The 121,692-nt window shown below is 38.1% G+C and overlaps 2 protein-coding genes across 3 annotated transcripts; one reads left to right on the plus strand and one right to left on the minus strand.

Moving 5' to 3' along the window:
* The first annotated feature begins 47,282 nt into the window (after positions 1-47,282).
* On the plus strand, positions 47,283-66,943 carry LOC129270749 (kelch-like ECH-associated protein 1B). The gene is made up of 5 exons (XM_054908069.2): positions 47,283-47,876; positions 55,280-56,715; positions 61,705-61,910; positions 62,658-62,834; positions 63,124-66,943. Exons 2-5 carry the CDS (start codon positions 55,445-55,447, stop codon positions 63,291-63,293), a joined length of 1,824 nt encoding a protein of 607 aa, XP_054764044.1. The 5' UTR covers positions 47,283-47,876; positions 55,280-55,444; the 3' UTR covers positions 63,294-66,943.
* A 2,968-nt stretch (positions 66,944-69,911) lies between these two features.
* On the minus strand, positions 69,912-117,105 carry LOC129270750 (ATP-binding cassette sub-family D member 3-like). 2 transcript variants are annotated; one of them, XM_064106504.1, is made up of 22 exons: positions 116,910-117,096; positions 109,391-109,418; positions 105,411-105,469; positions 104,247-104,298; positions 103,594-103,682; positions 102,446-102,515; positions 101,396-101,422; positions 100,655-100,725; positions 99,069-99,192; positions 97,877-97,986; positions 96,528-96,687; positions 89,851-89,920; positions 89,160-89,257; positions 86,394-86,485; positions 82,922-83,010; positions 80,697-80,772; positions 78,987-79,128; positions 77,772-77,837; positions 76,700-76,813; positions 75,681-75,776; positions 74,425-74,586; positions 69,912-73,655 (listed from the first exon to the last, which is right to left on the minus strand). In XM_064106504.1, exons 1-22 carry the CDS (start codon positions 117,026-117,028, stop codon positions 73,578-73,580), a joined length of 1,992 nt encoding a protein of 663 aa, XP_063962574.1. In that variant the 5' UTR covers positions 117,029-117,096; the 3' UTR covers positions 69,912-73,577. The 2 variants fall into 2 exon arrangements, with proteins under 2 accessions (XP_063962574.1, XP_063962575.1); XM_064106505.1 differs by lacking the exon at positions 86,394-86,485 and adding an exon at positions 85,226-85,317 and having other exon boundaries at positions 69,914-73,655; positions 116,910-117,105.
* Between the last annotated feature and the right edge of the window lie 4,587 nt (positions 117,106-121,692).

Here is a 121,692-nt window from a genome sequence, read left to right on the forward strand (position 1 = left end):
CATGTAGCATCCGTCTATAATCCCTGTGTATTATTCTGATGTCCGATACAGATTTCAAGATTGACAGATTTCCTCTGCCGACACCTTGTGTTTCCTATGCTCTCCCTAGACTGGGAGAGGGGGTCACGGAGGGGGAAGCAAGTCGCCTCTGATAGTGACCAGTTGACCAGTCAGCTATAAAACTCTGAAGTAAGTCCATTATGGGAGAAATCCTCTCCACTTCTGATGTATACGATGTTGGTTTTGATGAAAGCAGAAAAAGAGAAGGAATACACTTGGTTTGATGAAAGTCCATCAAAGGGTATAATTACAAAATTGTGGATGTTTGAGGTTGACCCGGGGGGGGGGGGGGGCAGTCAAATGTATTGCTGTACACATGCATGACCAAATTATTTCCAAACAACCCCCTAAACCAGTTTTTCGTGGGCTTTATTTACACAATTTGGCCCCTAAACAAGTTGTTGCCAGAATATGACCTCGGGGAAAAAGCTTGGGGAAAAAACACACATTTGGCTAGTCTTTGAAAAAAAATTGGAAAAAAACATACCCTAAATACGTTTGACCCCGCAATTGACTATTGACCAGTTTTTTAAAACCACCCTTTTTCTTGAAAATCAGTGTTTTTGATACCCTGTTACGAGTGCACGCGCAGCCCGCGTCCAAAACTGAAAAACACCCCTTTAAACGCATTTTTTGGTCACGTTTATGTGTACAGCGATATATTTGACTGCCCCCCCCCCCCCCCCCCCCCCGGAGGTTGAATGTGTGACTGTGAGATCCCATGCAAGCAGTTTTGTGTAGATGTGAATTAGTAAAATTTCATTTTTACCTGCATTCAATATAATAAACACAGCATTAATTATGCGCCATCTATCTAGTAAACTATTCCGAGGCCCAGTAATCTGACACTTATTTTTTTGAAGAAAAAAAATTATCTTTGTGGAATTTTTGAATGGTGTAAGGGGCTGCTGGCATGTGATGTTACCAAATTATTATTTTGTTGTTCTTTATAACATTCTTTCTTTGATAGATTTTTGTTTATCTTGTTTTTTTTTAAATAATTTAAATCAACTATCGGGGTGGACTTAAGTTCATTTACAAAAAAATAAACAAAAAACACACAATACAAGACAGAGTATTCATGCAGTTGGTTGTCCTTTTTGAGGCCCTATTATTTCTTGTAATTAATGAAAAAGTTATCTTAATATAATATAGGGTATTTATATTGCGCACATATCCACCTTGTTAGGTGCTCAAGGCGCTCCTATATTACCCGGCTAAGCTAGGCGTTCATAGCGTAGGGACAGTGATTTTCCGTTTCAAAAAATTGCCTTTTCCGTTTCAGAAAATCTCAAATTCCGTTTCAGCATGTCAGAAAACGGAAATTCCGTTTTCCCATAGACTTTGTACACACGGAAAAGTGACAATTCCGTTTACATATTGAATAGCAAAATCACATTGAATCGCACTGGTCAAAATTTGTATCTGCTACTGTACCAACAACACAATAGAATCCGTTCTAATCGGATCTATGCGGGTGCATAAAATATTTTTACAAACCCATTTAGCATGCATACATCCTCACCTTTCACATTATTAGCATTATTTCACGGTGAAATGATATTTCATCGATAATTTTGGGGTTTTTTGGACATCGTTATCATCAGTCAACGGCTTTTGCCAATCCGCCATCTTGGATTTTAAGACCACGATATCGTGCTGTTACATCTTCAAACGTAGAGGGCAGCAACACACGACCGTGTAGTTGAACGATATGTGTGCATGTGAAGCCCAACCCGGCCGGCCGCGCCGGGTACGGGACGGGTGCGGGGTACAATCGAGTGTGCTGATGTCGAGTGCAGTCACGATGTTTGAATTGTCATGATAGTAGCGAAGTGAGATCGTGTTTTATGGGGTTTTGTGGCCATTTAATATTCTCATTTTGTTGTGATTTTGGAGTAATTTCTGTTGCTATTCTGTGTATTTTGAGGGAAAATACGTTTTCCGTGATTTTCCGTTTGAAATGCCACTTTCCGTTTCAAAAGGCCCTTTCCGTGAATTCCGTCCGTTTTCCGCGATCGCGGAAAATCACTGTCCCTAATAGCGCACACAGCTTTTTAAGGAATTACTTCCTACCGGTACCCATTTACCTCACCTGGGTTGAGTGCAGCACATTGTGGATCAGTTTCTTGCTGAAGGAAATTACACCATGGCTGGGATTCGAACCCACGACCCTCTGTTTCAAAGTCCGAAGACTAATCCACTGGGCCACAACGCTCCACATACATATGCTCTTGATACATTCAGGTCACTATTGAGCAGACAGATGTATTCATATTATTATGATATGACTGCTGAAACATTTTAAATAAGAACCTTGTCTACTTGTTGCTCTGCCGACAATTTGCTGGCACTGCAGCTGGGGCACTGACCTTAATACCTCTGCATCTGGATGAATATTGCATTTACAGGTCTGCAGTTTCATTTACTCACCAGAATTATCACAATTCTAATAAAATCGACATTATCCTGGTTTAAAGGTATTGTTTAAATTTGTGAGCAGCCGATTTAAAAAATTCTCAAACCAAGATGAAACATGTGTACAAGTGCATGTATTAGAACTAATAAACCCTGAAAACAACAATTATTGAGAATGAAAAGCTATAACTAAAAGGCAAACCCCGATTTTGTAAATAGGTGTCTTATAGACGCCTAAATAGTACACATAAGTGTATGGGATGAAATTAAGATGGTGTTTTTGGTCACTTTATATTTCAATTTTTGAAGCACTAAATAATTATTTTCGAACGCAATTTTTTCTGGGCTTCATTTTTGTAACATATCCAGACACAGGTGACAAGTGTGACCTTCTAGCTCAGATTTTTTAAAGTCAAACCAATGTTAACCAATCACTTTAAGTCTTTAAGTCACCAGTCCATTACCAGGGACCGTGTTCATAAATAAGAACCTTGTCTATTTGTTGCTCTGGGCTATGAAGCTTCAGGTGCTATGGCAGCTAACAATGAACACGGTCCCTGTGCACATAAAGAACAAACGTTTACACCAATGATGCAGTGTGCATAATACATAATCCTCTACATTTTTCTGTCTGATATTTATCTTTTATGATTGTAAAATTATGCTTCATTTTGTACATGTATATACCTACAATGTATACTAAAAGTTTTTTTCTCTCTCTTTTTCATCCAAGAGCTCCATTGCACATTCACATGTAAACATTCCTATTTTTAGAAATTCAAAGCCTGTTTAGATGTTTACATTGTCAACGGCCCTCCTGCGCTGTAATCACATGTTTTAATGATAATACAGGAAACATGTACATTGTGTAAGGGATATCGACTGAAGACCAGAATGGGCGCCTTTCCTGTCCATCGGTATCCGACCATTCAGCCTAAATATTTTGGCCTGTATTTTTTTTTAAGGTTTGATGATGTAATGACATAATTAGGCCTTTTTAGGCTGCGATGTATCAACATGATCATTTAAATCGTTATTGAATATTCAATATCTGTTCAATATCGCATAATTTTGATAATATTTAAATATCGCCCAGCACTAGTTTACAGCCTTGACCTACAATTGAACACAGACTTCCATGTGAACTTCACTTGCATCGAAGGCCAACACAGGAAATAATGCTCATACTATCGTTAGATATAATCACTTGTTTATCCCTATTCTACCGACTAACAACAACACCAACGGAATAAACAAATCTAAACTAAACATGCCATACGAAATGGTCGGAACATCCGTCGGAAGTGCGCCTTCACATGCAGCGGTAATCTATGGACACTCTGAAATGAATATGAAGGTGTCCTATCTCTCTTCCTGCGATGTGTCACTGAGTTTTATAGAGGAACAGAGGGTTGTTTTCAGGGATGGGAGGTGGATCGATATATCCGTGGGGGGAAATTGGGTGGAAATATGTTCATAGGATGATGGGTTAGAGAGACAATGTTGTGAAATATGAGCCTATTATTTTCCTGGAAAAAAAAAGAAACAGAGCTGATAGGCGTCTGCGTGGCTATACATGCAGTCATGCACGGTCCAAAATCACTTTAAGAATCCTAATTGGCAGCTTCTTCTTGTCTCATGTTATATCCATATTCAATTTTTCTTTTCTTTAAAATATGAAAATAGAAGGAAAATATACACAATTTTGCCAATTTGAGGGACAAATGCAGAATAATTTTCTATAACTGTATGAAAGCTGTGCTCTTCTATAAATTTGTGATGGCATACAACTGTTTGAGACACTGGTTGAAACACCACCCTCTCAAAAATAATTTTCCTGTCAGAATTCCTTTCAGAATGATCATCAATACGTCATTTATAACAATACAATTCTTTATAAGCATTGTTTAATTTGCGGTCTTGAGTCAACCCACCTGACATGTATATATGCACGTACAGTACATGTTTTTTTTTTCACTTGTGTACTATCCCTCTCCCCAGTGCCCTCTGTCATGTTATATATAGCTTTAATATCTGGGAACAGAAGTCAATATTCGCATAACCCACAAATCCAAAGTCCATAAGTCGTGCGATATGATCCTCTTACGTCTTGACTGGGGCTCGGAAGTATGGGCTTCGAGACGAGTCCAGGAACACCTCTCTCAAGTTTGTTTGTTGGAACCTTTCAACTGATGTACATTGCCATGCTAAGTTTGGACACGTGCCGAAGCGAATGCATGAATTGCAGTGCCTCAATACGAATTGCAGTGCCACGGTACGACAATATGCCAGACGGTGGCCTGTACTTATAGAGAAGAAGAAGAAGAAGAAGCCTCCGAATATGGATATTGGTCTCCACAGCCAGCACTCCATTGCATTAAATTTACCGGCGATGGTGACTTTGTCATAGTTGGTAAATCTGTGATTTTCTTTCATTTCTATGCTTTACAAACCTTCATTGGTATTTAGCTGTTGAGGATTGTGGGAATGATCATACAACCCCTTCCCAACCAAATTGTGTGATTTCCGTTGGGTTAACACAGGGACCACTCTGTTTTGGGAGTTTAAGGGTTAAACTGAAAGTGGCAAACTTTCTGTAAATGTTCAGTTTTTGCAACAGGTTGTCTTTAAGTTTTTTTTTTTGTAATTCTGTCTGTTTTATAGTCTTATTTTTCAATTGATTGATTGATTTTGAATTACTTGATTTTGAGTGAGTGGTTGACAGTTTTATATATTGCCGACAGAGGACAATTAAATATCAAGGTATGCAGACTGCAGTTGCTTAATTTGAATTGGGTGGTCAATGATAAGACTGGGATTGCTACATGTATTACACTTTAAAGACATAACGATCTCAAAATTTGTTTGAACAGAATCCAATGAAATTACCACCAAAGTGTTTGTACATGTATGTATAGATAAAATATATGTGGCAAATAGCTCTGGAAGAAAATGTGTAATTGCTGAGAAATGAGCAAAATAAGCACGGAATTCCATCAAATATCAGATATTTTTTGAAGCACTGTCTGTCCCGCATATGCTTTTCTATGTTATCAGAATTATCGATTTTGAGCTACATGTAAGATTTCATGATTTTACAAAGATAAGTGTACATTAATGTACCAGATCTAGATGCATGATAATATATTGAAAATTAACCTTGATTTTAAAGACTTTCTCATGAAATAATTGTTTGCTGCAACTACTGTCTTTTACCTTTAAAGGAGAATGAAACTCTTGGAGCAAGTTAGCTTTTGTGAAAGCAGAAAAATCAAAGAATAAGATCAACAAAAGTTTGAGTAAAATAGGACTAGCAATAGAAGAGTTAAGAGCATTTGAATGTCGAGATCACTAATGCTATGGAGATCCTCCATTGGCAATGCGACCAAGATCTATGATGTCACAGATGAACAACTCTCCCCTTTTGGACACTGAAAATATACCCCAAAACATCTCTTTTTGCTCATTCTAATCATACGACAAACAATTCATCAATGATATAATGTTGTGAAACCTCTGTACTTGTCCTCTCATAAAGAGAACACCTCACCTTGTGATAGACTCTATAAAAGTGAGAATATAAGTGAAATAAGTACTAAAGTAATGAGGGAGTTGTACGTGTGTGACATCACAGATCTTGGTCGCATTGCCAATGGGAGGAACTACATGGCATTAGTGATCTCAATATTCAAATGCTCATAACGTTCTTATTATTCATTCAATCTTCCTCAAACTTCAACAATATGTTTCTTTGATTTTTCTCTTTGAGATGGATTCAGCTGGTTTCAAGGGTTTCATTCTCCTTCAATACATTATAATGAAAAGGTTTTATCTTATATTCTTCTAGGTATATTTGATATAGAATGATTGACTTACAAATGTGAGACATTAAAGGGATGGTTCGGGCCGAAAATATTTATATCTTTATACATAGAGTAGAATTCACTGAGCAAAATGCCGAAAATTTCATCAAAATTGGATAACAAATAATAAAGTTATTGAAGTTTAAAGTTTAGCAATATTTTGTGAAAACAGTCATCATGAATATTCATTAGGAGGGCTGATGATGTCACATCTCCACTTTCTGTTTTCTTATGTTATTACATAAAATCATATTTTTTTCATTATTTCATACTTGTGTGAATAATATGTCTCCCTTATAATGAAATAAGTTGCAGCAATAAATATCTAATGCACTAAATCAGTTGTCAATCCAATTTTTCTAGTTCTTGGAGGAAAAAATTTGAATAAACCTAATTTCATATAATAAGATACAAAAGAACAAGTGGAGAAGTGACGTCATCAGCCCACCTAATGAATATTCATGACGACTGTTTTCACAAAATATTGCATAACTTAAAAATTAAATAACTTTGTTATTTCTTATCCCATTTTGATGAAATTTTCGGCATTTTGCTCAGTGAATTCTACTCTATTTATTAAGTTATAAATACTTTCAGCCCGGACCACCCCTTTAAATCATGGGATTGGGAGTGTGTGTGTCTATGTGTGAACTTAAACTTTGTGGTGGTTTTTACTCGGTTGCTATTAACAAAACATGAATGGTTCAAGCAAGCATTTTACAAATACATGTAAGGTTCTCTTTTAACCCTCTAGCACCTACAGATTCCTATACATAATGGCAATTACTCACTGAAGGAAACAATAAAACTGGTAATAAGTAGGCATTGTTCCAAACAAATTGAAATATTTTTTTATAAATTTACTTTTGTTCATTACAAGTTATATTTATTTTGTAGCATAGGACCTGTTGAATAGAATGGTACATGGCAAAGTTCAATCAGATGTACGAATATTGACCTTTGACAATCGTTTGCAGAGCGAGAAGAAAAAAAACAAAAGTTCGGGTTTCAGCCGCCCCAGTCCCACGCCTTCAAAAAAATGTAAAGTATCACTGACAGAATACTAAAGTTTTCGCCAAATCTTGGATCAAATATGTCAAAAATTAATTCCAACTCACATCTAGATGTCACTCTGTGTGATATCCAACGTTTTGATGAACATATAGCAAGGCCCGAGCTTCTTCGGCGAAGTAAGTGGTTTTCCGAGACATGGACGCAGCCATCTTTGCTGAGATCGACTGCGCAACAGTCTGGAACTTGCTACACACCGATGCATGTCAATCGGTTTTTCTCTATTATACTCAATAGGAGCATACACTTTTCTATGCAGATCTATGTAGCAGCCAACCTATACGGTATGCACACGCAATATTACCACGGTAAATCATAGACAAGAGATACTATAGCGCAAAGAAAACGTACGGACGGTTAAGGGCGGTTCAGTGTGTAATAGGAAGGGCGGTCTCGGGCGGTTCAGGTGCTAAAGGGTTAAAAAGAGGGACCTGATGATGAGGATAAATGTCTTTCCAAAGGGTGAAATTTATTAGAACAGTGCTCAGGAAGAAAAGAAAAGAAAAGAAGACTTCCCAAATGATAGAGATATACAGTAGTGGACAACTTACAAGTTACAACTTTCATTCATATGCATTTATTTTGTTCATATATTAAAAATAACATTTACAAAACATATTGGAATATACAAGAAATAGAAATAATTTATGAAACGAGGAGACAGCTTAGAAGGCAGAGAAGCCTTATTGGTGCTGCCACCAATACTATAAATGAAGAGATTGCTTGCATTATTGAATAAAACATGATGGATTAGATGTTTGCCTGACATTTTACATGGAATAATGTAATACAGTGAATTAAATTCCAGTTTATAACTCTTTTGGATTTCAGCATTACAAACGATGGAGATAATTTCTAAGATAGCACACTCCCATCTCCAAATAGAGAGATCGCCTAATGTGAGTAATGGTAAAGTGACTTTGACAGTAAAAGGAAGTGGAGGAGATTGTCGTTTGATGTATGTGGGACTAAGGAGTATAGGAGGAAACGTTGCGGGTTTGTTTTGGCCATTTATTGATAGTAATTTAAGCGTCTATCAAACCATAAGGGACTCACTTCTTTTAATGTCATCTATCATTTCTGTTTCTTCTTATTTAGTTGCAGATGACATTCCAACTTTCGGAAGGTGTTCCCATTAAAAAGGGTCGTTGATGATAGCAGTTAAAATGCTTGGCTGATTATTATATTGGCTGTTTTTTTATTAAGTGAGAGATACATGTACAGTAGATGCGTCATTGATGTTCAGCAAATTACGATGTGAAAGCTTTTGTGGGGGATTTTCTCATATGATTCACACTGAAGTAGCTTTAGAGCACATCTGTAACATTTATCAGTGGTGTTTAATAAAAGAAAGGTTATTGAAGGTCAATTCCTTCCCAGAAAATTGTTGATTTGAATCGATAGAGAAAAATCAAACAAGAATAATGCCGAAAATTTCATCAAAATCAGATGTAAAATAAGAAAGTTATGACATTTTTAAGTATCACTTATTTTTCACAAAACAGTTATATGCACAACTGAGTGATATACAAATGAGAGAGGCGATGATGTTCCTCACTATTTCTTTTTTTTTATAAATATATTTGACAATAAGGACCAACTTGACTTAAACATAAACTTAAAATAATGGTAATTCCACTTGTTCAGGGAGGAATAAAATTTTGTTTCACATGACAATAAGGAGAAAAATAGAATTTTTCATATTTCATATATTAAATACAAAAGAAATAGTGAGTGAGTGATGTCATCAGTTCCCTCATTTGCATACTGACCGGGATGTGCATACAAATATTTTGTGAAATTAAGCGAAACTTTAAAATGTCATAACTCATATTTTTCATCTGATTTTGATGAAATTTTCAGTGTGATGCTTGTTGGATTTTTGTCTTTATTCAAATCAACTTTTCGTTGGGGTGGACTTGTCCTTTAAAGGAGAATGAAACTCTTGGAGCAAGTTAGCTTTTGTGAAAGCAGAAAAATCAAAGAATAAGATCAACAAAACTTTGAGTAAAATAGGACTAGCAATAAAAGAGTTATGAGCATTTGAATGTCGAGATCAATAATGCTATGGAGATCCTCCCATTGGCAATGCGACCAAGATCTGTGATGTCACACACGTACAACTCTCCCATTTGGACACTGAAAATATACCCCAAAACATCTCTTTTTGCTCATTCTAATCATATGACAAACGATTCATCAATGATATAATGTTGTGAAACCTCTGTACTTGTCATCTCATAAAGAGAACACCTCACCTTGTGATAGACTCTATAAAAGTGAGAATATAAGTGAAATAAGTACTAAAGTAATGAGGGAGTTGTACGTGTGTGATATCACAGATCTTGGTCGCATTGCCGTTGGGAGGATCTACATGGCACTAGTGATCTCAATATTCGAATGCTCATAACTTTCTTATTATTCATTCAATCTTCCTCAAATTTTCAACAATATGTTTCTTTGATTTTTCTCTTTGATATGGATTCAGCTGGTTTCGAGGGTTTCATTCTCCTTTAAGTAGAAGAAGGTGGAGAAAGAGAAGGAAGAGAGTAAGCACATGGAGAAGACAGTGGTGGCTAGTTGTTGGATTGGAATCTTTAGTTGAATGATAAATTTTGATATTTTATAATTTGAGTTTACTTACATATTTCACATAATTATGAACATAATACAAAAACGATATAACATCAGAAGAATTAACATGGTATATAAATCAGACATGGCATCATTCATCTAAATTAAATAAGACAGCGATTTGAAACCAAAGAAAATTTAAAATATGGCGAAATATGATGGAACCTGCATAATGATAATGTCCAGTAATGTGTATGGAAAAAAAATGGTCTGACAAAATTTAACCAAAGATCAGGCAAAATATATATTTATTTTTTTCACGAGCTACTTTTCACAACTTACAACCTAAACCTGCAACATTGGATAAGCTTTAACGTTGCAATTAATGGGAATTTCCAGGGCTCTTTGAGCTTTTCGGGGGGCTAAATTGCTCGCAGCCCCTGAGTAATTTTTTCCTACCAGAGATAACAAGATTGGAGGCGCGATAGCTCAGTCTGTAGAGTGGGGGTTTCGAATCCCGATGACCCCGGTTCGATTCCCACTTGGTGCGCTAGTGCCCTTTGGTAAGGCATTTATCCTCATTACCGGGTCCCTCGGAGAGGACCTTAAGCCGTCGGTCCTCTGGTTGCTTGCTTACAAGCATTCATGCTTTCTTAGCAATCAGTTAAAAAATCAACACCATAAATAAGATTTAAGAATGAACCTTTGTTTTGTTACATTTTAAACATGTAAATGTTTAATTTGATTTGAAGATGAATCTGTTGATTATGACAGTTTGTTTTGCTGACATAGACATACTGGCCTTCCAGTTTCATTTTCCGACAGATACTACACCCACCCAGTTTAGAATTCTGCAGAAATCTATGATAAAATAAACAATATTATAGTAAACTATAGGAACTGCCAAAAAAAAAGGAAGAAAACAAACCAAAAATAATTGTTGTCAGGGTCAGAGTTGATTGATGTACAGTAAATAAGTGATGCCAATAAAGTTTGAAAAGTAGGAAGTCGTATTTATGGAGGTGGGATTCTCTAATTATAGGGTAGAGAAACAAACAAATGTTTGAAGAACTTTGGATATAAACAAAACTTTGTTTATGTGTGGACTATTTTTAGTTTCTATCAAAAACAAATGTCAATGCCACTAATGTTTATAGAACTTAACATGGGTGACACCAAGCTTATGTCATAAAATTTGGTTTAGTTTGTACAGTATAGATAGGTCAACAATTTCATGCCAATCAGCATTTTCATGAAATTAGGACTAAATTGTCTATAGATTTGATATTATTCATGTTTTTTTCATGATTTTATGGCATTTTATAACTTCAGACATCTATAGTGCAAATAGGAATTTCCCAAATTTTGAGTCTTGAACTTAAATTCAGTATTATATTTTATTGACTTTTGATCAGTGTCTTTTTGTCCTGTTAACTTTTATTGTCTTGTTCAATATTTATTTTTACATTTCCTATCTCACATATTTTTACATTTCCGCTGCTTTCTCCATCATGTTTTTGCCCATGACTTTTCCAGAATTATTAAGAATTTTGTGATACAAATCATTTAACCCTACTTCTCTTTCCCATCCTATCACTGTCTTCTCCACCCTCTTACCCCCTTCCTCTCATTCCCATCCTATCACTGTCTTCTCCACCCTCTTACCCCCTTCCTCTCATTCCCATCCTATCACTGTCTTCTCCACCCTCTTACCCCCTTCCTCTCTTCCCCATCCCATCACTGTTTTCTCAACCCTCTTAACCCCTTCCTCTCTTCCCCATCCTATCACTGTCTTCTCCACCCTCTTACCCCCTTCCTCTCATTCCCATCCTATCACTGTCTTCTCCACCCTCTTACCCCCTTCCTCTCATTCCCATCCTATCACTGTCTTCTCCACCCTCTTACCCCCTTCCTCTCTTCCCCATCCCATCACTGTTTTCTCAACCCTCTTAACCCCTTCCTCTCTCCCCCATCCTATCACTGTCTTCTCCACCCTCTTACCCTCTTCCTCTCTCCCATCCTATCACTGTCTTCTCCACCCTCTTACCCCCTTCCTCTCTTCCCATCATATCACTGTCTTCTCCACCCTCTTAACCCCTTCCTCTCTTCCCCATCCTATCCCTGTCTTCTCCACTCTCTTACCCCCTTCCTCTCTCCCCATCCTATCACTGTCTTCTCCACCCTCTTACCCCCTTCCTCTCTTCCCCATCCTATCACTGTCTTCTCCACTTTCTTACCCCCTTCCTCTCTCCCCATCCTATCACTGTCTTCTCCACCCTCTTCCCCCTTCCTCTCTTCCCCATCCTATCACTGTCTTCTCCACCCTCTTACCCCCTTCCTCTCTTCCCCATCCTATCACTGTCTTCTCCACCCTCTTACCCCCTTCCTCTCTTCCCCATCCTATCACTGTCTTCTCCACCCTCTTACCCCCTTCCTCTCTCCCCATCCTATCACTGTCTTCTCCACCCTCTTACCCCCTTCCTCTCTTCCCCATCCTATCACTGTCTTCTCCACTTTCTTACCCCCTTCCTCTCTCCCCATCCTATCACTGTCTTCTCCACCCTCTTCCCCCTTCCTCTCTTCCCCATCCTATCACTGTCTTCTCCACCCTCTTACCCCCTTCCTCTCTTCCCCATCCTATCACTGTCTTCTCCACCCTCTTACCCCCTTCCTCTCTTCCCCATCCTATCACTGTCTTCTCCACCCTCTTACCCCCTTCCTCTCTTCCCCATCCTATCACTGTCTTCTCCACCCTCTTACCCCCTTCCTCTCTTTCCCATCATATCACTGTCTTCTCCACCCTCTTACCCCCTTCCTCTCTCCCCCATCCTATCACTGTCTTCTACACCCTCTTACCCCCTTCCTCTCTCCCCCATCCCATCACTGTCTTCTCCACCCTCTTACCACCTTCCTCTCTTCACCATCCTATCACTGTCTTCTCCACCCTCTTACCCCCCTTCCTCTCTCCCCCATCCCATCACTGTCTTCTCCACCCTCTTACCCCCTTCCTCTCTCCCCCATCCTATCACTGTCTTCTCCACCCTCTTACCCTCTTCCTCTCTCCCATCCTATCACTGTCTTCTCCACCCTCTTACCCCCTTCCTCTCTTCCCATCATATCACTGTCTTCTCCACCCTCTTAACCCCTTCCTCTCTTCCCCATCCTATCCCTGTCTTCTCCACTCTCTTACCCCCTTCCTCTCTCCCCATCCTATCACTGTCTTCTCCACCCTCTTACCCCCTTCCTCTCTTCCCCATCCTATCACTGTCTTCTCCACTTTCTTACCCCCTTCCTCTCTCCCCATCCTATCACTGTCTTCTCCACCCTCTTCCCCCTTCCTCTCTTCCCCATCCTATCACTGTCTTCTCCACCCTCTTACCCCCTTCCTCTCTTCCCCATCCTATCACTGTCTTCTCCACCCTCTTACCCCCTTCCTCTCTTCCCATCCTATCACTGTCTTCTCTACCCTCTTACCCCCTTCCTCTCTTCCCCATCCTATCACTGTCTTCTCCACCCTCTTACCCCCTTCCTCTCTTCCCCATCCTATTACTGCCTTCTCCACCCTCTTACCCCTTCCTCTCTTCCCCATCCTATCACTGTCTTCTCCACCCTCTTACCCCCTTCCTCTCTTCCCCATCCTATCACTGTCTTCTCCACCCTCTTACCCCCTTCCTCTCTTCCCCATCCTAACACTGTCTTCTCCACCCTCTTACCCCCTTCCTCTCTTCCCATCATATCACTGTCTTCTCCACCCTCTTAACCCCTTCCTCTCTTCCCCATCCTATCCCTGTCTTCTCCACTCTCTTACCCCCTTCCTCTCTCCCCATCCTATCACTGTCTTCTCCACCCTCTTACCCCCTTCCTCTCTTCCCCATCCTATCACTGTCTTCTCCACTTTCTTACCCCCTTCCTCTCTCCCCATCCTATCACTGTCTTCTCCACCCTCTTCCCCCTTCCTCTCTTCCCCATCCTATCACTGTCTTCTCCACCCTCTTACCCCCTTCCTCTCTTCCCCATCCTATCACTGTCTTCTCCACCCTCTTACCCCCTTCCTCTCTTCCCCATCCTATCACTGTCTTCTCCACCCTCTTACCCCCTTCCTCTCTTCCCCATCCTATCCCTGTCTTCTCCACTCTCTTACCCCCTTCCTCTCTCCCCATCCTATCACTGTCTTCTCCACCCTCTTACCCCCTTCCTCTCTTCCCCATCCTATCACTGTCTTCTCCACTTTCTTACCCCCTTCCTCTCTCCCCATCCTATCACTGTCTTCTCCACCCTCTTCCCCCTTCCTCTCTTCCCCATCCTATCACTGTCTTCTCCACCCTCTTACCCCCTTCCTCTCTTCCCCATCCTATCACTGTCTTCTCCACCCTCTTACCCCCTTCCTCTCTTCCCCATCCTATCACTGTCTTCTCCACCCTCTTACCCCCTTCCTCTCTCCCCATCCTATCACTGTCTTCTCCACCCTCTTACCCCCTTCCTCTCTTCCCCATCCTATCACTGTCTTCTCCACTTTCTTACCCCCTTCCTCTCTCCCCATCCTATCACTGTCTTCTCCACCCTCTTCCCCCTTCCTCTCTTCCCCATCCTATCACTGTCTTCTCCACCCTCTTACCCCCTTCCTCTCTTCCCCATCCTATCACTGTCTTCTCCACCCTCTTACCCCCTTCCTCTCTTCCCCATCCTATCACTGTCTTCTCCACCCTCTTACCCCCTTCCTCTCTTCCCCATCCTATCACTGTCTTCTCCACCCTCTTACCCCCTTCCTCTCTTTCCCATCATATCACTGTCTTCTCCACCCTCTTACCCCCTTCCTCTCTCCCCCATCCTATCACTGTCTTCTACACCCTCTTACCCCCTTCCTCTCTCCCCCATCCCATCACTGTCTTCTCCACCCTCTTACCACCTTCCTCTCTTCACCATCCTATCACTGTCTTCTCCACCCTCTTACCCCCCTTCCTCTCTCCCCCATCCCATCACTGTCTTCTCCACCCTCTTACCCCCTTCCTCTCTCCCCCATCCTATCACTGTCTTCTCCACCCTCTTACCCTCTTCCTCTCTCCCATCCTATCACTGTCTTCTCCACCCTCTTACCCCCTTCCTCTCTTCCCATCATATCACTGTCTTCTCCACCCTCTTAACCCCTTCCTCTCTTCCCCATCCTATCCCTGTCTTCTCCACTCTCTTACCCCCTTCCTCTCTCCCCATCCTATCACTGTCTTCTCCACCCTCTTACCCCCTTCCTCTCTTCCCCATCCTATCACTGTCTTCTCCACTTTCTTACCCCCTTCCTCTCTCCCCATCCTATCACTGTCTTCTCCACCCTCTTCCCCCTTCCTCTCTTCCCCATCCTATCACTGTCTTCTCCACCCTCTTACCCCCTTCCTCTCTTCCCCATCCTATCACTGTCTTCTCCACCCTCTTACCCCCTTCCTCTCTTCCCATCCTATCACTGTCTTCTCTACCCTCTTACCCCCTTCCTCTCTTCCCCATCCTATCACTGTCTTCTCCACCCTCTTACCCCCTTCCTCTCTTCCCCATCCTATTACTGCCTTCTCCACCCTCTTACCCCTTCCTCTCTTCCCCATCCTATCACTGTCTTCTCCACCCTCTTACCCCCTTCCTCTCTTCCCCATCCTATCACTGTCTTCTCCACCCTCTTACCCCCTTCCTCTCTTCCCCATCCTAACACTGTCTTCTCCACCCTCTTACCCCCTTCCTCTCTTCCCATCATATCACTGTCTTCTCCACCCTCTTAACCCCTTCCTCTCTTCCCCATCCTATCCCTGTCTTCTCCACTCTCTTACCCCCTTCCTCTCTCCCCATCCTATCACTGTCTTCTCCACCCTCTTACCCCCTTCCTCTCTTCCCCATCCTATCACTGTCTTCTCCACTTTCTTACCCCCTTCCTCTCTCCCCATCCTATCACTGTCTTCTCCACCCTCTTCCCCCTTCCTCTCTTCCCCATCCTATCACTGTCTTCTCCACCCTCTTACCCCCTTCCTCTCTTCCCCATCCTATCACTGTCTTCTCCACCCTCTTACCCCCTTCCTCTCTTCCCCATCCTATCACTGTCTTCTCCACCCTCTTACCCCCTTCCTCTCTCCCCATCCTATCACTGTCTTCTCCACCCTCTTACCCCCTTCCTCTCTTCCCCATCCTATCACTGTCTTCTCCACTTTCTTACCCCCTTCCTCTCTCCCCATCCTATCACTGTCTTCTCCACCCTCTTCCCCCTTCCTCTCTTCCCCATCCTATCACTGTCTTCTCCACCCTCTTACCCCCTTCCTCTCTTCCCCATCCTATCACTGTCTTCTCCACCCTCTTACCCCCTTCCTCTCTTCCCCATCCTATCACTGTCTTCTCCACCCTCTTACCCCCTTCCTCTCTTCCCCATCCTATCACTGTCTTCTCCACCCTCTTACCCCCTTCCTCTCTTTCCCATCATATCACTGTCTTCTCCACCCTCTTACCCCCTTCCTCTCTCCCCCATCCTATCACTGTCTTCTACACCCTCTTACCCCCTTCCTCTCTCCCCCATCCCATCACTGTCTTCTCCACCCTCTTACCACCTTCCTCTCTTCACCATCCTATCACTGTCTTCTCCACCCTCTTACCCCCCTTCCTCTCTCCCCCATCCCATCACTGTCTTCTCCACCCTCTTACCCCCTTCCTCTCTCCCCCATCCTATCACTGTCTTCTCCACCCTCTTACCCTCTTCCTCTCTCCCATCCTATCACTGTCTTCTCCACCCTCTTACCCCCTTCCTCTCTTCCCATCATATCACTGTCTTCTCCACCCTCTTAACCCCTTCCTCTCTTCCCCATCCTATCCCTGTCTTCTCCACTCTCTTACCCCCTTCCTCTCTCCCCATCCTATCACTGTCTTCTCCACCCTCTTACCCCCTTCCTCTCTTCCCCATCCTATCACTGTCTTCTCCACTTTCTTACCCCCTTCCTCTCTCCCCATCCTATCACTGTCTTCTCCACCCTCTTCCCCCTTCCTCTCTTCCCCATCCTATCACTGTCTTCTCCACCCTCTTACCCCCTTCCTCTCTTCCCCATCCTATCACTGTCTTCTCCACCCTCTTACCCCCTTCCTCTCTTCCCCATCCTATCACTGTCTTCTCCACCCTCTTACCCCCTTCCTCTCTCCCCATCCTATCACTGTCTTCTCCACCCTCTTACCCCCTTCCTCTCTTCCCCATCCTATCACTGTCTTCTCCACTTTCTTACCCCCTTCCTCTCTCCCCATCCTATCACTGTCTTCTCCACCCTCTTCCCCCTTCCTCTCTTCCCCATCCTATCACTGTCTTCTCCACCCTCTTACCCCCTTCCTCTCTTCCCCATCCTATCACTGTCTTCTCCACCCTCTTACCCCCTTCCTCTCTTCCCCATCCTATCACTGTCTTCTCCACCCTCTTACCCCCTTCCTCTCTTCCCCATCCTATCACTGTCTTCTCCACCCTCTTACCCCCTTCCTCTCTTTCCCATCATATCACTGTCTTCTCCACCCTCTTACCCCCTTCCTCTCTCCCCCATCCTATCACTGTCTTCTACACCCTCTTACCCCCTTCCTCTCTCCCCCATCCCATCACTGTCTTCTCCACCCTCTTACCACCTTCCTCTCTTCACCATCCTATCACTGTCTTCTCCACCCTCTTACCCCCCTTCCTCTCTCCCCCATCCCATCACTGTCTTCTCCACCCTCTTACCCCCTTCCTCTCTCCCCCATCCTATCACTGTCTTCTCCACCCTCTTACCCCCTTCCTCTCTTCCCCATCCTATCACTGTCTTCTCCACTTTCTTACCCCCTTCCTCTCTTCCCCATCCTATCACTGTCTTCTCCGCCCTCTTACCCCTTCCTCTCTTTCCCATCCTATCACTGTCTTCTACACCCTCTTACCCCCTTCCTCTCTCCCCCATCCCATCACTGTCTTCTCCACCCTCTTACCCCCTTCCTCTCTTCACCATCCTATCACTGTCTTCTCCACCCTCTTACCCCCTTCCTCTCTTCCCCATCCTATCACTGTCTTCTCCGCCCTCTTACCCCTTCCTCTCTTCCCCATCCTATCCCTGTCTTCTCCACCCTCTTACCCCCTTCCTCTCTCCCCCATCCTATCACTGTCTTCTCCACCCTCTTACCCCCTTCCTCTCTTCCCATCCTATCACTGTCTTCTCTACCCTCTTACCCCCTTCCTCTCTTCCCCATCCTATCACTGTCTTCTCCACCCTCTTACCCCCTTCCTCTCTTCCCCATCCTATTACTGCCTTCTCCACCCTCTTACCCCTTCCTCTCTTCCCCATCCTATCACTGTCTTCTCCACCCTCTTACCCCCTTCCTCTCTTCCCCATCCTATCACTGTCTTCTCCACCCTCTTACCCCCTTCCTCTCTTCCCCATCCTAACACTGCCTTCTCCACCCTCTTACCCCCTTCCTCTCTTCCCCATCCTATCACTGTCTTCTCCGCACTCTTACCCCTTCCTCTCTTCCCCATCCTATCACTGTCTTCTCCACCCTCTTACCCCTTCCTCTCTTCCCCATCCTATCACTGTCTTCTCCACCCTCTTACCCCTTTCCTCTCTCCCCATCCTATCACTGTCTTCTCCACCCTCTTACCCCCTTCCTCTCTTCCCCATCCTATCACTGTCTTCTCCACTTTCTTACCCCCTTCCTCTCTCCCCATCCTATCACTGTCTTCTCCACCCTCTTCCCCCTTCCTCTCTTCCCCATCCTATCACTGTCTTCTCCACCCTCTTACCCCCTTCCTCTCTTCCCCATCCTATCACTGTCTTCTCCACCCTCTTACCCCCTTCCTCTCTTCCCCATCCTATCACTGTCTTCTCCACCCTCTTACCCCCTTCCTCTCTTCCCCATCCTATCACTGTCTTCTCCACCCTCTTACCCCCTTCCTCTCTTTCCCATCATATCACTGTCTTCTCCACCCTCTTACCCCCTTCCTCTCTCCCCCATCCTATCACTGTCTTCTACACCCTCTTACCCCCTTCCTCTCTCCCCCATCCCATCACTGTCTTCTCCACCCTCTTACCACCTTCCTCTCTTCACCATCCTATCACTGTCTTCTCCACCCTCTTACCCCCCTTCCTCTCTCCCCCATCCCATCACTGTCTTCTCCACCCTCTTACCCCCTTCCTCTCTCCCCCATCCTATCACTGTCTTCTCCACCCTCTTACCCCCTTCCTCTCTTCCCCATCCTATCACTGTCTTCTCCACTTTCTTACCCCCTTCCTCTCTTCCCCATCCTATCACTGTCTTCTCCGCCCTCTTACCCCTTCCTCTCTTTCCCATCCTATCACTGTCTTCTACACCCTCTTACCCCCTTCCTCTCTCCCCCATCCCATCACTGTCTTCTCCACCCTCTTACCCCCTTCCTCTCTTCACCATCCTATCACTGTCTTCTCCGCCCTCTTACCCCTTCCTCTCTTCCCCATCCTATCCCTGTCTTCTCCACCCTCTTACCCCCTTCCTCTCTCCCCCATCCTATCACTGTCTTCTCCACCCTCTTACCCCCTTCCTCTCTTCCCATCCTATCACTGTCTTCTCTACCCTCTTACCCCCTTCCTCTCTTCCCCATCCTATCACTGTCTTCTCCACCCTCTTACCCCCTTCCTCTCTTCCCCATCCTATTACTGCCTTCTCCACCCTCTTACCCCTTCCTCTCTTCCCCATCCTATCACTGTCTTCTCCACCCTCTTACCCCCTTCCTCTCTTCCCCATCCTATCACTGTCTTCTCCACCCTCTTACCCCCTTCCTCTCTTCCCCATCCTAACACTGCCTTCTCCACCCTCTTACCCCCTTCCTCTCTTCCCCATCCTATCACTGTCTTCTCCGCACTCTTACCCCTTCCTCTCTTCCCCATCCTATCACTGTCTTCTCCACCCTCTTACCCCTTCCTCTCTTCCCCATCCTATCACTGTCTTCTCCACCCTCTTACCCCTTTCCTCTCTCCCCATCCTATCACTGTCTTCTCCACCCTCTTACCCCCTTCCTCTCTTCCCCATCCTATCACTGTCTTCTCCACTTTCTTACCCCCTTCCTCTCTCCCCATCCTATCACTGTCTTCTCCACCCTCTTCCCCCTTCCTCTCTTCCCCATCCTATCACTGTCTTCTCCACCCTCTTACCCCCTTCCTCTCTTCCCCATCCTATCACTGTCTTCTCCACCCTCTTACCCCCTTCCTCTCTTCCCCATCCTATCACTGTCTTCTCCACCCTCTTACCCCCTTCCTCTCTTCCCCATCCTATCACTGTCTTCTCCACCCTCTTACCCCCTTCCTCTCTTTCCCATCATATCACTGTCTTCTCCACCCTCTTACCCCCTTCCTCTCTCCCCCATCCTATCACTGTCTTCTACACCCTCTTACCCCCTTCCTCTCTCCCCCATCCCATCACTGTCTTCTCCACCCTCTTACCACCTTCCTCTCTTCACCATCCTATCACTGTCTTCTCCACCCTCTTACCCCCCTTCCTCTCTCCCCCATCCCATCACTGTCTTCTCCACCCTCTTACCCCCTTCCTCTCTCCCCCATCCTATCACTGTCTTCTCCACCCTCTTACCCCCTTCCTCTCTTCCCCATCCTATCACTGTCTTCTCCACTTTCTTACCCCCTTCCTCTCTTCCCCATCCTATCACTGTCTTCTCCGCCCTCTTACCCCTTCCTCTCTTTCCCATCCTATCACTGTCTTCTACACCCTCTTACCCCCTTCCTCTCTCCCCCATCCCATCACTGTCTTCTCCACCCTCTTACCCCCTTCCTCTCTTCACCATCCTATCACTGTCTTCTCCACCCTCTTACCCCCTTCCTCTCTTCCCCATCCTATCACTGTCTTCTCCGCCCTCTTACCCCTTCCTCTCTTCCCCATCCTATCCCTGTCTTCTCCACCCTCTTACCCCCTTCCTCTCTCCCCCATCCTATCACTGTCTTCTCCACCCTCTTACCCCCTTCCTCTCTTCCCATCCTATCACTGTCTTCTCTACCCTCTTACCCCCTTCCTCTCTTCCCCATCCTATCACTGTCTTCTCCACCCTCTTACCCCCTTCCTCTCTTCCCCATCCTATTACTGCCTTCTCCACCCTCTTACCCCTTCCTCTCTTCCCCATCCTATCACTGTCTTCTCCACCCTCTTACCCCCTTCCTCTCTTCCCCATCCTATCACTGTCTTCTCCACCCTCTTACCCCCTTCCTCTCTTCCCCATCCTATCACTGTCTTCTCCGCCCTCTTACCCCCTTTCTTCCCATCCTATCACTGTCTTCTCCACCCTCTTACCCCCTTCCTCTCTTCCCCATCCTATCACTGTCTTCTCCATCCTCTTACCCCCTTCCTCTCTTCCCCATCCTATCACTGTCTTCTCCATCCTCTTACCCCCTTCCTCTCTTCCCCATCCTATCACTGTCTTCTCCACCCTCTTACCACCTTCCTCTCTCCCCCATCCTATCAATGTCTTCTCCACTCTCTTACCCCCTTCCTCTCTTCCCCATTCTATCACTGTCTTCTCCACCCTCTTACCCTCTTCCTCTCTTCCCATCCTATCCCTGTCTTCTCCACCCTCTTACCCTCTTCCTCTCTTCCCATCCTATCCCTGTCTTCTCCATCCTCTTACCCCCTTCCTCTCTTCCCCATCCTATCACTGTCTTCTACACCCTCTTACCCCCTTCCTCTCTTCCCCATCCTATCACTGTCTTCTCCATCCTCTTACCCCCTTCCTCTCTTCCCATCCTATCACTGTCTTCTCCATCCTCTTACCCCCTTCCTCTCTTCCCCATCCTATCACTGTCTTCTCCACCCTCTTACCCCCTTCCTCTCTTCCCCATTCTATAACTGTCTTCTCCACCCTCTTACCCTCTTCCTCTCTTCCCCATCCTATCACTGTCTTCTCCACCCTCTTACCCCCTTCCTCTCTTCACCATCCTATCACTGTCTTCTCCATCCTCTTACCCCTTCCTCTCTTCCTCATCCTATCCCTGTCTTCTCCACCCTCTTACCCCCCTTCCTCTCTCCTCATCCTATCACTGTCTTCTCCACCCTCTTACCCTCTTCCTCTCTTCCCCATCCTAACACTGCCTTCTCCACCCTCTTACCCTCTTCCTCTCTTCCCCATCCTATCACTGTCTTCTCCACCCTCTTACCCTCTTCCTCTCTTCCCCATCCTATCACTGTCTTCTCCACCCTCTTACCCCCCTTCCTCTCTCCTCATCCTATCACTGTCTTCTCCACCCTCTTACCCTCTTCCTCTCTTCCCCATCCTAACACTGCCTTCTCCACCCTCTTACCCTCTTCCTCTCTTTCCCATCCTATCACTGTCTTCTCCACCCTCTTACCCTCTTCCTCTCTTCCCCATCCTATCACTGTCTTCTCCACCCTCTTACCCTCTTCCTCTCTTCCCCATCCTATCACTGTCTTCTCCACCCTCTTACCCTCTTCCTCTCTTCCCATCCTATCCCTGTCTTCTCCACCCTCTCACCCCCTTCCTCTCTCCCCCATCCCATCACTGTCTTCTCCACTCTCTTACCCCCCTTCCTCTCTCCCCATCCTATCCCTGTCTTCTCCACCCTCTTACCCCCCTTCCTCTCTCCTCATCCTATCCCTGTCTTCTCCACCCTCTTACCCCCCTTCCTCTCTCCTCATCCTATCACTGTCTTCTCCATCCTCTTACCACCTTCCTCTCTTCCCCATCCTATCCCTGTCTTCTCCACCCTCTCACCCCCTTCCTCTCTCCCCCATCCCATCACTGTCTTCTCCATCCTCTTACCACCTTCCTCTCTTCCCCATCCTATCGCTGTCTTCTCCACCCTCTTACCCCTTCCTCTCTTCCCCATCCTATCACTGTCTTCTCCACCCTCTTACCCCCTTCCTCCCTTCCCCATCCTATCACTGTCTTCTCCACTCTCTTACCCCCTTCCTCTCTCCCCATCCTATCACTGTCTTCTCCATCCTCTTACCCCCTTCCTCTCTTCCCCATCCTATCCCTGTCTTCTCCACTCTCTTACCCCCTTCCTCTCTTCCCCATCCTATCACTGTCTTCTCCATCCTCTTACCCCCTTCCTCTCTTCCCATCCTATCACTGTCTTCTCCACCCTCTTACCCCCTTCCTCTCTTCCCATCCTATCACTGTCTTCTCCATCCTCTTACCCCCTTCCTCTCTTCCCCATCCTATCACTGTCTTCTCCACCCTCTTACCCCCTTCCTCTCTTCCCCATCCTATCACTGTCTTCTCCACCCTCTTACCCCCTTCCTCTCTTCCTCATCCTATCACTGTCTTCTCCATCCTCTTACCACCTTCCTCTCTTCCCCATCCTATCACTGTCTTCTCCATCCTCTTACCCCCTTCCTCTCTTCCCCATCCTATCCCTGTCTTCTCCACCCTCTTGCCTCCTTCCTCTTTTCCCCATCCTATCACTGTCTTCTCCATCCTCTTACCCCCTTCCTCTCTTCCCCATCCTATCACTGTCTTCTCCACCCTCTTACCCCCTTCCTCTCTTCCCCATCCTATCCCTGTCTTCTCCACCCTCTTGCCTCCTTCCTCTTTTCCCCATCCTATCACTGTCTTCTCCATCCTCTTACCACCTTCCTCTCTTCCCCATCCTATCACTGTCTTCTCCACCCTCTTACCCCCTTCCTCTCTTCCCCATCCTATCACTTTCTTCTCCACCCTCTTACCCCCTTCCTCTCTTCCCATCCTATCCCTGTCTTCTCCACCCTCTCACCCCCTTCCTCTCTTCACCATCCTATCCCTGTCTTCTCCAATATCTTGCCCCCTTCCTCTCTTCCCCATCCTATCACTGTCTTCTCCACCCTCTTACCCCCTTCCTCTCTTTTCATCCTATCACTGTCTTCTCCACCCTCTTACCCCCTTCCTCTCTTCCCCATCCTAGCCCTGTCTTCTCCACCCTCTTTCCCCCTTCCCCTCTCCCCCATCCTAGCACTGTCTTCTCCACCCTCTAACCTTTCTTCTCTTCGCCATACCTTCATTGTTCTCTCCAATCTATTGTCCCCTCTCTTCCTCTCTATCTTATTCTCCAACCTCTTGCCCCCTTCCCTCCACCCCTATCCCGTCCTCCTTATCTGTCAGTCACATCCCACCTGGGTGCATCGTACGCACCGTGACTCGGTAAGACCGACCCCTTCCTGCTGATGCAGGTGTGCAAATTTGACTAATTCAGCCTGATTAGACACAAAAGAGGTACCAAATTATAATTGTCTGCTAGGCCCCACTGCCGACCCGTCAACACCTCCGCCCCGCTGAATACAGGGGGAATCTTTGGAGCTTTCAACGCTCCTCGCCAGCCGGGGATCTATCGTCAGCCCATCAATTTTTTATGCTACATCACTTCAGAAGGCTGCTTCATCACCCCTGGAGTGAATCGGCTCTACCGATTAAACCTGACAGGATCTCTGAAGCAACGGCAAGTTCATCTCTAAAAATTCTTCTTTTTTATCTTGCATTGTCTTTGTAGGTTAGCTGCTAGCCTGGACAAAGGGCTGCGGTATCCCGTTTGCAAGCGTTGCCAAGTTCCAATGAATTGTAACCATCCTGATACTGATCCAATGTCAGAGGTAAGTGAAGATGTAATTAATAACCAATTAGTTTTACAGTTGTACAGAGTGTCCCAGCAAATAGTCATTGTTAATACTTTCCTAGCAACTGAACCTATTACAGGGTACCTGATAGCTGACAGACATTTTACTACTTGTCCTCTAGCAAATAAGTATGGTACAGAGTGTCCCAAAAATATGCATGCTTTAAAGTGTCCTAGCAAATAGGCCTTTAATAGAGCGCCGTAATTAAATCAACCTAGTAAGTAGGCCTAGGAAAGTGGCCTTTTACAGAAGTTTCCCAATGAATTGACATTTTACAATGTCACTGAGCAAACAAGAAATTATACAAGAGTAACTGAGCTAATAGATGTTTTACGGAGTGTCCTATGGCAAATACCAGAAGACATTATATTTAGGGGATTTCCCTATATTTACACACAAAAAATGTGGTGAGATTACCCAACTACATGTACCTCAAATCGGTGTTTGTTTCATGGTTCTTTTGTAGACAGCTAGGCTTCCCACGTTCATGTGATACCAATGTTTATTGAACTTTTATATTTCCAACTTCAGTGATGCTCAATGATCATGACAGAAACCTAATTGTTCAGATGTGGGAATGTCTGCTATGTGTGTTTGATTATAGTTTGGAAGTATTTGATGAAATAGGATAACTTTATAAAATGTCCATTAAAATACAAATTGTTAGCCAATTAAACATTTAAATGAACAGCCAATATACATGTAGCCACATATGAAAAGTGCTGGCCGATTATAAACTTAATTGTACAAATATCTGCAGAGCATTAAACTTGATAGTTTGGGGTTCTGACTTCATTAAAAAAAAAGGAGACTGTTGGTACTTTCTAAAGGTGCATGGTGTTACATGTACATTGTAGGAGAGTTCTCTTTTCCCAAGGCATTTTCTCAAAATGTAACTCACTCAGTAGTGATTCAATATTAAGTTATTTTAATTCCATTGGAATTTGTTGAAAGGAATAGCTATAATTTGCAAAATTCTCTCCCTGTTTATACCTCCACCTTAGATTTGTTTTTCAAAGTGTCTATGCACACTGAGTGTGATCCAGCTTTGATGTATATTATTGCTGTAGTAGGTGCACGCCTGAGCAATGTGCTTATTTGTGCTTTTAAAGTATTAATAGTGCACTTGAAAAAAAAACCATGTGTGTGTCCAAGATTATTACTAGTGTAATCCTCTTGTCTGAATTTATTGCTTTGAAAAATCGAGGGGGGGGGTAGGCTGCTGTTTGAATGAATTCCTCATGTTATACCGGTACCCCTCCCTCATAAATATTTTCATTAATAACTTCTCATGAAATGCATTCTCTAATGTATAACTGTCTTGATTCTCCTTAGTTGTGTTGGAGCTAGAGTTTTTGAAAGACATTCATTTTAAAATGCCACTGTGTTCACACAATTTTCTTTTAACTGCTATTAATAATAATAATAGTTACATATATATAGCGCTTCATACGTTGGTTTCTAAGCGCTTTACATTTTAATTATTATTACCGCGGTCATAGGATCCATCACTGTTCCACACATGTAGTGCACCATCTCCACTCCCTGGGGAGTACCCTGGCCAGGCAACCATTTATCGGTGCACACGTGCCAATCTAATCACATTGATGTCCACATCCTACTGGGCACCCATTTAACACCTGGGTGGAGAGTGACAAAAATGGATTAGTCCCTTTCCAAAGGACATTAGCGCCGGGTACAATTCGAACCCTTGACCTTTGGTTTAAGTCAAGTGACTGAACCACTACACCGCGACACCTCCACACGTTAATGGTTTACATACATGTATATGAAGCCAGTCTCAAGTCTCGTTTGGAGAATGTGTTTTGAAATATGATTCCGTGTAATCAGCACGATACTGTAGTCGCTTGTTCCCATGCATGCTTGCAATTTCACTCACGTCATACTGCCTCTTCGTGGCAAGTCTCTGCGAAAATACGAACGCATGTGCGAAAGTTGACCTACATGTTTCCCAGCTCACCTGTAGAACTTCAGATAGCATATTTGATACTGCACTCGGTTCGAAAACAAAATTAGAACTTGACAAAAATCACCATCAACACCACCTCATGGTGTTATGATACAAATCACCGGTTTTTAATCATGATTCATATATTTACGTTTCTGTGCCCAAAATTATGCTTGAACGCGCCCTTTAGCCGTTCTCCACATTGTTTTTACTGGGTAAGGACTAAAAATAAATGATAACATTATCGAACAAGCGAAAGACATGATCTGCAGACAAGATAGAGTTAGGGGCGTTGTTTTAGGAGAGCAGATAGTCATCCTAACGTCATAACATCCCCGTTTGGCTATACTCCCAGTTGGAGAGTGTTTTCCAGTCGTCTTTGTTTCAGTCTCAAGGTTTCTCATTTTTTATCTTTCTGTCGAGATTCAAATATGAATATTTATAAAAAATATAAATAATGATATAAATTATCTAATATCCAAAGCTGAGATTGGTCTGAAAATGTAAAGCACAATAACTAATACATGTAATTACTGGTATTCATTCTACTATAGATCCATGCTTAAATCCGCAATACGCCTCCCCCCCCCTCCCTCCGGATATATGTTTGTCTCTTATCTGGCACATTGATGCATAAATGTGTATCCTGTCGTTAGGGTGTGGATAATATGAAATAAAGCCCAATTGAAAATTATGATAATGAATAATGATATTAATATGTAACATTTATTTAGCGCTTAATGCAGGGTTTCAAAGCACTATATACTTTTACCCCGGCCTTAGCACGGCTACTCTGATCAGGTGCACGAGCATTCGAGGTATTCCTTTCTACCGGGTATCCAGTTACTACACCTGGGTGGAGAGTGGCAAATGTAGATCAACACCTTGGCAAAGGATGCGAAACTAAATAATCGTTGGTAAAGTGGCAATTTAAGACTAAAATGGTCATTAGACCAATGAGGTATTAAAGTAATACCTCCTCGATTTATAGACAAGTTACAATTCACTATATTTTTCAACTTTGAACAAGAGAAGTCCATCGCAGGAGGAGAACGTGAAGTCCTCCAAAAATCAAACTCTGGTCCCATACATGTATGTACTCTTCTGATCGATCAGAAATTGAGTTGCTTTTGTTTTTCGAGTTGTGTTCGATTGAAGCTACTTCTGCAACAAGGGTCTAAGATTGACGTCATCCCAGAGTAGAATTCTTGCCTATGTTTTTTGTTGATCCTTCCTCTATAAATACCCCTCTCGAGTTAAGATGCTAATCCCAGAGACCCAAAGATAAGCAAACCATAGACAAGATGGCATTTGGGGGCGTTGTCATAGGCGTTCCAGGAGTACCCGTTCCGATAGTAACCAGCGCGTCAAAACATCCCCTTAAATTCTGGCTACTCCCCGTCGGGCATTGTCCTCGTCACTGAGCAGGAGGGATCATCATTTCTCCAGGTCATTTAACCCGGCTGACAACACAGACATACAGGGGTGTTACAAATCTATTTGCAATATTTATTGTTAATTTTTCAAATTGAAATTTTTGCAATTGTTTACATTTCATTGGCGAATTTACTGTTGATCGGTCCTTTATTGCATATCAAAACACTTTTTTGTTGTAAAAACGTGACCACTATATTAATTGATAATTTGTAATTGAGTAAAAATTGCAGTTGATCTTCACACTTAAAATTTATTATTGATTGATTTGATATGTGTTGATTTCTACAACTCCCAAAGACTTATTTTTGCTACATAGACTACTGTGTTTCGGGTACATTGTACTTTGATGGTTATAAGTAGCAACATTTATAAAGCATACAACACACAAAATATACATTCTTCCTGCGTCACCTCGAAATGCTTGTTATTCACTTTAAAATTTCAAATATCCTCATGACCTTCGAGAAATCATTGAGTAAGTTTTGATATTGTTTAAAAGTGCCTATTAATTAGGTGGAGATTTTCTTACAGGGATACTGCTAGTGCTGTGCTTTTACACTGGGAAAATATCGGGTATTTCCTGCTTGAGTAAGGTGTGATTGCCCCCTTTTAACTTTGGTCTCTATCAAGATGCAAGGATAGAAGATCTTGGATGATCTTTTTGAACTTAAGGTCATTGCCCTTTCCTGTTATAACAATGTTCTGCCAATCTGATTGCTGAACGTTGAGAAACATGTCAGAGAAGTATTAATGAAGGAAACCTAATCAGAAGTTAAAATTGCATCAGGTATTCCATATATACTATAATCTGGAATGTATTTTAAAGAAATGTAAGCTGAACATTTCTATGTAATGTGAAAAATAGAATTTGTGTACTAACTCTAAGTCAATGGAAAACAATTTTTTTATTCTGGAATTACATAAAAAATGTTCAAGTGGTGAACCTTTTTTATTTTTATTTGTTATTGTAATTTTTTTTATTTTTATATATATATATATATATATATTTTTTTTTTTTTGGGGGGGGCAATTACTTTTCATAAAAGAGGGACACCCTCTAAATTTGTTTGTCTTTTGGGGAGGGAGGAGGGGGATGTAGGCTCCAGATTCCTCCACCTGAATCTACCGGTGGTTTGCAGAGTTGGGTCTGGGGCTTGAAGACTAGCTAGCAAGCGAAAGTACTAATCTCGTTTCAAGCTGAGTCAAGGCGCTGCTGCTTTGGGAGGGCTCAGGGAGACCCACGTGCGTGAGCCGGTTTCTTGCTTCGTAACGGTGCGCAGGAAGACGGCCAATTGCCAGCGGATGCTCGATTGATGTCCTTACTAGGCACTCGAATTTCCCAGTCCCATAAGCCTGGCTTTCCTCCCAAGATGCTAGAGGCATGCTGCGTGTACGGCACAATGCTTGATTGCCCCCTTGTATACCTGACTTGCCAGAGAGAAACCCCTTTAGCTTGCCTGCAGGTATATGTTTGCAACAATGCAATGTGCTGGAAGATGTATAAAGAACAAATGACAATGTACTTGCTTGTCGGCACATTTTCAAGGTTTAGGTAACTTTCTTGAAGTCTATGAGTTAAATGATTATGATTCTCAACATTGTGCAATCAGTGTTTAGTTATGTATCAGGGAAAAAATGGGGGCTTGGGGCGATTTAGCCCCCGAAATGCTCAAAAGAGCACTGGAAACTAACAAAAAAGGAGCCCTGGAAATCCCCATTCATCTCATATTTAAAGCTTATCCAATGTTGCAGATTTAGAGAATAAGTTGTGAAAAGTAGCCCCCGAAAAAAAAAAATTGGCCTGGTACATACTGTTAGCTTCAGACTCAGGAGAATAAAAAAATAAAAGAATAGAAAATAAGTTTCCCCAAGGGCAAGATTTGAGAGTTTGATCCTGGCTGCTAGCTAGCTGCCTGTGGTTTTACCTCACCTATGCACTTTTTCCTGTACGCCTCGATACCCTGTCCTGCCCCCACCTCCTTCTCAGGAAAGCACCGTCCCCCTTTCATTCTCATGTCGTCATCCCGTGAATCTGCAGTTTGACGTTGTTTTATCGCTGCAGTCATGTCGTTTGTGTCCTTCCCCCAGGGAATGCCTAGGTTCCGCGCTGCTCTCGCAAACTCTCTCCATGATAATGAGGCAGCTGAAATTTCTTATTCAGGGGGTGCTTGCATAAATGGAAGCGTCGTTGGGGTCTCTTTGCTTTGGGAGGCCGCGTGGCACACGCCCAACAGGTGGAGTGTATTTGTCCTCCATTCAAGGTCTACCCAGGCAAGGGGTCACTCATCAGCCCCCGCATCTGTACTCAATAATTTGCTTGCGCTGCGCCTGCTCGTGTCGTTTGCCTTGAAGGCAAGCGGCACAAGAATTTTTTGCTTACCTCAGCAGTTTTTTCTGCCGACCGTCATCGGCGAGGTTGGCTGCGATCGGGTTTTCAGCGCTTCCAAACCAAGCCTGTCTTTCCAGGCATTTGAAGATGATAAGAGCTTCAGCCACTGTGTTGACAGGCTCACCATGATTCACAACTTTTAGAAGTGAAGAACTGGAAAAGGAAAGGGTATGCAGAATGAATGTTTTTAAGATTCAAGATGTTGCAACTCCTGGGATTTGTGATTTCACCTGCGGTAGGAAACACCCAAACACCTAAGGCAAATATTGAAAATTAAAGGTTTTAGTAATGGAAGAAAATATCAAAATTGTGAGGAGCCTTCAAAAGAAGAAGTTCATAAATTGCAATCATAGAATGAATTCTTGGAGAAAATATTGTGTTGTCATTATTCACGTTATATTCACCAATATATTTTATTAAAAAATATTATTGATAGAATTTTACTGAAATACATACAAGATTAATGTCAATTTGAACAAAAATTCCCAAATATTATCTCTGAAATACTATACAATATGTGATTAATGTTGATTTTACGAAACATCCCAAATACTTTCCTGCAAATTCATAACTTTAATCTTTACAATCAGTGCCCACGTAATGCGTAGATTGATTGATATGCAGTTATAACGTCCATAAACGAATCAAATCAATGAATTTGGAAATATCAACTACTTCTGTCGCTGCCAGAAATGGGCTCAAAACTGCTGATTAACCAGAACTTTTCACATGGTAATTCTTAGAGGAAATGCACTCAATAACATGCAATTTCCTTCGTCTGCTCGATCCAGTCAGAACACGGTGTGCTTAATGGGGCGATCAACTGTGTTTTACTGAACACCAAATTTTTGTCTTAAAAATTGGGGATAATCCCTATTTTTCCAAAGGCCCAACACAGTTCTCGTGTTTGTGGTATAAAGAAAAGAACATAACTGATACCCAATTTGCCTAATGAATATTTGCACTGTTTATCTACAATGTAGTTAAGTGCTGTTTATCTTATCTAGTTATTTAAAGGCATATTACAGCTTGATCTCCAGCTGCTATATTTCCAGTACTTCATACATTCAAGGAATTAATCCTCTTTGGTACCCATTCACATCACCTGGGTTGAGTGCGGTATAATGACAAAGTTTGTGCCTTCACATTAAACATGTATTTCAAGGGCTTGTCATATCATCTTAGTTACTCTCCTCCCCTTTGGAACCTCCAGTCAAATCTGTAAATATTTGTTTTATTATCATGAGTATATTTTCCTCTAATTCGACCCATTCTTATAGGCAAAATCCTACTGATGAATCTTTGCACCAATCAAATGAACCAATCCGATTTGGCCAATAGGGCTTGATTCTCATAAACATGGAAAAATAAATTCTGCATGAAGGTTTGGCAGCGATCAGGAGTTGAATCACATTTCTTGGTAGACAAGATAAGCAATGTCAGACAGATGGGGTTCAAGTCAAGATAGCAAGGTTTGCATTCAGGTCATGGATTGAAAAGGGTTAAGGCCCGAGCCCGAGTTCTCAGTTTTTGGTGATACAGAAAATGGGCAAATAGCATGGTATTTCAGGGACAAAACAAATCAAATTTTCAGGCAAACATAATGTATATGAATAATAAAAAAAATATAGCATTTCCGCAATCAATGTAATCGACTAAGCCATACAGAAATCCTCTTTGCCCACTGGTGAATTGTTGGATCCATACACTTTCATGTTTTTCCGTGACTTGGCAATGGTATCTTACAATCATTCTACTGGCAATCCTTATGCCTTCATTCTACCGGAAATTGGCTGTGTGGGGTTTAAATGATGTTAAAAAGCTGCTTTTGTTATTAACCCTTGAGGTGAGTGACATAAAATGCATCTGTCTCCCAGTCCCATCTATGTTTTTCTTTGCGGGGGTTACTTATGTCTTTAAAAATGAAGATAGCAGACAGAGATTAGCCAATAGAGTTTAGCGCTGACATGAAGATGGAGAGTAGAATGAATGCCTTTATCGCCAGTAAAGGCCAAGTGCATATTTCAAGTTCAACCCAACGGCTTCATAATGGCAGGACATTGCAAATTACACAATTGCACGTAAAGTCGGCTCCAGTCAATTGCAAATATCCACCTTTTACAAAATAGATGCAAGATTGTGCCACTGTTGATTTAATTGATTTAGGAAACACACGTAATCTGGAAAAAAGTGTACTACCCAAAATTCAATTTCTTTAAAGGAGAATGAAACTCTTGGAGCAAGTTAGCTTTTGTGAAAGCAGAAAAATCGAAGAATAAGATCAACAAAAGTTTGAGTAAAATAGGACTAGCAATAGAAGAGTTATAAGCATTTGAATGTCGAGATCACTAATGCTATGGAGATCCTCCCATTGGCAACGCAACCAAGATCTATGATATCACAGATGAACAACTCTCCCCTTTTGGACACTGAAAATATACCCCAAAACATCTCTTTTTGCTCTTTCTAATCATATGACAAACGATTCATCAATGATATAATGTTGTGAAACCTCTGTACTTGTCCTCTCATAAAGAGAACACCTCACCTTGTGATAGATTCTATAAAAGTGAGAATATAAGTGAAATAAGTACTAAAGCAATGAGGGAGTTGTACGTGTGTGACATCACAGATCTTGGTCGCATTGCCAATGGGAGGATCTACATGGCATTAGTGATCTCAATATTCAAATGCTCATTACTTTCTTATTATTCATTCAATCTTCCTCAAACTTTCAACAAATGTTACTTTGATTTTTCTCTTTGATATGGATTCAGCTGGTTTCAAGGGTTTCATTCTCCTTTAAGGATGCAAAGGGAGATTGAGAAAGAGAGAGAGAGAAAAACAGGAAAGATATTGAGTGCAAAAGGATCCATGTCTTCAGAGAACGGGACTACTGTTTCTGAACCAAAGTTCAGAACCATGACATCTTATATAAAAGTAACTATCAGGCCTAATGCAATGGTATGAGAAAGACCTGAGTGCAATTAATTAATCTATTTATTTATTTATTTCAAATATTTAAAAGAAGGGTTGCCCAATCAGCAACAAACTGGTTTTCATTGGTTTTCGTTGGGGCCTTCGTAACAAACACAAATATCAAACATGTTGACATATTCAAATATAAACAAAGAATAGAGCATATATACAAATATTAAATATCAAATAATAAAATAATCATAATTAACTATGGAAAATAACAAAATAAATGAAATATGATACTGTACAAATGTTACCTAAAAGTAAACAAAAATTGTTTATACTGTACACATGAAAAGAGATAAGATATGTATAAATGAGGAGAAAGAAGAGATTCCACCATTAGTCCCTATTACAAAGCAAATGTTTCTTCCCATTTTGCCATTTCCCATTTAAATTGTATAATATCTTTTATGAATCGGAGGCGTTTGGGTAATTCATTCCAATGCATTGGGCCTGTGACTAAAAATGATTTCTGGTAGAAGGTTGTACGAGCATATAGCACCCTGATTATCATCTTATTTGTGCTCCTTGTTGTTCGAGAGGATACTTCTTCTATATGAATAAACTTCTCACAAAGCACCTGAGCAGCAGCTTCGTGCTAACATTTATGAACCATTAAGCAAAATAATCACCGGTAAGCAAATAATCACTGTTGGTGAAGATGATACTTTGCCTCATCAACTGAAATCAAGAGGTGATTATATGCTTTCGATTCCATTTTGGGAACCATTATAAACGAAGAAATCGATATTCATACGTCTTTATGGGGAATTTATCCTTTATCACATGACCAACTTTTGACCGATCATATAGCAAGATTTTTAGTATGCAGAATGAAATATGAAATAACCTAAGTGCAATGGTATAAAGACCTGGGTGTAATGGTGTGAAACAGATCCAGAGTGCAATGGTATGAAACAGATATGAGTGCAGTGCTATGAAATAGACCAGATTGCAATCGTATGAAATCAGTGCTTCCACTCTTCGTGCAATCCAGGGAATTCTGGGAAGTTTTGCTATTTTCCAGGATCATTCCAGGAAGTGAAAAATTCCTGGAAGTTTTCCAGGAAGTTATCATTTCCGGGAATGATATTATTTTCTGAATATTATGTCAAAATCTATCACAAAATTGGATCTTTGTAATTAAAATGTCCAAATTTTTGCCAGTTTGCTTCGCTCGCTCGCAACTTTTCATAAATTTTGCCCAATACGTTTTATTTTGCCCCCTCAAAATTTTGGGCTCATTATGGCACTGGGCCCTATATTTCATCTTTTTTGTGTGTATAGAAGAGAATTACACCATCTGATGGAAGACTGGAGAACATTTGTAAAATTCCAGGATATTTTGTGATATTCCAGGAACTTTCCTAGTAAATTCCAGGAAGTTCTGTTTTGAAAAGTGGAAGCACTGTATGAAATAGACCTGAGTGGAGTGGTATGGGCCAGAGTGCATTGGTATGAAATATACCTGAGTGCAATGGTAGTCTGCAGGCACAGACCCTGATTGAAACTTTGACCAACAAGTGTGTCTCCACGCAAAGACTAGCACATACAAAACTTGCTGTTTCAATTCAGTCCTGAGCGAGAGGGCCTTCTGTACGCAAGGCATGAGTAGGCTGCAATTCAGACCCTTTACTCGAGTGAAGGGTTTGCACAGCAGACTACTACAATGGTGTGGACCAGAGTGCAATGGTATGAAATATACCTGATTGTAATGGTATGATAAAGGCCCAAGGACAGTGGTATTAAATAGATCTGAAGGCACCTGAATGCAATGGTATGTATGAAAGAAAGAGCTCTGTGTGCAGTGGTAGAAATAGATGGTAGACTATTCTGCTGTTCAAACCCTTCACTCGAGTAAAGGGTCTGAATTGCAGCCTACTCATGCCTTGTGTACAGCACGTTTTGTATGTGCTAGTCTTTGTGTGGAGACACACTTGTTGATCAAAGTTTCAATCAGGGTCTGTGCCTGCAGACTAATGGTAGACCTAGATGCAATGGTATGAAAGAGACTGGAGTGTAGTGGTATGAAATAGACCCAAGTGCAACGATATGAAATAGACAAAAATGCAATGGTATGACAAAAACCTGAGTAGAACATTGGTATAGAGTATTTATGGTATGAAATGGATCAGAGTGCAAGTGTATGAAATATACCTGATCATGAGTGCAATGGTATGAAATAGATCTGAGTGCAATGATATTGAATAGATCTGAGTGCAATAGTATACAAATAGCGAATATGCATGAGTGCGATGGTGCGAGATTTCGCATGAGGTGAAAGAAAGATGCTCTATTCAACGAGGCGTTAGCCGAGTTTAATAGACGTTTCTTTCTTTCCCCGAATGCGAAATCTCGCACCATTGCACGAATAAGAATATTCGCTATTTGTGTTGTACAACGCCTCGGAATCTAGCGGGAAAAAAATATGAAAAAAAACAAAGAGTTTTTCCATGCAGTAATCTATGAAAACGGAGCAAAAATATTGAAAGCGAAAAGCAAAATCCCACAAGCCAGGCCCACAAGCGCACATGATCTTGGACAGCATTGCACATTTAGCCAGCAGGCTTCTACGCGCATTGTCACCTTATTTAATACTGAGCGCAATGAACTAAATCGCATTGTGACGTCACCTCCTAAAGCAGTGCAATGGTACATTTTGGATGGTACGTCTTTTGTGCAACGGTACGAATGTTTGACATTCAGCCTCCCATTTGCTCGCGTACAACAAGATAAGTAGGCGTTGTACAACATGGAATATAGACCTGAGTGCAATAGTCTTAAATATACCTGAGTGCATTGGTGTGAAATGGACCACAGTACAATGGTACGAAATATATGAAATCCTGAGTGTAATGATATTTTGCATTGTCATATCAACCAAGTGCTTCAGGGGGTAGCAATCATTACATAACAAGCCGAAGAACTTTTAATATCAAGTCATCATTGAGCTCCCCTGAAAGATGTGAAGTTCAAAGATACAGGAAATTGGTAGGCTGTCATTAATTAGGAAGGAAAGGATATTAATTTTACTGAGGCTGGTCATATATCCAGGTAGCACCGAAGAGAGTTCATTTCAGGCAAGAATTTTCTCAAATGACTAAAAAGTGTCCTGCTCTTTATAGATAGTGCTGTTTAGTTACTACCACACTGAATTCTAGATATTTGATCCCTATCTTTAAACTTTAAAGACATGATGTTGAGTGATGCGATTTGTTCACTCATTTGCATTTGATATGGATGGAGTGTAATATTTTTTTATGAAGCAAAACACATCACAAAATTATTTCATATAGTTTTATGAAATTTTCAACGATATGTATGTATGCTTGGTAATTTCCTCTAGGTGGACTTGGCCTTATAAAATGAAATTTCTTATTGACCCATTTTTTTTGTAAATGAAATATTGACTACAATATTCATTCAGTTGATGTTTTGGGGGCATTGTTATACATTTATGGGTGGTGGTTTGGAGGGGGTACATAAAAAGAGAAGAGATGCACTCTTTTATGGGACTAAAGGTCTAATGGATCATGCCTTGCTTGGACAAAAGGAATTAGTTCACAAATCAACAAAATATTTCTCCCTTTCTGTTTGTGCTCTCAGTCCAGGCCAAACTGTTGCATACATGAAGATCTCGCTAGGATTTGTAGGCAATGCATCTTATTATTGCAGTGATACTATCAAGAATGACAGATTGCTTTTGCTCTTTTTTTGAAATGTCACCGTTGTTTATTGCTTACCTTTATACCAATTGATACCCCTTACCCGTTAAAGCATTTTGTAGGCCTAAATATTTTGGCTGTCCAAAGTTTAGATGTGAAAGCATTTTGGCCATTAAAAAAACCCCAGTTAGTTCAGGTCAAGGGTTGTGATAAGAATTTGTTTGTTTGTTTTAAAGCAGTCTAATGACCGAGTCATACTACATGTAAAATTAAAATTCACTTGAAAAAAAAAATGCACCTACCTGTTCATGTCTTATCCATATCTGATCATATTGCATATATGAAAGAGCCACTCTGATTAGTTCCTGGTCAGTGCTTTGAACAAATTGTGCATGCAACGATGATCTTGATTGGTCATTGGCATGTAGTGATTGATTGTAAACTTTTATTTTAGAGAGTCTTGGGCTGACTCTCTAATCGATTCCTGATGGTGTACAAAGCTCTTGGCTTGAATCTTGGGTTGTTTGGGAGCATTGGATGGAGGGGAAAAAATACGGGACTCAGTGATTTTGTCCCGGAAATGCTCAAAAGGTCCCCCGAAATTCCCCGTTCACTGCAATGTTAAAGGACAAGTCCACCCCAACAAAAAGTTGATTCGAATAAAAAGAGAAAAATCCAACAAGCATAACACTGAAAATTTCATCAAAATCGGATGTAACATAAGAAAGTTATGACATTTTAAAGTTTTCGCTTAATTTCACAAAACAGTTATATTCACATCCTTGTCAGTATGCAAATGAGGAGACTGATGACATCACTCACTCACTATTTCTTTTGTATTTTATTATATGAAATATTCAAATTTTCTCCCTGTTGTCGTGTGAAACAATGATTAATTCCTCCCTGAACATGTGCCATTAGCATCGTTTAATATCATATGGTTCAATCAAGTTGGTCCTTATTGTCAAATCTGTTAAAAATGAGATATTGTATAATTCAAACAATAAAAACAAAAGAAATAGTGAGTGAGGGACATCATTGACTGTCATAAGCGAAACTTAAAAATGTCATAACTTTCTTAATTTACATCCGATTTTTACGAAATTTTCAGTGTTATGCTTATTGGATTTTTCTCTTTTTATTCAAATCAACATTTTGCTGGGATGGACTTGACCTTTAAAGCTTAATTTCAATGTTGCAGATTTAGGCAATCGATTGTGAAAAAGTAGCCACTGAAAATAAAAGAATAAAAACTTTGTCTGGTTGGATGTTATGGTAGGACTAATTTTTATGTTTTTTTTACAATCATGTTTACATTCGATTGTGGCTTAGCTACATGTAAATGGGAAAGATAAACAAACTAATTTGTAGTTCTATAACAAATTATGTTTCACAAGTATTTTAGACCTCCCCCTGTCAACTCCTGTGCAGCCATCTGTCATCGTGTTTTCAAAGCTAATCAAAACTTGCAATCAAAAGTCGGCCGTGAACTTCACAAACTCAAACAGAGGAACAAAAGAAGGCGATCCACGGCTCATCTGAATAAAAGAAGGTTTCCTAAGTTACAACGATGCAATATTTGACTTGTCGCGATTCATCTTTTCCACCGTGTTGTTGATCAGATTTGCTGATTAGCCTTCATGCTTTAATAAGCTTGGCATAACAATGACAATGAAGTATTGCATAGGTATGCCTCCCCCGAGGACAAAATGTTCCCGGTTTCGTTTTGCTCCCTTTAATATCATTTTCCTTCGCAACTGAACTAAACCTAATCGATACTCATCAAAATACTGTATATCGAGTCCACTTGGAAGGTTTTTTTTCCCCAAAAACCAAATTGACTTTGTGATATTCATAAGTTTTCTACAAATATCGAACATAAAGGGATATAATTGATGCAATGGCTACATGTTGATAAAAATTACAGCAATGACTTGCACTTTTTCATTCATATTTGCCAACAGTTGTTGATTTGATTATTTTTTAAAAATTTATTGAGGCTTATTTCTGTCAATCAGTATTATATGATATCGCTTTCTGTTTGACCATCCATCCATATACGGATGTACAGCCTCTCTCGGATTGACTCTTCTTACATTTGACTCTTTTTTACTATCTATAATTAAAAGTTTAATGAAGCAACCAGCACCTACATGTAAGCCCTCTCGTCTAGCTTTCGTCAGTGTTTTCTCTTTATCGATTACGATGCTGTCTAAGTTTTTCATGTACAAAAAACTGCTGGGGGATTCAATGTACCTAAAATTCAGTTTCTTGGCTTTAACTTGAGAATACCACACTACATGTTTGAGTATATAATATTTCTGTGACTTTTTCTCTAGATGATCTTGCTATTTGACTCTGTTTGACTCGCCCACTGAAAGTAGTATCGTACCTTTCTTCTTTGAGAAGTTATTCATTAACTCATCATTGTTATTAAGTACATGTATATGCTTTTCACACTGCACTTTTTTCCCTTAACCCAGGGAAATTGGTGGGGCTAAGGGGGGGTCTTAGCCCCACCAATTTCCCGGGGTTAAGCTTAGCCCAGTTCGTTTTCACACTACGTTTTAGGAAAGTGGGCTAGCACAGTAAATAGTACGGTACTATCTGGCCCTGCAAAAAAGCAGGGTTAGCCGGCTTATTGTGGTGCTAGCACCACAATTACAGTGCTAAGAGATGCAGTGTGAAACAAAACAGGGCTAAGGAAAAGTGGGGCTAAGCATTAGCTTATCACAGAAGTCGGAATTGCACGATAATCGCACTCTGTATGGTAAAATCATCAATATTCATGAGCTGTGTGATAGTCTGGGGTTAAGGCGTTAACCCTGGCTAAGCAAATAGTATGGGGTTAAGAAAGACAGTGTGAATCGAAAAAAAGATAATATGGGGTTAAAGATAGTCCGGGGTTAAGGATAGTATGGGGTTAAGGAAACGCAATGTGACAGTACTTGGTGTTGTTTTGAATCAGTTGAATTTCTAATAAAAAGCTCTCTTCTTTTTTCTCCACTTGTAATCTCATTTTATCTAAAATCTCACTGGTGTGTTTTTATAAGGTACCGTATTAATTTTCTACTTTGAGATGTTAGTACAAAGGTCAATGATTCTATTTCAACTGCCCCTCAAAACTATTGACATATTTCGGCTAAATGTATTGACACAATTTTGATGACCACCCTGGCTTCCAACGGGTTGTCAGTTAGCCATTGTGTCGACACACAGCTCGACTGTCAGAAATGTAGGACCAGTGTATTTGCGGGGCACAGTTTGATTAGCAGTATCAATAAAAGGCTGATAGAGATGAATAAATTCCCTCAAAGTTTGCTGAGTCACGAAACCAACATGTCATGGCCGGCCACAAGGCCTGTTTTTTGCGCAGTTTCTTTGAACTGTGCTTGAAAACAGATCTAGTACTGGTTAGATACATGTATATGTATATTCATGAAATCATCTGATTGCATTGTTTAACAGCAGATTGATTTTAAAAAGTTTGATTGAAAGGGAAATGGGCTTGAACACAGCCTTTTTCTAAGATTGTGGCTGTGCGTACAGCTACTGGTAATGCAAAATGACAGACAATAATTTTCCCAGCACGCCAGCAAACTTGCTTTGAGTAGTATTGGTTAAAAACTTGGTTGTAGATATTGAGACATTAGTTTGATTGTAATAATTTTAATAAAATGCAAAAAAACAAAAATTTTAAGTGTTTGAGATTCATTATTAAGCCTACTGCATTATGTCATAGGCGAAGTCCCTGGATAAAAGAAGCTACCTGCCTTTTGAATCATCTCCATTGACTATCATTGTAGAATTACTTGAAATGATCAAGGTTTTTATCTCCTTGCATCATTAAATATATTGATCTCTTTTGTGCATAAATTTCCCTGGGGGGCAGTCAAATATACTGCTGTACACATGCTTGATCAAATAAATGCATTTAAAGGGGTGTTTTTTCAGTTTTGGATGTGGGCTGCACATGCACTTGTTAAGGGTATCAAAAACACCGATAAAAAAAAAAGGTGGTTTTGAAAGACTGGTCTGGTCAATGGTCAATCGCGGGGTCAAACATATTTAGGGTGTTTTTTTCCAAAGCTTTTTTTAGGGGTCATATTCTGGCGACAACTTGTTTAGGGGCCAAAATGTGTAAATAAAACCCGCGAAAAAACTTGTTAGGGGGTTATTTTGCACACAGAGAAAAACTTGTTTAGGGGTTGTTTGGAAATAAGTTGGTCATGCATGTGTACAGCAATACATTTGACTGCCCCCCCCCCCATTCCTTGATAAATGTGGCAAAGCTTGCTATCATCAGCACCTATTGTAATTACCAGTATGGTCAGCATCTGTGTTCGAATGTTCAGTACCTGACCTTGATACACATTCATGTTTACTGGGTGGAGGATGCTAAAAATAGCTTCAGTTTTCAAGGGGTGTCGAGAATAGCTGCATTCACACAAGACTAATAGGCCTATATAGTATTGTACTCCTTTCATGTTCCACTAGTAAACAAGTGTAGATATAGAGGCCGTTTACATTACGCTTTCTAAAACTAGTTTACTGGAAACCGATTCAGGAAACCAGTTTGGAAGATCGCTTTGCTAGCGTTCCCACTTGATCACACGAAAGTGGTTTTCAAAATCACTTCACGTAAAGCGCTCTTGTTGCTATGGAAACGCTCTCATAGGGGTGACATGTTTCGCGCGAAATTCGAAACCGCAGCATAGGCATTCTACACCTGTCGTGTGGAGTAGCGCGCTCAAAATGTGCGAAGATCGCTTCCCGAAGAACGGTTGTGTCCTCACTTACGCTAAAACCAGTTTAACGAGGCAAAGCGATCTTGAAAACTACATCGCGAGGTGGTTTTCCAAACTGGTTTGCAAGATCGCTTCCAAGACCGCTTCGACCGTTCTCACTACGCGTTAAACTAGTTTCCAGTAAACTAGTTTTAGGAACGTAGTGAGAACAGCCTCTATGTCTGGATTGAATACGGATCAGAATGATTCGACTCGGCAATAAAAACTTACACAATTCAGAAATGTCTGCATTATCTTTTATGAGTGCAGCAAGGATATAGCGTGGCTTATCAATCATTATGGTACACTGAATTGCAGGAATTCAAAATAAGTCCTAATGGACTGTAGTTAGAGACCAGTTGAATTCTGGATTTAGTTTTATAATCCCAAAGATTCATTTTTTAATCTCAAAGGATTTTAATTCAGATCCCTTGATTTGAAAATAATTGCAGGATTGAAAGTAAATCCAGGATTCGATCGGTCTCTACAATGAAACTACAGCTCATTTGGATTTATTTTACATTAGCTGCATCGGCAATAGGGGTATCAGAAAACATATGCCTTTTAAATGTACAGGCATGTATTGTAAATGTACAATCTACATGTATAGTTTTAAAGCTAGATTGATGATCCTACATGTATGTACACCACAGAAATTTAAAACACCTAATCATACAAGACGTGTTTGTCACTAAATTCATGATTGTTAACAATTATTGATAAATTATGATAATTATTAATCTTACTCATTTATTATTGTTACATAACTACGATTACCAATATACATGTATCTGGATTTACCCTGGATGTCAGCACAATATATGTAGACCTTTGTACATGTATCAACTCCCAGGGACTGTGCTTTTCAAGATAGAAAATCGCCATGACTTGCAGAATTTATCATGTATTGGACTTGCTCCGTTGTTGGGTGCTTTGTTTACATATAACCCAATCTGCTGCCTTTGATCCAGTGTATTTTGGAATGGAAAAAAAATGAAATCAGTGTGGATTGCGTTTTTTTTTTTCAAAACTGAAATATATGCCATATCATGTTCAGAATAAGTAGGCAGTACAGTAATATTGCAATTCATCAATTTGATATCAGGGCCTGCTTTGTGGGAATGAATGTTGGTACCTTGGACTTTCAAGATATGGATTGTGATATGATAGATGATGATGATTATGATGATGATGATAGTGGTGGTGGTGGTAGTGGTGGTGGTGGTGGTGGTGGTAGTGGTGGTGGTGGTGGTGGTGGTGGTGGTGGTGGTGGTGGTGGTGGTGGTGGTGATGATGATGATGATGATGATGATGATGATGATGATGATGATGATGATGATGATGATGATGATGATGATGATGATGATGATGATGTTGATGATGTTGACGATGATGATGGTGATGATGATGATGATGATAATGATATCTATAGTTCCATTAGCTTCATGACCTTGCCCCTGTACCTTGATTGTTAGCTATTGTTAGCTACATGTAGCTCTAAGTTCATTTCTTTGCTCTAAGCTCAAGTACTAACTAGCTTTTTCTCAAAAAGATACACCCATTGTATTTATAACTGTTTTGGTAACTGCTCTCTATGCTAATTTGCTCTAAGGAGGATATCTATACTTTGGGGATGAATAAAGCTTGTTTTCTCAACACTTTGTAGAGTGTTAATTGCATTTCATCAGATCATCGTTTGAATAAAGCTCACAGTTCAAAGCTGGGTACCAGAAAATCTTTTAGTCAAATATACTGTCTGCCTTGGCTTATCGTTCGCCTGTAAAAATAGGTTGGCTAGAGTGTCAAGTTTTCATGCATTGTCATTGTTTGATGAACATACAGAGCTACAGTCGTGTACATGTACTGTACGTATGTACGTAACTATGAAATTGTGTTTTTATACAGAGAATCCAAATTCAAGCTCATATTGGCTGATTCGAGAGACTCTTATGTATCAACACGCTCAACCTCTAGGTGGTATATGTCCGGGGGGGGGGGGGGGGGCAGTCAAATATATTGCTGTTCACATGCGTGGCCAAAAAAACGCATTTTAAGGGGTGTTTTTTTTTTCAGCTGTGGACGCGGGCTGCGCGTGCAATTGTTAAGGGTATCAAAAACACTGATTTTCAAGAAAAAGGGTGGTTTTGAAAAACTGGTCAATGGTCAATCGCGGGGTCAAACGTATTTAGGGTATGTTTTTTTAAAGACTAGCCAAACCTGTTTAGGGTATGTTTTTTCCCAAAGCTTTTACCCCGAGGTCATATTCTGGCGACAACTTGTTTGGGGCCAAATTGTGTAAATAAAGCCCACAAAAAACTTGTTAAGGGGTTATCTTGCACACACAGAAAAAACTTGTTTAGTGGGTGTTTGGAAATAATTTGGTCATGCGTGTGTTCAGCAATACATTTGACTGCCCCCCCCCCCCCCGGCATATGCTTTGTTTAAAGAGTCTCGGCAAAATTCAAGCAGTCTTCCGGCATCCTCTCAAATCCGCCTGGTACATGTATCTGCTGAAATGCATTCCAATGTTTGATTCTCTGTATGAAACATGAAAATAGTTTTAGACAAGTTTCTGATGTAATTTCGTGAAACGATTCTTTTCAGTGGGTCACGATTGACTTCATTTAGTAGGTGTAATCAAAATAGGTGTGTATAGACTCCCACTCAACAGAGCGTTTCGAAGAATCGCATTATCCTCATTTTTTTCTTGGGGTATATAGACCTGTGCTTTTGAAATATATTGTGATATGGTTTAATCCCTTATCATGTTTGTGCAAACAGTAAAATTCAGCAAAACGTGGTTTGAATTTCAAAATGCTGTTTCTTCCTATTCTTGCATTGAATGCCATTGCTATTAACTCACAAAAAGGGTTAATTTGGCTTTGATATCGTTTCAACAAGTCAGCCTCCAGGCATAACTCTGCATCACTTATCAATGCATTTTTTACACAACATTACATTTCTTGATACATGTATCTTTGCTTGGGTGTTAAAACCTTGTAATTCAAAATTTAACAATTTTTTAGGGCAGGCCAGAAAGAGTCAGTAGCGTACGCTGGGGGTGGTTGCAGGTGTTCAACCCCCCAAAAAAAAAATGTTGAAGACTTTTTTTTTGGCTTGTCAAAATTTGTGAAGACCTTTTTTTTGTTGTTGTTGTCAACTTTTCATTCAGCTTGAACCCCCCCCCCCTTTCAAAAATCCTGCGTACGCTACTAGAAAGAGTTGTATTTTATGATATGTATAGTATATTATAGCTTAGCTGGGGTAATATAGGAGTGCCTTGAGCACCTAGCAAGGTAGCCTCTTGTCGAGGCCCTGTCGGCTGCTTTCCGAGCGAACATGGCAAAGCAAGGGAGAGAGCGAAGCAGAGCGCCGCGAGACAGGGCCTCTTGACATCTGTGCCGAATTTCACCGACTTTCTTTTGTTTTTTATTGTTTTTACCAATTCACCGACCAAAAACTGGTCGGTGAAAATCATCCAATGAGAGCGCGGGCTGCTATGACGTCATATTAAATATTCATGAGCTCATCTTGAATAACGACCCTTTGATTCTTGGCGAAGAGTGACGACGAAATATCAAAGAGCATTGAATATGCCTCTAAAATGCTGAATATTGACCGATTTAAGGATTTGCAAGTCGATGAAATTAACTCTGCACTGAAAGGACGAGATGTCTTTGTAAATCTATCCACAGGATATGGAAAAAATTTAATATTTCATGCGATTCCACCGGTCGATCCGGGGCGTCGATTATCAATCTCCGCTGTACAGTGCATGCAGTGAAGGAAGCTGGGGTGGAGTTGCTGGGAGTTGACTCGAGTCTGACCAGCGGCTGAGCAGTATCTCCTGGGAAGTTTCGGGGCGGTGATGGGTCTGTTACGGCCAGTAGTAGTAGTAGTAGTAGTAGTACCACAACTTGTAGCATTTTGCTGGTTATATCCCCTTTAGTGTCCCGCAATTAAATGAATCCCCTGCAGAATAGTGGACTACTATCCCGGACTACTATAGTATTCCAAACCCAAGTCGAAACAGCTCTGACATTTCATTGGTTTACTCGGTGACCGGTAATATCATGACTCATGTATATTCATTAGGAAAACGTTCCTCATGAATATATAATTCGGTTCAGATGTCAAGAGGCCCTGGCTCGCGCCAGGCCTAATTCGCTTCGCGAATTAGGAAATCCCTCGCTTCGCTCGGGTAGCAGCCGCCAGGGCCTCAACAAGAGGCTACTAGCAAGGTGGATATGTGCACTATACAAATCCTATATTATTATTATTATTATATGGCAGTGGGAGCAACCTCATATTATCAGGAAACAGTCTCTTATTTCCTGTTGAGAACCCTTTCTAGGCAAAGGAAGGGTTCTTTATGTTTATAACTCTGGAATCAAGTTCTTTTTTAGCTATCTGTATTTCATTTATTTCTTTTAAATATGTATTACAAAATTTTAAACTCAAGCGACGATGTGCACCTGCATACAACTCATGGATATTGCACAACAGCTAGGTTTTTTTCCAACTCGTTGTCTTGCACAGTGTTAAGCAGATTCCCATCAATTGTGATTTTTTTAAATCCAAGTTTTACGTTTCTAAACATTCATGTAAAGGTAAGTATAAACACACCCCATGGCAGCGGGTGTGTGCTGCTTTCTGAATTTCCAACTTTGGTTTGTCTCAAGGAAACATCTTCACAAATTTTTCTTTCTTTTCTCATCTTCACATCTTTATAATTTAAAGGGGAGTCTATGCTGATGTCAAATTGCTCTTTATACAGCTAGGAAAGTGGCAGTTCTCCACCAGTTTTGAGCAGTTTCATATATATAGTTATTAGTTTACAGAAGGACTTATACATTAATCGTGGTTTTATTGGTACAATCATTAAAAGTAAACATGTGAAACAAGTAACTCTTCTATTAATTCTCAATGATTTGTATTAGTACACTTTCTCTTTGTTACATAATGCAATTCAAGTAGTTCCTGTTTGAATATTCTATTTATGGAAACTGGTGTTTGATATATCCCATTGTCTGAGTCTAGTCTTGAGAAGGGATTTAACTGACACTTGTTTATTTAGACCCACTTTTTATGAATCCAATGGAAAATGTGTCTTTGCAACACTATGATGAAGCCAGGCATCTTATCCACCAGGTTCTTTTTTTTTTCAAATAAAGAGAGGGAATAATTGACTTAATTCCCATTCACTTGGTTCATTTGTTAGATAGAGCATTTGTATCAGTTATTTTATGCTTCAATAGATTTCCATTGGACAGGGAGATGGATCAAAGCATAATTCCGTGATCAATAGTAGGTGTCCTATAGCCAAGGTACTTAGGAGTGATTGTGTGTGTAGAATAATGCTGAGTCACATATTCTTTAATACTCCACACTCAAAACCCTGACTGATCAGATAACATGCTACAGTGACCCTCACCTGCAGGCGATAGCATATTGCACCGTTCGTACACACACACACATACACACAACACACACTCTGTCATAAACGCACAGTCATGCCATGGTCGTGCATGCTGTGTGGACTCCCAACTCCTGCCTGCGCACGTATCTACCCGCCGATGCATTCTGGAAGGGAGATACGTAGGCAGTTGAATGAGTCCCAACCGTAAAATGGTTGGCTCGTAGCCGCCGCCGCAAGTTGAAGGTGTTTATAAGCAAGATGACTCGGAATAATTTGGCAGTATCCTACTTTACACTTGCTAGACGAAAACCGGCTTTTGTCATATTTCAGAACTACTAAATTCAATTCGGCCTGCAGGATATCTTTGTGTGTTTATAATTCATTGTATACCTCTGGTTTATCGCCAAATAGCATTGCTGGAATACATGTGCATCATTATATTCAGGATTTGTTTACCTTTACGAGTACATGTATGTGATTTACATCGAAAGATTCTCTGAGGTGTGCTTCGTGTTTCAAGTAACGAATAATCACGGAATAGTCACTGGACTGCTCTGAATATTGCGGATCTATCAACTGCAGAAATATTTTGGAATACTTTATTCTTGTCTTGTCTCTGTGTGGAATTTATTTCAAGAGTGGTATGTTTTACTCATTTTTTGAAGAAAACATATTCTAAATCCTCAGTATCATATTTTGTCTTAACTACCCTGTATGATGAAGATTAATTTTGTTTTGCATGATTGAAGAAACCATGGTGTATATAAGTGTAATTTCTTCAGTTTTGTTTTCATATTTGTAGGCCATGTATAAACTGAAAGACAAGTTTATTTCCTTTTTTTACTATATCATATGGTATTGAATTGATTTGAATCAAAAACATACTTTTCCAATTTTATACCAAATGTGTCAGCATATTTTGATGATGTATAGGCCCTGTTGGATATCATGCCTGAATTAAGGCCTCCCTGTTCTGTTTTTTTTTAATAGTCATTTATATTTATATAAATTTGGGTGATACTGATAGAATATCCCTCATTGATTTCCTTGTTTTGGTACATGGTTTCTAGTACTTACTTAAATGCATTTAAATCTCAGAGCTGCAGAGGCACATCTTACTTTTGTGTAGTGCATGTCACTACTCCAGTTCTTTACTAGATGAATGAATAAATTTGTAATACAGGATAAAGTGTGAGATTTTATGCGAAATATGATTGACTTGGGTGCCCGATCCAGTTAAAGTGTCTACATATTTTTTTTTACCTGCATGGAATGGACCCCAAAAATTCAAGTTGTACATAAATCTATGTAGCTTTCTTATCATATCATTAAATTTCTAAATTATGTGTTTGATTATCCCCTTTTTTTAACGAAAATGTTTAAAGTTGAAATAAAAAAAATTCAAATAAAAATGAAAATGTCGTTTAGGGGGTACTAGACATATAGACTAATCTTAAATTTGAATTTTAAAGATAAATGAAAGTAGTTGTAGTAAACACTGATTTCACGAGAAAATCTGTAAAACCAGGCTTAATTGTCACTGTATCATCGAGGATCTAGATATGGTACAGTTACATAAACTGAACTTTGTGAAATCTTAAAATCTACGCTGAAAAATGTTCACACTGAAGATCACCAACACAGACAAGCGCACGTGGGACAGTGTATTATTCTTGCTTTGGATGTCGGCCCGACGCTTGACCCGAATCCCGTGCTTATTTGCTAATTTCTCAGCAATTACACAATTTCTTCCAGAATCCTTTGGCACATATTTTTTATTTATAAATACAAACAGACACTTTAGTGGTCATTTCATTGGATTCTGTACGAACTCATTATGATATCGTTACCACAACTGGCATTTATCATAAAATCAAGAATGAGAGTTGAGAGTAGAGAAAATATGCTGACTCAACCTAAGACCACCGAGCCAGGCAGTGATCATCCTTACGTAACCAAGTAAATGATAAATGTGACAGTTCCACCATCCGTGCTTGTAATTATAAAACCTACATGTACCGGCACATGGAGCATATTTTATTGCCTGCTTCTTATTTATTATTACCCTATAACACTCTGTCGCTATTTAAATTCAGGTTGTCTCATATACATGATAGTCTTGAGAGGAAGTAGGCCTATTTGTATTGTTTTGAGAGGAAGTATCTTAAATCAAAATACATGTAATGACAACTGCATGTAGGTGAAGATTAAAATCATTAATATGAGTAATTATACATTGATTAAGATTTATTAAGCTGCAGACTGTTTTGTGCTTACTACTAGGCAATAATACAAAAATCATTCGACATTCTGATAAAAAAATATAAATTCTTATTCTGATCCTAAATGCCGGCCACACAATTACTATCGAACTGAGAAAGAGAATGGGAATTGTGATCTCTGATAAAGTATGTTATTTTCTTAAAATTGGCAACTGTGAAGACATTTAAAATGGAACTGCAATTATTGAATTTTACTTATTATTATATTCAAACTTCATATCTTAAGAGACCAGAATATGTATTGATTATTGTCATTTTAGCATATTGTTATTTAAGCAGTGAAAAATAGGAGTATAAATGATTTACATGTAGGGCCCACAAAAAAGAGTCTATAAATGTATTGTAGTATACATGTAGTATAGAAGTCCCAGGAATGATAGATCAAGAAGCGTTCACTCCCCTTTCTGGGTCCTGATTTCAACCCGAGCGAGCGATCGGTGTCAACGAACAGCCACTCGGGTCGCCCTACAGAACCTAGCGCACAGTAAAAGATGCCGAGTCAGCAGTCTTGAGATTCTGTCTCACAGTGACCTGAATGACTCCACAAGATATCTTGCAATGATTCATAGCAGATGGGTCGAGGATCAAACCCAGGTCCTTTAATTGGATGAGATATGGAGTGGTCCAGGTGGGCTTGTAGTGGATCGACTTGCTCGATTTCCATGCGCTCTCCGAAAGTGGTTGGGAAGGAATCTGATTAACCTAGCTACGGTAATCCATTTATTTCCAACCCACTAATTTGGATGATTTGTATTAAGTAAATTTCATGAAATTATGCCAAATTCTTCAAGGTTTTCTAGATCCACACAGTTTGTGTTCATAGGTTGTTGTGCACAATTAGCCAAATTAATGTTAATATAACCTGAGTTTAATCTAATTCTGTATGGATTCACAAACACTTGAAAAAAGGAATTGAATCCGGGGAGAGTGGAATTATTTAGATTTTATACATTTCCGGATTTAATTCGTTGCAGTGACTCGGCACCCGTTAAAGGTGCAGTACAGGCACTCCATACACAAAATGCATTTTCTCCTAGTATTTTCATTTATTGTTGGATTCGAACATTTGACAATTCATTGTCTTTTCATATTATATGACAAACAAATGATACAAAATTAATAATGAAGAGCAGTGGAAATTCCAATCAAATAGATGATACACAGTCATATCCACACTGTAAAACTAGTATGAAGAAATCTGAAGAATTTTCATTAGTCTCAACTTGTCCATTGTGCAATGTGAATGGAAAGGAAATTTGCACATTTCTGCTAAAATAGTTCCTCTACATTTTAAATACCACACCTTTGGCCTTGGTGAAACGATTAACCACAAGTTCATTGCTCAAATTGAAAGTTGAATAGTTACAGAGGGTGGGGCAATAGACATGTATGTAAAGCTTCTTTTGGGGAAACCCCCAGTTTCCACCACTACTATGCTTTGTGTACATGTTGGCCTACATTACAATGAAACCTCCATTATCCTGAACATGACTACATGTATATGAGGCTGTTCTCACTACGTTCCTAAAACTAGTTTACTGGAAACTAGTTTAGTGGAAACTAGTTTAACGCGTAGTGAGAACGGTCGAAGCGGTCTTGGAAGCGATCTTCCAAACCAGTTCGGAAAACCACCTCGCGATGTGGTTTTCAAGATCGCTTTGCCTCTTTAAACTGGTTTTAGTGTAAGTGAGGACACAATCGTTCTTCGGGACGCGATCTTCGCACATTTTGAGCGCACTACTCCACACGACAGGTGTAGAATGCCTACATGTATGCTGCGGTTTGAAATTTCGCGGGAAACGTGTCACCCCACTGAGAGCGTTTCCATAGCAACATAGCTTTACGTGAAGTGATTTTGAAAACCACTTTCATGTAATCAAGTGGGAACGTTAGCAAAGCGATCTTCCAAACTGGTTTCCTGAACCGGTTTCCAGTAAACTAGTTTTAGAAAGCGTAATGAGAACGGCCTCTATGTGTCATATTATATATGTACATAATAGTACACACACAGTTTAGGTCAAGATATAACCAAGGGGCGATTTCTCCGCCCCCCCCCCCCCCCATGATTTTTTTTTTCCGAATAGTGTCAAAAGGGGAGCATGGAAAGGGAGATAATAAGGAAGAATAGGAATAAAGGAGCAAGAAAGCTCGGGGCCTATGTCTTTTTGTAACTCTTCAATAAACAACAATTACATCACCTTCAGATAATCTAGCCTCTGCCCCCCCCCCATACCCTGGTACTGCCCCTGATCTGATGGGCCTATATTGTACAAATCTATTTTCTCTGTAAAGGCGCAGTCACATTTCTCCTATGGCGGCTGCACGGCGAGTCGAAAACACCCGCTTTAACATTTTTTGTACCAGCTATAGGAAGTTTGAATGAAAATGAAAATTGGGTTTTTAAATGGGCTCTAAGAGCCTCCTTGATCCTTCTAGACTCAGTTCAGTTTAGTTCAGTTTATTAAAAAAACCAGACATATTATGAGTACAAATCAATGATCAGATGGTACAAAAGAATACATGATACAATATGAACGGTTTTCTAGGACCCCGAAGAAGCATGGCTTGTGAGTGGGGCCCTATACCTCTAAGTAAGATGTAGATCTAAATGTATAAAATGACAAAGGAGAATACACAATAAACAGATATATCGACTACAAATATGTACAAAATGTACATTAAACAAGTGTCAGCATAAACACAAACACACTCACTCACACACACACGCAAACACACATGACTAGGGTGGCCAACTACGAGATACATGTAAAACATAATAGACTCTATGGAAGAAAAACTTTCTAAATTAACTAAGATAATAGATTGTCAAAGAGGTATTTTTTACATTGCACTTTAAACCGATAAAGAGTTGTACAGTTCCTAATATCAGAAGGTAACCTGTTCCACTCCTTGATATAGGTTGTCATCTGTACACACCCCCCCCCCCCCCCCCCTGGGTTCCTGATATACATTCCTGATAGAAAAAAAACCCATAATTATTTGTGATTGAGTGAGTTAGCACACAAAAGTCCCTTTAGAACCAGTTTATGTTTTTTTATACATGTACATGCCAGTGATTTAATGCAAGATGCAATTATGATAGATAGAGGACTATGGTATATTTTAATTGCATCATGTCTCCTTGTTTGAAATCATGAAATGATCATTTTTGGCACTCAAATGAAATTTTACTTGATATTTCATGTTATATATTTTAAGGTAATAATTTCTTCTGTACACTTGATTATCTTGTTCTTTATTTCAGTTTTATCAATCTTTTGAAATCCTGTATTAACTTTCATAATTACCCACATCTCCTTTGAATTCTAAGTTTGTACTTTCAATTTTTCTGTTGCAATTTTATCACGTTATTTGTGTTCAAATCTTCAATTTTTGGCAATCCCCCTTTAAAACCAACGTCTCAGTCATTTCAAAATGCTTGTACATACATGTGAAAGACATTCTTGGCTTTGTCCGGTCTATCAAACTGTGTTTGTAAAACTCCATTGATTGCATTCATATATATATGTGGATGTTTCTGATTATGTTTGGCTATTAATTCTTACACTGATATTTTCAGTCATGATTGTTGGCAACATATCAGTGCTTGGATTGATGCAAATCCAAACATTATTCAAGCAAATTTCCTCGACATACCGGTAGTTAATATCAATCAAATTTTGACATCAATGAAGAATGTGCTTTACACTTGATCTTTGTCTCCTAATCGTCACATTTTTTAAAAGCCATGTACAGTATTGGGTGGATTGTGTTTAAATAGGTTCTTGTCATGCAGGTTAGAAGTACAACGTGAATGTTACATATTACTATTAGGGACTGTGCAAACATGAATGTTACATATCAGGGAATATGTAAACATGAAAATGTTTGTGTAATAGAAACCCTCGCTCGTGGGTGTATTTACATAGTTGCGTCGTCGTCAGATATGTTTCTGAATACAGGCGACTCTGCCCGAGTCAAAACTCTTGGGACCCCAGACTTTATGGGGTGTTGCAATTGCAATCGATTGCAAATCCATTAATTTTAGGTCACAAAAATCAATCATAAGCCTGGCAATCAATTGCAAATTCCCACTTGGTCTGCTTTTTGCAAGAAGCAAAAATCAATTTGCTGCAGTTGCAAAATCTTATCAATTGTAAATTAGCGATTATAGAAATTTGTGGTTGATTGCAAATGTATTCATTCAACACCACCTTTAATAGAAGATGTTATTTGCATATTCTTGTCTGAAATAATGCTTCAAGTTTAGGTGATGATAGAAAGTCGACTTATGCGGTGCGTCTGAATGAATTCTAATCTAGCCTATTGGCAGAATTGCAGGAATTTGAAGTGTCAAACCTCTTTCACAATTTCCAACCCCCGATTCAGTCCCACATTTCCATTATTTCCTGACAATTGTATGAATAATTCACCGAATATTGATCGCATCATTGCCTTCATAACCCCTTAGCTGTTTTATGAGTGTTACCCATTCATAAACACTGCGGCATGACAAATGCCATTGATAGTGCTCTGCACACAGCCAGAAGGCACATGATGAAAGAAAAATAACATGAATGTACATGTAGAAAAATCCACATTCATAAATTTAGAAATCTCCTCCCCCATGCTCTATTATAATGGTAATATCATTGTAATGTCAAAATATTGGAGGTATTGAGTAGGTAAAACTTTTTGATGGCAGTGGTATGATTGAACACCTAACTCTTGAAATCTCGTGGTTTGATTTGCACAATAACAAAGGAGTTGTACATGACTATTCAGATGTCGTTAAAATGGTAGGATTATTACTGTAATGTGATTCCATGAATGAATCCAAGCCTTGGAATCTTTGAATTGGGATTGGTTTTATTTATTGTGAAGGATGACACAGCAGGAATTGATAATCCCAACACAATGAATGCATTTTCCTTTAATAGTTCAAATTTTTATTTTTCCAATTTGCATTTTCCCCCATGATATAGAGCTTGTTCAGAGAGTTAATATACATGTAACCCTGAAACTCAGTAAAGAAACATGCCATAAAAGCTTGTATATAAATAAGGTTTATTCCTATCAAAGTTCTTTCTGAAAATAAAAGATGTTTTTCAGTTAAAAAGAACCTACATTTATGTCTAATCTATTCTTTTCAAATACTCTGTATTTATTAACTGTTGGAGGAAAATATTATAGGCTCTCCTTATTCTTCTGACCATTTGATGTGTCTCAAAAATACATAAATTAAATGTACATAGAACATCTGGGAATAATTTTGCTTTAGAAATTTGAATAGCATTTTTGGTCTTTAAAGAAAAGCTCTCAACTATTAATGTACAGTTCTATGTAAAAATATGCTATACAAAAGACTTAATGCATAGCAGTCTTTCAAAAATGTGGAGCAAATTGCAATGTGATACCAGGAAAATTATTCCCTGAACATGAAGTGCATACTTGTGTTCCTTTTGGACATATTCAGTTGTGTTCTTATTTATGTTCTAATATTCTGTTGCTTTTTGCTATTTCCTTCCTCCTCATTTCATTGCCATCATATACCACTGTACTTGATATTTGACACGGTTCCTCATTTTGGTGCATTTGCTTTCTTTTATCATTGCTACAAAGAGCAATGGTTTTAAATTAAAACTCAATGTTCCTACTGTATTTAGTTCTGTATCCTTACACAAAGAAATTTATTTAAACTAAATAGATGAAAGTTTTGTGCTAAATTTAACAACTATAATTTTTTCCCTTTTATTTTGCAGATCACTTCACCAGCTGGAAAACTGTTATACCTTGAGAGAGTGAAGAGAAGAAACTCCTTGTCTCGCTTTTTCTCCCTAGTATGATCCAAGCTGGACGTCAACATTGCTCAACAACAGAATTCTTCGCATAATGGCAAAGAGGGAGCCCTTCCCAATAGCAAAAATATGGACCCACCACGTGTACCCCCGAAGCCCCCCGTCACCGACCCGGCTAGCAACCCGCCCAGCGAATGGCCACAGAAAGGAATCCGTCACAAGATTGGTTGCGACGGAAGCATCACCTTCACCAGTACCAAACATCCCGCCAACGCCTTCAAGATTGTTAGCGAACTGCGGGAGAACCGCGATTTGTGCGATGTGACGCTAATCGTCGAGACTGTAAAATTTCACGCCCACAAGGTGGTGCTAGCATCATGTAGTCAGTACTTCAAGGCAATGTTCACAAGCGGGTTCCACGAGTGCTCTAAGCAGAGCATAGAGATCAAGGATGTACATCCATGCATCTTCTCGCGGATAATGGACTTCATCTACACCTCCGAGATCACGATCACCGAGTGCAGTGTTCTGGAGCTTTTGCCAAAAGCCATTATGTTCCAGATAACAGACATTGTGGATGCGTGTTGTAATTTTCTAGAGCACCAGTTGGACCCAACAAACTGTATAGGAATTTCAATGTACGCGGAAGAACATAGTCTACGTAGTCTATCAGAACATGCCAGTATGTTTGTGTTCCGTCACTTCTGTGAAGTATCGCAATCGGAAGAGTTCATGAACCTCAACCTGGTGCAGCTTTTAACTGTCATCAAACATGACAAGCTCAATGTCTGGTGCGAGTCGGAGGTCTACGACGCCTGCCTCAGATGGGTGCGCCACAAGGAAGACGAACGTAGACCATACCTTGAGAAACTCTTTAACTGTGGAGCCATCCGCGTTGAGCACCTCTCACCAGCATTCCTCAAGAGGCAGTTGGATCGTTGCGACATTCTCAGGGACGAGCCGAAATGCAAAGACTACCTGTCCAAAATCTTCCAAGAACTGCAGCTGCACAAGTCCTTCAAGACGCCAAAGCGCAATCCCATCTCGGCGTGCGCCATCTACACCGCCGGGGGCTACCTCCGTCAGTCGTTGACAACGGTAGAATGTTACAACCCCGAGGAGGATCGGTGGCTCAGGTTGGCCGACCTCCCGGAGCCAAGAAGTGGACTCAGTGCAGCAACCATTCATGGTTTTTTTTATGTGGTAGGGGGAAGGAACAATACCGCGGAGGCCAATACGGACTCCAATCGCCTTGATGCGTACAATCCCCTCAATAATCAATGGAAAACACTCCCTCCCATGAATCACCCTAGGAATAGAGTGGCGGTAGCGGTACTAGATGGATTATTGTATGCTGTAGGAGGATCGCATCAATGTAATCAACACAATAGTGCAGAAAGGTAAATACCATTAATGAATAATCAAGTGTTCCCTCTAGCTTTAATTGCACAGGAATTCTTTGGGAATATTAATGAAATATAAACTACTGGATCGTAAATTTCTTGTGTAGGGTAGCACGACCCCAGAGTCATGGGGTGGGTACACTTGACCTGACCCATGGATTGTAAAGTGACATTTCTTTCAGGGCCCTCACGGAATAATTTTTCTTTACAAATTTGAATAGCATTTTGGTCATAAGAGAAAAGCTCTCAACTAGTAATGTACAGTCCTATGTAAAAATATGCTATACAAAAGACTTTATGCATAGCAGTCTTTCATAAATGTGGAGCAAGTTGCGATGCGATACCAGGAAAATTATTCCCTGGCCCTGTAGCATAAACAATTTGCAATCAATAGTTAATTTCAAATAACAATCCTGATCGGTTGATGGTGGTAACATTGTTGAATAGCATGCACTTTTCAACAACTGTCAGGATTGGTCATTGCTGTTTTACGGTTGATTGCAAACCAGTGTATTACCGGCCCCTGGTATAAGGTTCTGATAACGGGGATGCCTTGGGAATTAGGTTAATGAACTTGAAGGTGAGGGTTGAAGTAGGAGGTATAGCGCTCTGTCTAGGGTTGGGGTTAGGCACAAGGTTACTGTGGGAATTTGACCTTGGTGCGTTGTCATCGGAGCATATGCTGTGGAATACTCCTCTGACCTGAAGAAGCAGGTATATGTTGATGACACCTGCCACCAGTTGTACCCTTTAGTCAGACCCTAGGTTTTCATGTTGTTCCAATTCATCAACACTCAAGTGCTGCATGTCAAGGACCAATAGGGGGAAAAAAATGCGCAATCATGCACATCACGGCGAGTCGTATCGGTCATCTCATCGGGACAAGTTTGCCCTAGATCGTCACTTTCTGGTTCCTCAGCATGATAAGTCATTTTTTTTTTTGCGTTGCTCTTTTGGGGGACAGGCCTGCCAGGCAATGACTGACAACGACTGGCCAGTCACTTTGGGGACTTGCCTGGCTTGCGCTCTCTTACCTGCTTGATCCAAGTTTATTCTGCCTCGTCATGAACCCCCTATCCCCCCTTCACCACCCTCCATCCTCTCATGGGTAACTGCCAGGACTCCGCAGGGAAAGAGTCCAGGAAGAACAATTGTCATTGTCATCGTTCTGTTGTTCAGGATTCATCCGTGTAATCGATGATGCAGTCAAATGCAGAAAGATCCTTTTTTGTTAGTTGAATATCATTCCAAACATGGTCCAGTATGTATGTGCCTCATGCCATATGCAGTTCAAGTACAACATGATTGCTCCTAGATTAAAAGGCTCCCTCCTCAACTATCCGTGGTACCCATCTTTCTATACATATAATAGAATTTCATGTCCTTTTTTTCTCTAGTATTGTCGCTTTTTTTTTCCTCCCTCCTATGATAATTTTTCTGTCTGTTTTTCATGTTACTCTTGTTTTATTTTCAATCATTCAATACTGGTGAGGAATATGTTAGAGTTGATTGCCCCCTGACTGTCTTGGATGCACTTGTCATCCACATCTCATCATCACAATCTTCCATCTGTCCCCCAGCTGGAAACCTCCTCCTCCTTCTCCCGCCTCTCTTTCCTTGTAACCTGGCCGACCCTCATCCTGCTTGGATCGAAACAATAATGTCTCATCCCCCTTCTTCCCCTCCAGTTCTTCTCCCCTTTCCTCTTGTTTATCCTCAGTGGAAATATGCCCACTATAGAGATTGCCAGATTGTAGTTATTCGCTCCATCTGAAACTCTGACATTTGAGAATAATGACTCCACACATTGTCTTGCTTTTCCTCAAGCTCCTCCTCTTCCTCTTTTTTTTGGTGGTCTTTCTCTATCTCTCTCTCTCTCTCTCTCCCTCTCTATCATTTAATCTGTCTTCCCATTTAATTTGATCAATACGACACTTTCACTTCCCTGTCAAGGTATGGATATTCTTGTCTAGGGGGTGATTGATATTTCCAAATCATTCAACAAAGTCACAATTCTAATGACGTGAAGTCGCCGTATTGATCATATTCCGATACACCCATCAATAATATTAGTATACTTTCTTGTATGATAAAGCTGTCTGTCGAAGCTGCTTGTGAAGGACTGCAGAATGACTACATTTCATACATATCATGGAATCACAAATTAAATCTGTGCATTATTTGCTTTATGAAACAAATTGGAAATATGAATTTGCAGTAGAAACAATTGTTAAAACCCCTCCAATATCCTCACGTTGCACGGATAAGTAGTGACATCACAATCATATAGTCATAGATTAAGAATTCAAAGTTGTAGTATCACCGAGCTGTGAACACCTGCCTATATTATCCTCCACTTCATCAACCTGTCTTGTATTTTCTCACCCATCGTATGTTTCCCCCCTCTCTCTCTCTCACTTCACTCATAGCATTCTCTTCATCACACATAGCTTCTCATGTTTCATTACCAGAACAGAATGCCACTTACGTAGGAGCCTGCCAAGTGAACACATGTGTCACTTGGTAACGATAATACCTCATTACATCTCTTAGCTGCCGAAAGCATCAACATTTTTTTTATTGCCAATACAAATGAAATGGGCTTGAACAACTTCATAGACAAAATACAACTTGCAGAGTCATTTTAAATTAACATGATTCACAGAGATGGGTATTTATTAATTTTTATTTTTACTTTCTGTGAGAACAATGCTTGTAGGCTGAACCCGCAAAAGCAAATTAAACAGACTTTCTCTTTTCAAGGCCCCTTAGATTCTAAAATAGGCACTCGGGAAGTCGTAGGCGTGACTTTCGGAGTTTAGAAAGGGACGGGACTCATTATTAATCGTGTAAAAGGAAGAAGTTATTTTGGTATATTGGAGCTGCTCTCGGTAGTGCTGGCAGGGAGCAAGCAATCAAGAATTGGCCAGATATTTCAGTGCATGATGGGGTGCTGAGTTTAGGACCAATGGGGCATGAGTCGACATAACGTGCACACAATGACATGCATGTCTGCCGAACCGATCGTATTATGTATAGTCATGACTCCCTCCAAGCTTTGCCGCGAAACCAGAGAGAAAGCACTAGTCTTACCCAGTTACAGACCTAGTTGTTGGAATATACATGTGTACATATCATTTATAATTATACATGTGCATTTCTATATTCCGCAATAAATGCCATGTATTAGACGTATATTCCTATAAGTTAGTCTTTAAGCCTCATTGGTGTCTTGATTTTTTAATACTACATGAAGATATATACCTCGATGCTTGTTAAAAATCTGGAGCAGATTTTCTTTTGTATTCACAACTACTGAAATTTAATATTAAGTTTCACAGATATTCACTTTGATTGTCATGTTGATCAAGTAAAGAATTAAAGAGTCTGTGGGAGAAATACTTATCAAATGGGGGGGGGGCACTTCCCCACAATTCAAATAATAGGGAGTACATGTGCAATTGAATTACATTAAAAATATTTCAAAAATGAAGGCATGATTGCATTAGGTCTTCATATGCTTCTTGAATCATTCAAGAAAGTATGGATCAATTCACAAATTGCTTCACCCACACCTAGATCTGAAACCCTCTGTTCATTCATTTTTTTCTCGGTTTCACCCAAGCAAGACGAGACGAAGCATTGGCATATTTTGTGGGCATAAATAGGTGTGGATGTCTTGTTCCAATATCATCGCTTCATGGCTCAAATAACATTTTGTATATTAAGCCATTTGACAAACATTCCAAACCTTGCACAACCAACGATGGTATTTTTCCTGTCTCTCCATTGTTTCACCTTTTATAGATGGAAACCAAATAGATCGGCATTTCTTTTCACCCATCTATTGATTTTAAAATAGGTACCATCTGGTTCTGTAGGTGATAACGGAGAGGGTTTGAAGTGAACTCCCATCTTCGTCTTGACTTATATATATATTCAAGTTCACCTTTACTGCAAATGAAGCAATACTGTTGTGTTTGTGAATTCACTGTTGCCCCGTCAACAATTACTATGAAAACGTGAAAAGCATGTTTTATTTTCTCCCAATATTTCCCTGGCTCCGTACCAAATTGGAGTTATTCACGCTGGTGGCCTCACCGCAAACAGGCAACAGGTTCGTTTGTCGAGGCACTTGACCCGGTGGGGTTGATAACTGTTCAAGCAGGCTTAACCCGAAGACTACAGGGGGGAAAGTCACTTGTTCCACACAATTGCATTGTCATTGCGGTCAGGTAATTGAATCATCGTACTACTAGTAATCGGCAAATTGCGCTTTCTGCGTTGACAAATTGCACGTCCTGTTGGCATTTCAGCGCTACGTTCTAGCCCCCCCCCCCCCTCCTCCGAGAACTGAGACGGGAGATTAGATTCTGAGAAGAGAAAGAAAGTTGACTTGTTGAAATCTCGTGAATGCCTAAGTGCCTCTGTAGCGGTGATGTGACATAGGATGCTTAATTGAAAAGATATTGACAATGAGGGTTTTTAGATTCCCAGAGTTCATGAACCATTCCGGGAGGATGTTGCATGAAGCTCTTCATAAAGTTATGCATGATTTTATGTTTATAAGTCCGACTGTCCTTAATTCCATCATCAGCTCTGTGAAACACGCCCTCAAATGTTCAAGAATTGGTCATGACTGATTTCTTGATTTACACAAGTTTTAAATTAATTCAGTCACACTATACAAATTTTTATATAAGGCCCAATTAATTGAAAGATGAAAACTGTTCTGTATGTTAAATAACCTTTTAGTGTATTTTCTCGATTGACAAGGATGAATCTGTATTGACTACAAATTAATGGAGAAAGATATAATGTATGTCAATATCTTTCTGCCTCCAATCGGACACCACAAAAGTTGATCTTCATGTTACTTTTCTGCATTTACCAAGTGTTTAAAGATATGGCATTTCATTAGATGACTACTTGTTCCTAAATTTGTATTAAGTTCTGTCCTATTTTCCCTCTCTGTTCCCATCTCAGGTATAATCCAGACGAAGAGAAATGGTCCATGATCGCTCCCATGCATACAAAAAGGATAGGGGTCGGGTGCGCGGTCGTCAACAGGTTACTTTACGCCGTCGGGGGATTTGACGGCGTCAATCGTCTCAACACGGTCGAATGCTACCATCCCGAGAACGATGAATGGACGATGGTGACCGCCATGAACACCCGGCGTAGTGGAGCAGGTAGGGATACCTCAGACAATCGGCGATTGGTGTAGATGGGGGTGGGGGCGGTTGTTTGATGAGCTCTGAAGAGAAATGGGTGGTTATGACTTATGGAACAAATGATTCTGTTTTCAGTAAATTCTGAATGAATTCACTTTTGGAAATGGTCATTCCTCTTTGAAAATTCAGGCCAAAATGGGTTAATACAAGCATATGCTTTTTTTTGGGGGGGGGTTGGGGGTTAAGCCAAGGAATAAGAACTTAATCATGATGGCAATTGAAGTAAATAGGACATGAATAGACACCTAACAGATCCATCCTAGGTACCATAACACAAAGCTTAGTTCTTGATTCTAAGACTAATTTTGATGCTTGATTGCATTGATTGTCATGTGCAATCAAGCGTACAAATCAACCCTACGATCAATCACGAAGCTTCGTGGTACAGGCTGCAAGTATACATTTCCTCGCCCGTTGTCTTTCAAGCAAACTGCTATATGCTTGCTACATGTCTTGTTTGCGTAATTTTGCATTTTGATCTAGTAGTCAAGGACAACGCACTGTTTATCCAAGAGACAATTAAGATACGCTCTGTGTACATTACAATCCCATTCTGTCCTTCTACTCAGCTGAATTTTAGATTTCAAATTTAAAGATAGTTTAGTTATTTTCAGTTTGGATTAAAATGTTTACATTTTAAATGCTGGAAAAATATTGTATCCTTGATGGCTTATCTAGTTCATGATATGATTTGACCCTTTGCAGGAGTGACCAGCCTGAATGGGTCCATATACGCAGTGGGCGGCTACGACGGGATGAGCCAACTCAACAGTATGGAACGCTACGACGTGGAGAACGACCGCTGGGAATTCATGGCGTCTATGAACTCGAGACGCAGCGCCCTCAGTGTTGACGTAGTCGGCGGCAAGGTCTATGCATTAGGTAGGTTGGAGGAGAAAAGAAAGGAGGGAAATATTTACAATTACTTGTGTACTTGTAGCTAATGTTTATAGTTATTTGGTAACCTTGTATTATATGATCGGTGTTAGAATTGTTGTCTATGAGCAAAGCCCTGATATCATATGTTTGAAACAATGTAAAAATGTAGAGTGACCAGAATTAAAAGATCTGTGCATTTAGACATTAACAATTTGATATGTAGGTGTCACAAACAACTCCACACTGAGATATGTAACATATTGTATCATTATTATTGTTCTCTCTTTTACAGGTGGTTACGACGGTCAAGACTTCTTATCGTCCGTCGAGTGCTACGACCCGATGGCGGACACTTGGCAAGTAGTCACTAACATGTGCAGTGGGCGGAGTGGGGCGGGCGTGGCCGTCGGCATGGAACCGTGCAAGACGGGTATGTGCGGTGGCAGCAACTCCAATCGGTGACAGTAGCCATAAGCAGGGAGCGGAGGAGGTGTTTCGGCCGGATCCCGATTGATTTGGGATCGTACGGACGCGAAGAGGGGTTCGGGAACCGCCAAGGAACCATCAGTACACGTGGGGCACTTCGGAACTTGTAAGAGAGAGGCCATCTTTCAACGTTGCAGAAAGATTCGTGAGGAAATATATTCTCAAGATGCCCTTCGGAGCTTGAAGATGCGCAGTTCGATGCCTGATCAACGTGGCATGTTTGTAAAGCTTTGGCATTGTGATTATTCTCTCCCTTGCTTAGCCCTCCTTAAAGTGTAATGAATGTTATTGTGCTTTTGTCATACCCTTTGCTTCCGCTCCACTGCTTGGTACTTGTAGGTCTGTACCAGAATTAGCTGCCGATGACGAGAAAACAGTTTTTGAGTTATGCACAGAAGTAGATGAAGATGGTTTTTTGATTTCATTCATCCAAGAATTATGTGATTTTTTTTTTTTTTTTTTTTTTGCAAACGGTGATAGGTAGAAGTATATTCTCAATGCAACTTGAATGCAACTCCTGTGATTCCAAGTCTTAGGGGGGTGTTTCACAAAGATTCAATTTTGACTGAAAGTCACTCTTAAATTTCCATCTGCGTGCTGTATATAACCCATCACCACATTGGTCAGAGGTCATTCAGAGGACGTGCAACGCTGCCTAGTCATCAATGAGATTATACGTTAGATACCATGTGCGTGTTGGTGTGAAGGCAACACTCAAATCACATTTGAATTTTTGTGAAACAGCCCCCAAATATAGCAATAGTCACTCTGTGTGAGTTTGAGCACCCCTGATGTTCAGAGTATGATCTATATTCCTTTGTTTATTGTTCATTAACCTTGTCAGAAGCACAACTTGTGAAGTCCGTTCCAATGTAAGCCACTGGAGGGACTTTGGGTGCGTTCACTCTCACCTATTGTGTTTTTTGTCTCTTTTTTTTTCTTTTTTGTTCTTTTTATACGGTTTACACATCAATAATGGTGATACATGTACTAGTACCTATGTAGAACCTATTTTTGAGAATAATAAATAATATTGTTGTTAGACTAAACTAACCCTTTGAGTGCTCAAAATCAGACAAAATATATGAAAAGATCCATCCAGCGTATGAAAATATCAATTCATTTTGGGCCCATTATTAATATATATTGTTCAGTGCCTGAAGAATAATTTCAGGGAAAATAATCACCAAATCTTGAAATTGGCAACACAACTGAAATGTCAATATTGCTATTTACCCATGATGTACATTGAAAAATGTACGACATTTAATGACATACATGTAAGCTATTAAATTATCAATATTCATTCATTTAACATGTAAAATTAAAAAAGAAAATTGCATAAATGGCAAAAATACTAGTGTAGCCAATTTGAAAAATAACAACTGATCAATAATGGCTTTGAAAAATTAATTGTACCATATTTTGATATTATACTTTCACTGATTCAAGTTATCCAATATTAGACAGAGGTTAGATACAAAAATAGAACACTATAACACAGATTTTTTTTTTTAATAGATATTTTCTTTTTATGACATCTTTTTTTGCTATGAAATGTTATTTTCTTTTGATTGCATTTACCTTTGAACAGAGAGGCGAATGTACACATCATCTTGCCAACGAATGAGAGTCTAATTTGTTTCAAAAGCCAATGATTGGTTATTCTGTGTTGTGTGTGGGAAGATTTGTTCTATCGTTCATCAATTTTAGTTGAGTGGACGGTTGTGTAGGGTTATAGCCCATTTGTCTCCATTCCGCTGTGTTGTTAATTAGCGATATTAGGATATTAATATTTGTTTGTAGTTGTCAGAATTTTAAATGTGGTTACCTCCATATATCAAGATCATTAATTCAATATACAATGTCATGTCCTCGATGTTTATTGTATTCAACTTTTTTGATGGATGATGGTGGTAAAAACCTTAAAATGAAAAAAACTGTCAAGTTCCATTTAGATTGAACTCTCCGTTTACAATACCGTCAAATCTTTTGATAATTTCATCCCTTTTTTTTTATAAATCAACTTTCTATATACCCTTTTATGTAGCAATGAATGTAAGTGGGGGGTATACTAACAGTTGTTACTCATCAATACTTATTTTATTCATGTCCATGTGTACATCCAATGCAAAACAATCGTTATAATTGTTGTTCTGTTTTGATTTTAACGACAATTCATGCCTTGAGCGCTCTCTTGAGTGGATACGAGTGCTTCTTGAATAGCATTATTGTTATCACATGGTCAAGTATAGGTTTCTGTATTTTATCCACATGGCTCTGGTATCAATGAGGAGTAATTACCCAAACCCAACAGATGGTGTATAGCATTCGGTGAATCTAGAGTGAGCGATTTATGAGTTTTTGTCAAATTTGAATATGAGCCTGATGAAATATATTCTGAATAAACATTGTCGATGTTACCTGAGCTAAGAGACTGAGGGAGGTGGGGCGTCAGATTAGCCACTAAATTTGTACATACGAGAGTTATATATTGTGCGATTCGAGAAAATATATATATGTTTTCATGATATGTATATATGTGTTCAACTGTATATTTTTGTCATCTTTAAAGTGCTGGGTATATGGAAGCACAAATGAATGTGTGTCACTCAAGTTTGTCTGCAGTATGGATGTCTGTGGGAAACCCTGCTCGTAGCTTATTTCTTGTGAAGAAATATGACTTGTAGCCCTCTACAAGACCAATGTGAAACATGAACATGGAAAACATGCAACTTTTTGTGTTAATATCTCCCTTTGCATTTGATTATGCATTGTCTAAACATGCAGACACAAGTTCTTGCGATGAGAATTAATTGCCTCCTTGCAACTCTCATTTTGCATAGTTAAGTTATATTTTAGACCAAAAAAAATCAATTATTACAAAGTTGGTATCGTTCTTGTAACCTTTTCAAACTGCAGCAGAATTTAATGGTGCAATTTATTTCTAAGTCCTCAAATGAAAGGCAGGAGTGGCACAGGGTGCATAGGCGGCATTATTTTATGTAGAAAACTCTGTTTTAAAGAGGTTCTACAAAATAGGTAACTTTTCTCGAGACAGAGATAAATTTTAAAAAAATGCTCAATGCAGGAAATAATTGAATTATTAACCCCTACTGGTTGAAAATTTACTTGTCATTCAACATTTCTCTCAAGTATACTGCATCAGAATTTTTGTAATTTGTTAATTTTGTTTCCTTTTTTGGTTTACAGGTGACATAATTCTTTGGGAGCACTTTACATTGTATTCGGGGTGGTTTTACCATATATGTAAGTTACATATAAATCAGTTGTAATGTGAGTTGTAAGTTTAAACTCTAAAAGGAACTCCGACAATTGAGTATGAATTTTGTGTAATTATTGGTTCAAGAATTTTGCCTATTTATTGCAGAGTTTATGTATTCTTATCAGCATGCAATATGCCATTGGAAAAAGTAACAATAGAATTTCAGGTTTGAAATGTTGGATTGGAAGAAACTTTTTTGAGTGAAAATGAAAGTATTACGTGTAATATGTCTTCCATTTCATTTTGCTTAAAATCCGTAAGTTGATTTGTTTTTTTAAGCCGATTGATTTGAAAACTTGCTTGATGATGTTCCATTTTAAATGTGAAATTAAAAAAATAATTATTGTTGCAATGTAATGAAATATGATTTTTTGCATTTTATTTTTTAGTAAACATTGGGGAATGAGAGAATAAAGCATGTTTATGAGGGGAAGGAATAGTGTTGAGGGTTAAAAAAAGCAGTAAGAAAGAAAATGATGTATGAAAAGTGAGGAAAGAGAGTGGGTTTTAAGAGAAAGGGTGGAAAAAAAAGGTATGTTTAAAAAGAAGGATTTTAAGGCATCAGCGGAGAACAGATTTTTAAGGAAGGGGTGGAGAAAGAATAATTCAGAAAGGGGAGGAGATAAGGGCAGGGGGTATAAGAGTAGAGGATAAATGATTAGAAGAAAGGGGAAAAGAAATGAGATGGAAGACAAGGATTTTAAGAAAGTGATTGGGAAAGCATTTCTCAGATAAAGGGATGGAGATTGGAGGTGTGTGAGAGAGTGAATTTAGGAAGGATAGAGGGTTTGCAAGAGAAGGGTTAAGAAATTATACTTCAGAGAGAGTTGGAGAGGGAGCCAGAGGTCGTTAAGATGAAGAATAATAATAATCCGCTTTTATATAGTGCTTGATACATCGGAACGACGTGTCCAAGCGCTTTACAGATATATTATTACCCCGGTCATCGGATTCAATCAGTCATTCCCGCACACAATGTGCGCACATCCTCCACTTCCTGGGGAGTATTCCAGTCAGTCGCCGGTGAAGCGCACACAGTACTGGACAAGGTACATGTACAATGACTTTCACATCCTACCGGCGGGCCGTTTCATAAAGCTGTTCATAAGTTAAGAGCGACTTTAAGAACGACTGGTGATCCTTTCTTACGCGCTTAACCATCGCCAATGAATATATCATTTACCACAAGAAAGGATCACCAGTCGTTCTTAAAGCCGCTCTTAACTTGCGAACAGCTCTATGAAACACCCACCTGGTACCCATTTAGCACCTGGGTCGAGAGTGGCAAAGTGTGGATTAACGCCTTGCCAAGGACGCCAGACTGTGGTGGGATTCGAACACACGACCCTCTGTTTGCAAGGCAAGAGTCAGAACCACTACACCACAGCTCCACCAGTAAAAATTGAGATGAATGGAGAAAGGATTGGAAAAAAAATAAAGGGGTTTGTTAGAGGATTTGAGAAAGAATTTCTAAGAAAGGGGTGGAGAAAATGAATAACTTTGAATTTATTTATTTATCAATTTACTTTTTCATTTATTCAACATATTTATACAGGAATAAAAAGAAACATTCGATTCAGCAAGGCTATTTTTCATCGACATACATAAATAAAAATCATTTCCCGGTTTAACAATAGAGATCTGAAAAATAAGTAAAGCACATGTACAGAATAAAGTAAAAAGCTAAAGTAGATTAAAAAATGATTATGTCAGACCAGTATCGGATTAAATAGAATAGGACAGCACACAAAGCATAGAAATAGCAAGCACTCTATAGTACACAACGTCCCCGGGGGGGCAACTTCCATTGACGAGTGGATACCATGCGCGACATGTATTTTCCATATTCTGAAAATGCACCCCTTATATTGGCGTGTGAAACCCTACCCTTAACAAGTATTGGAAACAAAACAATACTCTTGGCAAGTATTCCCTGAATTGAACCCCTAAACAAGTACAGCGATATTTTAATTGTTATGTCATGGACGATGTCGTTCGTAGGTCTTACCTTTACCTACATCATTGGGTTTAGTACAGCCCCACCTCCCCACACCTCGCGAAAATCGTACTCTAAACACGTAATGTTCACTCTTGGGGCAAAAAGTACATCCTTTATAAAACATTTTGGTCTTGATATTTTGTACCCTCGCAGATTTGACCCTAAACATGTAGCTTTCCTAGCAAAAATAGATACCCTTTTTTCACTATTTTAGTCTTTTTGACACCCTTATTACGTTACGTACGTCACATGCCCTATCTTGAAAAAGTTATCCTTTTAACATGTTTTTTTGGTCGCGCATGGTATCCACTCGTCAATGTACATGTAAGTGGCCCCCCAAAACACAACTCTCTCTCCCCCCTCTCTCTCTCTCACCCTCTCTCTTTCTCACTGCACCCCCCCCCCCCATTCTCATCCTCACTCTACCTTGTCACACATAAGACACTCTCATACGCAATCAATGGATAAAATGTCCCTGTAAAAGGGAAAAAACAATTTTTATAAACAAATAAAAACTTAATCGCTAGAGGGTATTCATTTGTCTCGCAATCTACTATGGTCAACAAGGAAATTCGTGATCACTCTCGCAAAAAGTGTTCACTGGCTTTCTAGGAAAATCGTGATCACTCTCGCAAAAAGTGTTCACTAGCTTACAAGTTCACGAGCTTTCGAGTGCCGCTGCAACTCTTTATCAAGTGACGAAAATTATCTGATGACGTATTCTATTTATACTAATCTCCGGGACCGTACGCACGAACGCGAGAACAATAGGTGGGCATTGATCCGTTGCGTCGGATGCGGTACGGCCGGTAATCCGTGTATGCAAATAAGCCGGGGGTATATGCAAATACGCCGTGGGTCGGCAATATGCAAATTAGACAAAATTGGCGGGCATATTGCCGACCCACGGCGTATTTGCATATACCCCCGGCTTATTTGCATACACGGATTACCGGCCGTACCGCATCCGACGCAACGGATCAATGCCCACCTATTGTTCTCGCGTTCGAGCGTACGGTCCCGGAGATTAGTATAAATAGAATACGTCATCAGATAATTTTCGTCACTTGATAAAGAGTTGCAGCGGCACTCGAAAGCTCGTGAACTTGTAAGCTAGTGAACACTTTTTGCGAGAGTGATCACGATTTTCCTAGAAAGCCAGTGAACACTTTTTGCGAGAGTGATCACGAATTTCCTTGTTGACCATAGTAGATTGCGAGACAAATGAATACCCTCTAGCGATTATTTCAATCCGCAATAATGAACCTATTTAGTATTAAATAAAAACTTGTCCATTTGCAAAGGATATGTGATTTCACATCATTCAGTATTTAATATTTACTTCAAAAGTACAATAAATTCATATTTATACAATAAATATCTATACCAGAATTAATATTTTTGTTCAACTTTCATATAAATATGAAAAGAAATTCATTTTATCATTATACATGTAAGTTTGAAGAACATACTTTAAAAAAGTAAACAAGAAATAATCATAAACCGGAGAATACATCGTGAGAAGAGGGGAGACAAATTAAAATTTTCACAATTTTTTTTCTTCAAATAATCTTTAAAAAAGACATAAGCCAATAAGGCAATATTTAAGAAATTAAAATGAGAAATAATCCATGATAAGTTTATCATTTCAGTAATAAAAAAATCATGATCTCATTTCTACCTGCAAATAGCATATTGTCATGTATTGAACTTCAAAATAAGACCAACACAAAACAAAAGGTACATAATCAATAAAAGATATAAAAGGATTGTATAATCAACAAAATAACATACTTTTGGACAATTTATACACACATAAAAACCTATTTGAAATTCTTTTATTTTGGTACAAACATTAGCTGAGGTCAAAATACTATGCTAAACTGCATGGAAAGACACATTGACATTGGCAGATTCAAGTAAAAAATAATGGGTACTCATCTGAGTTTTGGTTTATCTGACACCATAGTAAAAACATGTGTTTTAATAAAGTTGCATACATGTTTGTTTGACAAGGTAAAGCCTTGAGCAGATATTTTGAGCCAAAAGCTCAACTAGTGACATGGAGAGTTAATTTATCTATATATCTGATCTTCTTTATAAAGGGTAGCACTTTCAAGAATTGTTCTACCAAAGGGCGCTATTAAATTGCTGCACTTATGCTATTAACCTCGGGAACCACTGTTTATACCACGATTGGGCAATGTAGACGCATACAGGGAAAGGTTACCAAAATCAGAAAAAAAAGTGGTATACTCTTCATGGCATTGAAAAGATGTATATCACATGACATACGGAAGAGCTGTTCGTCTGTGAGGATGGAAAATAAAAACTTTGAATAATCATAACCCTTTTATTCTTTGATGTATAATCATCAAACCTTCACAAACGTTTTCTGTTTTAATTAAACGTACATGTAGCACCAGGGTGAAGCTCCCCTTTATGGATTCCTGATAATTACATAACAAGTGGAATGCCTCTGGCCGTCTCACCTGCATCACGCGATTCAATATAGCAGCAGTGCTGATTTTGAAAACTACTATAACTCGCACAAGATGTTCAGTGATACTTGGTTACTCTTATTTCCACGTTTTATGAACTAGACCAATACACTTATAGAGATATGATGGCAATTCAACAAATACCCCCAACGTGGCCAAAGTTCTTTGACCTTACATGACCTTTGACCTTGATCATGTGACCTGAAACTCGCACAGGATGTTCAGTGATACTTGATTACTATTATGTCCAAGTTTTATGAACTAGACCAACACACTTTCAAATTTATGGCTGTAATTCAACAAATACCCCAATTTGGCCAAAGTTCATTGACCCTAAATGACCTTTGACCTTGATCATGTGACCTGAAACTTGCACAGGATGTTCAGTAATACTTGATTACTATTATGTCCAAGTTTCATGAATCAGATCCATAAACTTTCAAAGTTATGATGGTAATTCAACAGATACCCCCAATTCGGCCAAAGTTCATTGACCCTAAATGACCTTTGACCTTGGTCATGTGACGTGAAACTCATGCAGGATGTTCAGTGATACTTGATTAACCTTATGTATAAGTTTCATGAACTAGGTCCATATATTTTCTAAGTTATGATGACATTTCAAAAACTTAACCTTAGGTTAAGATTTTGATGTTGATTCCCCCAACATGGTCTAAGTTCATTGACCCTAAATGACCTTTGACCTTGGTCATGTGACATGAAACTCAGGCAGGATGTTCAGTAATACTTGATTAACCTTATGGCCAAGTTTCATGAACTAGGTCCATATACTTTCTAAGTTATGCTGTCATTTCAAAAACTTAACCTCAGGTTAAGATTTGGTGTTGACGCCGCCGCCGCCGTCGCCGTCGGAAAAGCGGCGCCTATAGTCTCACTCTGCTATGCAGGTGAGACAAAAAATGTAATGCGCCTACAAATGTTTTTAACAGAAAAATGGCGCTATATGAATACTGTGGATCAAATGTGAAACTTGATTAATTGCTGATTTGACCCAATCTGTATTCTTTCATTTTAATTCGATAACCATGTTTTTATTTCTCTCTTCATACTACAATGAAGGTTAATTCATTTAGAAGTATTATAATTACATGTTTAAATTCATTTCTATTTTATGTTTATTCTATGTAGGCACCAGCCAATGTGGAGAACCTCTCGACAGAATTTTCAATTCTTTTAGGTGATCCCCAGGCATTGGCTGGTGTTCAATTATACATTTCTCTTGTAATGCTTCAATTGCTGTCATGTTCGTTATTATCTTGCCTGGAAATAAAATGAATTTTAAAAATACATAAACTTGCCCTCTATCACTTGTCACAGCTTACCATCAAATTGCCAATTTGAGATTTACATAGTCTTTATAGTGATCTCATTTTTAAAACTGCCACAAATTTCTCATTCTTGGTCCAATCTCTTTCAAACTTTCACCATTCTGTGTTTCTTGTTTTTCTCCTTTTATTGAAATTTAATCATTACCAAGACTGGATTCTCCTTTACATTTGCATAATTCTTTAATATGAAGTCTAGTATTGGAGACCTTCGGTTGTATTCTACTAGTCAGTAGGTAATAGGTTGAAATAGGTTTCCCTGAAAATGGGAAGCAGAAATACATCCTAACATTAAAATAGCTGACAGATTGCCTATCTATTAACAACTCCTAGACTGGCAAATAATGGGTTTAACTAAAATTGGCAAATAGGACGACAAATATAGCTCCATAATCTTTCCATTGCACTTTCATAAACCCACATATACAAGCATATCTATACTTTATACATACAGTTACTTTAAAATGCACCCCGTATCATGTGAGAAAAAAATCATTTTCTCCAAGTATGCCTCAGGATGCAGCATATTTATATACCTCTATAAGTATTCAAGAAGGAGTTTTGTGTAGCTATACTTGTAGAGCACCTACTGAAGATATATTACAATACACCTTGATGGGGGATTGCAATTTAATGAAGGGTGGGGAGAAAATATTGATGGATATCGTAATTCAACCAATGCCTCCTTCATTCTTGAGTTAAAAAATAACAATGAGTTAATATGATCAAATATATCACTTTCAATGATATAATTCAATTGAAAAATTGTAACCGTTAGTTTCTCCTCCACTTTTGTACAGAAAAATCATGGTATAAATAATTTGTTGAGCAACAAATAATACTGCTCTTGCCCGGAATCAGTTTAAAAAGAAATTTCCACAAAATGATTTCAAATGGCAACAAATAATACTGTTCTTGCGTGTAAATCAGTTTTAAAAGAAATTTCCACAAAATGATTTCAATGATTTTCCCATCAAAATCAAGTCAGTGGGCAAAGAGTTGACATCATTACATCTCTTCAATTTAAAAGATTTAAATTACTTGATGTCAATAATATAAAAATAATATATAACAATTATAGTATAATTATAACATAATTACATAGATGATATTGTAAATGTTCTTCACTCATGAGCCAAATTCCACCGTGTCCTGATCTATTTTCTTGAATTCGTACGAACCACGTCCATCAAACATCAGATAGTACTGCAGTTGGAATAGAATGAGGAAAGAAAGAAAAAATTAAATTGCAGTGTCATTCATATTTACGGTCCTAAAACATGGGTGTAAATAGCGGCCATCACTCTATTAAAGTAGGGGGGAGTGGGATGCTGGCTAAAAAAGGGGTGAAGGTTTATAATGAACCGTTCTTGGAGCCAAATCATTGACTGCCAAGCAAGCGAGCAGCATGAATATCTGAAAAATTACATATTTTTATACAATATTACCTATACTTCCCTTATTATATCTCATGTGACATGATGAGGAAATGATAAACGCGGAAGGGATATAAAACAGATAAGATATACAAAGACTCATTCACGGAACAAGCTAAAACTATTCCTAGTAAGTCTGAGAGATACAATGGTTCATACTCATTGTGGTAGAAAAGCCAAACAGCCACAAAGGCTAGGTTTGTAAATATGTATGATGATTATGGACTATATATGTGTATTCATTTATTCATGTAAATAAAATCATTGTAAATATGTTCTTTTATACCCTCTTACCCCGAGAGGGGGTCGATAGAGTTAATGAACATTATCTTATCATACATGTATCTTATTTACACCCAGAAACATCAGTGGTAACATTCAGAAGAGCACTATTTGAGGTTGTGAATAATTTAAGCCAGATCCTCGGGCGTCATTTATATACTATTCTCCTATTGAACATTGCATAATTTCAACTAGAGCCTCTCAGTGCATGGTATATTTTATACTATTTACTGTATACTACTGATACTATACCATACCTCATGATATTTCCATAGAGACCTCCTGTGTGACACAGTGAAGAGTGTGATGCCGACTTCCCTTGCGTGTGTGTAGATATACCCCTCTACATCCACAGACACAGCACTCGTACATTCATCAAGGATAGCAAACTGAGGCTTATGGTAGAACAACCTAGCCATCTGAAAATAAAGAATACAATGATAGATATGAGAAGAATACAATGATAAATATGTACCAGTGTGTTGGCTCCGTTGGTAGAGCGTCCGTCTCACAACCGGGAGGTCGAGGTTCAAACCCCGGCCGCGTCAGACGTTAAAAGATGGGAGTTGCTGCTACCCTGTTTGGCGTTCAACAATTAAAGGGATAGAGCCTCGTCGATCTGGTGCCGCACAGCGGCTGCTGGGCCCACGATCAATTGGGTAAAACAAAATTTTCAGAGTATTTCATTTCTGATGTCTATTTCGAACAATAAAATATGGATTCTCATTCTCATTTCTCAAAAGAGGCTTTATTTGTATACCATTCTCTTGTTGTACATTGTATTATTTCAATTTTAAAGGTCAAGTCCACCTCAGGAAAATGTTGATTTGAATCAATAGAGAAAAATCAGACAAGCACAATGCTGAAAATTTCATCAAAATCGGATGTAAAATAAGAAAGTTATGACATTTCAAAGTTTTGCTTATTTTTAACAAAAGAGTTATATGAACGAGTCAGTTACATCCAAATGAGAGAGTTGATGATATCTCACTCACAATCTTTTGTTTTTTATTGTTTGAATTATACAATATATCAATTTTTACGAATTTGACGATAAGGACCTCCTTGTCTGAAGCACAAAATGTTAAAATAATGGAATTCCACGTGTTCAGGGAAGAATGAAACTTCATTTCACATGACAATGACGAGAAAATAAAAATATTTCATATTTCATATAATAAAATACAAAAGAAATAGTGAGTGAGTGATGTCATCAGTTCCTCATTTGCATACCGATGGAGATGTGCTGTTTTGTGAAATTAAGCAAAACTTTAAAATGTCATAACTTTCTTATTTTACATCCGATTTGATGAAATTTTCAGTGTTATGCTTGTTGAATTTTTCTCTTTTTATTAAAATCAAGTTTTTGTTGGGGTGGACTTGTCCTTTAAGGAATAAAAGCGAATTCTATTCTTCTTTCTTTACTACGCATCAAGTCATTTGGCTTACTGTAACAACAATCTATGGTCCATTTCTACTGAATGTGTACAGGTATTGATCCAGGAATACTTACAGCAACTCTCTGCTTCTCTCCTCCACTAAGTACATCCATCCAATCTTGAACGGCATCCCATGATCCTTCACGCTCCAGAAGATTAGCCAGTTGAACCTTTTAAAAGAATAAAATCAAACACATTTCCTTCAGCCAAATAACAATAGCAAAATTATATCTTATACATGTACAGTAAATGGTGATACTAAAAACTTGTCTACTTGTGAACTAGCTAGAAGTTAAGACCTCCAATATCTCGTTTTTTAATCTCAATCATATCTCCTCTTCATATTCATCCCTTTACCATATCAATCCTCTGCTATCATCTCTTCATCTCTCCTTCCTCAATCTTATCTCCTTTTATATTCATCTCTTCCATCATTCATTTTCATACCTTCACTATCATCACCATCTTTGTCAAATATCTCTCCTTTCTCAATCACATCTCCTCTTCATATTTATCTCTTCAATATCTTTGTCAATCTTTCCTTTCTCAATCATATCTCCTATTCATATTAATCCCTTTTACAATTAATCTATCATACCTTTTACTATCATCTCTTCAGTATCTTTGTCAAATATCTATCCTTTCTCAATCATATCTCCTCTTCATATTTGTCTGTTTTATCATCCCTTTATCATATTTTGAATATAATCTCTTCAATATCTTTGTCAGTCATTCCTATATAAATCAAATTTCCTCTTTATTATTATTATTATTATTATTTGTTTGGCGTCACCTGTGCCTGGGAGGAGAAAAGCGAACTGAATCACTATGACCCACAGGTCTGTCCTCCCGATATAACTGATTGGGGGGAATGCAGGTGGGCCACTACACCGGGGTTTCCCCCTACTCTTATACGAATAGTGCAGTGGGTTCTTAACGTGCAAAGGTGGTGACTCTCCTCTACACGGGGCCTCCATTTAACGTCCTATCCGAGGGACGTTTTCATCTCCTTATTCTAACATAAAACCTTCACTATCATTTCTTTAATTTCTCTTCTTTATATTCATCCCTTCTATCATTCATCTATCATTACCTTTACAATCATTTCTTCAATATCTTTTTCAGTAATTCCCTTCTTCATCATCTCTTCTTTGGTATCCGGGTAGATAATCTGATCACGTAATGTTCCAATCGTCATGTAAGGCCTCTGAAAATACATGGATATATGAATAAGTTTCAAGAATGGAAATTGGGATTGTATAGAGTTCTCTCATCACAAACAATGAAATCGTAACTAAGTCAGTTGAATTAAATCAAAACTGTTTATAATAATAATAGAAGTGATGATGATGATCCACAATATTTATATTGCATCATATTTCAGTTTAAAACATTCATAGGTGCAGGCTCATCCAATTAAGCTAATTATTACACATCTGCTGAAATAAGTGAGTTTTGAGAGACGATTTGACGAGTTCAATGTTAATTTCACGGAGCGAAGAAGGGAGGGAGTTCCCGAGGTGAGGGAGGGAGTTCCAGAAGTGAGTGTAAATATACAAAATATTCTTTCTCCTTAACTATTTCTGAGTAATCTATAAGAAATTGAGGGGGGGGGGAAATATGAATGAATAAATCATAAGGATGAAAGGAGAAGTCAGTCATTTATACAATGGTATTATTACAGAATAACATGAGTCATGTGGTCCATCGTACAATAAAAACATACTTCCTATTAATTATTCAATTAATAGAGATAACTGATAGAACCAAATAAATGGTTTGGGAACAATGTCGAGACCATTTTGAAATTATCAGATACACTGTACTTTCGATTTTGTTAAAACAAATTTCATGTCATAAATATCCAACTATTTAATGTGCACAGCATACATCATTGTACAAAGTAACCTAGAATTAACATATAAAATGTAACATTTGGATCATATGCTGCAGGAAATACATTTTCTTTTAAAGAAATTCATAACATCTAGTCTGAAAGAAATATTGAGGAAGTACAATGTGAATTTGTTTCATCTATGATGAGCCTTTTCTTTTTCACTCAGTCACAAACATTTTTTATAAATGTATCTATATGGAGCAATATAATTCCAACACCAACAAAATGAAATTGAATTGAATTGAAGATTTGACATCTAGGAACTTACCTGTGGTACATAAAAAAGTTTCCTTCCTTCTGGTTTGGTCAGTTTACCTCCAAATAACGGCCAAAGCTGGGTTGAAGTGAAAAAAAAAACAGATAAACAATTACTTTTTGATGACATAAACTAAATTTCAAAATAAAAATTAACACTTAAGATGTGGAAGAGGCTTAATAATCTTGAATATGCTTTGTAATCTTGAATATGTTTGAAGTGCCAAATAAATAAATAAATAAATAAATAATGACAATGAATTGAAACAACAATCTGAAATAAAAATTAATATTTCATTGTTCAAAATAGAATATAAAAATCCTTCGAAAATTCATTTTGCCCAACTGATCATGGGCCCAGCAGCCACTGAGCAGTGCAGATTGACATTGCTCTATCCCTAATTGTTGAACGCCAAACAGGGACGAAGCAACTCCCATCTTTTAACATCTTTTGGGCCGACGTGGCCGTGGCTTGAACTCTCGAATCACCCAAAGAACATACATACAGTGCTTCCCCCAAAAAACTACACACTTTTGAAATGGCTGCCAAATAAAAAAATATATCACTTTTGGGGGAAAACACCTACGTATATGGAAGCCAATAGTTTACCAACTTGTTGGTGTCATTTGAAAGTTGACTTTATTGGCTTTCCATACATTGTATATATAAGTCTTCCCCCCCCCCCCAAAGTGATATGTTTTTTATTTCGCAGCCATTTCAAAAGTGTACAGTTTTTGGGGGGACATACTGTATATATCAATATAGCTTAATCTAATAAAATCATCATCTGTGACCCCTCTATTTTCAAATTTGCCGTTTGTGCCCCCTCTACTTTGAAATCCTAGATCGACCACTGCAATGTTGACATTTACTGTGAAAGATACTAGGCCAAATAAGGGTTAGGTTTTGGATTTGGGATAAGGTAGAATTTTTTAATGGGATTCAGGTTCAAGGCTACAGTTATTAGTGAGTATTTTGTTATTATGATAAATAATTTTTCTCTTCAAGATAATGAAATATATAAATAACCATGACCTTAAACTTAATCCTTTCCCTAAATCAGAAATAATAGAATTCATTTTTTAAGGCTATTTCACGTTTATGCAGTCCCAAACACATATATATTTTTATGATCCTACCGTAACTTAATCCTCAAACGTAAACCCAATCTTAAATCCAATACATAATATATATATATATATATATAAAAATAATGTGATAACTGACCTCTCCAAGTGTCCTGAAGAGGGAGCTCTTTCCACATCCGTTTGGTCCGCAGACGAGGACGTTGACCCCTGAGGGCACCTCAAAGGTCATCTCTTTGACCAGTACGTCTGCATTAGGGGTCACTAGGGGTACCTGCTCAAATCTACAAGAATCAAAATAAAATCATTTTTTGGTAATATTTTGGAATCGGGATACCACAGAACCACTTCATTAAAGGGATGGTCCGGGCTGAAAGTATTTATAGCTTAATAAATAGAGTAGAATTCACTGAGCAAAATGCCGAAAATTTCATCGAAATCGGATAACAAATAACAAAGTTATTGAATTTTAAAGTTAAGCAATATTTTGGGAAAACAGTCATGAATATTCATTAGGTGGGCTGATGATGTCACATCTCCACTTGTTCTTTTGTATTTTATTATATGAAATTAGGTTTATTCAATTTTCTCCTCCAAGAACTAGAAAAATTGGATTGACAACTGATTTAGTGCATTAGATATTTATTGCTGCAACTTATTTCACTATAAGGGAAACATATTATTCGCACAAGTATGAAATAATGAAAAAATTATGATTTTATGTAATAACATAAGAAAACGGAAAGTGGAGATATGACATAATGAACCTACCTAATGAATATTCATGACGACTGTTTTCCCAAAATATTGCTAAACTTTAAACTTCAATAACTTTATTATTTGTTATCCGATTTTGATGAAATTTTCAGCATTTTGCTCAGTGAATTCTACTCTATGTATTAAGATTAAATATTTTCAGCCCGGACCATCCCTTTAAGGTCACTATATGATTCATTACAGAATCTTAACATTCCTGGGGCCGTTAAAAGTGACTTTAAGAACGACTGGTGATCCTTTCTTTGTGGTAAATGATATTCACCATTAAATGTTCATTGGGAATTATTTAGCGTGTAAGAAAGGTTCACCAGTTGTTCTTGAAGTAGCTCTAAACTTACGAACAGCTTTATGAAACACACACCAGGGTCTTAATATGTCTAAATGGGGAGAATATTATTACACACGTAGTGATTTTTCACTGACAACTGTTATAAGTTACTGAAATCCTTGCATCTGATTGGCTCAGAGCAAATTGGTCAATGAAAACCACTGACAAGATGCCTTATAAAACACTCTCACAACACAATCATATGCCCCAAGTATAAACTAATTCGTCAATTATTTATTGAAGCTCCTACAACTTTACTAAACCCATTCATCTTTACAACCCTTAAAGAGCCGTGGTGTAGTGGTTCTGACTCTTGCCTTGTAAACAGTGTGTTTGAATGCTACCGCGGTCTGGCATCCTTTGGCAAGGCGTTAATCCACACTTTGCCATTCTTCTGACCCAGGTGCTAAATGGGTACCCGGTAGGATGTGATAAGTCATTGCAGCTTTTCCAGTACTGTGCGCGCCTCACCGGCGACCGACTGGAATACTCCCCAGGGAGTGGAGGATGTGCAAACATTGTGTACGGGAATTACTGATTGAATCTGATGACCGGGGAAATAATATATCTGTAAAGCGCTTAGACATGTCGTTCCGATGTATTAAGCACTATACAAAAGCGGATTATTATTATTATTATTATTAAATTAAGATAAAACTTTGAACTCAACATGAATCTTCATCCCCCCTCACCCCCTTGTTTTCTTTAGGACAGCCCGACACACCTAGATTGGTTGATTGTACTTACTTGATAAGGTTATCAGCATGAATGAGTTTACCACTACCAGGTACTAAGGGTTCTCTGTCATCTTCACTGTCAGAATCTATAAAGATGAGATCAAATATAATCAGAGGAATATATTAGGAGAGTGGGATGAGATCAAATATAATCAGAAGAATATATTAGGAGAGTGGTTTCAGAGAAAGAGTTTCTCATAAGCCAGTTGTTTCATAGAGCCTGAAATACTAAATTATCATTACTATTCTTCATCTTCTCCTCATTATCATTAATATCATCATCATCATCGTCATTATCCTCATCCTCATCATCATCATCACCATCACCATTAACATCATGATCATCATCATCATCATCATTTTCAACATCATCATCAACATCATCACCACCAACACCACCACCACCATCATCATCATCCTCCTCATCATCATCATCAGCATCAACATCATCAACATCACCATCATCATCATCATCATCATCAGCATCAACATTATCAACATCATCATCACCATAATCACAATTAACATCGTAATCATTAACATCGTAATCATCATCATCACCATCATCACAATTAACATCGTAATCATCATCATCACCATCATCACAATTAACATCGTAATCATTAACATCATCATCACCATCATCACCATCAACACCACCACCACCACCACTATCATCATCATCATCATAATCATCATCATCGTCATCATCATTATTAATAGCATTGTCCATCTGTCGAATGAAGTTCATATAAAGAATGCATAACCATTCAGGAAACAAAGAAATAACAATACATAATAGAAATTCACCACTGGAATGCCAGGGAAAGAAAGAGCCAACTTAATAACCGTGACAACAAGCCTTCTACCCTACCTTCCAACGGTAATACCTACATGTACATTGATTTTATGTACAAAGGGAGCTATAACTAGTCCATTTGATTGCCCCCTATGTCTCACTGCACAGGCACTTTGCAATAAAACTTTACAAAACCCCAATGTAATAAAACTGAAATAGTTTTTAACAGATGAGATTGATTTGATAGATCAATAGTAGCTCTAATGGGTGTTGCAAAAAAAATTGTTATCAATTGCAAATTTCTGCGGCAAATTTACAATTTTAGCTAAAGCAAATCAATATACCAGTTCGTAGTTACTTCATGGACAATTTTGGTCAAATGACCTTTCATTTCTTTCATTATGATAGGCAGATTTCAAAGCAAGATATTACGTAAGCTTGCCTTACATAGCAGGATGAAGAAATTGAATAGACCAGGTGACTAGAATAGCACACCAATAAACACTTTATGAAGGTATTTGTTGCATTCCTACTTTGAATGCATATCATAGCATGTTGCACAATGTACTTGGTAAACTGTAAAATACCAGTCATTCGTGGATGCATTGTTGTTTTTTGTGGATGTAAATGAAAACCACAATTCAAAAGAATATATGAATAATCAAGACATCAAAGTTGGTGCTTATCTCATTAGATTTTAAACCACCATGTCACTTTAGTACAAATGACCTTCCTCTGATCATGCGTAGAATCTTTTGATCATGCGCAGAAAGGAACTACGAACTGGCTTATTTGAACTTCTTGTTTCAAAGAGCAGATCAGTAATGAGTGCAAATATGCAAATGTGGGCATAGTGGTCTAGACTCTCGTCTTTCAATCTGAAGGACGTGGGTTCGATACAAGCCATAGCCTGTTTTCTTCAATAAATTTACCCACACTGTGCTGCACTCGACCCAGGTGAAGTAAATGGGTACCGACAGGAGGTAATTCCTCAAAAAGCTGTGAGCGCCGGAACAGGTAGACTAGCTTAGCCGGGGTAATATAGGAGCACCTTGAGCACCTAGCAAGGTGGATACATGCGCTCTACAAATCCTATATTATTTATTATTTGTATCAATTGCAAGACATATGATTGATTTTAGAACCTTAAATTGACTAATTGATTTCAAGTTTCTAGCAAATTGCAAATCCTATATTATTTATTATTTTCATCAATTGCAAGACATATGATTGATTTTAGAACCTTAAATTGACTAATTGATTTCAAGTTTCTAGCAAATTGCAAATCCTATATTATTTATTATTTTTATCAATTGCAAGACATATAATTGATTTTAGAACCTTAACTTGACTTGTAATTGATTTCAAGTTTCTAGCGAAATGCTATAAGATATGACCCTTCAGAATCTTGAGGATGTATTTGTTTGTTTGTTTACCCTTTTCTTCTCTGACCATTGTTCTCTCATAGCGTCCATGGTTGAGGTCTTCTAGGACCGTCATCAGTTCAGTTACTCTCTGGGTGAACCTAATCAATAACACCAAATCAATAATACTGAACCATTTACCTAATAAACGAGGAATGATAAATACAACCTTGCTCATTACACCTCTCAATAATGCTAAATAAAACATTAATCAATAATACTATATCATTACAATACCTAATCAAAAAGACATAATCAATAAACGAAATGAAATAACACAATCAATTATGAAATTAAATGAAAGTAAAAACAATAACACCAATAAATATCAACTCATTAATAACATCACATATTATTCTTTCATATTGACTAAGAGCCGCTATATTGTCCCAAAATTTGTTTCTGCATGCCAGGAATTCATTTTCATCACTCAACTGATGCTACAAATTATTATCAAATAGAGGAATAGCTTTGAAGATTCTCCAATCAGCTGAATATTTACAGATTATAATTACTTTTACATCAAAATCAGTCTCAAATTTTGTTCTACTAGTACTTGAAAAACTTCATAATAACTTTATCTCGAGGTATAAAGGTAATAATACGAACATGTAGCCTATTATGTATTATGTATGAAAGACAGTATCGCAAACGTTTGCTCGACAAGCCTTGTGATATTTCTTTTTTTTAAACAAATATTTGTTCCATTTATTGAAAACTATAGTTTCAATTAAAGTGAATAAAAATATTAATCAATTATATCCATATTTCATAAAAAAACACAGAGGTATGCATAAGATAGAACATATACAACACATAAGGTACATATACAAAAATGTAGTTATTTGTTGGACACAAAAACAACATGAACAAGTGAAATTATGTGAAATATGAGCAATAGAAAGTAGACTGAAGAAAGAAAGGTGTAATGAGGACATGTTTTGTAAATGTTAGGGACTTTAAACATAAATGTTATCATAAGTTAGTATCAAAGAATAGTTCGGATTGGCAAAGAAAAACTGAAGTAAGAAAATAATTAAATAACATTTTCAAAAACCCAAAATTTATGAAAATAATATACATACATGTAGTTAAAGTTTATTAGAATGTTTTATGAAATGAATGTATTACCTTGATATATGAATTGAGAAATTGTGATTATTATTTTAGTTTCAATTTCATCTTTTTAAAATCAGTATTCTATTCTTTCTTGATCACTCAATCACACTGATATAAACACAGTCGCGACAACTCATATATTGGACGCCTTTCTAGGACAGAAAAATAATCTTGTTTAGAGAGGGAGAGGGGGAGAGATGAAAGGGGGAGGGGTTACAAAATACATAGAAATAGAGAGGGAAAGATTAATTGAAATATGGGAGGGGGGCAAAATTATTAGAAAGATGAGAAATACTGAAAATGTAGCATAGAGGCAGAGGAGAAAGATTAGGTTGCTGTGACAAAGTCAAATTAACAATTACTTCATCATTACCAGGGTTGTTTCATAATTTTGTTTGTTTTAAACTCATGCAGGACTTTATGCATGAATGGGGATACTTTCTTATGCTAAATGATACGTTCCTAACATGAAAGAACATGTTCATGCTGTGCGTAATGTCATACACAACTTATGAACAGCTTTACTTAGATTTGGTTTGGACGGGGGTGTGCGACTGAAGGTTCAAAACTCATAACAATATTTAGGGGTCATTTTGGCTAAAAAAGTATCCATTATTACGGATTTATTAAAATTTGACAAGCAAAAAAAAAAAAAAAAAGCTTGTCACCCAAAAATCGGAGGAGAATATGGACCCGTTTTAAGGCCAGTATCTAAAAATTTGGGCCATGGACCCATATTTAAGGCCACTATCTAAAAATTGGGGCCATGTTTAGGGATTTTCCAGCATAAAACCATACCCCATGTTTAGGGATTTCTTCCAAAAAAGCGACCCATTCCAGCGGCACATCCCCGTATGCCTTATTTCATGAGTAACCCCCCCCCCTGGATATTAAAACACCGCCCAGGGCCCCGTCTTACAAAGAGTTACGATTGATCCAATCAATCGTAACTCTATAGAAATCCATCAGTGTCATAATTTTTTCTACAGGAAATGTGCACAATGTCCTTTGTAAACAAGGAGAAGCACAGTGAATTTTCAAGACAAAGATGAATGCATGAATATACATCATAGCTAGAAAATATTTTGAACAAACATGCATAACAGATGTTGACATTGCTGGCCGTCCATAGTTGCGATCGATCGGATCAATCGCCACTCTTTGGAAGACGTCTGACCCTATGACCTGCATACTCACCCTGATAATCTGGCCATTTCTCGACCAGAGAGGATAAGACGTCCCACGGCCTGGGCTAACCTAAGAAGCATCCTACCGGCTTGGTAGTACTCCTAGGTGTGGAAAGGTTGGTGGGGATTTGTACGTACCGGAAGGCAACAGGGATAAATATGGAAATGCAAAGCATGTACAGGTAATAAATAAAACAAATAATGCCCAGTCGCAAGTGTTAGTGTACTTGAGGGTATTTGTGGTTATTGCATGACACTCTGAGATGAAGATGGTCAATGGCTAGGTACCTTGACTGTCATGACCTGTTCACATACCTATATGTACCTGCATTCCTAACGATGTTGACAATGCATGACAAATGACTTATCAGTTCTATCGTTATATTCTAATGATGAATATATTAGATGGATGATGGATATGATATGCACTTATCTGATGATTATCAAAAAAGGTGCATGAAATTCACATGTTAGTAGCTTGTAACAGTAGCTTGTGACTTGGATTCGATGATAAGCTTTGTGAAACGGGCTTGAAGACTTGGAGAAGGGTCATCAAGGAAACGACCCATTCAATCAAGGGCACTTGGAAATAACGGAAGGTAAATGGCTGATGACTGAAAAAGCTCACAAGAAAAGAAACAAACTTACTCTGCGGACATCGCAAGGATGAGAGCAGAAAGGCGGTGCATGCACGTGCATATATATGCAGATGGAAATGAGAGTACATGTGCTATGTGACAGTTTCACACATTACTACAAGTGACATACTCCAGCTTTACGAGGCACAGTCACTCATTAGTACGATGAATGAATGATCAGAAACTCAACAATAGCACAAGAGACAAGGGTTTAAGACCATTTCGTCTCAAACCAGTTATTACAGTCATTACACAAAGTGGAATTAAACCACGTGGGAATTTGCCAGAGAAAGATATGAGGGCAACATTAAAGACCAACTACGACAGACAAGGAAACTGACACTACGAGTACAAACAAAGAATATGTATAAGCGTTAGCCAGCCTATATAAACACATACATGCGTTGACAAGTGGGAGAAGATCTAGATGTGCACTTTTGCTTATGAAAAAAGTTATCTTTTGTCTATTAAAGCTGGGATTAAGAGCAAGGATGATTCTTATACCAGTTTTCACACTGGTCAGTTTTTAAAAAGTCTTACCCTGCAAGGCGTGTCATTTCTCGCCCCGAAAGGACCACGCGACCGATCGCCTCGGCCAAGCGAACCAGCATCCTACCAGCCCTATAGTAGTGCTACACGATCATACAGAGGGGGAGAGTAAAATGAAGAAAATCCCAACAAATTATCCGTTCTCTTTTTCGGTTACACTTCGTAATTCCGAAGGTTCTTTATTCCAAAGGTTCGTAATTCCGAAACACGTAAATTGCCTATACCTCGATGTTCGTTAATCCGAAAACGTAAAAGGGTTCGTTAATCCAAACATTTGTGGCGTTATTCCGAAGGTTCGATAATCCGAAAACAAAATAAGGTTCGTTGTTCCGAAGGTTCGTTAATCCGAAAACAAAATAAGGTTCGTTGTTCCGAAAGTTCGTCAGTCCGAAAACGAAATAAGGTTCGTTAATCATTTGGTTTTCGGACTAACGAACCTTCGGAATTTCGAACCTCATTTCGTTTTCGGATTAACGAACCTTCGGAATTACGAACCTCACTTCGTTTTCGGACTAACGAACCTTCGGAATTACGAACCTTCGGAAATATGAACCTTCGGAAATATGAACCTTCGGAATAACGAACCTTCGGAATATCCGAACCCTCGGAATAACGAAGCTTCGGAATTACGAATGTATGCGCTCTTTTTCATTCCTAACCAATATCTACTTTTGTGTTGAAAAAGGTTTTATAGAGTTATAGTCAAATAGGATGGTAATCATAATCAATAATTAAACTCATTAAGTGGCTGTGAGGTATTAGTTGGTGCAAGAACTGCAGTATAATATTGAAAGATATTTTCTGACAAGGCATAAACCAGTGGGTTACAAAAAAATATAGCACAAGAATACAACATCGCAAGAGTCTATAGTTGTTGGATTTGAGATTAGCTCTCATGGGGATGTGCTGCTATGCTAAGAGTATACAAAGATTTAAAGTCAGTTGAAATGTCCAACAACAAACACGGCTATAATCATTCATGGTCTTATCCTGACAGATGTGGTATTTTAAGTTCTGACAAAGCCATACGACCAATAGCATCGGCTGGTTGACCAATAGCATCAGCTGGTTGTACAAGCATACAGACAGAAATATGGCACAGCCTGAAACAATAAATTCCATGCAAAACCAAAATAATTTAAGTAAACATAAAATGGATGCGCATGCAGAAGAAAGTGGACTCATAAAGGCTTTTCACATCTGATGATCATCTGATTGCAACATCCAAAAGAAATTCAAACCTGAAATGTCTGCCAATTGTAATTCTCCATTCATGTAGCAATGGTTAATGGCTGTTTGTGATTGGCTGATTAATGACTAAAGCTTGTTTTGATTGGCTTACATGTATTTTGAAACTAAGTGTCAATAATTGAAATCAAGAATATCTTAAAGGATTAGAATTTGAGTGTGCCTTGCAAAATTGCTATTTCCTGCACTGCCCTTATGAACTGTAACAAAGAAAAAGCCCACCAATGCATTAGTATTTCTTCATCCTATACACCAAATCAGCAGTTTGGTAGCACCACTAAATAAAACCGCATTAATTTTCTTTTGCCATCATAAAACCACCAATCAACACAAATCGTGATTTTTTTTTCCCAACAAAGCAATACAATCAAAGCAAATGAAATGGCATTTTGCTTATTAGTATCTAGATATACAATTACACAATTTATTGCAGATAGGGCATATATAGAGACATTCTACCAGTGTCTTGTTATTCAAATTCATGTTAAGACGTTGGATACCGGTTCTTCATCTTGAACACAAGTAACAACTGAATTATCCCAAAATCAAGCATAAATACTCCTGGGCCCTGTCTTACAAAGAGTTACGATTGATCCAATCAAAGTATTATGGAATTCCATCAGTGTCATTATAATTTTTTCTACAGGAAATTTGCAAAATGTCCCTTGTAAACAAAGGAGAACACACCAAATTGTTAAGAAATCAATGAATTTATGGATATACATTCATATCTAGAAATTTTTTTTAGCAAACATGCATTTTATATGTTGACTTTGATGGCTTTAATAGTTGCGATTGACCGGATCAATCGCAATCTTTTGTAAGACGGGGCCCTGGTTATCTTAACATGAATTGGTAATTAAATGCAAGCTACCATCAGTCCTGTTGTAAGATAAAGTTATGATTGATTAATCAAGCATAAGTCTTGCAACAGAATCAATCGCCAATCAAGTGTATATTTATGTTGGATTAAAGGGATACATGGAAAATCTGATGTTGACTATGCATTCAATCAATTTGACTTTACACTAACAACCCCAAAAAGGCGTAAAAATATACTTTTTTTTTGCAATGGTTATTGCAAGACTTACAACTTATTATGGGACCTTGAACTTTTCCATTAATAGCACAAGTTCTGATTGAATTGAGGGCCAAAAGCTGACTTAGAATCAATTCAAGTCATGTCAATATGGACCATATTTGATTGTTTCCATCTATATATAAATTTTTCTCCAGGCACACAGGGAGGCGGGGGGGGGGGGGGGTCCCAAAGAGTTTAGTCTGATGAAAAGCGACTAATGTGCACATGGGGACCCAACAGGTGTGGTGGTGCATTTTACACCACAAATACAACTGGGAATCTACATGAGATCTTTAATCAAAACTTGAATTTTGTAGATCACCTCCACGAACATCTAGTTTGCTATTTCAAAAGTTCTATTGAGGTATGGTAGGTACTCTTTATGGTTAAGAATATTTAAATTTGATGTGAATTTTTTCAAAACCTACCTCCATCATCTGCGTGTGTGACATTGTAAGGAAGGGTTTGTGAGCGAGGTTGAGGAACGGACGACTCACTACCATGTAACCGACTACAGTGGCAAGATCTGGAAATATAAAAAAATAACAAGACAATCATTAACAACACCTATAAAATTAACAGCAATGTACATTGTGTCATAGTAAGGGTTGGTTTATGAGCTAGCTTGAGGAACATACAAATCACTACCATGTAGCTGACTACAGTGGGCAACATCTGGAAATAAAAAACATAACATGACAATCACTGACAATAAAAAGGAAGGATGTATAGGGTATTTGGGAATTGATGACTCATTACAATGAAACAGCAACTAATGAAAATTAACAGCTCTTCAACACATCAATAACGAGATGATAACAGTGACAACATGATAATAATATGATATGATGGTGATGATGAAGATGATGATGGTAATGGTGTTGATGGTGATGATGAGGACGACAACGACAACCATGACGACGGCGATGACGACTACAATGAAGAAGACGATGATGGTAATGGTGGTGATGATGATGAGGAGGAGGAGGAGGAGGAGGAGAGGAGGATGACGATGACAACATGATTATTATTTTTTCATTTTTTTTTCATTATCATTTTTATCACTTATATCCTATCAAAATAGTGTAACTATTACCCTCATTGTCATTCTAAACTCACATTTTGCAATGATGTTATCCACAAAGCCCATTGAGAACCGGAAGAAGATGAAGGTATGAAGATGATCAACCTGTGAAGGAATAAAAACACAAATTAAAAGCCATTGCACATTTTCATCTCTCTTAATATTTTTTTAAAAAGAAGACTTAAATTATAACTGTGTCTGGATCAGAGTATAAATAGATGATTTCTGCATAGGGGCTATTTTTACCATAAAAGTGACATTTTATTCTCACCGAGTCAAAGAAATATCAGGGTATTATATAAATGTAGTTACACAAACAAAGATACTCATTCTACTCTTCCGCGATAACTCAGTAGGGAGGTGCAATAGCTCAGTCGGTAGAGCGAGGGCTTCAGATTCCAATGACCCGGGTTCGATTCCCACTTGGTGCGCTACTGCCCTTTGGTAAGGCATTAATCCTCAGTACCAGGTACCTCGGAGAGGAACTTAAGCCGTCGGTCCTCTGGTTGCTTGCTTACAAGCATTCATGCTTTCTTTAATAGCAATCAGGTAAACAATCACTACCATCACTACCTATTTCTTTTTTATTTTTATTTTATCTTTCCTACCCCCACCCTTTCCCCCTGCACTTGATCACTTGAAAATCCATAGGGGATGGTATCCATCAGCCCACCTGTGGTGTCACCGCTACGTGTAGATAAGATCATCTTTCATTCTTGGTGGTATGAGATTTCTTGCAGAGATACAACAAAATACAAGGACAGAGATTTTCTGTTCACCGATAAATTTTGCAATGATAAATCTGATTTGGTTCTTTACTTTCATGTGAACATTCATTGAATTTACCTTTGCAAAACAAATTCATGTCTCTGCTGTGTACATTTTCTATGACATAACAGAATTTCCATTGTAGATCAAGTTGGTATGACATTTCTTGCAGAGATACAACAAAATACAAGGACAGAGATTTTCTGTTCACCGATAAATTTTGCAATGATAAATCTGATTTGGTTCTTTACTTTCATGTGAACATTCATTGAATTTACCTTTGCAAAACAAATTCATGTCTCTGCTGTGTACATTTTCTATGACATAACAGAATTTCCATTGTAGATCAAGTTGGTATGACATTTCTTGCAGAGATACAACAAAATACAAGGACAGAGATTTTCTGTTCACCGATAAATTTTGCAATGATAAATCTGATTTGGTTCTTTACTTTCATGTGAACATTCATTGAATTTACCTTTGCAAAACAAATTCATGTCTCTGCTGTGTACATTTTCTATGACATAACAGAATTTCCATTGTAGATCAAGTTGGTATGACATTTCTTGCAGAGATACAACAAAATACAAGGACAGAGATTTTCTGTTCACCGATAAATTTTGCAATGATAAATCTGATTTGGTTCTTTACTTTCATGTGAACATTCATTGAATTTACCTTTGCAAAACAAATTCATGTCTCTGCTGTGTACATTTTCTATGACATAACAGAATTTCCATTGTAGATCAAGTTGGTATGACATTTCTTGCAGAGATACAACAAAATACAAGGACAGAGATTTTCTGTTCACCGATAAATTTTGCAATGATAAATCTGATTTGGTTCTTTACTTTCATGTGAACATTCATTGAATTTACCTTTGCAAAACAAATTCATGTCTCTGCTGTGTACATTTTCTATGACATAACAGAATTTCCATTGTAGATCAAGTTGGTATGACATTTCTTGCAGAGATACAACAAAATACAAGGACAGAGATTTTCTGTTCACCGATAAATCAAAATGAAAAATCTGATTTGGTTCTTTACTTTCATGTGAACATTCATTGAATTTACCTTTGCAAAACAAATTCATGTCTCTGCTGTGTACATTTTCTATGACATAACAGAATTTCCATTGTAGATCAAGTTGGTATGACATTTCTTGCAGAGATACAACAAAATACAAGGACAGAGATTTTCTGTTCACCGATAAATCAAAATGAAAAATCTGATTTGGTTCTTTACTTTCATGTGAACATTCATTGAATTTACCTTTGCAAAACAAATTCATGTCTCTGCTGTGTACATTTTCTATGACATAACAGAATTTCCATTGTAGATCAAGTTGGTATGACATTTCTTGCAGAGATACAACAAAATACAAGGACAGAGATTTTCTGTTCACCGATAAATCAAAATGAAAAATCTGATTTGGTTCTTTACTTTCATGTGAACATTCATTGAATTTACCTTTGCAAAACAAATTCATGTCTCTGCTGTGTACATTTTCTATGACATAACAGAATTTCCATTGTAGATCAAGTTGGTATGACATTTCTTGCAGAGATACAACAAAATACAAGGACAGAGATTTTCTGTTCACCGATAAATTTTGCAATGATAAATCTGATTTGGTTCTTTACTTTCATGTGAACATTCATTGAATTTACCTTTGCAAAACAAATTCATGTCTCTGCTGTGTACATTTTCTATGACATAACAGAATTTCCATTGTAGATCAAGTTGGTATGACATTTCTTGCAGAGATACAACAAAATACAAGGACAGAGATTTTCTGTTCACCGATAAATTTTGCAATGATAAATCTGATTTGGTTCTTTACTTTCATGTGAACATTCATTGAATTTACCTTTGCAAAACAAATTCATGTCTCTGCTGTGTACATTTTCTATGACATAACAGAATTTCCATTGTAGATCAAGTTGGTATGACATTTCTTGCAGAGATACAACAAAATACAAGGACAGAGATTTTCTGTTCACCGATAAATTTTGCAATGATAAATCTGATTTGGTTCTTTACTTATATGTGAACATTCATTGAATTTACCTTTGCAAAACAAATTCATGTCTCTGCTGTGTACATTTTCTATGACATAACAGAATTTCCATTGTAGATCAAGTTGGTATGACATTTCTTGCAGAGATACAACAAAATACAAGGACAGAGATTTTCTGTTCACCGATAAATTTTGCAATGATAAATCTGATTTGGTTCTTTACTTTCATGTGAACATTCATTGAATTTACCTTTGCAAAACAAATTCATGTCTCTGCTGTGTACATTTTCTATGACATAACAGAATTTCCATTGTAGATCAAGTTGGTATGACATTTCTTGCAGAGATACAACAAAATACAAGGACAGAGATTTTCTGTTCACCGATAAATTTTGCAATGATAAATCTGATTTGGTTCTTTACTTTCATGTGAACATTCATTGAATTTACCTTTGCAAAACAAATTCATGTCTCTGCTGTGTACATTTTCTATGACATAACAGAATTTCCATTGTAGATCAAGTTGGTATGACATTTCTTGCAGAGATACAACAAAATACAAGGACAGAGATTTTCTGTTCACCGATAAATTTTGCAATGATAAATCTGATTTGGTTCTTTACTTTCATGTGAACATTCATTGAATTTACCTTTGCAAAACAAATTCATGTCTCTGCTGTGTACATTTTCTATGACATAACAGAATTTCCATTGTAGATCAAGTTGGTATGACATTTCTTGCAGAGATACAACAAAATACAAGGACAGAGATTTTCTGTTCACCGATAAATTTTGCAATGATAAATCTGATTTGGTTCTTTACTTTCATGTGAACATTCATTGAATTTACCTTTGCAAAACAAATTCATGTCTCTGCTGTGTACATTTTCTATGACATAACAGAATTTCCATTGTAGATCAAGTTGGTATGACATTTCTTGCAGAGATACAACAAAATACAAGGACAGAGATTTTCTGTTCACCGATAAATTTTGCAATGATAAATCTGATTTGGTTCTTTACTTTCATGTGAACATTCATTGAATTTACCTTTGCAAAACAAATTCATGTCTCTGCTGTGTACATTTTCTATGACATAACAGAATTTCCATTGTAGATCAAGTTGGTATGACATTTCTTGCAGAGATACAACAAAATACAAGGACAGAGATTTTCTGTTCACCGATAAATCAAAATGAAAAATCTGATTTGGTTCTTTACTTTCATGTGAACATTCATTGAATTTACCTTTGCAAAACAAATTCATGTCTCTGCTGTGTACATTTTCTATGACATAACAGAATTTCCATTGTAGATCAAGTTGGTATGACATTTCTTGCAGAGATACAACAAAATACAAGGACAGAGATTTTCTGTTCACCGATAAATTTTGCAATGATAAATCTGATTTGGTTCTTTACTTTCATGTGAACATTCATTGAATTTACCTTTGCAAAACAAATTCATGTCTCTGCTGTGTACATTTTCTATGACATAACAGAATTTCCATTGTAGATCAAGTTGGTATGACATTTCTTGCAGAGATACAACAAAATACAAGGACAGAGATTTTCTGTTCACCGATAAATTTTGCAATGATAAATCTGATTTGGTTCTTTACTTATATGTGAACATTCATTGAATTTACCTTTGCAAAACAAATTCATGTCTCTGCTGTGTACATTTTCTATGACATAACAGAATTTCCATTGTAGATCAAGTTGGTATGACATTTCTTGCAGAGATACAACAAAATACAAGGACAGAGATTTTCTGTTCACCGATAAATTTTGCAATGATAAATCTGATTTGGTTCTTTACTTATATGTGAACATTCATTGAATTTACCTTTGCAAAACAAATTCATGTCTCTGCTGTGTACATTTTCTATGACATAACAGAATTTCCATTGTAGATCAAGTTGGTATGACATTTCTTGCAGAGATACAACAAAATACAAGGACAGAGATTTTCTGTTCACCGATAAATTTTGCAATGATAAATCTGATTTGGTTCTTTACTTATATGTGAACATTCATTGAATTTACCTTTGCAAAACAAATTCATGTCTCTGCTGTGTACATTTTCTATGACATAACAGAATTTCCATTGTAGATCAAGTTGGTATGACATTTCTTGCAGAGATACAACAAAATACAAGGACAGAGATTTTCTGTTCACCGATAAATTTTGCAATGATAAATCTGATTTGGTTCTTTACTTATATGTGAACATTCATTGAATTTACCTTTGCAAAACAAATTCATGTCTCTGCTGTGTACATTTTCTATGACATAACAGAATTTCCATTGTAGATCAAGTTGGTATGACATTTCTTGCAGAGATACAACAAAATACAAGGACAGAGATTTTCTGTTCACCGATAAATTTTGCAATGATAAATCTGATTTGGTTCTTTACTTATATGTGAACATTCATTGAATTTACCTTTGCAAAACAAATTCATGTCTCTGCTGTGTACATTTTCTATGACATAACAGAATTTCCATTGTAGATCAAGTTGGTATGACATTTCTTGCAGAGATACAACAAAATACAAGGACAGAGATTTTCTGTTCACCGATAAATTTTGCAATGATAAATCTGATTTGGTTCTTTACTTTCATGTGAACATTCATTGAATTTACCTTTGCAAAACAAATTCATGTCTCTGCTGTGTACATTTTCTATGACATAACAGAATTTCCATTGTAGATCAAGTTGGTATGACATTTCTTGCAGAGATACAACAAAATACAAGGACAGAGATTTTCTGTTCACCGATAAATTTTGCAATGATAAATCTGATTTGGTTCTTTACTTTCATGTGAACATTCATTGAATTTACCTTTGCAAAACAAATTCATGTCTCTGCTGTGTACATTTTCTATGACATAACAGAATTTCCATTGTAGATCAAGTTGGTATGACATTTCTTGCAGAGATACAACAAAATACAAGGACAGAGATTTTCTGTTCACCGATAAATTTTGCAATGATAAATCTGATTTGGTTCTTTACTTTCATGTGAACATTCATTGAATTTACCTTTGCAAAACAAATTCATGTCTCTGCTGTGTACATTTTCTATGACATAACAGAATTTCCATTGTAGATCAAGTTGGTATGACATTTCTTGCAGAGATACAACAAAATACAAGGACAGAGATTTTCTGTTCACCGATAAATTTTGCAATGATAAATCTGATTTGGTTCTTTACTTTCATGTGAACATTCATTGAATTTACCTTTGCAAAACAAATTCATGTCTCTGCTGTGTACATTTTCTATGACATAACAGAATTTCCATTGTAGATCAAGTTGGTATGACATTTCTTGCAGAGATACAACAAAATACAAGGACAGAGATTTTCTGTTCACCGATAAATCAAAATGAAAAATCTGTTTTTGTTTCTTTACTTTTATGTGAACATTCATTGAATTTAACTTGGCAAAAAGAATTCATGTTTCTGCTGTGTACATTTTCTATGCCAAAACAGAATTTCCATTTTAGAACTAAGTTGATACGGAAATACAGGTTTTCAGAAACTGAAAAGATTTTTTTTTTAAACAGAAATCACTGTCCCTAAAATCTAATCAATGTCAAGGCTTCACGGTACACCAGTTATTCTTCCGTGGGTATGGTTGATCATGAAAAAAAAGACAAGAGAACATACTTGGGGAAATACTGAAATTGGGTGGTCCTTTTCAGAACAAAACACATGCCCATGAAAGTAAACATGATGTACCATGAAGCATATACAGTTTGGGAAATTATTATTAGACCACTCTACTTCTAAGCTCCTATGTGGTATGGTCCAATGATTATTTACCGAGATGAACATTGACTCATTCTTCGCCATTGAAATCTTCAGAAATTATATATATAATACAGATAATTTTTAAATAAATATAAATTTACCAGTTTCTTGAATGTTTTGTTGATGGTTCTCTCCTCAGGTTTGTTGCCCTGGTAGAAGGCGATCTCTTCGCTGTTAGTGATCAGACGTGAATTGACGAACCTGAACTCGCCCTCGTACTGTTGTTCTTGTACGGTCATCTTACCCACAGGTCTCCTTAATCTGTGTACAGAGAATGAGACCAAATTAAAAGCATGTTCACACTATTCTTGAGATATGGTTGCTAACTGAACTAAATCGTGTCAATGTGTCATGGTCTTGCCTACAACTGATTCATATCATTCAAAGCCTATTTTTTTTCAAACTTGCATTGTCTCAATATTTGATGAAATAAAACTATTTCAAAATAAGTAAATTCAGATTAATTTATTTCAACCATCAATATATTTTAAAGGCCCACAGTCTTGGAATCTCTTGCCAGATGACCTCAAAGAAAGCCAAACTACTCGTTATTTTAGGAGAAATATGTGAATTTAATTTATAATTGATTGCCTTTTAAGTGTTTATATTTGTTATGTTATTGTATGTTGTTAGCTTTATGTTTTTAATGTGTTTTTTTTTAAGTGGGGGTAAATTAGGGGACTTACCTTGACAGGCCAATGGCCTTTTGTTTATCCCCACACCATCCTCACTTCATCTTTACCATTTCTTTTATAATGTTATGTATAATGTATGTTGTATTTTGTATCTATTTGTAAACTTGATCTTTTGATGTTTTTATAGAGATGTGAATAAATTGAATTGAAAGGTATTCACATGGGATAAAGTTGAATTAAAAAATCACTTAAAGTGAAATTTTAGGATACCATTCTCCAAACTCGACCCAACGTACCAACTTTCCTCATCCACTTGCTTCTTCCAGGGGTGTGTTTCACAAAGATTTAAGTATGACTTAGAGTCGCACTTAAATGCCTAGTTGCACGCGGTATAAAAGCCATGACCGCATTGATCAGATCATGCAAAGAGGACGCGCACTACTGCGTATTGATCAATTAGATTGCATGTTGCATTTCAGATACGCGTCGGCATTTGAGTGCGATTTAAGTCATACTTGAATCTTTGTGAAACACCCCCAGATCTTCTCTGGCCACCCTCCACTCCCTATAGATAGCAGACTGTAGAAATTGTCATAATTAGGTACCGCAATCATTCATATCGAAATGGATATGGTTGACAGAAATTATTAATATATCTATTCATGTATATTTTTTTAGAAGTTTCTGAGATGATGAAATGTAAATCATAATGCTTCAATGACCACTGCAAGGCATGAGCATTGTCTACTACAACTGCATGGTTCTTGAACAAAGTCTATGGGAATGAGAAAACTCAGTAGTGAACGGGTAAATACCTTGTAAGAACGAGACCCGAGACGGCAAGATAGAGCAACATAAACCCAGGACCCTGTGCACCGATCGTGTTGGTTAGCTCCCTCACGAAGATTACAATATCTAAAATGGGCTGAAATATATAACAATACAATAATATAAAAATATGTTGTGGCGTTGTGGTCTAGTGGTTACTTGTTTTTCAATCAGAGGGATGTGGGTTCGAATCCCAGACATGGCGCGTTTTCCTTCAGCAAGAAATTCACCCACATTGTGCTGCACTCGACCCAGGCGAGGTGAGTGGGTACCCGGTAGAATTTATTCCTTGAATACTTTAGCGCCTATACGGCGGCTCAGCTACAGCCGGGGTAATAATATGATACCAAGTATCAAGTGCAGTTTGTAATAATAGTAGCTGCGCTATACAAATGGAACATATTATTATCATCATAACGAGTAATAAATTACAAAGAGGTTTAGTGCGATTTCGCCGTCAAAACGCTAAAAAAAGCCCTGGAAAATAAAAAAAAGCCTAAGAAAATCCCCATTAACAGCAATGTTAATCCAATGTTGCCCATTTAGGCATACGGTTGTAAAATGTAGCCCCCGAAAGTTAAAAATAATTTTGGGGCATGTGTGTATACATGTACAATTTGATCTCTGAAGAAAATTCATTTTTCTGGTAAAATTATTATAAGTCACATGAAGGGCTCTCGACCAATCAAAGAACAGCAAATTTTCTATATGGGAAACAAAACGTGCAGGGAAGAATAAAGATTAAAGGTCAAGTCCATCTCAGTATAATGTTGATTTGAATCAATATAGAAAAATCAGACAAGAATAAAGCTGAAAATTTTATCAAAATGAGATGTAAAGTAAGAAAGTTATGACATAAAAGTTTTGCTATTTTTCACAAAATAGTTATATGCACAATTTAGTCACATGCATATGAGAATCGATGATGTTTTTTTTTTTAATTATACAATATTTCAATTTTAACAGATTTGACAATAAGGACCATAACATGTTAAACAATGGTAATTCCACATGTTCAGGGAGAAATAAACCTTTGTTTCACCAGACAATGAGAAAATTAGAATTGAAATTATCAAAATATCATATATTGACAATGATTGATTAAAAAAAGTGACTTCACAATGTGGATCCAACTTGCGTGCACGCATCATCAAAAACACAAATATACGAGTAGCGTACCTTGCTAAGGTTTGAGTAAAGTTCTGCCACACTGTTACAGAACTTCTCGACATCTTGTGTAAGAAGCTGGTCAGCATTGGCTATCCTGTTGTCTAGGTTATTCATCTTGTAATAAGTGAAGCCCCTGAGAACCAAATTAAAAGGAGAATATCATCATAAAAACATAACATGAAGCTGGAGCTAAAGCCATGGTCATATATATAGTTGTGCTCAAAAGTTAGTGAACCCCTTCACAACATGCACTCCTTCATGCTGAGTGTTGAATGTAATAAACAACACTACAATGTTCGGAGAGCCCAGAGAAGCAAACTTTATTGAATGTAATATTATTTCACCTGACCTCACAATCAAATATCTAAAACATGGCAGAACTTGAACACTTAAAATATGTTCATATTCTGGTGGAGTTCATTAACTTTTGAGCATCACTGTATGTAGTGCGCCATTGGATAGGCAACTAGATAATCGGGGCCTCATAAACACTATATATTATTATCATTATAACATTTTTACCAATAGCATGGACCAAAACCTATATGCTACGCATATTTTCAGAACAATGTGTTTCAGTGATGAATGGTTCTGGCAAAGCATAACTTAAGTATCTTTGAAAATGATAAGAGTCTGAAGATCAATTAATAAATATTTTTCCAATCAAGAATTATCGAGTCTAGATTTGACTTGATCAGCAGTATAACTACCAGATATACAACACATAATCAAAATTTGTAATGCAAATATACCGTTTATACCCAAGTGTGCCCCCCCCCCACCCTTTGAAAGTGAGGACCTTTTTTTTTTACTTTCCAAATTTTCATCGGAAAATGTGCCCCCCCCCCTTTTGGAAAATCCTGGATTTGCCCCTGCAACAAATAGAGAATTAATTCAAAAGTGAGAGGAAAAATCTATAAATTCTATTTTCAAAAATATTAAAGCACCCCTGATTATAACCAAAAGTAAGGAATACATGAAGTTTCTCTGCTCTTTCAGTCCAATATGTTTGCATCGTTGTTGGTTCCTTAATAGAGACTCCAAACGTAAAGTACGCACGTTAAAACCAATACAATATTTTGAAAAAAGAGAAAGGTGTCTATCCGGTGTAGTGCACCTGCCGATCCCTGGTTCTTCAATACTGCACGAATATTCAGAATTCGGAGGTTTCACAATACGGCGCGCCATCTATCGGTTGCAGCGGACAGGCCGAAATTCGCAATGCCTCACGGCGTGCATGCATGTGATTATTCAGCGTCCAGTCGGGTCCAGTAGGCGGGAGAGAAATTTTCCCAAATATTTCTGTGCGAAGTTAAGAGCGTTTTTGCTGAATCCTTGCTGTATGGTTTTCATTTTTGAAGCATCACAGTCACAATACAGTATACTAGTACTGTGCGATGCCTGCGTGCGATGTTGACTCCGAAGTTAGAAATTTGGCCTGTTCGCTGCAACCAATAGATGGGGCACCCATATTGTGAATCCACCGAATTGAAGGAGGTAGTGCAGCTTCAAGGAGAAGATGCACTTAAAGGGTCAAGTTTAAAGACGACATATACATATCATATTCAAATCTGTGGATATTTACAATTACCTACCTGAGATATTTAGAGTACAGATGGCGGGTAAGCTGTGTTCTAAATCTCAATTTCAATTCATTCAGTCCATACTGATTGAAGGGGAGAAAAAATGGGATAATAATCGCTATTTGTATACATAAAATTATAGAGAGGAGAGCAGTGAGTGACCATTAATACCATTCTAAATTATTATTATTATTATTTCATTTGGCATTTAAAAAAACATAGATTATACAAACAAATCAGAGACAAGATCAATCACAATTTTACATGATAGAGAAAATAAGACCTGGATGAGAGTTGGAGAGGCTGTCTGGGTATGGAAAAGGATAACTTAATAGCAATAACCCGCAAATGACATTCTACATGTACATACTGCAAAAGGATGGAATGTAGTTTATTCTGTTTTCCTATTTAAAACAAATATTTTTTTTTATTTTTTTTTTTTATTTTATTATTTTATTATTTTCTTATTTTATTTCATTTTATTTATTTATTTATTTATTTTTTTTTTTTTTTTTTGGGGGGGGGGGGTAAAATCAAGTCTCCTTAGCAAACACAAATAATTTCAATCAATTATTATATGGTAATTCAAATCAATTGTTGCATGTGCATTTGGTTTGAAATGATCACCAAGAACAGGAATAATTCTTTCATATTTGAAATCCACTGCAAACCAAGATTTAAAATCTCTATATTTTTCTGGAATATTTTTTGTTCAATTGGCATCAAAGTAATACTCAATAATATTTTCCTTACCTTCAGCAAGTTGTTGACCAGAGATATCTGATGAAGAAAAACAAATGATAATCATTATGGAAATATGAATATCTGTCTAACCTGAATAGATTCTATATGAAAAAAATCATTTTTCATTTCAAACATTTTGTAAAAATCAAAACAAAAATGTGAAAATATCTATCTATGAATTGTCTGATTCTGTCAACTGTTTGCATAGATATGAGTAAATTCAAATTTTCAACTTTATTTTATTTTCAACAGAGCAAAATAAAATGGTCGCAAATAATTGCAATGAAATTTTCAAATAAAAGTTATACAAACAATATAAACTGATATAAATCAAAATCCTGCTTCCTCTGGCATATATGCATTCATTCATTTTTATTTGTATTATTGATAACAGAAACCAAAATAACATTTAAAAAATCTCAAAAGTTTTCAAACTTAATACTTTTTAACTGGTTTGATTTTCATATAACACAAACATAAACACAAATCATAAATTAAGGTCGTTGAACGTCTGATCCATTCGCATTTCAACTGGATCTCATTATTCCTAACCATTCATTCAATGAATTTGCATATTGTTTTCAAACGTAACAACACATTTCACAAATAATAATGATAATGATGATCCAGTTGTAATTTCAGTAGTTAAATAGGAAAACAAATGATAATCCTTTGGAATTGTGACTTAAGTTTGGCATGTATCTCAAATTGTGGGGCCAGACTGTTACATGTATATATATATTATATTACATATATACATATATTCATACATTCCAGATTTATGGAATGTACTTTGACAATTAAATAAAAATTAATAATGTTACTATATTTTGTATACATATAATCACTTCTGCACCACAATATTCATGATAGGCAAGAATATGCATAGGTAGTATTCATATATAAACATGCATATATACTGTATATATTGGATGTGCTTTAACAGAGAGAGAGCAGACCCTACATCAATGGCAGCACTCCATAGGAAAGGGAAGGAAGTAGTAATTCATTTTTGTTTACAAACACTTTGAAACATGAATATTGAATATATGTATTTACCACAGGCATCGCTGTCATAAAGCTGAATAAATGCTTCTTGAACAAATTAACATCTCGACCGATGATGGAGCTACAAAAAATAAAAAAGATCAAATGTACATGCGATAAAGCCATCTTTACAAAGCATATGTAGGCCTATCATCAATCAATATAATAAACTGACAATAAAGGTCAAGTCCACCCCAGAAAAATGTTGATTTGAATCAATAGAGAAAAATCACACTAACATAACGCTGAAAATCGGATGTAAAATAAGAACGTTATGACATTTTAAAGTTTCGCTTATTTTTCACATAACAGTGATATGCGCAACTCATGACGGTCAATGATGTCCCTCACTCACTATTTCTTGTGTTTTTCATTGTTTGAATTTTACAATATTTCATTTTTTTTTACAATAAGGATCGACTTGACTGAACCATATATTATTAAACAATGCTAATTCCACATGTTCACGAATGAATTAATTGTTGTTTCATCTCACAATGAGGAGAAAATTACAATATTTCATATTTCATGTAATAAGATACAAAAGAAATAGTGAGTGGATGATGTCATCAGGCTCCTCATTTGCATACCGACCAGGATGTGTATAACTGTTAAGTGAAATTAAGTGAAGCTCTAAAATGTCATAATTTTCTTATTTTACATCCGATTTTGATGAAATTTTCAGTATTATGCTTGATGGATTTTTCTCTTTTTATTCAAATCGACTTTTCGTTGGAATGGACTTGTCCTTTAACAATAAAAATGAGAGCCTATTGATTTAGTAAATGAAGGTTTTTATTAAATAGATTCTTTATAAGCGAGAATAATTTATGTATTATTATAACATCCATCACCCATTTCATGTGCATGTACAATATATACAATATATAAAACTTTTAAAAAGAATATGAATTTTTAATATCATTTATAAGAAAATGAAATAGAATATTAAAGGATCATTTTATGTAATAAAATATATATATATTTGTTCATTCCCTCTCTCTCTCTCTCTTTCTTCATTCCTACCTCTTCTTTTGTTTGTCAGTCTGTCTACCTCTCTCTATCTCACAGTGTCTGCCAGGCCCGCCCTCCCTCCCTTTCTTTCTTTCTTTTCTTTCTTTTTGTCTCTCTCAATATCTTATCCACACTTTCTGTCTCACCTTTCAATAGCCGTTCCATTTTGAATCATCCATACATCACAGTATGTTCGAGCTATCAGAGATAACGCTACTAACGCGAGGTAACCTGTCTGTCATGAAACAAATAAAAAATAATCCATTAAATACCCGCATATTCTAAAGAATTCAAGTAATTTCCATTGTAAATACAATAGAAAACAAACAAAAAAGGCTAACACTGCAGACACGTACATTACATTATTATGCAATTGAAACATAATAAGATTGAGAGTTAACTTATGTCCTTTTTTATTAAATCTACCATTTAAATTGTAATTAATGGTATAAATGACTGCACTATTTGCAGCCAGATGGCAGAATTACAAATTAGACATCAAACATTAAGTAAAAAGAACTATATTTATTTATATTCATTCATCTATTCTTGTTTTCATTCATTTATTTATTCCTATTTTCTTTAAACAGGGTGATCTCTTCTGTTAAATGAAAGAAAACTACATTTCAGGAGAGCAATCTAAAACAAAGTGTATATTACAGAGGAATTGAATTTCATTGTGAATACAATTAGTAATATATACGTAATGATTGTTTATCAATTAAAAAAATTATGAAGTAATAGATGAAGTACTGCGTATTGCTAAAAAAAATTGCAATTTGATCCCACATGTACATACCTCTTTACTCCACAAGCCAGGTACTATTAAGCGCAGAATACGAAATAACCGTCTGCAAAATAAGGATAAAATCATTGCAATTCAGATCATTGCAATTTAGACTATCTCATAAATTAACCTCAACTATAAATTCATTTTGATTTTTTATTACTATAATTCTAAAGCAGAATAATAAAAACACATATTGATATCAGGGGAGCGTTTCATCAATATTTTCATTTGACAGGTTGTCAGATCTGACATCTTTCCATGATTTTGATTGGCTGAGAGGCACTGTTCCTATGGTAACTGTCGGATAAAATGGGACTTGTCGGATAAAACGTCCGACAAGTCCTTTCATGAAACGCCCCCCAGATGGTCTGGCAAAAATCCACCTAACAAAATTATTGATTTTTAAAGTTTGAATTCTGTGATGTCAAAGATGAATTCTCTTACATGTAAATAAAGATTAATACCTGTACATTCAATACATAATCAAACACATCATTTCATGTATGAAATTCCATGAGAACAAATATTTTCAATCTTCATAAACAATGACACATCACAATTGATGGAATGGAGCCCTCACGCTGGAATTCCCTCCCTTGACAGACCTGTGATGCCAACTCCAGTGAAACATTTGAAGTAAAACTGAAGATTTATAACTCTGCATATGTATAACTTTATGTTTTGTTTCTCTCATGAGGCAGCTGCCTGTATGAAACTTAATACATGTAACAAATTTCTGCTCTCCTTTAATGAAATTTCATGAGAACTTTGTTGATGTTAAATGTTTTACTAATTTTTCTGTATTGGTGAAACTAAACCTGATCTCAGGATAGACTTCACCTTTCAGCCTGGTTTTCACAGGTCTCACAATTTTTTTTTTTTAAAGGTATTGCGAAGGATGCAAATGTAAAAAAAAATGTATAAGTCCAACATTTGCGTTTCACATGGTAAAAGTGTGCCAAGCTTGTGCTTAAACTTCGCAAATTGTTTGCAGGAGTTGTTTTTTATTTGCAAAAAGTGGCACACTTATGCAGCATGAAATGTGAATGTTGGACTTTGGCATTTATCCACTTTCACGTCATTCGCAACACCTTAATATAAATTATTCATCAATCATCAGCCTCATGAGAACCAGGCTTTAAATAAAATTTTGATAAAATTCCCAACACCCACCTGAAGAACTGTGAATCCACAGCAGCTCTGTCTTTCTTTGATTTATTCTTCTCATTATTCTATAAGAAATGAAATAAAACAGAAAAGGGCTTCAATGAGCAATAAAATCATTTAGAAACATGATCAGGGGCCCGTTTCATAAAGAGTTACAATTGTTGTAACTTTGCCATTATGTCAACTACCACGGCAACAGGGCTCAGCAGCCAATCAAAATCAAGGTTACACTGGTAGTTGTCATAATGGCAACGTTACAACAGTTGTAACTCTTTATGAGACGGGCCCCTGATTTGGGTTTCACTCCGAAATCAAATTAAGCTGTACCAGGCGCGGATCCAGCCGGATCAGACACAATAGCTTTGAGGGGTCAGCTATTGTGCAAAGACTACATTGTTCCTGAAATGGTATTGTGTTCAACCAGGCTAGATCCGCCACCTGGGGGATGTTTCACAAAGATTTAAGTATGACTTAAGTCGCAATTAAAGGGGAATCCAGCCTTGGCCATTAATGTTGTGTTGGGAAGGAGAAAAATAAATTAAACAGAATGGTGAAAGTTTGAAAGAAATCGGACAATCAATAAGAAAGTTATAGCTGTTTTAAAATTGAGATCACTAATACTATGTAGATTTCAAATTGGCAACTGGGGAAGTAAATTATGACAAGGGACAAGGACAACTTTCCCATAGGCCATGTACTTTATTATCAGGGAATTGTGGTTTTCTCCTAAGTACCCATTCCCCTGGGGCAGTAATCTAAATATAACCCAGGTAGTATATTGTTTTATGTGCTCATGAAAGAAAATATAATTTGAAATAAAACTTTTAGGAAAGATGACATTTTAGCCATAATATGTATTGGAGTACATGAAAGAGAAGTCCTTGCCTTACATCACTATGACATTCCATATGCGGCCAATTTGAAGTCTCCATGGGTATAGTGATTAACAATATTTACAACTTTTAAAAATTCATAAATTTCTTGTTGTTTGTCCAATTTTTTTCAAACTTTCACCTATCAACTTGTCCGATTTTTCTTTTCCATATAAAAACAAGTTTTCATTTGGGTTGGATTCCCCTTTAAATACTGACGCGTACAAGATATGCAACGCGCAATCTTATTGATCGATGCGCAGTATTGCGCGACCACTTGGCATGATCTGGCCAATGCGGTCATGCCTTTTATACCCCACGCAACTAGGCATTTAAGTGCGACTCTAAGTCATACTTAAATCTTTGTGAAACACCCCCCTGATCTGTACAACAAACATTATTGGGCCTAATTGTTCATTTACTTGTAAAATATACAAACTGTACATGTGCCAACATGTCAGGTTTTTAACAAAAAAATTGCCATTTTAATTAAAAGGGGAACAAATGTTGTCATGTTAATATGTCATTATCAAATACGCGGTGAAGGATATCCAGAATATTTTGCTAAGTCACGTTCAAAATACTGTGAGCTATTAGGCACCACAATGCAAATGTAGGCTTAAAGACCCACCATTCTACGATCTAAGAGTACTTGATCTAGCTTAGGAACTTCATTCAAGAAGTTCATAGAGCAGTGTGCTGTGTGTAGAACAGTGAATCCTGCTCTATTTGCGTTTGATAACAAAAATATATTTACTCAGCAGACCTATCACACATGATACAAGATATTGAGATCTTCTTAAGTGACTTCACCTCTGTCCGCAGATTTTGATGCTCTTTGACAGAATGTTCTCTGATAGAAAGCACAACATGTTGCCTAGACTCTAATGGTTATTCTACATAGACTATACAATATTACAGATATTGCCTGGTCTATCTTTTTAATAAATAGCATTTTAACTTCCCTCCAAAGCTATATTTTTCCATCGGGAGAATATTTTCCCTCAACACTGTGTGCTTTGGACAAAATATAATCCTTTGGGGGGAAATATAACTGCTGGGGAAATGAAATTTTATATTCAAACTCTAGGTAGGCAATTTCCGCATGATATTCAACCATCAAGGGTTGTACTTCCACTTGGTCTAACTTTACTCAGTCTATTGCCATTTTAAATCTCATCTTATGTACAAACAGTGTAAACTTGGTTTATTTACAAAAGGGAAAGAAATCTGTTGGCCTACAGGCCCTTCTTTTCACTTTTTTCCTTTCAAACTGAAGGCTATGGTAGCTTATATGAGACAGGTGGAATGCCTCTGGCGGTCTCACCTGCATCACGTGATTCAATATGGCAGCAGTGCTGACTTTGAAAACTACTATAAACTAATTATTCACAAAAAACACCATTCATATAATGATACAATACTACGTTCATTGACATTTGACCTTGATCATGTGACCTAAAACTTGTCGGTGATACTTGATTACCCCTATATCCACATTTTATACACTATATCTATAAACTTTGAAAGTTATGACAGCAATCTAATAGTTACCTCTAAAATGGCCGAAGTTCAATGACCTTAAATGACCTTTGAATTTGGTCATGTGACCTGAAACTCACATGAGATGTTCAGTGATACTTGATGACTCTTATGTCCAAGTTTTATGAACTAGACCAAAATACAGAGTTATGATGGTAATTCAACAAATATCCCCCAACATGGCCAAAGTTCATTGACCCTAAATGACCTTTGACCTTAATCATGTGACGTGAAACTCAAGCAGGATGTTCAGTAATACTTGATTAACCTTATGTCCAAGTTTCACGAACTAGGTCCATATATTTTCTAAGTTATGATGACATTTCAAAAACTTAACCTTAGGTTAAGATTTTGATGTTGATTCCCCCAACATGGTCTAAGTTCATTGACCCTAAATGACATTTGACCTTGGTCATGTGACCTGAAACTCATGCAGGATGTTCAGTAATACTTGATTAACCTTATGGCCAAGTTTCATGAACTAGGTCCATATACTTTCTAAGTTATGCTGTCATTTCAAAAATTTAATCTTCGGTTAAGATTTGGTGTTGACGCCGCCGCTGCCACCGCAGTCGGAAAAGCGGCGCCTATAGTCTCACTCTGCTATGCAGGTGAGACAAAAACTAACTATTGGGCATTTTGGATTATAATTTTGTTAGACTGACTGAAATTACAATAGGCAAACTGGCTATAACCCGAACATGTGTGATTTTGAGGAATGTTAAAACTTGGTACCGGTATCCTCTTCTGGTGAGGGTACCTTCACTTACATTCCAACTGATACTTCCTACTTACTGCCGGGGATTTATGACAGAAATTGTCTAACTTTTGAATCTGCTGGTACTGTTGTGTTCTTCAAACTCTCTGGTAGTATTGGTCTCTCAGAAGTACATGTACATGCATATATACACTCATGCTACACATACCACTGACACTACATGCCTCTGTTGGAATCATTTTAAATTTAAAGGGGGGTGGATTGAAAAATGATAATATGAATCGTAATCAAACAATTGGCTGAAATCTATCAAGTGGCCGGTTACATATTTATATTTGCTAATGATTGGTGCTAATCGACTTCAGTCATAGTTTTGAGATGAGGATGCAAGTTTATCAAATAGCAAGGATCCACTAATCCACATCACTATAGGTGGGTGTTTCATAAAGTTTCGTAAGTTAAGAGCAACTTTAAGAACGACTGGTGATCCTTTCTTGTGGTAAATGATATTCACCATTAAATTTTCATTGACGATTAACTAATGCGTAGTGGTAAATGATATTCACCATTAAATGTTCACTGACAATTATCCAACGTGTAGGAAAGGATCACCAGTTGTTCTTGAAGTCGCTCTTAACTTACGAAGAGCTTTATGAAACAGCCCCCAGGTATCTTATTATTTACATATCAAATGTAATTTTGCTTGGGCATTAAAATAATCACACACACGTGTTAGCTTTGAAGCAGTCCGTTTAGTTCTAATAGAAACACCCTCAGTGATATGTACATGTACATGTAATACACAGTACACTATTGCACTTTTTTCTCTTCAAAATTAAAAATTAAAAACTTACGTGTATGACAGCTTGTAAATTTGCAGCACTGTAAAAATATAAGAAACACAAGAAAAAACGTACTTAGTGTCAGGATCACTGAAATACTGAATTGCAACATGAATACAGCTCTAGATACATGTAGGATAATAACTTGCCATTGTCAAAATTATTGGGTCGTTATCAATGTATGAAATAACTCCTTGACATCTCTAGCTACAAAAAATAAAGACTTCAATGACAAAAACAAATATGATTAAGGACTGGATTTGTAGAAACTTTCTACATGTAGTTTCCAATCAAATTTAACGTTGTTTTGAGAGAAATAAAACAAATAATGCAGCCTCAGTACTTGAGTCTAAAGTTAAAGACATAAAGTCAAACCTGTCTTTATACTTGCAGTGGCCACCAATCTAAAGTGAAAACATGTCTTTTTAGTGGTCACCAAAATTGTCTCTCATTTAAAAAGAAACTATTTATAAACCTTCCCTGTCTCAAATGGCAAATTTTTCTATTCACTTCAGCTTTGAATTGAATATAAAATCACAAGGTGGGACAAGAGCTGCACATTTACAAGTTACAACAAATATTACAACTATATAACAAGTAGGGGAGAGTGGGGTAACTGAGGCCCCACAGTAAATAAGGCCCCCGAGTTAGCTTTTAGCTCACCCCTCAAGTTTACAAGTGCCAACTGCAGTGGTAGACCGTGATCCAGAGGAGACAAAGCATTGGAGGGGCACAGCATTGTTCACAAACAATGCAGTGCCCCTCCAATGTTTTGTCTCCTCTGGGTCACGGTCTGCCACTGGTCAAGTGGATTGATTTTTGTGTGGTATTTGAGACAGATCCTTAGCACAGATTTTAAGCATAGACAATATTTCATAGGCCAATGCACATAATCTGGAGGAGCACAAACATACATGTAGCGGCACCTCAAACTCAAAATTTTGAAAGTAGCATCGCCACTCTAGAGAGGCGAGTACTGTACCCAACCATTAATGTGTATTAACTTTTATCTTAGTTTACTTTTGTAAAGCATTATTGTACAATACATGCCAGTACTGTAGTATAATTCACCATTTTACCCTCTTTTTCTGACAGGAAGCCTACATGTACATGTATGAACTTAACATGACCCATGGACAGGGAGCAAATATTAAAACATAATCAACATTCCATGGTTACATGTACATATCTGTTAAAACAGTAAAATGCAGTGTAGGCATCTACACACTTGCTCATATGTACAAGAGTCCATTTCCAATAGAACAGGTAGAAACAGGATAATATAACTGAGACAGTTGAAAACATAATATGACAATCATTTCTTTCAATAATATTGAATAGGATTAATAAATAAATCCTTAAATGGGGGCCTTTGGAAAAATAATTTAGTATTAATCCTGTGATTGTTACTAGTAAATTTTCAGTGAATATATCAAACCAACTGAACTATTTTTACTTGAATATAGCAACAAAAAATAATCTTTAATCAAGGGGCCTCATTTGCCCCATTTTGAGGCCCCCTGACAACAATGTTAAATGCTCATTAATATGCAAATGACATTAATTAGTTCTAAAATTTCTATTCGATAATGTTGGTCTACTGTAGACCTATTTGTAGTATTAGAGATCTAATGTTTCACATTCTAAGCATTAAGATAACATTGGATTTTTGAAAAAGGGGGCCTTATTTATCCCACTCTCCCCTACGTGTAAGTAACAGGTTTTCTTTATACATGCAGTCAGCTGGTAAGTTCAGATTACATCACCACATAATCATCATACACAGATAATTTTTTTGGATGAGATGTAGGCTCTACTCCATTTCACTACCGCTACACCTACCCGGACATCAAGGTACGAAACTAGCTCTGATATTTCAGCTGAAATAAGTCACTTTTGTTTTCATTTTAAATTTAAGTTTATTTTTCCCCATTTTGGTGTATTTCCGGCCAAAACGGAATATTAATCTTTATTTTGGTCCAGTTATTTTTATATATTTTTTATGAAATAAAGACAAAAATCAATGAGCTTCGTTGGGGGGATTTTGCATTGTTAACCCCCTAATGGCGGCTGCATGATCACGAGCCGTCTGTGTACGAGGAGAGGAATAAAAAAATTTAAATGTTTTAAAAACTCGAAACAGACGGCTGCCAGCTGTCTACACTAGACCTATATCAGCAAGTTCTTACACAAGAGTGTATTAAAAACAAGTGGTGCGCCTCTGGCAGTCTCACCTGCATCACACGATTCAATATAGCAGCAGTGCTGACTTTGAAAACTACTATAAAATAATTATTCACAAAAAACACCATTCATATAATGATACAATACTACGTTTATTGACAACAAATTACATTTGACCTTTATCATGCGACCTAAGACTTGTCAGTGATACTTGATTACTCCTACATGTATATCCACATTTTATAAACTAGATCCATACACTTTCAGAGTTATGATGGTTATTCAACATATACTCCAAACATGGCCAAAGTCCATTGACCTTTGTCATGTGACCTGAAACTCGCACAGGATATTCAGTGATACTTGATTACTCTTATGTCCAAGTTTTATGAACTAGACCAATACACTTCCAGAGTTATGATGGTAATTCAACAAATACCCCCAACATGGCCAAAGTTCACTGACCTTAAATGACCTTTGACCTTGGTCATGTGACCTGAAACTCGCACAGGATGTTCGGTGATACTTGATTAACCTTATGTCCAAGTTTCATGAATCAGATCAATAAACTTTCAAAGTTATCTCTAAAAATCTCTAAAATCCATCTCTAAAATCCATATTTTAATTTATTGTTCGAAATAGACATGAAATGAAATACTCTGAAAATTTGCTTTGCCCAATTGATCGTGGGCCCGGCAGCCGCTGTGCAGCGCCAGATCGATGAGGCTCTATCCCTTAAATAGTTGAACGCCAAGCAGGGTACCAGCAACTCCCATCTTTTAACGTCTTTTGGTCTGACGCGGCCGGGGTTTGAACCCCCGACCTCCCGGTTGTGAGACGGACACTCTACCAACTGAGCCAACACACCAGTTATGATGGTAATTCTACAGATACCCCCAACTTGGCCAAAGTTCATTGACCTTAAATGACCTTTGACCAGAGCTGCCAACCTTGTGCAAGCAAAAAAAGGAATCATTATGGCCAAAAAAAGGAATTTCCAACAAAAAAAAGGAATGTGTTAAAACGAACCTTAAAACCACACGCGACAAACATCCAATGCAAAAAGTATGTATGCAGTGAACAATTTAAAAAAAGTTAATCTCTAGGCCTAGTCTGGGCTAAGTAACGGAGTGTTACAATTGGACCCTTAGTCTTGGGCCGTTTGATATAATCTACCAACTTTAATTAAGTCAGTAGCAGGGCTTGAATTAAGAATTGAGAGGGGCAAGGCCATTTTTTAAATGGGCACTTTCAGCTTGGGGCAACCAGCAAAGTGGCCTTGAATGCCCCAAAATTTCAAGGGGTATCAAGGCCATTCTAAAGGGCATGAAGGCCACTTTTATTCTAGTCAAATGGGCACCTAGGCAAATTTTTCTAAAAATGATAAGTAGCTAGGCCTTTCATTTTGTAGTGCAACCTACTCCGGCACTTATCAAAGTGAAGATCTGTCGAGAAAAAATTCTTTCAGGGGCACCAAAATCAGTTCTGGTGAACATTTTTAGGGCTCCATTTTTCTGGGGCTTCCTTTCCACTTCTAAAATAATTCATTGTTTTATGTTGAGTTTCCTGACAAAACTACCAAATTGTAGACTAAGAGAAATAAAAAAAAAAGTTGACATCAATTCAGACTTCTCTTAATCCCAAGTAACATTGTTTTTGCCAAACAGTACCCTTTAAAATTAAAGTGTCATAAAATGGAAGTGTACATGTAACATTCCACAAATATAGAAAAATTATTCATAAATCAATCTAATCTAAAATTCAAATAGATCTATAGATAAGATTAAGAAGTTGAAATCATTCCACAAAAGTCCCATCGTAAATCACTTCACGATGTGCACAGCTCAGCCTCAATCACGCTGCACGCACACTCAATCATCCCCAGCAGTGACAGCACTATAGAGCAGACATCTAGGCCGCCAGAACCGGGGAAGAAATCTTCCCATTCCTGCTAAACTGAATGCTCAAGTGCCGACTTTTTTAATGAATTCCAAAGGCAGTAGGACATCTCTCTAGTATAAATCATGTGAAACTATCAATAAATGTTGAATATCACCCAGAATTATTACTTCAGGGGACAATGAAGAGCTTTCCAGGTCTTTTCAAAGCCGAATTCATCGTATTTGTGTGATACGAGTTGATGAAAATTAACCAGACAGTACCGTTATCCGAAGGGAATTGATATTAATCAATTCAAGAAAATAGCCTCAAAATTTCATTTCTTTATCACTACAATTAATTTTAAAGTATATGAAAAATATCTTTTGATGATTCAATCTTTAATATATATGATGAGTATTTTTGTAAAATTTTGCAAATGGAATAATAATTTCCCTCAAACCTCCAAATCCCCTCCATTACAAATGGACTCTTCTCTTACTACATTTGGGGAATTACCCTACCCAATTCATCGTACTCCTCGCTCTGCGCTGCAAGAACAAACGTTGGCTCCACTCACCTGAAGAGTGTTGGCCCGTGCGTAAAGACAACGTATTAGCAGTAACGTTAGATCTAACATTCGGCGGAAATCTGATTTTCGGATCGTTTTTTTGTACATAAAACATCACTTTATAGGAAAGAAATTACATGCAAATTTAAGATAAAATATACAAAATTCAGAAATATCGTACCTTAGACCGCAGTTACTGTTATTTCCTTTCAAATGATGATCAAAACATAATCATCCTCGATCATTTCGTTTGTCATCGTAAGTTGCCATCTTGGATGACGTCATCATCCTTACAGACGTATTTACCAGTCGCTATACATCGCGATTCGTACCATGCATGCCGCTTGCATATTCAACTAACGTATATGTACGTGCACGCTATCAAATTATTAACATGCGTTGGAAAACCGGCCGGCAGGCGACTACGCACGCGCAAGTACCAGGCTCATCTCGGGCTCAACACGCAGTCCACATACATACAATTATGTACACACATTATCAAAATTGTCAAAAAACGTAATTTGAAAAGAAAAACCATAATGCCGTAATTTGAATGAAAAAACGTAATGATTACGGCAAAAACGTAATGGTTGGCAGCTCTGTTTGACCTTGGTCAAGTGAAATTCGCACAGGATGTTCAGTGATAATTGATTACTCTTATGTTTTATGAACTAGACCAATAAACTTTCAAAGTTATGATGGTAATTCAACAAATACCCCCAACTTGGCCAAAGTTCATTGACCTTAAACGACCTTTGACCTTGGTCATGTGACCTGAAACTCGCACAGGATGTTCAGTGATACTTAATTACTTTTATGTCCAAGTTTTATGAATCAGATACATAAACTTTCAAAGTTATGATGGTAATTCAACTTGGCCAAAGTTCATTGACCCTAAATGCTAAATGACCTTTGACCTTGGTCATGTGACTTGAAACTCAGGCAGGATGTTTAGTATACAAATGATGCATGGGTTAGAGTGCACAAGGTAACTTTGGCATGGTTTAACCCACGAGGCGCAGCCGAGTGGGTTTAGACCATAATGCCAAAGTTACCGTGTGCACACAGTTCCACTGACCCACGAAAGAAACCCATGCATCATCTGTTTTATAGAATGGAAAAAATTTATTGAACAAACCACAAACCGAAAAAATATACCGGACGCATGATTTTTTTTTACCGGACGCATGATTTATTTACCGGATGCATGAAAATTCCAAAATGTAATGCAGACCCTTTGATAACCCTGGACAACATAAATATGTATGCCTAACTTGATAATATGTTGGCACAAAGGCATTATTATACCCAAAATGCCAGATACAGCTTTGCATTGACTAGATATGAGCCAGCCTCAGACCTCCAATAGCTGTGTGTGTATGCCCGGGCCGCGCCGGGGGCCAGTGCCTACGGCTGCCTGGGCCTGCAGTGGAGATTTGGCTGTGCTCAGCCAGTCCAGTGCAGTAGATCTATCGTTAGATCGTATGTCTGGACTTCTCAACTAATGAGTATGCGGGCAGTTTTAATCCTATGACAATTACGGTACCGTATTTGTACTTACAGATCATTTTGCATCCTTTATTTGATTCATTCTGCCTTGATCGAAAATTCAAAATTTTGACGTAAACAAGCGTAACAGTACATGCGCGATGACATCACAATGACCTTTTCGGGCGATAGCTTGTTTACAGTGACTATCGTTTTGATTATCGGGATATCGTTCATGCAGCCCAGTAAAAATTCTTGCATAGCTCTCAACCAATCAGATTGCAGGGATTTTCTCATCCATTCTATAATAATACTTGATTAACCTTATGTCCAAGTTTCATGAACTAGGTCCATACATTTTCTAAGATAACATTTCAAAAACTTGACCTTAGCTTAGGTTAAGATTTTGATGTTGATTCCCCCAACATGGTCTAAGTTCATTGACCCTAAATTACCTTTGACCTTGGTCATTTGACCTGAAACTCAAGCAGGATGTTCAGTAATACTTGATTAACCTCATGGACAAGTTTCATGAACTAGGTCCATATACTTTCTAAGTTATGCTGTCATTTCAAAAACTTAACCGTCGGTTAAGATTTGGTGTTGATGCCGCCGCCGCCATCGGAAAAGCGGTGCCTATACTAGTCTCAAGCTCTGCTATGCAGGTGAGACAAAAACTATGCAATTCGAGTGAAAAATCAAGTTCATTTAAGTTCATCTATCGAAAAAAAAAATGTTTTTCTACAATTATCCAATAAACTATTAAAATAACAAAGTTTTTCAAGTGACTGTGAGTTGACAATAAACTTAACACCTTCAAGGGTCAAATGGCTTGCCATAAATAAGTTGTAGGTACCGAGCAGTGTTTCCACTCTTCCCGAAATTCTGGAAATTTTTACTTTTTCCAGGAAAGGTTCTGGAAATGAAAAAATTCCAGGAAATTCAGGGAAATCCGAAAAAAAACGTAGCAACTTTTAATATTCATGTTATATAGAATTATTTACCTCCAGACATAGCCCAAAATTTTCAGCTCGCGCTCCGCACTCGCATTTCGTAATTCTGTTTATAAAATAATTTTAAAGAGGGCATGAACAAAAATGAAAACAATGTTAAATTCTTTGATTTCGGTCACTTTTATCAAATTTAGGCTCACTGTATTATTGCCTGATTTTTGTTAAAAATCAAAATTGAAAATTCGAGGAAATGTCTATGAATTTCGGGAAATTTGGTATTCAGTTTCGGAAAATTGAAACACTGGTACAATCGCACCGTGCGTTCCCGGGTGCTGTGCGCTGCACCGCCGACTCGACGAAGGCAGATCCACTGCCTGGCTGAGCTGCCGGTGCAGTGCAAGAGGCAAAGTAAATCATGGAGACAGGGTCAGGGCGTTCCGCGCATCTGGGAACTCACCTCTTGTTTCTTAGTATCCGTTTGTTTCTAGACTTCAAGGCGGAATAAATCAAGAATGCTGCTACAACTGATCCTGCTGAAGTACGACTAAAGATGAGTTTACTGAAGGAAGGTGCCATATTTCAGCATTTTCTTGACATCTTTCAGTGGTACACGGCTCGATTTCTGCTCGCTCACGATCACTGCGATAAAGTATGAAAAGCTATTTGGCAAAACTAAATTTCTTCTTCAATTCCTCGGTAAAGCCCGGCTCACACTATGCGATTCGTTGCGATCCGATTTTCAAAGAAATCATAATACATTTGACATGAACATTCTAACCAATAAGATCTTAGCTATCATTCTGAGGTCAGAATAGCTGTAGGACTACCGAAATCAAAATTCAATGTAGTTCGAGCATCAATGTAGGAATAAAAACAAATACAATTCCAAATCGTAATGACGTCATCATCGCCGGCTGCGACTTGAAGCCGATTTGGACTTTACTCCGGCAACAGGGTTGCCGCAAAGCAAAATTATGATTTCATATTTTTATTATGTCTAACATTATGCAGAACTTCAAATAAAATAATTTTCATTTTAATAGATCGAGGAACAGAAGGTCCTGCCTCCAGGACTGAACCTTGTGTAACCTTATGTATGTAACAGAAGAATGGAATATCTTTATTGTTTCCCTTCTTATTTTTGTCAAAAGAATAAAAACCTAAACGAAAAGTTTATCTCTCTCTTCATACAAAATTTTGCTTCCGGGCTCCGCGCGGGGGAAAAAATTTCGAAATTGTGTTTCCCCTTTAAATGTTTCCCCACAACATTTTGCTAAACCCCAGTTCCCCCTCCCCGCGGCTATGGGACTCGTGATTTCTTGCCAGAAATTATATATAGGCCTACATTGGTGTCAAGTATGAAAAGTATTTTTTTTTTTAATTGTATTTCCGCTCTTGTGGTAGGAGTGGGTAAACACTACTGCCGTGCACTTCCTGAGTCCCCATAATATGATATTTCTTTTTTCTTTTCAGCATGCAAGTTTTGGCAAGTGTCTGCTCTAGGGCCTATAAGGGGCATGCATAAAATTTGTGCCGTGTTATACGCCAGAGTAGGCCCACGATGCCTCTTGAGGCCTATATATCGCTGCAGATTCATCTCCTATCCTGTTTTGCACCATTAATTTGAATATTTTTAATATCACTCAACTGTCTTAATCATACAAAATGAAGCGCTTAATATGAAAGACATAACACTCTTTTTTTTTTCTTTTTTTTTTTCAAAATGAATCACAGGGGTTTCCGTGCTTTGGGAAAAGGAAAGAAAAAATCCCTCTCCTTAATTGTATCATCCCATTTTGAGTTTTTTTTATAATCTAAGAAATATCAATGAATAAAAGCAATTAAGGTTTCAGAGAAATTCAAAAATTTAAGAGCTTACAATCAGCGCTATTCGACTAAAAGACTATATCTCCTCACTGCATATTCGTCTTCTACTCTGTTTTTTGCGAGTTAAAGGACAAGTCCATCCCAACAAAAAGTTTAATTGAATAAATAGAGAAAACTCCAACAAGCATAACACTGAAAATTTCATCAAAAATCGGATGTAAAATAAGAAAGTTATGATATTTTAGAGTTTCACTTTTTTCACAAAACAGTTATATGCACATCATGGTCTGTATGCAAATGAGGAGACTGATGACATCATCCACTCACTATTTCTTTTGTATTTTATCATATGAAATATAAAATAATCTATATAATTTTCTCCTCTTTGTCAAGTGAAACAACGATCAATTCCTCCATGAACATGTGGAATTAGCATTAGTTGGTCCTTATTTCAAACAATAGAAAACAAAAGAAATAGTAAATAATGGACATCATCGACCCCGGGGGAGATAGGGGGAAAAAATCCCCCCAATAAAAATTCAGGTGGGGATGGCCTGTACACTCTAAAAACAAATCAGTCAAAAATGACTAGTTAATAGAACCAGCAGGGTGCAACTGTTATTCTAGTCATATTTAATTATTTTCTAGTCGTATTTTACGAGAACAGAGTTATTTCTAACTAGAATATAATGTGACTATAGCATATCAGTTGCACCCAGCTGACTACTTGTCTATTTAATTTGACTGATTTGTTTTAAGAGTGTACAAGGCCCCCAATATTTGGAGGGCATGAAAAAAACAGTATTTATCTCCAGAAAAAAAATCGATAAATTTATTAAAATACATCATCAACTTAACATTATGTTTGAAACTTTGAACAAGCAGATTGAAGGGTAACAAAACAATAATCCGATCCAAAGTCGTAAATTACGCAGCCTCAAATTTGTTGGCATTTTATACCACTCAATGAATAAAATAAAATGTATTCAAATGAGATAAAGTTAGAATAAAAAAAATCACTTAAAGGGATGGTCCGGGCTGAAAATATTTATATCTTAATACATAGAGTAGAATTCACTGAGCAAAATGCCGAAAATTTCATCAAAATCGGATAACAAATAATAAAGTTATTGAAGTTTAAAGTTTAGCAATATTTTGTGAAAACAGTCGTCATGAATATTCATTAGGTGGGCTGATGATGTCACATCTCCACTTTCCGTTTTCTTATGTTATTACATAAAATCATAATTTTTTATTATTTCATACTTGTGTAAATAATATGTCTCCCTTATAATGAAATAAGTTGCAGCATTAAATATCTAATGCACTAAATCAGTTGTCAATCCAATTTTTATAGTTCTTGGAGGAAAAAATTTGAATAAACCTAATTTCATATAATAAAATACAAAAGAACAAGTGGAGATGTGACATCATCAGCCCACCTAATGAATATTCATGACGACTGTTTTCACAAAATATTGCTAAACTTTAAAATTCAATAACTTTGTTATTTGTTATCCGATTTTGATGAAATTTTCGGCATTTTGCTAAATGAATTCTACTCTATTTATTAAGCTATACATACTTTCAGCCCGGACCATCCCTTTAAATTTTTATAAAACGTTTTAGCTTCTGCGCTCTGCGTGGAAAGAGGGATTATTTCAAATTCCTTAAACTTTTCCCATTTTTGGGCGCACATAATTTTTTTCGAAATCAATTTTTTTTCTTCATCATAGCAAATCAATTGAAGTCGGGGGGGGGAATCCCCCTCCCTGCACCTTCCCCCCTATAGGGAGCGCACTTCGCGTGCACTTACCGCCCCCTCCAAAATTAAATCCTGGCTATGTGGTTGTCCTTACACTGGCTCCATATATGTAAAAAGATTTTGTTGCTAACTTTCCACACAATGCATTATTTTTATTTTTTTTATCCACCGGAGTAGCCCCCTCAAAATCTTTACGTCCCGTCCGATCCACTCCCAGTTCTCTAGCTGGTTACACCCCCCCCCCCGAATTTCCATCATCGGGGGGGGGGGGGGAGTTCGTTTATAAACTTGGGCCTGCATGTTGCATAAAATATTAATATCATGGTAACTTTTCCATCCAACGGTAACTATATACCATGGCAACAAAGCTAAACTGAGATAGCCTTCACGAAGGCATTCAATGTTGAACTTCTGAAACTTTCCCAAAACATCTATAACAATTCTGTTCAATTCTTCTTAATTTATTTTAAAATCGACCTTTATCACCACAGAGTGGATTTGGAGCGATATGAGTCTAAATTGTATTTATGACAGATAGAACATGTATAGATAGATGGATGGATGGATGCGGGGATGGATGCGGGGATGGGTGGATGGATGGATGGATGGGTAGATGGATGGATAGATGGATGGGTGGATGGATGGATGGGTGGATAGATAGACAGAGATAGATCGATCAATTTTATTTGCAATTGTTCGTCAGGTTCAAATCTTCGGATGATCTGCTGTCTCAGTCCACCAACTTTCGACAAAAGCCTCTCAGCTCTCCATTGTGATTTTGATTGAATGTTCAAAGGAATCGATGCGTCGTAGAGATTTTCTTTATCCCACCACCCTTCTCGCTCTATCCTGCTCTCTCTCTCTCTCTCTCTCTCCCCCCCTCACCCCTCATGTATAGGTACAGACCCTGATTGGAACTTCGGTCACACTTGTCTTCACAAAAGACTAGAACAAGTAAAACAAGCATAAAACTAGTATCTATCTATCTATAGGCCTATCTATCTATATATCTATCTATCTATCTATCTATCTATCTATCTATCTATCTATCTATCTATCTATCTATCTATCTATCTATCTATCTATCTATCTATCTATCTATCTATCTATCTATCTATCTATCTATCTATCTATCTATCTATCTATCTATCTATCTATCTATCTATCTATCTGTATATCTACACACTTAAAATGTTGGGCAACATACTGTCCACTGTGTTGGTTAATGTATGTTGGTAAAAGATTATATTCTGGGCAATTATTATCCAATTGAGCAAATTTATTACCCAATTATTAGTTTTTATCACACAATTTGGACATATTTTAACCAATAGTTGTGACAGTATGTTGCCCAGTGACGGTTGAAAATTGGGCCCTTAAATTGCCCAACCTTTTAAGAGTCTATCTATCTATCTATCTATACATCCGTCGATCCATCCATCCATATCCATCCATCTATCAATTTATCTATAGCACATACTTACTTATCTATCTATCTATCCATCCATCCATCTATCAATTTATCTATAGCACATAATTACTTATCTATCCATCTATCTATCTATATATCTATCTATCTATCTATCTATCTATCTATCTATCTATCTATCTATCTATCTATCTATCTATCTATCTATCTATCTATCTA

The sequence above is a fragment of the Lytechinus pictus genome, chromosome 11, assembly GCF_037042905.1.
Source record: "Lytechinus pictus isolate F3 Inbred chromosome 11, Lp3.0, whole genome shotgun sequence".
Taxonomy (NCBI): Eukaryota; Metazoa; Echinodermata; class Echinoidea; order Temnopleuroida; family Toxopneustidae; genus Lytechinus; species Lytechinus pictus.

Bases quoted from the DNA above. Each gene is read 5' to 3' on its own strand.
- LOC129270749 (XM_054908069.2), top strand. From the start codon at position 55,445: ATGGACCCACCACGTGTACCCCCGAAGCCCCCCGTCACCGACCCGGCT. The intron at 56,716-61,704 runs GTAAATACCATT...TTCCCATCTCAG, and splicing joins CAACACAATAGTGCAGAAAG to GTATAATCCAGACGAAGAGA. The intron at 62,835-63,123 runs GTAGGTTGGAGG...TCTCTTTTACAG, and splicing joins CGGCAAGGTCTATGCATTAG to GTGGTTACGACGGTCAAGAC.
- LOC129270750 (XM_064106504.1), bottom strand. From the start codon at position 117,028: ATGGCACCTTCCTTCAGTAAACTCATCTTTAGTCGTACTTCAGCAGGA. The intron at 83,011-86,393 runs GTAAGACTTTTT...GTTATTGATTAG, and splicing joins GAAATGACACGCCTTGCAGG to GTTCACCCAGAGAGTAACTG. The intron at 80,773-82,921 runs GTAAACAAACAA...TCATCTTTATAG, and splicing joins AATGGTCAGAGAAGAAAAGG to ATTCTGACAGTGAAGATGAC.